At 43.7% G+C, this 144179-nt stretch overlaps 7 protein-coding genes across 17 annotated transcripts; 1 reads left to right on the top strand and 6 right to left on the bottom strand.

Moving 5' to 3' along the window:
* Window positions 1-8872: 8872 nt before the first annotated feature.
* On the bottom strand, window positions 8873-22723 carry e2f3 (E2F transcription factor 3). Of its 2 annotated transcripts, XM_061256473.1 has the most exons (8): window positions 22395-22723; window positions 22192-22299; window positions 19076-19187; window positions 16542-16761; window positions 15926-16084; window positions 14649-14763; window positions 14209-14350; window positions 8873-13022 (listed from the first exon to the last, which is right to left on the bottom strand). In XM_061256473.1, exons 2-8 carry the CDS (start codon window positions 22282-22284, stop codon window positions 12754-12756), a joined length of 1110 nt encoding a protein of 369 aa, XP_061112457.1. In that variant the 5' UTR covers window positions 22285-22299; window positions 22395-22723; the 3' UTR covers window positions 8873-12753. The 2 variants fall into 2 exon arrangements, with proteins under 2 accessions (XP_061112457.1, XP_061112455.1); XM_061256471.1 differs by having other exon boundaries at window positions 22192-22723.
* A 2420-nt stretch (window positions 22724-25143) lies between these two features.
* Window positions 25144-28171, bottom strand: srfbp1 (serum response factor binding protein 1). The gene is made up of 2 exons (XM_061255153.1): window positions 28040-28171; window positions 25144-27162 (listed from the first exon to the last, which is right to left on the bottom strand). The coding sequence occupies exon 2, from the start codon at window positions 27136-27138 to the stop codon at window positions 25462-25464; it is 1677 nt and encodes a 558-aa protein (XP_061111137.1). The 5' UTR covers window positions 27139-27162; window positions 28040-28171; the 3' UTR covers window positions 25144-25461.
* An 11694-nt stretch (window positions 28172-39865) lies between these two features.
* tmem65 (transmembrane protein 65) lies at window positions 39866-64861 on the bottom strand. Of its 3 annotated transcripts, none has more exons than XM_061255701.1 (9): window positions 64421-64861; window positions 63561-63878; window positions 55653-55757; window positions 52531-52575; window positions 50622-50689; window positions 48527-48581; window positions 46739-46781; window positions 45487-45592; window positions 39866-43777 (listed from the first exon to the last, which is right to left on the bottom strand). In XM_061255701.1, the coding sequence occupies exons 2-9, from the start codon at window positions 63841-63843 to the stop codon at window positions 43661-43663; spliced, it is 822 nt and encodes a 273-aa protein (XP_061111685.1). In that variant the 5' UTR covers window positions 63844-63878; window positions 64421-64861; the 3' UTR covers window positions 39866-43660. The 3 variants fall into 3 exon arrangements, with proteins under 3 accessions (XP_061111685.1, XP_061111686.1, XP_061111687.1); XM_061255702.1 differs by having other exon boundaries at window positions 55668-55757; XM_061255703.1 differs by lacking the exon at window positions 55653-55757.
* A 3046-nt stretch (window positions 64862-67907) lies between these two features.
* Window positions 67908-73886, bottom strand: rnf139 (ring finger protein 139). Its single transcript, XM_061255098.1, has 2 exons — window positions 73592-73886; window positions 67908-70937 (listed from the first exon to the last, which is right to left on the bottom strand). The coding sequence occupies exons 1-2, from the start codon at window positions 73752-73754 to the stop codon at window positions 69085-69087; spliced, it is 2016 nt and encodes a 671-aa protein (XP_061111082.1). The 5' UTR covers window positions 73755-73886; the 3' UTR covers window positions 67908-69084.
* A 5223-nt stretch (window positions 73887-79109) lies between these two features.
* Window positions 79110-85353, bottom strand: tatdn1 (TatD DNase domain containing 1). Of its 2 annotated transcripts, none has more exons than XM_061253570.1 (12): window positions 85333-85353; window positions 84579-84644; window positions 84428-84477; window positions 83818-83881; window positions 82595-82738; window positions 82088-82130; window positions 81891-81976; window positions 81757-81797; window positions 81553-81629; window positions 81171-81241; window positions 79998-80124; window positions 79110-79574 (listed from the first exon to the last, which is right to left on the bottom strand). In XM_061253570.1, exons 2-12 carry the CDS (start codon window positions 84616-84618, stop codon window positions 79472-79474), a joined length of 846 nt encoding a protein of 281 aa, XP_061109554.1. In that variant the 5' UTR covers window positions 84619-84644; window positions 85333-85353; the 3' UTR covers window positions 79110-79471. The 2 variants fall into 2 exon arrangements, with proteins under 2 accessions (XP_061109554.1, XP_061109553.1); XM_061253569.1 differs by lacking the exon at window positions 85333-85353 and adding an exon at window positions 85036-85220.
* A 7-nt stretch (window positions 85354-85360) lies between these two features.
* On the top strand, window positions 85361-90326 carry ndufb9 (NADH:ubiquinone oxidoreductase subunit B9). The gene is made up of 4 exons (XM_061253571.1): window positions 85361-85507; window positions 85930-86122; window positions 86267-86380; window positions 90056-90326. The coding sequence occupies exons 1-4, from the start codon at window positions 85419-85421 to the stop codon at window positions 90185-90187; spliced, it is 528 nt and encodes a 175-aa protein (XP_061109555.1). The 5' UTR covers window positions 85361-85418; the 3' UTR covers window positions 90188-90326.
* Window positions 90327-90736: 410 nt separating this feature from the next.
* Window positions 90737-142168, bottom strand: LOC133136245 (protein MTSS 1-like). 7 transcript variants are annotated; one of them, XM_061253567.1, is made up of 16 exons: window positions 142114-142168; window positions 137904-137965; window positions 135563-135636; window positions 108838-108922; window positions 108021-108112; window positions 107336-107410; window positions 106390-106401; window positions 102641-102798; window positions 101776-101883; window positions 101559-101656; window positions 99218-99428; window positions 97083-97208; window positions 96576-96803; window positions 96070-96243; window positions 94986-95148; window positions 90737-94138 (listed from the first exon to the last, which is right to left on the bottom strand). In XM_061253567.1, exons 3-16 carry the CDS (start codon window positions 135627-135629, stop codon window positions 93531-93533), a joined length of 2205 nt encoding a protein of 734 aa, XP_061109551.1. In that variant the 5' UTR covers window positions 135630-135636; window positions 137904-137965; window positions 142114-142168; the 3' UTR covers window positions 90737-93530. The 7 variants fall into 7 exon arrangements, with proteins under 7 accessions (XP_061109551.1, XP_061109546.1, XP_061109548.1 ...); XM_061253562.1 differs by having other exon boundaries at window positions 141527-142121; XM_061253564.1 differs by having other exon boundaries at window positions 99218-99344; window positions 141527-142121.
* Window positions 142169-144179: the final 2011 nt, after the last annotated feature.

Here is a 144179-nt window from a genome sequence, read left to right as displayed (position 1 = left end):
TCACCCATTCATACACACACTCACACACCGACGGCGATTGGCTGCCATGCAAGGCCCCGAACAGCACGTCAGGAGCATTTGGGGATTAGGTGTCTTGCTCAGGGACACTTCGACACAGCCCGGGCGGGGGATCGAACCGGCAACCCTCCAACTGCCAGACAACTGCTTTTACTGCCTGAGCCATGTCGCCCCCAATACTCTGTTATACAATAATTCAAGCTCATTGGTTGAAAATTGGTTCTAATTGCCACAGCCAGCGCATTCACAGAAAAGGAGGAGGGATAAACAGTGTTGTGGTTTGAGGCTGTTTGTTGCTGCAATTCCTCTCTTGACTGTTAGAAGTCCAAAATGACCTATTGTACCTTTAAGGGTCATACATAAAATCTAGAAAAGAAATCCTGATCATACCTCCGTTTGCAGCAGAATTCAGTCAGAGATGGAGGGTGCGAGAGAGAAGAGAGCGAGAGAAAGAGAATAACGGATAAAAGGACAGGGCTCGGCACAGGCTGACTGAGGGAAGAGTGAGGGGGAAATGGAGTGAGGACTAAAGGAAGGAAAGAGGGGAGAGAGACCCCCCAGTGTGCCGTTCCTCACCGTGCGCGTGAGTGTTTGCATACGTGTCTGTTTGCGTGTGTGTGTATTTGTGCATGTGTGAGTGGGCAGGGGAGAGGGTGAGAGATCAGGTCCGAGCAGCAGACATTGGCCTCCCGCTGTGGCGGGTGGGGAGAGTGATGCAGAGTGAAGCCCAGCACGCACGCTGACGGGTGAGACAGGGCTCCTGCGCTAACAGCCCCAGGAGCCCCCCGCCGCAGGGGGGCAGGGGCCGGCCGGGAAGACTCCCATTTATCCCTAACGACCGTCTGAACGAGGAAGTCAGGTGCTGCAGGACGCAGGCACGTGACCGAGCCAGGGCGTATTCGACCGCTCGAAAGGCTGGAGGCTTGGAGATGGCCGACGTCGTGCTTTTCACCGTTTGCCATCCCGGTCCCCATATCGCCTTGTGCTGCCATTGCTGTTTGATGCATACTAGGGCCCGGCACCAGATAAAGTAATGGCGGTGCTAATTTACTGATATGTTCAGAGTGAACGCAGACATGGCAGGTAACTCAGACTGAAGAGAAGTCACACGGTCCTCTCGACACAGTAGAAAGGTCTGATTTAAGCTTGGTAAAGTTTCGCACAGAAGACAAAGATGCACTCCAGAGGAAGTCTTGTTCTTGGTGCTCACGATAAAACAGAACACAACAGCCTGCAGAAGATTGATCAGAAAGGCTAAGGGTCAGACAGCTAATAAATGGTAGACTCCTCCAGAAGCCTTAGCAGTGTCAAAGATCCCAAAATGGCGGCTCAATCACCTACACCTTGGAGGAACGGGAATAAACTGCCATACTGCTCACGGCCAAATCTGCATGAAACCAGTGAAGGCTTCAAATAAAATGGAGAGGACAGGGACTCAACTTGATAGACACAAAGGTTTTACTTTTTAATTCTGTATGTTTGGTGAAATAACAGCTAGTAGCAAAAAATACCAGCTGATGCAGTTATGCAAGGCTAAGGAATGTATTTGGACCGCAATTCTGTTTCATCATACATTGGCAAAAACAAAAGCGCACACAAAAAACCTGATCTTGAAGATGTGCTACAGCATAAACCTGAAGAGCCCAATCTTAAGGACACTGAAGGAAACCACTAGCCAAATGAATGTGGATCAATATATCGAACTATGGGATTTTACAAATGAAAATACAATGTTTGCATGATTTGCTTGCGTGTAATTTCCTCCCAGGCTAAAGAAACACTTGAGTGGTCTACAGCAAATTTAATTACTTTTAATTGAATTTCAGGTCAGAATGTCTCATTTGAGACCGAGTCAAGGGCTTTCTCTAGCGATTCAGGATCGAGGGAAGGAATGGGCTTGATTCATGCTTCAGTTCTGGCAATAATCAAAGCCTCCAATCTACTATTGTTGACTACTTCAACAATAGGCACCATTACCGACACAAAAGTCTTATGTACACGCTCGGCTCATGCTCCTCATTTTGCCGTTGCTCTCGGTCACCTGCTTGGCAGCTGCCCTTATCTGTGGCGATAAGCATAGCTGACATTTTACATCACACATCAATCAAGGCGATAGTGGAATTTAAGGACCCAATCCTCCTCCTTTCCCCTCAACAGAAAGGCAGGAAATAAATTGATCCAGGCTGGCCTCGCCGCACGCTCCAGCTGCACCACTCCAGTTATTAAACAGAGGTCAAAGGCCGTTATGACTGACAGCAGCGGAGGGGGAAAATATAATGCAGAGGGTGAATACGACCACCACATTGTAGCCAGCTTCCAACCACACAGGTACCTGCACGAAAGACAACAGAAGGTGTACAAAGCTATAGAAACAACTCAACTCTATATGTAGTTTACAAGAGAACTAGTATGATGAAAAGCTGTGAATAAGGGATAATGGTCTTGGAGTATGAAAGCAAAAAAATGTTCTATTGATGAAACAATGACATTTGATTTAAGAATTGAGATGCAATTTTTAACAGGATTCTACATTTGAAAGCTGTGTTGGTAAATTTTCAGACATCTCACCAACAGATCATTCCTCCACTTGATGCAAGGACAACAATCGAAGTCCTAAATGAAGTCAAATAAACTAGAAAAACCCTAAAAGCACCCAATAAACAAGAACATATGTATTTGAGGGGAGAAGGAACGGATGCTTCAGGAAAATGTAGGGCAGTTACAGCCCAGATTTACAGCTTAACTTCACAGTGACATAACACAGACTCGTCCCCTCCCCTTGGAGCCTGGAAATTGGTGAAGGAGGGGACCACCCAGAAAAAGGCCACTGCAGGCAGACCCGGATATCAGACAGCACAGACGAGCAGGAACATGAACCCCAGCACAGACACTCCACGGTCTTGTTAAAGCGTCTTCATTCAGTCCAACTGGAGCAGGGGGGAAAAAAACCTGACCGAGCTAAAGTCATTAAGCAACAGTCGACATCTGCACTCGCCTTAATGGTGTGCTTTTAGGACCCATTGAGGCTCACCTGGCCAAGTGACTGTAGTCTAAAATCATGGGAGATGAGCAGAGATAAAGCAGGATGGGACATGTAAAGTAAATGGGTGAGGAAAATGTATGGGCAGATGAGATATTGGCACAAAAGGTGGCCAGGGAAGAGGAGAACAGGTGAGAATCAAAGTGCTTTCATAGGACACATTCCCTCCCTGTTGTTGGCAAAACCCACGATGCTTTTCTCTGTGCCACTTATAGAGGGAGATCCACATTAATCCAGACATTCAAGATGACATTAACACAGTTGAGTTTTAAGACCAAGAAAAGGGGTTGCTTCTGGGGATAGCAGGTACTGGCATCTATGGGGATTTGAACCCAGAACATTCAGGAGAACCATCGGCAGTTCAAATATGGGCCCACCGTCTTCCAGGCCTCTCATTTTGAACCGAGCTACACGTTGGCCCCTAGTGGCAGCCTCCGGCATCACAGACAGACTACTAATATCTTTTTTTTTTTTTACCCAACTCACTCAAAAAAGACATTAAAACTCACATTTCAGTTATTCTATAAGGACCTTGGAGCTCATCTGTATGAATAATGAACGATGCTTCACTCTCGGGACACCAACTCTAACACCAGAATTTTTTAAACTTAAAATTCTGCTGACACTGAACATTTTCAGAATAATGAGGCGCAGCAAGACAACATGCTGTTTTCTATAGCATCTCCACCAGAGAGGGAAAGGTTCCTTGTCATTCTGAGCAAGAAGCTAGTCATGCTGCTGTCAAATGAAATCAGTCATTTTGAAGAGCAAGATTAGAATGATGGATTCAAATCACACAAGCCATAATTGTAAGGCAGTGGTGTCAAATACAAAAAGCATCACCAGGCAGACTTTAAAATATGTTTGTCTCAGTGGTCGGTCTTTCAGAGGTCTTAATGATCTCGTTAAGATGTTTCAATTACGATTTGACGATGCACTCTGCCACACCCACCTCTGCACTTATTTGCTTTCTGCGAATCGGACTTATGTTCTGTGCTTTTGGTAGGATTTTTCCTTAAAACCGCAGAAATGAATAAACAGGTGATACTGTGAAGGTAACTATATATCCGCAATGGTCACAGAGGCCCTTTAATATTCATTGATGTCTTTCTACACATCTCCTGAAACACAGGAGAACGATTCTACAGGAGCCACTGACGAAACGCACTCACTCCACATCCGAAAGGTATTGTTCTAAATGCAGGGGACAGAACGACTGTGAACAGAAACCGCTCGGAAGTTTCTGGCACGTAAAACTGCGCTCCGATTTGACGTTCCCCAGACCGACTTCCCCCGCCTTAGCTCGCTGTCGTCGTGGTGTCCTTTCCGTCGAGCGACGAAGGAAGGCTCGCCGCTACGCGCCCTGGCAGGGTCCGCCGCCTACCCACCGTCCCTCCTCTCCACACTCCTCCCTCCCTCCATCACTTCATCCCACTTTACTATACCCTTGCGCTTTTCACCCCCCCCCCCCCCTCGCTCCATCGCAGTGTCTAACGCTCGCCGGCTCTCTACGAGGAGAGAGGCGAGGCGGTGGGATCGTCGGAGCGCTCTGCCCGTCGCTGTAAACCGCGAGACGCAGCGCGTACTGCACCCGGGGCTGAGGCAGGGCGAGAGAGAGGAGCTGCCTCGCTTCTCATTGGCTGCTCCGTGCCCCGTGTAACGGCGCGTAGTCGGCATCCAGCCACTCAGACGCATCCAAAACCGTCAAGTTTTATGAATGAGCCTCGGTATACACAAGGTGTGTGCACATATGCGCACGTGCATTTAGAGCGCTACGCTCAGACCACGCGCTCCTCGCTCAACGACATTTCCCATTCTTACCTAAGCCCGGCGTCTAATGGAACAAAATGGCGATTTGTGTGCATAATCTACACAGTGGCTTGGTAAAAACAATTTAGAAATGATTATATGCGCCGTGTTAGATATTAGGCAATGCAGCAAACCGTAAAACTGAAAACAAATCCCAGGCAATTTCTTTGCTTCTAATATTTCCAGCACACAGTATGGAAGCAGTCCGCCTCAACTTCATGTTTACCAACAGTAAACACTGCTTCTTGCAAATCAGATGCACAGCATGCCTGTTATGAAAAATGAATGCAAAATCCATAATAACCAATGACTTCCTATGAACTTTACACCAGGCTAGCAAAGTGGGGAATTAGGTTAAGCTGCATTCACAGCTTTATTTTGGTTCAATAGTGCCATCTATAGGTAGACGGGAGGAATACACAAATGACAAAACATGAGACTCAACCATGCTCGATTTCTTCAGACAAAGAAATGGTAGATGAAGAAACTCCCTAGAAAACAGATTAAGTGATTAATGGTGCTTCACGAATAAAACATTAATTTGAGGATTACAATTTTAAATGTTAATGCACATTCCCTGTGACTCACCATTCATAAATCCGTGACAGAATAACCAAAAATAATGCCTTCCATCAGACTTCAGCAAGTGAGACTTTTGCCCATTGGTGAGGCCTTTTTCCCTTGAGCAAAAACAAATATCCTCCATCTAAACTCCAGCTGTACATACAAAAACAGATTCTTACCTCAGGGTATTTTACACCACAAATCTAGTTTCCCATGGCCCAAATATTATCTACATTCATTTGCACAAGCGAAACAAAGGATCTCTCACATCAGCAGTGATTAAATTACTCACTGTTTACCAAGTGCTTTCACAAGCTCAGGTCTAACATCCTGCAATGTGGGTGAGCCAGATTATCAGGGAAAGATTCCTTGTGGCACTAGACGCATTTCCAGCTCCTCTAGTGGTGCCACACTGCCACCTGTTGGCAGTGAGGTGAACTCTCGCCTGCAAGAGATTAGAGCAGTCCGTGAACACCTTCAGCCTTGTATTTCTCAACATTTCATTTCCAGTCAACTTATGAACATTATATTGCCAGTCTCCCCAACTTTGACAGACTTGACAGGCTTGTCAAAACAGACACAAGGCCTTACTTGCCGCAAGCAGCAAGGAGTGAAGCTCTGAACAGCATACTCAAATGTGGACCTCTGGAAATCGGGGCCAGTGGCACGGTTGGGCTCCTTTAATTGATATTTGATTAATTAACGTCACCAATTTGCCAGAGGATGCACACATGTGGCGTCCCAGGTCTAATCAACCCCTGATGAGAATGAGAACTGCCAGTAATACTGACCTCAAGGGACAGATTTAAGCATTGCTGTCATAATGCATAGTTCTACCATGCGCTGTCAATGGCTAGTTTACACAGGCTCAATATTTGCCCTTTGCTATGGCAAGCACAGGTCAATGAGTAACTCACAGAAGATGAAAGCTCCGTCCCATTTCTGGACTCACAAAGCTGCTTTTCAACCCCATTACAACCACAGGGATAACCAAGCCATTATGCCTGTTGGACATGAAGATGAAATTTCTGCTTTCCCAGGGTGCAGGTTATCAAGTCAATGTGGGCACACAGCTGCAGTTTGTCATTTGCCCTCACACACAAAACTAAATGAACAGACCGCTGCATTGTTTCTTCTGCACCCATAACCATACATTATCTACCTATCCAGGGTGACGGCGTGTTCACATTCAAACATGAACTCAGATACATTGGCATATTCGCTCAAGTGGTTTGAGACCAGTTTCACTAAACGGCGCAACAGCAACTGCAAACCAAGAACTCAAACCCGCTATAAACAACTGCAGTCCCCCAACTATGCCAAATTGACAGCCATGGTGCAGTGGTTCCGTTTCGCTACAGTGACCACATTCTCATGCTACAATTTCCCCTTAAAACATGTTTTCTTCCCCTGCTGAGAGAAAGCATGGTTGAAAAACATCCATTGGACTGAAAAGCATTTTACACCAGCCTGATCTTTATTGATTGGAGAGCCCTTTCGCTCAATCGGGTGGTGCGGCGAAGCCACAATGCGGCAGCACACAGTCAAAGAGGGCTGGATGAGCACGGAGCGCAGAAAGAACCACTTTAGCGCCGCTCTCAAATCAGAGGAGTATACATAGCAGCTCTTACCCCAAGAATGAACGGACAGCTCTCTATTCAGCAGTGAAAAATTCACTGAACACTTTTCTTTTAAAAAAGACAAAGGAAAAAAAAAGACGCTCCACAGCTTATTGCGTCAAGTTACCAGACAAGCCTGGACAGTGGTTACAGAGGGGTTTTCATCATACGCGGTAGCATAGAGGCCATCAGTCATATGGTACAGACACCCACACATTAATCTGAGCCTGGCTGGACAGTAACCCTTTTACATCACACACGCTCAACGGCATAAGCGGACATATCCAGCTGGGATTAGAGGCCAGTTTGAGTCCAGAAGCCTCATGGGCAGTGTACATCAAACTAATCAGCCAATGAGATGGTTTTAGAACATTTTCAGGAGAAACTGTTCTGTGTGAAATGAGTTTGGAGCACCCGAAGGCCGCTTTGGTGTCCGAGGTTGGACACATGCAACACTTAAAAGGTTAAAGACGAGCTTTAATTAACCCTGTTTTGATGAGTTCATACCATGTTCCAAGTGTTTGATTAGTCTAGTTTCATCTGCCAGTGTGGTTTTGATCAACACCTTTTATTCTACTTGCCACTTGCTGTGATGCCACAAATGTAAAAGCATTGCAATTACCTACTATCAGCAAGCTACACCCACTCAGTCAGGAATAGTCCTTCAGAATCAGAACAAAACCCAAAACCTTTCAGCAGGAAATGTCAAAGGCAAGATTACGCCCATTCTCCTTAATGTGCACAATTTTCTTTACTCAATAACAATCAACTTAAGTACATAGTGATAAGTAGCCAGGGGCAGCATAGAGGCATAGAGGCAGCAGTATGGCAATGATTTCAGCACCTGGGGGTCATGCGTTCGAGCCCCGAGACATGGTGGTTAAACCCCAAGAAGACATTCAGGGCAAAAAGGGTGTGCTAATTCATTCTTGAGAAAGGTATTAAAGCTAGACTCAAAGCAGTCTGGCAACAGACCGTGCGCTCAATTGGCAGCATGCTCGTCAAGAACACTGAACTTGACGGCAGTACACTACTCAAATATTAGTGATTATATGATGGCGAACAAGCACATTTACCCACAGAGAACAGGACCACACCTACACCATTATATACCTAAACTTCTACTTCAGCACTGAAAGGCTAAAGCACACACTCGGATTCATTGTTCAGTCAAGAACAGCAGTAGCGATTTCCATCTTCCAGCCTTTTTCTTCTTTTTCTTAAGGGGAGAAAGGCTGAAGTACAAGGCACTCCCAGCATTTCTCAGTGTTTATTAACACAAACCTTCCAGCAGACAATACGGCTTACTAGCCAGGACAGCATAGCTCAGCAACTATCAAACAGACCCTGAACCTATACTGCTGACTATGGAAACTAAAGATGGTGGAAGAATGCTTCCATCCAACCCCCCAGTTAAATCTGCCTGATGAGTGCACAGACAGTCTCTTATACAATCTGAGACAATATAAAACAGTGATAATGTGTATGAATGCAAGTGGTAAGAAAGGGTTTATTAAGGTTGCCAACAGCTGACAGGGACGGGGTAGATCCAAGTAAACATAATTTCAGCTTTTAATAATTTGATAAAGTAAACGCTATTTTATAGGTAAAGAAATGTGAAAAGCAACAGTCCTAATTGGCCTATTTTTTAAGTGTGAGTAGTGTGACACCTTGTGGTCAAATTGGTCCTTACAACTACTTGATTTGTACAACATATCAATTTCACTAGAGTTCACGAGAAGCATTCAACCACATTGGGCAAATCTTTAAAATCTTGTTCAAATTGCCAGTAACAGTACAATCGCAATTACAAGACAGCTACTTAATGTAACAAAATGAAAGCTTGCTTTTTATTAAAACAATCATACATTTTTCCAAACAAATTAACATCACACAACATTCATTGAACACATTGAATACTCCCATGCACACAATCACAAACCCCACATTAAATAACCCCTGAATCACTTGTATTCAACTGTGCTAAAACATCTACACTTTAAATTAATCTGTGCTAACACTTGGCAGTACTTCAGATGGGCTTACTGAAATACTCACTTGAAACACACAACAATTATTGCCAAATTAGATGCAAAACAGGCACGCAATTTCATGGTGCGCCAAACTTAACACCTTGGAATGCGTCCTACCCCACTTCTGAATGCCAAACCTCCCTGATAAGCACCAAAATATTGGCTGGCAACAATGGAAACTTGTACTCCAATGGCAACAGGCTTGTGGAGAAATGGAACAACCAATCAACAGCAGTACACTACTGAAATCTTAGCGATTACATTGAGAACGAGCACTTTCAAACCACGCTCAACCGCTTGTTAACCAGCCACCTTCCACACACAGAGGATCTCAATGAATGGTCTGCAAATCCATGTTATAAACAACCTTCCTGGAGATGAGGAATAAACTTCCTTAATTATCAAGGAGAATGGTTTTACAAAACTGCAAAGCATGACAAATTGTAAAAGGCTAAATGAATAACGTACAACAAGCACCAACTCCAAAGTAACCAATCTGTATGGCTCAAATGTATTCATGTACCTTTATGCCTGCACCAAACATATCCAGGTGCCTGTGCGTCAACATAATGCCTGTACAAACCAACATTTCATATTAGAGGGTACATAAACAGGGATTTACAAATCCAACAAAGAATTGGCAATTTTATATCCAAATAATGAGACTTGACTGTCAATTCAGGACAATCAAAAAAATTTAAATAGAGGCCAGTCCAACTTAATTCCATTAGAAAACCCTTCAATTATTCAAATAAGCTGCCATTGCATTGACTCAATTGTTGACAACACTGAAACTTCAAATCACACAATCATTGCATTGAATTCAGCAAGGATCAACGTCTTAGTTGATGCTTACAATTGTGGGCATAACAAAAACAAGTGGCTCGTTTAAAATGTTAAAAAGCCAACTGATAGTTGAATTGAGATCAGCCATTGGATATTGTCCTATGCACACAAACTAGGATGCAGAAACATGGGATTTAATTGAGAAGTGCTCAACGAGGCATTTTGGTGAAAACCTGAAAAGTCTATGAATACAAATGACAAATACATTAAGCCAGCAAGTATACATTCACAGGTGCTAACAGTTCAACACACGCTCACGCAGAATATTTTAATAGGCAGTAAAGTAAAATGGCTCCCAAAAATGGTCATATACTACATTTAGAGGTAGTCTAAACTAATGCATAAGTCACATTATGCATACATGGAAGCTTATCATAAGCTTTACAGCTTTTTAATGGCTTTAATAGAATTGAAAACACCTACAGCCAAGAATTCCTAAAAGCAAAGCCTTCATAACACACAGGCGAATCTGATGAGAACAGATCATGTTTTGCAGGGTCAAGCTAGAATTTATGCCATGTAATTTCCCATATTTCATAGAGTTGAAAACACAGATCCATAGGGATTCACTACATGACCAATGTCCTGAGTTTTCATAAGCAAGTAACGCAGTAAGGCAGCTTACTTCATTTAAACTGACATCGGCCCATTTTAAAAATTCCATTGCGGTGCCATTTTAGGTTGCCACAAACTTCACTGCCATGCTGGTCACAAGTAAAGTGCACATAGGAGTTACATTTATTGGAATGTGTTCGGAGAGGAGCATTAGATGTGATTGGTTACCTCAGGCACTCGATCAAATAAAGGAAGAGTTGGAGTCAGTATTCAACATGACAGGATAACCGCCTTGTATGCCAAAACTGCAGCTGCGGTCGACTAGCAAGATTAGTCTGGTGGTTAGCATGGTCACTGATGGTCCCAAATTTCACTTAAACTCAATTAAAAAACATTTCCCAGCTCTGTGTCCAGGGGGTTTTGGGAAAGGCAATCTTAATTTCTCTCGTTCTGTAATTTTGTTCACTTTTAATTTCAGTGAGGTATTGAATAACAAAAGGGAAAAATGGGTCATTGACCAAACTTAACATAACGGGAGTTCAAGCTTGCACTTCGTACTTCAAATGATCAAACCGCTTACTTATTTGGGCAATGGAAACAATCACATCTTATGCTGCCCTCAGAACACATTCCAATAAGTCCTACATGCAAGTAAAGTCAGTTGCTACCTGCTACAGGCAGCAATGTCAACATTTTGCAGTATGTTTTCCACAGTAAGAGTGAATCCAAATAAACTGAACTAGCCTTACCCCAAGGGTACTGCACTTGGCTTGATTGGTCAGATTTCAAAGGGCAACAGCAATATTATACTGCCGAGGACAACAAAAGAATGTTGTCATTGCACATTTTTTCAATTGTACATTCTAACATGGTTGCTAAATTCATAAAAGTAAGGAAAGAAAGCAATAACAGGCTTTAACGAATGGAACCGCTTCTGTGTTTAAGAATCCGATCTCAAATCTAGGATGGGCAAGATCTGTGGAGTGAGGCAAAGGAGCATGAGTACAATGTATGATGTAGCCGCATATATTTCAACAAGTCAAGTCTGCATAAACTTTGTGCAAGTTCAAAAAAGCCTTGTGAAAGGAACATCAGGCTGGGATGGGTGCCCCCCTGAGCCATAGCCTCTTCAGCTTCAATACTGAAGGTTTGTGAGGACACCCTTCCCAAATGTCACTCCCTCAGACACACGCCCTCACGCAGACAGGCATTATAAACTCCTTACCAACTGAAAACCCAGAACTTTGTTCCAATCGTCTGAGTCTAACCACAGCCACAAGTGAGTAACAACTGGGGGTATCCATTCATTTGAAGGAGGAACCTAGCAATATTAGTGGAGAACAGTTTATAAGCCCCAGAAAGGCTGGCAGTTTTTTTAAATAAATCCACTCACGCCAACAGTTCACTGCATTTTTAGCAAGTAATCAGTCTCCATGAACCATGAAAGGCTACGATCGTAGTAAACGACTTTCAAATGACATTCATGGACTTCACGTCTACATTGCAGCCATGATAACCAACTGAATTCAGGGATAACATGATGAACTGAATCAATCTGCTCTTCACTAGACACAACACAGGACCTGGAGTTTAGAGGTCAGTGTCCAAATGTATAGATCAGAAGGTAAGCGTACGTTCATTCCTTGAAATTTGAGTTTTTGATGAAAACCATTTCAAACTTGCAGACAGGAGCCTCCTTTCCATCATCCCATAAGCAGATGAAGCCAGAAGAACAAGCCAATATGATGCAGTTACTGCAGTTGTCCCACTGCACTAGGATAAAGACCACAGACACTTTGTGCATAGCCCATGTATTGAACCATGAGGAACACCTCTGCCAAGACTGGCCATATGACATCAAATCCAATGTTTGACAGACACGTACCTTCTGAAGATGAAATGATGGCCACATTCAACATCAGTTACATGTTTACAATTAGAACTGGCTAAATTGGTACAAGACGTATATATCAAAAGCGTATTTATGGTTTCACAATCTCCACTTAACACACCACAGGTAGTTTCCAGCACGCTGTCCCCAAGCGAAAAGATCACCGGCAAGCAACGAGGGTTTTTGTGCCCAGCCACCTAAGCTTTTGCATCTGGTCGGGAAACAAAATTCAGTAGCGCGCAGGATTAAGGCAAGCCCCTCCATCCCAGATACAAGGGGAAAGATGAGCCATGTGCCCTCTTTGAACAGAGGGCGACCAGACCACCAGAATCCCCCTTCTCGGACTATTCGCTCTCCAGGCTGGATCCTTTCCCTCGGTCAGTTGCACAAGAGGTCGTCCAGCGGGAGTTTGTCCAAATCGTAGGTGTCAAAGAGGTCACTAATGCCCTCGTCGTCGCCCAGGCTCAGCATGTAGTCCTCGCTGAGGAGGTGGGAGGACAGGCTAACGAAGGGACCCTCCAGGGCCGAGGGCATCTGGTCCTCGGTCTGCTGCAGGAGGCTGGTGAGGGGCGAGGTGAGGGGCGAGATGGTGGTGACTGCCACTGGACTGTCAGGAATCCCTGGCACACCGCTTCCACCAGCATATTCTGAGTGAGAGAAACCAGACGGGGGGGGAAAAGGTTTAGATAGTGAATATGGAGCTGGAAGGATGACAGACGGTTTGGGGGAGGGAAGGTAAATGGACACAATGCAATCATGTGCTTCATCATATCCTGTATGTAGCTTGAAGACATTTCCCACAAAGCAGTGCTGCTTTCCAGTTACTACAGGCTCCTTCATGAGGTTTCTGGTAACAAGCAAAGGGCACAGCAAATGCAGACTTAATTTTCTAATTTTAGAAAAATTATCCTGAAAATACAAGTTTCGTTACCGAAGAAATGTTTCAGAAGAACTGGTTTGCTCCGGTACATTTAAATAGCGATGGAAGCACCATGCTAAACCATTCTCTGCCACTGCACACAAATGCATACAATTACCCAATTTTTTTTATCAATAACCTTGATTTCAGTTACAGTGCACAGCACTACTAAAATGCGAGTTCTCACCCCAATATTCTCAGCTTAATCTGTCTTTTGTCATAGCATCCTCCACCCACTAGTCTACATCTACTATACAGCCAGGTACGGGCAGGCTACACTGTATATCTTCAGGCCAGTAATTGATTTGTTTCACTAACTAAAGCTTTGGAAAGTGGTTACTGGACTGCTTAAAGGGGCACAACTGAATGCATATCTATAAGTTTGAGGAGTAACTAGGTAGATGGGTGAAGTCTGCTGCAAAGTAATTATGATGGCTAGCCAAGTTAGTTGGCTTGTGATCAAAGTTGCAGGCAAGTAGTAAATCGCTAATCTGCCCATAGCAGTGGTGAAAGCACACCGGTATAAGGCCTACTCCGTACCACTAAAAAAGGTACGCAGTGCAGGAAAAGACACTAACTCACTGAGTAACTGCATATATTTTACCATGTCTGCTCACAATAACAAATGCAAGTCATTTTATAGCATTTGTAATGTCGGCTGCAAGATTTCAGGTAAAACGTCACTATCTGCAGTTGTTAGAGAGCTTACCAATATCAACTATTTTCCATTTAGTCAGTCTCAGTGGAGTTACAGAATATCCTAACAATATATGGTATTTGTAGTAAATATTCATAGCTTTAGAAATTATATTATACATAATGTTTAACGAAAGTGTTCCCCATGGTAGTCACATCTGCACTCCCCGCTGGCATGTAATATTGCTAAAAGAAGTTTGGCAGTGCACGGAGTATACCTTGCAAGACTTTGACAAAAGTTGAGTGGTTTCCATTCACATCCAAGACGTTATTCTTCTGCGGGCTGTTGGCTGTCGTCTCATCTGGACAGAGGAACACTTCTATTGGCCCCTTAGTGCTTGTTAAATGGACCTGTAAATTCTGTTAAAACAAAAGCATTCAGAAATTTTGCCACAGCTTTAGACTCAACACTGATCATTCATGCAATGTCCTATCCTTACATCAACCCTGAAGAGTAGACGTCTTATCCTTGCATATTATGCCATTCAAATACCTTTATCGCTCTAGTGAAAGAATGGGTATCAGATGAGATCGACAGCATTCACAAGCGTGAGTCCTGGGTTTAAAAGCATCCACATGCAGACTCACTAGCAGAGACCCCCCAACCCAATTATAACCCAGCCCTGCTGCCGGGTAAGCCAGTTGTACAAGCGCACACCTCCTCAGGATCAGGAACTTCCAGCTTTGTGTCTGAAGGAGCTTTGATCACGATCACAGTCTGGTCCTGAAGCCCACGGCTCTTCTGGATGTCTTCATATGTTACATACGAGAACGTAAGGGCGGTTAAAGAAATACTCAAATTTTCAAATATTAAAATTATACCATAGCGAAACATTCCCATATTTGTAAAGTGTCATATGAGCTCAGTGTAAAGGCATTTGAATTACAACTAATTAAAACGGAACTTTTGATATCAAGAACAAGTTCAATAAGTTTAAACCGCTTTCCATAGGTTTGAGCACAAGACCCAGACAGGCCCATGTTCTCTCAGGATAGTCTTTGGCAGGGATCAGCAACTCATGATCATTGAGGGATGATAACTGCTGGTTTTCCACCCTCCCTTTGCCTGGGAGTCGGAATGGAAAACAGTCTGGCTAATTTCCCAGGAGAATATACCACCAGCCTGTTTCACCAGTATAATGTAAGTTTGATCGCAAGTTTGGTTGTCCACACTAAATGTTACGTTGTAACTAGTTAGTTTAAAACTAAAGTTGTCTTTGTTCAGTTGGACAATTCATACACTTGCACTACATTATGGACTAAAGCACCCTATAGAAAACCCATAGAAAGACCTAGGAATCACAATGCATTTGAACTGTCATGCGTCTTGAAAAACGGTCATATGCTCAAATACAACGCTGGCATCACATCCATCTGTTAAGGGAGATGTAACGTGCAGGTCGCTTCCGCCCATAAAGAGTTAAGCGTTTTCTCTGATATATATATTTCTCTCCAACAACAGAAATAATTAATGGATATTATAACCCATTATAATTGACAGTCATTTATTCCTGTACTCAGAGTTGGTTATTTTCTGCAACACCGCTTACCAAAAACAAAAGCATGTCAATCTCATAATACAAATTAAAGGGGTAATCCATCGTGGAGAATGCGCTGCTAGCTTACACGGCGCTGAACTTCTCCTCTAACAAGTACCTCAATGGCTGTTTGAGCAATATAGTATACAGTAGGTGAAAATTTTAAGTCAGAAGGTCAGAACTAAATCAGTTCGTGCAGGTTTACATTCAGTTATGGCGTAACTATGTTCAATCTAGTCTATGTTTGAATTTACATTTTACTGGTGCAACAGACTGCAGGGCTGGATCAGATTTGTGGGCCAGAGTTGATCTGCGGTGTATAGTGTTTCAAGCTCCAGTTCAGGTCCTAGTCAAACTAAGCTCCACCCTACTGGGCCACCCAGTCACGGAAGGATATTTCTGATTGTGAGCCTCTTCGGTCATCTGCCGTACGTTCCTGCTGCAGGTCTGGATCAGCTCGTCCAGCTTCCTCTCTTCCTGGGTGAGCTCTAGCACTTCCCGTCCAAGGCCCTGGCACTGGTTCAGCGTGGTGCCCTCTTCGGTCAGTTTACAGCCCCTGCAAGCAGAGAAGATCACCCACTGCTTCACTGCTGACCTGCCAGCAAGCTGGAACACACTCCCCCAGGAGCCTCTGGAAAGGTACCAATCTAATGTTGACCAATTCTGCATGACAAAGAAATTCATATTTTGAAATAGATACACATGTATATCCTTCACAAAGGGAGACTCAGGATTTCCCAAAGAACAAACAAAAATGCCCCTTGGCTTTACCTGTATCTATAGTTCAACCAGCAGTCATTAAAAAAAAAAAAAAGAAGAAACATGCAACAATTAAACAGAAGTTGAGCATCATTTTGATCTTTTCTATATGAATGAAAAGCCAAAGGAAGCCATTCAAGCAGCTTGTTAAGTTCTGTGCAGTGGGAAAATGCATCTTCAGGTCACATTCGTTATGAAGCCAATACAGCAAATAGCTTTCCATCCACTCATCCACACTAAAAGCCAACACCTACATCCACTGTATGTTGTTTTTGGATTTTTTCTTGATGAGGCGAACCCCCTCCAGCACATTGGTGATGTCATAAAGGCGTCTCTTCTGGACCTTCAGGACCTCGGCGGCCTGGTTCAGGTCAACTACGCCGTCCGACGACTTGCCCAACAGCTGGACAAACTTCTTTGTAAGGAGACCCAGGGATGTATCATAACGGGTCTTCTCCGACGGGGACTTGGGAGCTGGGGGACAAGACCACGAATGAACACATGAGCTCCTCAATCCCATTTTCACCACCAAAAACAAATGGAGCTACTTGGAGGCGTCAGTTGCATGAATACACTGCATGAATGAGCACCAAGGTCTCCGGACCTTGCCAATACAGACTGGGCAGCGGCTCTAAAGGGCAATGCACAGTCAATAATTGCATTGTGCAGGGTACAGGAGGGTTGAGTCAGTTCCACTCCCCGCTGGTGTACTGGATGCCCGTGGGCCGCAAATTAGAGCCATATATGAAAGGTCTGCCCCAACTACACCCCTTGGCTGTGGGTTGAGGTGTGAAAAGGAGCAGGTTGGCCAAACCCTGCTTTTGGAAAAGAACCAGGGCCATCTACACTCCCTCCTCATCCCCATTTTCTCCCCTCTCTGACTCAGACACTTTTGAAACTCCTCACATGCCACTGCCTAAGCACCTGTCCTTTGGACCCCATCCCTACTACAATCCATTTGTAATGTCATTCTCCCTTTTCTTACCTCTCAACACTTCCCTTTCTTCTGACAATATGTCCCTTAAGAGGTCCAGAGTCACTCCTCAAGACTCCTCTGCTCACAACTCCCCTCATCCTTTCCCATCTAAACCTCTGTCAACTTATCTCCTCCAGAATAATCTTCATGATCCAAACCAGTCGAGCTTCAAGAGTGGCCACTCCACTGAGAACGTCGTACTCATAGTCACCAAGGCACTCTAGTCTGCTAGAGCACTCCTCTGTCCTCATCCTCCTCAACCTGTTAGCCACCTTGCATAGTCAACCATGAGATTCGGCTCTCATCGCTGACTGAGATGGGTGTCACAGGACCTGTACTTAAATTTTCAAGGACTTCGTAGTACCCTCCTCTCATACAGCCAAGAATCATGGGGTGACCCTTGATGACAATTGTACAGCGCTTTGGATAAAGGCGCTATATAAATGCCTGCCATGACCATCTCAACCTGGATGCACACATCCTCCACAGCCAGAACATGCAGGTTCTTCCTCCATAACACATGCCGTATCAGTCATTTACTGAAGGAGTAAACCACCCAGCTCCTAGCTAAGGCGGTCGTCATCTCCCATCTGCATTACTGCGACTCCCTCCTGGCTGGTCTCCCAGCTTGTTTTATCTAGCGCCATCAACTGGTCCAGAACACTGCAGCCTGCCAGACTACCAGTCACCCGAGGACAGCTCATGTCACCGCACTCCTCATTGCCCTCCACTAGCCACCTATGGCAGCACACACCTGCTTCAAGGCGCTAGTGTTGCTATTCCAGGTTGCTAAGGGGACTGCACCACTATACATTCAAACTTTAATTGTTCCCTACAGCCCAGCAAGACCACCCTAGTCTGCCAGCTCGGCTTGCCTTGTGGTCCCCTTAATACGAGCACCAGGTGGTTGAGCTGCATGTTCACACCAGCTCTCTGTTCTGGTTCCTCAGTGGGGGAATGATTTGCCAGTCAGAACAGAATCCCTGCCCATATTTCAACAAAGACTGAAAAGACCTTTTCAGACTAACTTTGTCCTCCCTCCCATTGGATTTTATGGTTACAATCTATCCCAACAAAGCTAGGTAAGCTATGAAGAAAATAATCAAACTGCATCAATTAAAGGGAAAAAAAACAGTCATTTGATCAAATACAACGCTGGTGTCGCATCTGTCTGTTAAGGGGTTAACAAGCAGACTTATTTTCTCATCGATGGAAATCTGTTGAACGTGGCTTGCAAAATTTCCCATCCCTCTCAAAGATGCGAGGATATACTTTGCCTCCCTTGTTTTAACAAAGTTCTGCTTTTTGGTTCTGATATCGCCGGGTTATCGTTTTTTGTGAAGTTTGTGTTCTGTCGAAGCACAGCATGCTGGTTGGGCGTGTGTGCATGGCTGTAGAGCTGCTTGTGCTAATGATACCTCATTGCACACACAGGCCGGCTAGTTCAGAGTAACTTCAGACGTTACAAAATAAAATGTTGACATTAAAATATGATTTTCCAGTTTTGTAGGTTTTTATGCATATTTAAATGACAGGAAAGAGTGGTTGCCAAGGAAGGCACAAAATGGTTGCCAACAGCCCAAATAGGTTTGCTGAGGGCAACCGTTAATGCCGAGCCCTAAGACGGTAAAGCTAAGCAGAAATACTGCGATTACTTATTTTTCAAACTTGATTCCCTTTGTGTCCCTTAGTCCGACAGCTAAGATTTGACACAAATGACATGAGGACAAATCAATACTCCCATCAGCGAGTTATATAGGCAATTTTAGAAAAGCGCAGACAAGGACACTACATACAAGCACCTCCTCTTACTTTTTGGGCTCTTTCTACCGGGACCCGCGGCCCCGCCTCGGCGTTTGGGGGTCTTGGCCGATTCGCAGATGTATTGATGGTCAGGCAGTTCCAATTCCAGCCGCCGTTTAGCCTGAAAAAGATGAAGGGGGTCATCAACAGGTGAATGAAGGTCAATTACACAAACACAAATTAGTGAAACATACACAAGATACTGATAACACTCCCAAGGCAGAGCAGTTGGAGAAGGTACAGGCCCCTATACCACAGTGCAGGCTGTGGGATAAAACCTGGACTCATTTGACGCAACTATGAATTAGGAGTGTTTTCATTCACACTCACTGGATTAAGCAGGAATTCAGGATATTGAGTTATTTACTGCAATTCCCCAAAACCTCTAAATCAGAACCTCTAAACCAACCCTTTTTCAATGACCAAAATATTCTCACGATACAGCCTACATACATGCTGGGGTTGCATGGTAAATGCAGGCTTAAGCATTTGCGTTGAACACAAACTAGAGCAATGCAGCAAGTACTATTCAGGAGGAAAAGGTGCCACTAACTAAAAGCTGGACATTATCTGATGCTGTTGGCGTTGCAAGATCAATCTCAGCACTCACCACCCATTCAAATCAACTGAATGTAGTGAAGCAGCAGCATTTCCAACTGAAACACCCCTCATATTTCAGAAGAATTTTACATAGACATAATTTTAGAGGAGGCAACACCACTGTGGTTTGGACACAAAGGCTGAACCAAGCAGGCTGCAGATTTGAATCCTGGCTGCAGACCAGTGCATGTACCCTTCAGCAAGGTCATTCACAACAGCCTCAGTAAATATCTGCATGATGTAGAAATCTAGGACAAACCAGGAAAGGCCCAAGCAGGGCATCAAGTAAGCAAAAAATATTTAAGCAATAAACATAGGGAGGATGGAAGAGGAATTTCCCAAAATAAACCATTAATTATAGAAGCATTCCAAAGGGTGACTTTTTGAACAGGCTGTTACAAGCACAGTACTGATAGTGCTAGCTTAAGTCAGAGACTACAGGCAGTGTGATTGGTGTTAAGGTTTTCCATGCATATTATCAATACAAGAAGATATTCAAAAGCATCTTATTCATACGTGTACTACCTGACTACATAGCCTAAGTCGGCAATAGCAAAAAAGAATACCGTTAAGACATCTAATGAACGAAGCCAAATAACCAATTGAATCAGTGGCATGAATCATTTTATCTTTACAGATGCCAAGTGTGAAGTTTGAAGAAACTCCCATTGTTTCAAAACTTTAGATTCCCAAATTTCAAACATATTTTCAGGTATACTTTAACTGAATGGGAATCATTGCTTCACACAGACTGTCACTGACAACTCAACCCAAAGGGGAATGTTCCATAATAAATGAACCCAAATCTGCCCATACACATTAGCCATAAGCGCTGCAAAATAAATTGGTGGCATTATAAGGATTATATGCACACCATAGCTACCCACAAACTGTTAACTATATCCAGGACACAAGACACCATTGTGGGCAGAAAGCCATGCTGGTAATGCCCTTTTCAGCAGCACTTGGATTTAAAACAGGGAAGCCATTTTAGAATCCTGTCCAGCATGTGTGCTCTGGACCACATCATAGCAGTTCTACTGTCTTAACAGAGGAATGCAAACGGCCAATTGCGTCAAATCTGGGCTGTTTTTTTCAGTGCCAGTTGCCAGGGAACAACCACTTGTGAATAGGAATAGCACAGCACTATATTTACAGGTATTAAATGTTAATTCATATGGTGATTTACAAACATTTGTAAAAGCTACTGTTCCCATTATTATCCCTTTCAGAGAGAAGGCTGAAGTCACCGTATACATAAATTAACTTATATTAAAAAAGACAAACTATTGAAGAGGTTTGTATTGCAAATGTGTTAGTCGGTTCTTCAATAGTAAACAAAGTGGTTAAACGTTTAGAAGACGCTGCTGGGCTACCACTCAGCAAGTTAACTTACTGGTTAAATGGACATTGTAACGTAAACACGTAATTTAACGTCCATAACTAACCGTTCTGAATGCGCTGAAATTTAAGCTGCACCATATTTTAGTTTGTTCGACCTTCTATATGAACGTTGGTGACATTCTGAGCAACTTAGTAGTTAGCTAAGCTAGGAAACATGGTTAGCATCTCATGACATACATACAGGAAATGGGCCAAATGTTAGCTGCCTACCTAAGCAGATACGTTGATGGGTAATGTCAGCTAGCTAACGATAGTAAATACAAGCAATGCATCGCTGGATTTTGTAAACCAATGTGTTGGCCACTACATCCGATTGCACATAACTCAAGCCATCATTTGTGTATGTGACCGGGGGGTTATTTGGCGACTAGCAAGGCTCGAGCCCAGTTCGCTAGTCAGACATAGGTTTTAACGAGTTATTCAATGTTGTGGTCTCCTCGCCAATCGTCAGTGCCCCAGTTATGAAAACAGTTTTGGACCAAATCAACAACTAGCTATCAATGCAATTTGATCAAGAATTCAAGAATGTGTAAAATACCGAACAGCGATTATAGCTTTGAACCAGTACATATAAAATACAAAAATGGACGTTAATAAGACGATTAACTAGCTAGCCAGCCACTTCTAATCGTGTGGGGGAGGTCTCGGAGGCACAGAGGGTAATAAGTTAGCCTACAGTCCCCATCCCCCATCCCAAGCTTCATGAACAGGGCCTTGCGTTTCAGTGACTATTTGCTTGAAAGGGATTTATGAATTCCGTTTTCACAGCCAAGTAAAACCAAGTTTTGCAGCCTCAAGAGGCAACATTTGGCAACCAGTTAGCTAGCCAGCTATCGAACTTTTCACATTGTTAATGCGATTGCCTGCCTAGGCCATTTTTAGCTCAGCTAACGTGCAACTGTTACATGCGAAAAGTTGTTAGGCATACCACAACAGCCCAGAAGTTGCATAAAAATAATGTGCAACAACTGACGTTGGCTAGCCATCCGGTCTGGCGTCAATCACTTTCAACCCAATACTGCATATCCAAGTTATATTCGGTAATTCAACTTGTCATCCAAATAATTACAACGTAGAACAATTACTCTTTATGACGATTAAAAATGCATAGTGATAGTTACCGGTGGACGTCCTAATGCAGGTCGCTGTCCCGCTCCGTTCGTTGGTCCATGGGGAGTGGAGTATATCAAGCTAGCCACTGGCGGATCGGACATACAGCCATTAGTAGCCTGTGTTAGAGAAGGCGGTGGAGTGATAATTTGTATAAATGCAGTCGAGGGAAAAGTAGAAGTTAAGCGGCCAGATAACGGCGTTAAAACGGTACTTTTATCTACAGTGGAGCTCCCAACCCCTGCTGCTATCACTCTCGCCTGGGCAGAGGAGATCCCCTTTCTCATCGTTGTAGGCTCGGGTGCTTTGTCCCTCCTTAACTTTGGAACCAATTTTCTCCTTTTTAAATCAACTGAAATCTAAAATACCTGCAAAATGTGACTAAGTAACGTCTTATGTACCGAATCACTAAGCGTTGGCTTTATATTAGTCGCAAAGAAAGGCAGATGCAATGGATTTAAAACAAACGCAGGTCTCCGTCCTGCAAGCTAAAAAATGGCTTCAGGAAGCTGACAATGAATGAAGGGATATGGTTTACGCGCGAAAGGCCCTCCCGCGAAACTCATATTTCGCGCGAAGTTTTCAAATTGTATTAGCATATTCTATTCTATTGGATGCCCATATATCAGTCTCCGCCCCCATGCGCCATGACGTATATGTACGAATATGCCAATCACAGTGCACGTCTTAAAGCACAACGAATCTATTGGAGCGAATTGCGAGTGCAACGAAGAAGTATTTGCATACGGGAAACGTCATTGGACAACAGAGGGGATTCCCTTGTATTGAGACTACCTCGAACGTACTAAAGGAAAGATCTTGAGAGTTGCGCAAAGGGATTTGTTATCTAAAAAATATTGTTGCTTCCTTTTAGATAATTGTAGCCTATTACACAGGTTCTATTTCACCTGCTGATTTCGTAATTGTACTGTGGACTGTAACCTTGAGTCCAATTTCGGCTGGATAAGAATAAAAACAGAAACACATAATTATCAAATAAATATGTATTAATCCAGAGATAATTACAATACTCACTAAAATACTTTAATACTCTTGAAAAACACTCAAGTTGTTCAATGCTCTTTGACTATAGAAAAATGATTCCCTAAATACCAAATGTTTTAAACATGACATTTTTGTCTATTTAATATATATATTACACACATCTGCAGTATATTTGTATTTTTGTAACCATTTATAGCCAGGTTTAAGCACATCTGTTAATGTGCCAGCTGTTTTTAAGTTCTACAATGAAACATTGAGCAATAAATCACAATCTGGCTCTGGAGTCCACGCTTTGCTGTGTGGGGACACTCTGCTGCCTTGGGACCTGGATGACTTGCCGTTATTGAACCACAAATTTAGCTCTAATTATTAAGGAGAATGTTGGGGGCAATTACTTTTTTACAGGGGTGATTTTGGTGTTTGATATGTTTTTATTCAAATGTTTTATGTTTATTCAGGTGTTTTATGTTTACCCTTTGTCTCATATCACATTTTGTTCAAAGATCTGAAACAATTCGGTGTGCCAAATATGCATTAACAGAAGAAATCAGGAACAGGGCAAATATTAATTGTTGTTCTATAAATTACTGACCGGAAAATATTTTATTGCCATTATCTTAGTCTTTATGAAAACAGTAACTGATCCTAGTACACTGTCATACAATACAAATACAATACAAATATTTGTAACCATTTACTTTTTGTTTGGTAAATATTGATATATTGCAAGAAATGCCCCAAATATCAAGAAGCTCCCAATTTAAATGCTAAAAATAAATTGTTTACCCATGCCCAACATTTTGTGACGTCAATTTAGGTGGGAGTCATGCAGAATTTCCAAATCCTTCATATTCATGACATGAGGGGTCATCATACATTTCATAAGTGCAGTGCACACATTAATCTGGGTTTCTTATTCCTTACAATCAAAGTGTAATGCTGGATGTATTACCCCTTGTGTAACATTGCTTATTTTTTTAAACAAGGAATCTTGTTGTAGAGCGTATCTAATGGTTTTCCAAATGAATAGTTTATATTGTAAACTGAAGGCAAAAATATGAAACATTACAAACACAACTAGACTTTGTTTTGCTCAGCTGTATTCTCTAAATTGTATTTATACAAGTACATTTAGTTGCCACTGTCATTTAGCATTCTTGTTGTTTAGCATTAGTACTTTGTTGAAGGACACACTGAATTGCATTACCAATCACAACCAGCAGATGGACTAGACCATCACAAACCTTCCTGAGCGAAACAAGGGTCTTACTCCAATCGCTTACTTTTATTTTTATTTTATTTTATTTTATATTTGCTCAAAAATAAAAGCTGCAAAGTTATTTTCAGTTACCTTCCAGACAAATACCCCTTTCCAATGGTTATTTTCAGGCTGATTTAAAATATGGAATCTGCATTCACTCAATAGCAAATCAACTAAAAGCACTGCAGAAGGAGTAAAAAGGTAAAAGAAATGGAATCTCTCAAATGAATGATATCACACATATACGTTCAATGGGCAAACTCACGGTGTATTCCATCTCATGACAGTAAATGGCATTTCAGGTTTATGCAAACATCTACAGGGGTGGCCTGTAGCGTAGTGGTTAAGGTACATGACTGGGACACACAAGGTCGGTGGTTCTAATCCTGGTGTAGCCACAATAAGATCCGCGCAGCCGTTGGGCCCTTGAGCAAGGCCCTTAACCCTGCATTGCTCCAGGGGAGGATTGTCTCCTGCTTAGTCTAATCAACTGTACGTCGCTCTGGATAAGAGTGTCTGCCAAATGCCAATAATGTAATGTAATGTAATCTAAGTTTGAAGAAAGTAAGCACTGATTTTATACCTGGATTTTCTACCCTCGCAACAAACAGGTTAGTGGGACAGTTGCAACACCATTAATGACCCAGTGTACATTTATACAACCATAACAGCTTTTAGAAACCACAAATCACAGAAGTGATAGAAAAACTCACTGTATTAAGCATAAAAACATGCATCAGTTTTAACAAAATGAAAAGATGTGCTATTATACAGCAAGAAAACTTCAAAGACATGAAATGAATACAGCCTAGATCACTCAGGAATACGTTGTTGCAATTTATGTCAAATAAACAAGTACACCATATTCACAGTTGAACTCTTAAAAAGACAGTCCATAATAATTTTTTTCCAAAACTGCCAAACTAACAGCAAATATGACAGGTCTGTCTCTTATTCTTTGAATATACAACAGAAACCTAGAAGCAATCCTGATAATCAGTCCTCGACAAAGTGATCAGTCATCAAACTTAATCTTCTTTCCCTGGAAGGCTGTAATTTGGGCTTGCTGCTCTTTCCGTCTCTTGCTGGCCTCCCATGAGGGGTGGAGAGCTTGCTGTGCATGCTGGGAAGGGTTGGAAAACCTCCCAGCTGCACCTCGGTGGTCCCTAGGCTTCTCAAAGTGTGGCCTGGCCTTCACTGAAGCAGGGCCCCTGTCCTGCACTCGATCTCTCTGGTTCTGAAATTTAGACGGCATCGGTTTTCTGTCCTGGCTGCCTCCCCAGTTCTGAAACAGGGCTGGTTTCTGGGTCCTAACCTGCTGTCGCCTGTCATTCTGAAATCCGTGTGGCTTTGAGAAGGCACGGGGTCCCCTCCCACGGTTCCCAGGGGCCCCTCTTGACCCTGACAAAGTGGCGCAGAAGACCGACTCCAGCTTCGCTGCTTTCGACCCCTGCTGGCCCCGGCCCTCAGCCTCCCCCTTCAGCGCGCTGGCAGGGTTGACATTTCTGCCACCATCACCCTTTTTCTCGCCCACACCAAGGCCGGATTTCCTCTTCTTGCATTTGCTCACTTTTCCCAGGAAGAAGTCATCCTCGTCGCTGGCTTCGGACTGAGACGACTGCTTGTGGAAACGCTCCTCTGTGCTGTCATCAAAGTACTCCTTCTCCTCGTCGTCATCGTCAGATGAATCAAAGTCACTTTCCTCTTCCTCCTCCCCCGCCTTCATATCCACATGGGGGTTTGACTGACTTTGCTGAGGAGATTCGTTTTCTGCAGGTGTAAGTGTCTTTTTTTCCTTAGTAGTTGCTGTTTTTGAGTTTTCTAACTTGTGTGCAGCATCAGGGGGCTCTTGCAGTTTTATCATGGTTTGTGGTTGTTCTTTAGGTAGCACCTCAGCCTCCTCTGTGGGACCCTTCATTTCACTTTTTGATGGAGTCACTTTCATGGCATCACCCGTTTTTACAGTAGGTCCTTCTTTGGTGGGACTGGAACAGTCCTTGGCTGCACCAAGCCCTTCCTCTCTCTCTTCACCTTCATCTTCATCTACATCTTCATCTTCATCTTCATCTACATCACCACCACTACCATCATCATCATCATCATCCTCCTCCTCCTCCTCCTCCTCCTCCACCACCACCTTCTCCTCCACCTCCACCACCACCACCTTCTCCTCCACCTGGTCCACCTCCTCCTCCTGGCCGTCCTGGTCCACCTCCTTCACCGCCTTATCCCCCAAATCATCCGATTTAACGGCATCCACATTCGGGTCTTCTGCAGGCTTACCAGGTTTGGAGGCCTTACCTCCAGCAGGCTTTTTCCGTTCGTCTTTGAAGGCTTCGACGGCTGCTTTGATCTCCCGGATCCTCTTGCTGATCTGTGGGTGCGTGGCGATCCGCGCAGTGGCTCGCTCCGACAGCGTGGAGTATGGGTTCTTGCAGACCTTCTCGAAGCGGAGGTCCTTCATCAAGGCGGTCTTTGTGACGTTGTCGGGTCTCAAATCCTTCATCTCGTGGATCTCCTCCAGAAGCCTGGCCGCTCGCCTCTGGTTCTTCTCCACCTCCGCCGCCTTTCCCTTTTTCTTCTTCAGCTGTGCGATCTGTCTGGTGAGCTTCCGGATGATCAACGCCCTCGCCTTCTTTATCTCCTTCCTCATCTTCACCACCTCATTGTTCAAGTTCAAAACCTCAGCCATCTTCACCGCAGGATTTCACAACTCCTGAAAATCACATGTTTTTTTTGTCTGTTAATGAAGTGAATCTCCTGCTGGCAGACAATGATGAGGAGACCTGCCACCTGTTTATATTTTGTAAGAATATCTATGTGACAATGCCTTCCCTCATTGTCTGGACCCTGAGGCAATTGTGGCAACCTTATTCAATGGTGCAAAATCTAGTCCTACAAAATTAAACCTCCCTCACTTATGAGCTGAGTAATTGCAACAAAATATGGCAGCCTGTTCAGTACAGACGGAGACCTGCAGCCTCTAAAATACAACTAAAGAAAAAAAACAATGATAAAGTAATCTGATGCCTAACACATATATAACACAATCGGGTTTCCTCATGCATAACTAAGTTACAAGCTTTATAACATAAGTTCAGCTGGTGATAGAACCACTATCATAAACGAAATTCAGTAATAAAAAAATAAAAACGAAGTTATAATCGTAAACGTGACAAAACGGGCATAATAATGTGAATTCTGGAGGCTCAAAGTCCGAAAACTTTCGTCGCGACCAAGTGAAGTACCTAACGTTGGCTATCAATACAGTTCTAACAATACAATGAAGTCAGACTCAGCTTGCGGTGGCAGTTGGAAACACATTGACATGTAATGGGAAAACGAAGTGGCTAGAAGGCTAGATACTCTAGATACTAGTTAGCAATGATTAGGAAGTTGAGAGTTGTAGCTAAAGTTGGAGGTTGAGGAGTTAGCTAACGTTAGCCTTAGCTACACATGTGCGACTACTCCAGTGAGGGAAGATACGCATGAATTAACCGACATGAAACTGTTTCAATTTAACTACAACTCAGTGATGTCGCAAAATGAAGAGAATGTATAATGTAACCATGTCAAATATATAATGTACATACCTTCAAAGAATAAACAAACAGAGAAGCATTGGTTTTTGTAGATCGCAAAGCGCAGCCATTTTAAGTTCTGTGAGCGCGCACGCACACATGACGTACACAGAACGCGCATAGTCTGTTGTTGCCTGATGACACAGATAGATGATTTAGCAGCGGAGCCACCAGGCAAGTTGCAAAGTATGGCAGTTTACAATGTAGATTGATCAGGCAAACGTGGCAAAAAATTTAATGCGTGAGTCGGTGCTAATTAAACTAAAGATGAAAGGTTGACCACAAGGTCTTCGCTTATATGAGGTAGTATCGCTATGGTTTGGTCCCTGCACTAACTTTCCAGGCAATAGCCACCAGGGGAAGCTCAAGTCATAGAAATTGTTGCGATTGATGGCATTGATAAATAAAATTTAAAAAATCGCATTCTGAATAAGATAAACAAATCTCCAATAACTAAGAGCATTCTCTGTTGGCAAAAATATAGATTTTTAATTAAAGGAGTAGGCTATATAATAAACCATATAATAAAACAACATTTAATGATGTTATTCCTTACCAGACTATCATTATGATGTGAATAGCTTGGATATATCCCAATGCAAAATTGTATGAAAACAAAATTACTTATTCATAAATTTCCTAGGCAGAGAACAATTAAGTTGTTATTGTTATTGCAGAGCTTAATAATGTCAGTGTAGTAATCTTTCCATAAAGAATAAGCATACAAAGTAGCAATTCCAGGTGGCTGAAATATGCACATACAGTAATGTTTCATCTGCATAAAACAAATTATAGATGAGGTAGCTATGCATAATGATTCTAATGAATATGCAGAGTGGATTAGACTAAACAAATAAATAATGGCTACAATGATATTCCATGAAGAATTTAATATTATACACATAAATATGTACCTTCAAAACCACTATGAACTGTAAACTCACTGTGATTTACACACACAAAATATGAACACAACTAAATTGCTATAGCTTGAAATGTCTATCTTCTACTTGCATCAGTTAATTATCACTTAACTGTCCTTTGAAAGAGAAAGGATTTATCAGCTGCTGGCCATTTATTTATGTGCACTCACAGGACTGTGTGAACAGGGAGTTCTCAAGTGCAATGGTCTAGTCCATTTGAAGTAAAAAAAAATTATGATTATCATTATGATTTAAGATAGCCACTGAACCAACACACTTATAAATCTGTGACTGTTATGAAATACTTCTGTTAAAGCTGTAGTGCCAACACACACACTGTAAGTTCTGTCCCCATGTCTGTTACATTTGAATTTAGAGCTCAGATAAATGCATCCCATCTAGCATTTTCTACAGACAACAAATATCAATAGTGAAAATTGGATGACCAACTGAAAGACCAAATATAGCCTCAAATATGACATCTAGAGCTTGAATGTTGACCATGTTACCCACAAAGCTGTGGAGTATGGTTTTATAATAATTTTAAATAATTATACCCGTAAACCAGGATATAGAGACCACTTCTCGAGTTCTCAGGAAAATTTAGTTCCTCGTCTGTTAAAAGCCCTGTCAACTAAAACTATTTACTCTACAGTACATCGTCATTTAGCCTATAACCCTGATTGCATATCTTTGATCTCCAAACAATGTTTTGAGTTTGTTCAAAATTGATGTGAAATTATGTTTGGAATGATGCAACATTTTACCTGGAGAGGTAATCTCTTAAAGTGCACTCTATTATGAAAGCAAAATGAATTTGACCCTTACTCCTCTATAGTACCAGCAAAGAGGAAGTCACATCAGACTTTAAAAACAAACTTCAAAGCCAACATTTATTCATCTCACACAATCAAATCAAAGCAAATTACAGAGTGCATTACTGAAAAGCATTACCGATCCCAAAAAAAGAGATGAGAGAATCTCTCAGAGAGATCCTTGTGTAGTATCTTTGATGCAAAGCAAATTTAGAGCCTGTCAATGCTCCATATGGAATAAAACACTGCATCACTGTCAAACCTGTCTCAAACCAAATCAGGGTTATCACAATACTATTTTAAGGGGTTGCTTTAGCTTTGAATGCTTAGCTCTGCAATTCTACATCAGAAGAAAGTAGTTTTATTAGATTGGATTTTATTTCCAAGAAAAGTCAAAGATGACTATTTTCTGGGGGAACACTGTGGATCCTTGTGTATTCTGGTTTTCATTCTCACTTGAATTGCAATACCATCTGAAGGGTGACCTTTTGGGGTTTGTTTTCCAAGAGTCAGTAGTTTTCAAAGTATTACTAAAAAAAAGTTAGCTCAAACACAGTGGAATTGGAAAATATTTTTCTCACAGAAACAAATTTCTGTTTTTGAATGGATACAGATTATTGTGGCAATGCCTGGCTCTCCTTGTGCTTTCATCAGATAGCAACAGCTTGAGAAGATTGTAAAAAATAAGTCTAACATTTTGATAATAATGACATTTTGTATAATAATATATTGATTGAGTTCCATTAATTGAAGTTTTTTTCAAATGTACAACCTCCATCGAACACATTCCACAATTTCACATGCTATTTATCATTACAAAGCAGGCTTGTTCCTTATTTATAAGCATACTGAATAATAATACAATATTTTGAAAAATGTCAACCTTTTTTGTCAAATAATACATTGTTCGAAACATAATGGCATTAGCTAAAATGCTTCTCATTCGTTACTGCAATACTATACCACTAGCCAGTTCTAGGCAGAGCTGTATTTTTTGCTCACAAATGGGGACATGCCTTTACTGTGCAACTGGATTACTGATACTAGTCAGTCAAATTCGTACATCCTGTCTGAGAGAGCCTATACAGAATGTATAGAGAGAGCTTATGCAAAACCTGCATTGTGTTAATAAGTTTAGAGAATAAATTATGATAGAAATTTAAAACATATAATAAATATATAATTGTTTGCAATATAGCACAATAAGTACAATGTGAACATTGGAATTATATTATTCATGGCATACATTGCTATTCATGACATACTGTAGCTTAAGAGGGTAATCCCTCGAAAAGGAAAAGCACCTAATTTTGAAAAATAACATCAGGAAATACTAGGATTGCAATTGCGGCTAGAATGAGAAGCAGCATACATAGTGGTCCCCCAGGAACACATTCCGGAACCAGTGGACTATTCTTCAGTGTAATAATATTTCATGTGGTTGAAAGTTGCCCATGGTCTGCAAACAAAAAATGTATACAAACATACTGTATTTGCAGGTATAACACAAAGTCAGGAAATAAGGAAATGTGATTAGAAATGTATTTTTTGAATGGAATGCATTAAGCAACTGTGTCTACTGTGTCTATAAGTGTGGATGCTTATCAAGTTAAGAAGCAGGAGCAGACAGCCACCTCAGCAACTATAGATGAAACTGCCAATGGTTCTGCACAGTGTATTTTCTGTTTCCAGTTATGCTTGAATGATTGCTTTAAAGTGTTTCTTACTTTCACTGCTTTATAGCTTTTCTTATTCTTGCCTTTGTGTTTAATGAGGGGGGATTTGGGGTATTTGGTAATGTTTCTTTCTTTTCAGCATTAAATATAAGCCGTATGCTTATAGTGAGAGAAATCCTGCATCTAGTACACTATAACTATCAGTCTGTGTGAGCATTGCAAATTTCTAAAGTAAAATAACCCTGTGAATGGCTTTTCAGTCAAACATCTGCTGCCTTGGAAAAGCATTGGCTAAACATAATCTGGGATTTACTGACTCCACAAATAGCAGTTCTTCTGACTGACCTAAAACAGCAAATAACTTATTCAGGTCCACACAAGGTATTTAGAGACAAATTAATTATGTATCTGTTTTTTGCAGCATAACATATCATTGCAAGCTTTGAGACTGGGTGAGATTAGAAAAATTAGTGAGAACAAGTTTAGATCAATGCCACGTCTGAATATGTTGAAAGTTTTTTCCCCTCACCTCTATCAGCTTTTACCAGCAGCACAAATTGTCATGGCAACTGTGGTGCACAAATCCATCTTGAGCTTGTAGATCACATAGTAAAATCACATGCCCCAGGACAGCTTAGCATTTGCTTATCTCTCTGCACCCAGAATGATATAATAAAAGTGTTAATAATTTGCAGTTACAGCAACATTCTGAGAACTTGGCAGCAGCTTCGATTGTCCTCCACACTTCAGCAATGTGCTTGGGGCCAAGTAAGCAAATGTCCTAACATCAATAGAAACAGCAAGTGGCCAATATTTATTTCCCTATTTTCAGCAAGACTGTATCAGTATAGCTGGAACATGTATTTATATATATATATATATATATATATATATATATATATATACACACACCACGCAAATATATGTACAATAAACAGCTTACCTAGCCAAACAAAACTAGCATAGGTATCATCCTAGCGTAATAACACAAGTAAAGACAACAATAATGTTTATTGGGAGGTAAGTAGGTACTTCACACTCTTCATCCCAACGTTTTTTATTTTTTATTTACACTTACTTTGTGTTCTACATCCAACAGGAGGCCTGTCACCCTGCTGACGGCCACATTCAGGGCCACCGGAGTACAGGTAACGCCTCTGTGCAGACGTTTTTATGAAAAAAGGTGTCTGCTTACCTTTCACTTATGCTTGACCGCCCACCGTTGGTTCCCTCCTGCAGCCCCTCCTGGGATATTGGGCTCCTGGCTAGGCTCACCAAAAATGTTGATATTATAATCATCATTGAATATCAATGTGATATGCTCATGCAGCCATGTGTAAAAATACTGGGAACATTTTATTTTATAGATACATTTACAAGGAGAACTGATTTATTTCACTCCTGTTAGGTCAGCTGATTGCATGGGCAACTTACTTCAACTGTTTTGTTGGCTTTGGATAGGTGGCTGATTTTAAGGTGGACAAAACTGAAAGTTGACAGTTGATGAGCTTGAATAGCCTTGTAGGAGACCAAAGTTATCACATTTTCAACATGTGTTCAATTTCTTTGACAGAATGTATACTGTAGACCCATTATTCTGGCCTTCAATTGGTCACTTACATTTCTTTAATATAGTTTGATGTGCAAATCAGATCTAAAAAGGTTTAAAAAATACAGTACAAATGCTTATTAAATACTTATTAACAATCTACTTATTACCAATAAAAATGTGATTTGGCATTATAAAAAAGAAAATAGCAAAATAGCAAAATATAAGTGTGTAATTCACATTCATTGTCAGTTATGTTCAAATTAAACTTCTTACAGTATATCCGGTAAAAAATATGTAGGCCTAAATAATTAACAGAGAATTGAATTATGGAAGTTCTAGCCACAAAATGTTATCTGCAGTGTACCCAGAGAAGCTCAGATGGTCATCTGGGTCACACCAAGCCCATTGTTTCAGCTTAGAATGATGTGGATCGAAGTTTAATTTTACAAAAGGTTTTGCTAGGAGCAAATGTTGAGACGTCTTCAGCCATTCCAATCAGTCATGCATTCAGCATAGCTGCTCTCTATTAAACAATGAAGAATAATAATGAATATAATACAACAATCCCAGAGGCATGGGCCCACTCACCAAGATGTGATAGAACATAAGTGGTCTGATATTATCTCTGTGCAGATTTAATCAGCATTTACTCCCTTTCATGAGAACATAATGTAGTGAATATCAGGAGCTAGTCTGATTATAAAAAGCACCACCCTGTACAAAAATAGCGTGCAGCTCAGTGCATTGTGGTTAGGATATGGGACTTTTATTGAACTGGAACTGGAAGTTTGCATGCATGAATCTAAGATGGGGTACTGTTGCTGTGATCTGATACACTTTACACTTTTCTTGTTCTCTAACTCAGACCTAACCCTGTTCCTGGAGATCTGCTGTCCTGTAGGGTTTTCATTCCAGCCCTAACAAAACATACCTATTTAAGATCTTACACCTTAATGGGTGTACCTTTGTAGGCACTGTCCCAGCGACCCCTAGGTAATTTGTTTTACATATGTTTCCTTATTATTCATTCATTATCCTAATCCGCTTAACCTGAACAGGGTTGCAGGGGGGCTGGAGCCTATGCCAGCATACATTGGGCGAAAGGCAGGAATACACCCTGGACAGGTCGCCAGTCCATCGCAGGGCACACACACCATTGACTCACACCTACAAGAAATTTAGACTCTCCAATCAGCCTAACCTGCATGTCTTTGGACTGTGGGAGGAAACCCACGCAAACACGGGGAGAACATGCAAACTCCACACAGAGAGGCCCCGGCCGACCGGGATTCGAACCCAGGACCTCCTTTCTGTGAGGCGGTAGTGCTACCCTCTGCACCATCCGTGCCACCAATTATTATTTATTAATTAATTATATTATAGATATGACCCAAAACCAATTTAGCTATTTTTTAGAATTAAAAGAGAAGTATAAATTGGACAATAAAGAAATATTCCCATACCTTCAAATTACAAATGTAATCAAACACAGAATTACAGAATTAGAAACCACTTTAACAAATACGTTGGGACATAGGAATCCAACAATGAAATCGTATAAGGTAATCACAACAGAAATAAATAAACAAAACACAATGTTAGATAAAATAATAATTGGAATTATGACCTAGGAAGAAAGGATATAAAAGCAGTATGGGCAAAATGTATTCAAAATACACAATATGCAGTTATAAATGAAAACTTGGGGCTTATACAATTTAAACTCATGAATAGAACATATTACACCAGAAACCAAATTCATAAATTTTATCAAACTGTATCAGATAAATCAATAAATATTCCTTATTCCATTCATTTTGTGTGAAGGAATAAGCAATTGCAAAATGGAGAAAATTTGATCAAAAGCACTAGACAAACATTTAGATATATCGGCATCATTATGCTTACTTAACAGGATAATGCTGAACTAAATAAAACGCAAGCAAGGATAATTGTTTTTTCCTCAGCAGTTATGAAGAAGATTATTTTCATGAAGTGGAAAGATAGCATGGTAGCAAAAGTTATAGAATGGCAGCACTGAATGAAATATTATTTAAATTTGGATAGGATTATAGCAACACTAAGGAAGAAAGAGAGGTTATACAAGTTAAGAAGAAGAAGAAGAAGAAGAAGAAGAAGAAGAAGAAGAAGAAGAAGAAGAAGAAATGTAATAAGTTCCCCCCACACACACTGTTTGTCTTATCTGATGGTCAGTTTTTTTTCCTTTTTCTCTTTTTCTCAGTGCTGCCCTATATGTGGAACTAGGTTGTCTTTTGTTGTATATGATATAAGAAAAATAATTTTAAAAAGAGATTTTATGACCAAAAAGGTTGACGTTTTACAACAAAAAATATATTTTGCGATGGCTACATCTAAATAGAGGACTGCCGTTGGAGGACTTCCAAGGAATCTCATCATTCTAGCCTCTCGAGTATTCTTGAGGAAGAACAGGAAAACACCTTTGGCTCCAATATTTTCATTGACATGACCCCATTTTATCAGTGAGCATCTAAATATATTTTTCAATAAACAAAATGTATTTTGCAATGGCTACATCCAGAGGACTGCCTTTGCAATTCCAAGGAATCTCTTGTCTCTAGCCTCTCGAGTATTGTTGAGAAAATAAAAATACCTCTGGCTCCAATATTTTGAGAGATGTGACCCCATTTTATATACGTGAGCATCTAAATAGAGTATATTCTCAAAATATTGTATTATTATTCAGTATGCGTATGAATAAGGAACAAGCCTGCTTTTGAATAACAAATAGCATGTGTAATTGTGGAATGTGTTTGACGATGGAGGTTGTGTATTTGAGAAAAACTTCAATCAACGGACCTCAATCAATATATTAGTGTTCAAGATGTTATTATTGTGGTTATTGTACTTTTTTGTTTTACAATCTTCTCAACCTGTTGCTGTCTGACAAAAGCACAAGGAGAGCAAGAGGTAGGGGGAGGGTGACAGGTTGGGTGATGTGCAAACACTTGTTTTGTTCAGGATAAAAGGTTTTGTATACTTTACTAAGCAAAATACAGTATTTTACATGTCATAAGACTCATAATATTATTTAGTTTCCCTTTGGAGTATCTAAATGCCCTTTTTGTAAAACTGCCGAGACAATGCAGAATGCCACAATAATCTGTATCCACTCAAAAACAGCAAATCTTTTCAGTGTGAAACAAATCTTCCACTTCCACTGAGTTTGAGCTTCTGTAACTTTGTTTTAGTAATCCTTATAGACTGACTCTTGGAACACAAACCCCAAAGGGGTACCCTTCAGAAGACACCAGGGGGATGCCTGTAGCCAAAAGGGTTCAAGAATAATAGGCATTTGATTTTTGGGATATAATCTTTAAGCTAGTGTCAAGAAACGGGGTGATACTCAAGGGGTTAAGACAAAATATATAAAATGTATAAATAAATGGATCCAATAAGCAAAAAATAATTTATTTGTCAATTGCATAATTTTAATTTGTTCAATATGAAAACAACTTTGGGAGAATACATCATTGTGTAGACACCACCATTTCACAGGGGCCCTAAAATGAACCCCAAGTGGTCCCTCATTATACCACCTAAAGCAAAATGTTTTAATTCAGCACAAACTCTGCCTGCCATAAACTTATCATCCTCCCCTTCCCAACTAAAACTTTTTTATCAGCTTAAGGATTTATCTTGTAAAGCTTGTGATGACACTTCTGTGCTTGAGATTTGATTGCATTTTTGCACTGCCTCCTCTCCTCTAAAAGAAGGAAGGGTAGAAAAGTGAAACTCTTTATGTGTGAACTTTTGACTTCTGTTTGCCAAATCATATTCAAACTACCCCTAGTGTGCAGGAAAATGCTAATGACACTAGCTTCATTAAAACTGTGTGTACACAGATACTAGCACCAACTCATCATATAGAAAATTCAACACTGGTGGTGAAACACCACTACTGCTCTTGGGAGCAGAACTGATAAGTATAAACGTATGTGAGTATAGACTTATTACCACCTCTGAATCCAAAATAACCTCTTTAGAGTATCTCTAGAGTAGGCTATCCTTTGATAATGTGCTACTGCAGGGCTGCAAACAAATAAGTAGGGTCAAGGAGAAGGGCCTCATAAACCATGTCTGTTCTCTAAACCAAGATTAAAGAGCAGGCCTGGCAGAAAAGCAAGCAGAAGTAAATCCCCCAATCATCTCTCATTGTTATTTACTGTGATGGTGTATATCATTCTATGTAACACCTAGAGGCCTGCCTCTCCTTAAAACACTCAATTTGTATGTGAGGCGTGTTTCTTCCTCTTTCCTTTAAAACCCAATTAATCTCTGAAGGTATTCTCTTACTTTTAGTGCAAGCCGTGCATGGCTTTAATGATCATGTCAGAAAGGCAGTCAGAACAGGTTATGATCTGTGAACAACTGGACAATGGTGCTAAGAACAGAAACTGACTCAGGCTGGTATGGAAGGACTATGGGTTATAAAGGTTATCTCATGTTTTGGGGTAGTTTCTGCCACGTTTCCCAATGTGGGCTATTTAAAATGTATGACCATCCATTGTGTGTATATCTGTCTCACTGTCCATAACATTTTCACTCAGTCTTTTAACATATGAAAATGAATCCCTTCGCAGGTTTGATACTGAGATGAGCCAGCCATGCAAAAGTTTCATAGTGGCCCTCTAGGACTAGGCCTAACATTCTTTCCCCAACCCCTCCACAACCTTCACCCCAAGTTTAAGAAGTTCAGCAAATTCAAAAACCAGCACAAATGAGCTCTAGTACATGGCTCATTTGGTTTGATCAGAGAAAAGCTATGTATGAAATGCAATTTACTATTCTGATTGTTCAAATATGATTACACAACTTTAATCATATTTAGGTGTTGCTTGATCAAAGAGTTAGGTGGCATTACAGGAACAGAAATGAACAGAAACAATAATGATGAAGTCAAATTACCAAATGTAAAAAAGTAATTATCTGCACCACAGAAGCACAGAGTACCAGGCTTAGTCCAGCTGAAAAGTTGTTGCTAGGCGTCAATAGGCGTGAAATAATCATTACAAATATCATCAAAATGACACAAGTCCAAGAATGTAATCAGTTGTTATACATCAAAAAGAGGTGGCTAATTAACAGGGAAACATGATTTGCATTTGGCTCTCAATTCATTTGGCACAGCAGTTGCTTCTCTTCAGATCTTTATTTTCTGCTGCCAAGATTCCCAAGCAACCTTTTTTCTGAGATGTGAACTTTCATGATGTGCATTTCCAAAACACCTGAAGCAACTTATTCCTCATTTCTATTAATTATCTTTTTGCAAACACCAGCCTCAACACACTATAAACATACTATAGCTCAGTATGTTCCAGAAACATCAAGCTACCCACTTCACACATATGCTCCCCAAGACACACTATTTAAAGAGTTGATGATAATAATCAGTACATATCGTGCTGATAACGATCATAATGATGTATAACAATGCATGTGAAGAATCAATGCACATGAAAAGGCTTCTAGTTCAGTACTGTGGTCCAGAATTCGCTGTGGTACACAATAAAGCTAACAGTGATTGTGAGGGAAATGACGGGGATGATATTCATTTCACAAATAAGACTGAAGGATTTAAATGAGTGCCTCATACATTAGGCTGAAATTGAGCGCTGTGTGCTTCCATGGGGAGTTTCAGTGGAAGTAATCATACTGTATGCCATAAAAAGTAATTTTTCTTGACTCTCCATTATTATCAATCTCAAATTCAGTAGCAGGGAATTAACTATAAAAAGTTAGAACACCATAGGAAATATCAGACCATTAATCCTTATAAAATCTCAAATATCGTTAATGCATAATATTTTCTTTTTTTCAGGTTTTAGTCTCAAATGCCTGCTGTCTTGCTGGATCCATATCAAATCCCCCAGGTTTATTATTCTTTTTTTAATCAGCAGAACAACAATGTGACAAAACAACTCGACCACACAATTTGACACACTTCATCTTTCCGCCTAACATTAATAAACTAGCATCAACGCGTAGCCCTGAATGTAATGTGAGACACTGCATTCCACCCGCAGCAATGATTAAACTGGCCTGAAGCAGCATACGCTAATGGCCATTACTTCTGTTCGTTTCATTGATTTAATCTCAAGAACAACCACTCGGCAGGCCTGTGCATCCTGATAAGACATTAGCCTGCGTAATACCTCAAGCTAACTCACCTTCCAGTCTTCATTATTTCACTCCGGCCAAAATGAAAATGGTAAGGCTATTGCAGAGAGGCTGTTTATATAAACCCTGGCATAGGGATTAATGGCAGTACTGTTGCAGATAAGCCCTCAGTCGAATAAGCAACACAGCATAATATTTTAAGTGCAGGGATGTTTGTGTAAAAATGTATCTATATTATTGCCACTTTTAGATACAAATGTTTTACATGTATTAAAATAACATTTTTACACTGCTTCCTGGTTACATATCGATATTCCTTAATTGATCCCCAGGGGGAAAATATAGTAACAGCCGATACATTTGCAAGGTTCTGACAAGGAACATCTGTGCTGCTGATGTGGAATGGGAAAATAATACACTTGAGCAAAGGGTTTCTTTCCAGATGTAAAAACCATGCTGTTATATTATACTGAACATAATGTGTATTGAACAAATACGCTTAATTAATAATCAACTGAAGATAAAAAGTACTACTAAAGAATGTCCTGTTGTTATTTCCTACAGGTTACACAGCAACACAGGAACTAAATTAATTATATATTTTGACATCTCACTTTGGGGATAGTGCATTCCCTGAATGCTCACAGGCAGGTGCAAAAAGAACAGGAGGGTGGTTTTGAATTGACAGCACAACACACAAACAAAAGTCCATATTTAACATTTTGAATCATTGTTTTAATGAGGATCAGGCAATCTATTTACACTAAGAGCAAAATAAATGGAGGCTTTTCAACAGAACCACATTGTACCTTTTTTTGGCTTAACATAATTCTCCTTTGCAACACGTATCTGTCGGGAAATCAAATGTAATAAATATTTTCCAAATGCATTTCACAGAAATGTAATAATTACTGCGCCAGGGAGAGCAGTGCTATACATTCCCACCAAGATTCTTTTTTAAAGCATGCCGATTCAATTAAAAAGCATAGCACATTTTGATTCAAAGATAAGACCAAATATATGCTACCTCATTGCTTCAGGCCAGGGTGACATTTTCTCTCCCATTTGTTATACATTGGCTTCAGTGCATCATTCAAAGCCCCTCCAGATGTTCAGTTACTGACGAAATCAGTGCTACATGTAGATGACTGCTTATTCTAGTAGCACTAGTAGCATGGGCAAATGAAGTCTTAGTTTATTATGTGTTCTCCATGCACGGGACTTTTATTCACGAGGGAGATTCAAGGTGTGGAGAAATGCTCTGGAAAATGTAGAACATTGGAGGCAATTAAAATACGGGAGAGTTCGCAGAATGGTTCAGGCAGCACTGCTCATTAGTAGACAGCAGTCAACACGTCCTGCTTTTTAGGGAAGGAAAGAGTGTGCAGAGGACCCCTTCCCCCCAAACGAGAGCCAGGCCGTGCATTCTGAGGTATGAGTACAGAGCAGAAGGTGCTCTTCTGAACATCACCCACGGGCTCACACATGCATGCCAGCCCCGCTTAGACTTTACACATGCATCGTAAGCCTTTCCAGTTAAAATACAAGCAGAGAGAAGGTGATTCAAAGAAGGAGGACCACACTAAGAATTAGATACGCTCATACCACACCGCGATTAGATACACCCATACTACAGCACAGGTGCCTTCATTAGCCTACTTCAACGTGTAGCAGAGGTGGATGCAAGTCATATCTCTGACTCTCGCTTAAGAAAGAAGGTGCAACATAGGGAACGCACAATACTCAATTAAGACCAAAGCTGTACTGCTAGAACCAACACGCTGTTCATCCATCAGCTTCCAATCTAGTGTTATGGGAACAGGGCGTGGCAATATGTCGTACAGTCTTATCTTAAAATCCTAATGCTGAACAGTTTGATACTCACGCAACTAGTAACTAGGAGGTATTCAAGTCCAAATGTCACACACAATACATTCAGATCAATAGTCAAACAAATAAATCCCACACAAAATAGTTTGAACACAAATAAATCATAATATCAAAGTTAATGTGCGTAAATAAAACATTATAATTATTTGGCAACAGTACACGACCACTGCCAAAACATAACACTAAAAAATGAATCCTATAAGTCCATTATAAATCATGTTATCATTATTGCCTTTACACTGGATTAGTATATTGGATCATGCGGATTTAATCTATGTGTAGAATGAGAACCTTCAAATCGTATCATTCAGGAACAAGTTAGTATTTCTATACACAATGATAAACAAGGCAAAATAATTGCAGATCTGCAGACAAGGCGACATGCTCAAGACTTGTGGGTTTGTGTACTGACTGTGAACCACTTTCTCACCAACAATATTCACAGGTTTCATCTGCATACTCTTACAAAGGGTGCAGGGTCTCAACTTGTAGCGCAGTGTGCATGTTGAGGGTCCTCTTATTGAATGTTCATATGCTAGAGCCCATGAGTGGGGGTTTGACACCTTTACTTGGTCTGAACTGGTCTGCCATTGTTCAGTACCAGTTCTGCTCTTGGATGACTAAGCCATTTCATTGTTAAAGGGCTAAGTCAGGGGTGTACAGCAAGGGCCGATCTGCTTCAGGATCCTGTGCTAACTAGAGCTAACTCTAGCTCTTAATGATTTAATTAGCTAATTAATGTCTTGATCAGACATATGCACCAGCTACAGCCGCAGACTGCAAGTGTATCCAAAAGATTTTACTGTGCTCAAGTATAGGAGTGAACCAACATCTTTTATAGAGGTGTCAGAAAAATAAATTAAGGTAATTGGTTGGAACAAAAACCAGTTTGCCCGGCCCTCCAGGACCGGAGTTGAGCACCCCTGGTGCGCACCCCTAGTCCAGAAGATGTCCTTAAAAGTCTGGACTAACAAGACCAATCAAAAGAAAAGGTATTGCCGGTTACACTTTTTTCAAGCAGACACGATATAATGACTTGATCCAATGTTGGATAATGTGGCAGATGGACAAAATGAATGACAGGTTTAGTCCTTTTTCGACCTGCCTCAAACCAGAACAGTTATGCAATCGCAGAGTAATTTAAGCATTTTCCAAATGAGAACTCCTATGATAAGACTGAATTCTGTGCGAAATATACAGCTTTTTCCTTCCATATGCACACTGAGAACACAAAGTGTCATCTGCACTAACATAATAAATATTTTTTCCTGCATAATATTAAAATGTTTATAAGCAGACCAAAAAAAATTAATTATTAAGGGCATGTTCTTAAAACAGGGTTTCCTAAACTATGTTGGGACCCAAAATTGGTGGTAGGAGTGTGTGAGGTGAGTTCCAGAATGTGTGTCCGCTAGGCTATCTATGCTAGTACTGGATGTGTATTTTTATGGGTCCCTGAAAGACACTACATTTCTCATCTAGATCCCAATAAACAAATATTTCTAGGTCCCAATAAAATGTCTAAGAACCAGTCTTAAAACATCATCCCTTTTGGTATGCTTGTGACAGAACACAAAGGCAAATCTAAAAATGATATTTCCTACATTTCCCAGCTTTTGGGCTTCAATCAAGTTCCATAAAAACTCATTAAGAATATTCTTACTTCTCCATTCTCTCTTGAACAACATTTAAAAAGATGGTAAGCTTTCAGTCCCTCAGGATATACATGTACATGTATAAACTAACCTGTGTGTTTGCGCACTTTGCAGGACTATTAACAAAACCAAGGCTTAACACTGGGGAAATATTTTGTAATGACAAAAAATAATAAAATGGAGACAACTCCAAAAACAGTGCCAAGTCAATCCCAAATGAGTCATGAATACACAATTTCCCTTAGGTTTCATACAACTATACAGTGAGGTATTACAGAATACCTCAGGTTAACTATCTTTGTGGATCCAAATTATACCCTACCACAGATCTATTCCTATAATGTTCTGACTTGCAGCAAAGTTCTCTAAGGAGTATGCAACACCACACAAAACTACATAAAACACCAGAAGACCCACTTGAGCCTAAAAACACCATCGATGAGAGATTGCACACTAACTGGACTATAGAGCACACCCAGGACCTTAGAAGGAAGTGCACTGAGATTCAGTGTGATGCTACTGTGAGGGTAACACAAAAAAATCAGTGCTTATGGTGACAGTGTGCAGAAATCTTCAGATAATGCAGAATATGTTTCAGATGCTCTAAAATGAGGTTGCGGAAATGTGATGTGACTGCAATGGCCCCCTCCATCTGCTGAAAGCAAGGGGAAAACCAACTGTCAAAATATAAGACGGCACAAACATACTGTAGGCTTAGCCCCAAGAAGCAGATACAGCAGCTGGTGGGTTCTGGTAAATTTGAAGGTAGGCTTCTGAAATGCAGTTCAGACGATGGCGTTGTCAGCGGGTTATGCCTTTAGTGTTGATATCATACCGTGTGCAGGTCTCCCGTGGAGCAGAGAGGCTAGCTATGCTATAGTAAACGCACAACAGTTTGTGGCGGATCGGTCCGAGCGTGGCTTTTCACGCATGAAGAGATCCGCCGGCCTGCGGGTGACAGTGTCAGTTGCTGCTGGGGTGGGCCTCCTTCTTCTTGTCCTCGTCATCGTCGTCGTCCCCGATGAAGAGCAAGGGGAACATGCCCAGGAGGCAGCCGATGGTGACTCCGATGCCCTTTCCCTGTGGAAAACACAGCGGGGTTTATTCCGGGCGGTGCTTCGGCGGACAACGTTTTCGGCGTGTAACGTCTCGGCCGCCTGAGACTCTAAACGGGGTGACATTGGCTCAGGAGGCAAGAGCAGTTTTCTGGCAGTCGGAGGATCGCTGATTCGGGTGTGTCGGGTGTGTCGAAGTGTCCCAGAGCAAGACGCCTAACAATTGTTCCTGACAAGCTGGTTGGTGCCTGGCATGGCAGCCTATCGCCGTTGGTGTGTGGATGTGTGTGTGTGTGTGTGTGTGTGTGTGTGTGTGTGTGTGTGTGAATAGGTGAATGAGAAGCATCAATTGTACAGCGCTTTGGATAAAAGCACTATATAAATGCAGACATTTACATTACGAAAATTCTGATTCCCGCCAGCAGGCCATGAACTGCTTAGCCAATGCAAAGCTTGTAGAAATAAATCACCATCAGTTTAACCATGCTGTTATTCCTTCTGATATTAGCTCCAGGTGGATTACTCATCTGAAGAGCACTTTGTGTCACCGTTTCATAATTACATACCTGGCAGGCCCTAGAGCATGGCCTATCGAAGGGGCACTTTTTAGCGGCTTGCATTAATCAATGTCCTGGGAAAGTGGAGAAAACGCTCATCTATGTCAGGGAGCACGAGACTGTGGAGCCAGGCACAGACCAGAGGCTCCATTATTATAAAGCAGCTCTAATTCATCTTCACTGGCATCTCTACACGAGGGAGAAGCAGGGGTCTCGGTCTCATTTCCCTATCATGATTTATCTGCAGTTCTGTCTGGAAAGGGGGAGTTAATCCAGAGGAGGTTCAGGAGAAATTTCCAGAAAGATTTCTTTTCTTCTTTTTTTTCCCCAGATAACCTTGCCTCATCCAAAATGCAAAGCTAATTATGGTGGCAATTGCACTGTAAATACAACTAAATTCACTCCCGCTTGATTGAAAGCCAATTCAGGACAACCATTGACTACTCTGTAATACTTTTACTAATTACTAATGTTTGAGCGAGCACTGTTTGAATGTCTGGTACAGGAGACTGCCAAGGTTTTGATTATGCACCCCTTTCCTTCTACAAATGCTTTGCTGGTTAATCCATAAATCTATACATAATATACGGGGGCATGAAAGGCCTCTCAGTAGTGCTGCGCTGGTATCCTGCTGTGACTACTGGTCAGAATAAATGAATCAAGGTTTGTCTCAAGAGGTAATCCATATTTCTGAACGATGCAGTTAGCAGACTTAGCAAGAACAAAGCCCAAGTCTTAGATGATGGCAGGTGATGAAATAAGATGCACTGCCTTTGCCATGACTTTCAACTGAAACAATCACAATAAATTAAGAAAACCGAGGATAGGTTATTTTCCAATTAACACAAAGTGATCATCAGTACATTAATCTCTAATGAGAACTTCATTGTATATTTTTGAGAGCATGTTTAAGGAATTTGACTCATAATGGTTATGTTTACTCACTTCTAGTTCACATACTGTGCACCAATTATCACACAGCAACGACCAAACTTCTCCTTTGGAAAATGTACTTCATGCTAGTATTTTTGAATAAACGACTGATAATATCATTAGTATAAATATAAGATGTACAAATTAGAATACATTCTCAGCTGACATCCGCCCTGCTTTGCCCGTCATGCTTACTGAGCACCAATCAGCAGGCTGGAGAAGCCGCCGTGGGCAGTGCCCTTACCATATGGGAGCTGACCCTGGTCTGCCACATGTCCACCTGTTTGGGGCTGAGGTCAGGGATCTGCATGCCCAGCCTATAGGCCAGAGCCTCCACATACCCTGCAAGACTGAGAGAGAACATCAGTGAGAACATCTCCACACTTCTTCTGTAAGATTACATGACAATAAAGACGTACATCCACGCCATTTAGGGTCCCCCACATATGGTCACATTGTTCAAAATTAAAAGTAGAGCGAGGGTTATGACAAAATATGATCCAACAGAATGGATAGCAGAACCTCAAATATATAAATAGCCTATTCCATATTAAATGGAAGTATGGGCTTTAGCCAGATCTTATACAAGCAATTCATTTTGGTGGTTATTGCTAGCAGGGTTATTGCTACCAACACCACTGAAAATCCTGTAGGGACAGTGCCACTATACAAAATAAAATTAAGGGGAGAAAAATGTTTTGAAATGAAATCTCATTCAGTCAACCTCAGCATCTGATTTGTTTCAGGATTAGTCAAATTCCAAAGCAACCTCTACATTACAATTGAGAAATTATGTAAAGCATGCAAACTGCAAGTCTTATCACCATCAAGAGCTTATCTTCCTTCCCCAGCAATTAAAATCAGTCTTATTAAAGCAGAACTGGCTTAAAAATGTAAAACAACCATATTCAAATACTGCTCTTATTGGATTTGTTTGCTAACATTCTCAGTGTCCAGCCTCAACAACTGAGTAACATCCTCTTGGAATGGGTTCAATGTGTGTCATAGATTGAGCTCTTTTTCAATTGCATTTTAATCGACACATAATTCAAATTCTCCCTGCTTTCAAAGACACACAGAGTTTTCATGCTGGTGGTCAGGAAACCATGACTTTCCAATAGCTAACCTGCAGAACACAACTGGAATAACATTCGTTGGTCTATATTTCACACAATGCAAGGGACTTTGAAGCTGGTAGTCATTAGGATTCACTGTAAACATTCAATCTTTATTTTGATGAATTGTACGGTTATTTACACCATCCTATAAGAGACTCATTGGCCACAAGGCATTTGGGCAGGTAATGATCCCCTTAAATGAACTGATCTGTAATGATCATTAGTCCTAATAAGAACTATTCTGTCTGATAAAATGCACCCTCACTTCAAAGTAGCTACAAAGCGGAAATGGGCAAATTAAATTACTCGCTTTATAACATTACTGGCTTGACTACACTGGGAGAAGAAACAGAGTTTCCCTGGTAGCAGAGCTCTTACCCCAGGCCAGCCAGATCAGAAACCAGGTTCCCCAAGGCAGCCGCTGTCAACACAAAGAGAGAGAAGATGTTTACACGGCCGGTCCTTTTACAGGTCTGGAAGGTTCCAGAGCAACCGTTTTGGAGGGCTGCTTTTGGAGCAAGGAGCTTAAACAAGTCACTTCAGTACAAACCCTCCTATATACCTGGACAAAATGTACAATGGCTATGTGTAAACTGCTCCATATACTTTTAAGAAAACCAACAATAGGACAACAACTTCGACCACAAAAATTAAACTAGGGTAAAATAAAATGGACAGGTTCACAATAAGAAGACACAAATTTACAAATAGTTTTGGGCAATTCCATGGTAACTGACATTATAACTGCTGGATATGTGGGTGGTAAAGCCCAAACTAGCTACATAATAGAGACTAAGCGTTATTTCCCCCTGAGGGTTATACAAGCATGTCAGTCTCTTATGCAGCTGTATTGGACTTTACCACTGAAATATCCAGCAGTTGTAATCTTGGTTACCCATACAGTTGCTGTAAAGAGTCTTTTTTGCACTGGTGAATATCCTGCATGTTTGGGGTTTCTTTTCTCCAAAACAGGAACCGATGAGTCAGCCAGCCACTAGTTTCCTATGCATGCACTGTGCATATAATTGGCTTAGGGAACACATCTAACGAACTCCAGGAGCCCATGAGAAGCACTGCCACTGATGAGACCGGCACAGTGGGTAAACCGCAGAGGCAATCGCTGCAGATTCCATACGGGCAGGGGGCTGGTTCACTCAGTCGAGCGATTACTGACCCCGCAGCGGGCGAGATGCTAAATGTGCCATTTCCAGAAAAGTTGAGAATCAGTCAACGGGGTGCTGATCGGAGCGCCATGGCAACAACGCCTCGCTTCAGCTGGCAGGTGGCAATCAGCCTGACATAGAGAATGTTAAAGAGCACTCAGAATGTACACGTGGGTAAAGATGAATACTGCGTTTGGAGCAGAGTAATCGTTGCTTCAGCTGAAAGGTTTACTCAGCATTTGCACAAGATTGAGGATGAGATTGACAAGACTGAGGATCTGAGAAAAGGAGAGTGAACAGACACACACAGGGTAAATTGTTAAGAACAACTTGCTCTTTAGTTTCAAGTACTCTCTCTCACTCCATCTGTTCAGAATATTTCTGGGAATACAGAGCTGAGACCTTTCTTTCCAGTAAATGATGCATATGCAAATGACTGTGCAAACATTTTGAAGGTGGCCTCCTCGCTTCGAATTCAAGCCAGAACGGGTGGATTTACAAGCTTATCCATGAGGGGGGAACTGCAAGCTGTCTCAAGGCAACACCGTTCAGTTTAATGAATGGCATCCACTGACATTGATTTAAAGAGGCAGTACTTGAAAGCAAACATAAAAAAAAAAATTTTTGTCAAATGAGAAAAAACAAAAAGAAGATTTTAATGCCAATACCAATTCTGTGGAGTAACAGAACACATTGGATTAGATTAGATAACAAAAATTAACTTTATTGTTGAAATGCGTCCCGGAGGAAACCCACACGGACATGGGGAGAACATGCAAACTCATAGTAAGTTTGTTAAAAAAATCATAGATCTGTAGAAAATATTAAGGTTATGTATGCAATTTGAGGCAAAGGTGCAGATCACAGGTTTATTTTCAAATTCAATGCTTTCTTATAAAGCTATTCGGTTTCATGCAGGGACAGGCCCTTTTAATCAATTCTGTAACACTGCACATAGCTTTCTTAGGACCATAATCTTACACAAATACATTATGAGACATACCTGCCATGGTTGATATTCCGAAGACCACTCCAATGGATAATTCTATCTGCGTCCCCTACAAACGTAAAAAATGTCAAAGAATAATGTGAGTTCTCCTTGTTTGTCAATTCCCTCTATACTGCAACAAAATACAATTTGAATGTGTCAATGTAATTAAACATACTTGGTTAATGGCGCAACTAAATAGTGAATAGAATAGTACAGCAGAATATTATGCCATTGATGAAAGTATTTGATGGAAGCGGTGTTACTGGGTCAGAAGGGGGCGCTCTGCTCTCCAGAACGAATAAAATCACAGTGATGGCAGTACTGTACCAACGGTGCAGTACTTTGAAAAGTCCTGACTCACGGTGCTCAGATCCTTGAGTCCTCGCCAAATTCCTAAACCCTGCATCTGCCCACCTAATCATTCGCCTTCATCGGATTGGCTACATCATCCAATTCTTTCCCTGCCCACTTGACTCCCCAGGTTGTCACTGAAAATAGGCTGACCTGCAGTTTCTAGTTAAATTAGGTCAATTGGTAAATATCCTCATGATATATGTTGTTGCATATGGCCCAACAGTAAAAGCTGTAGATCTTATATACAGTTAGCAATTAGAGATACAGGGTCATTTCGTGAAAAATCTACCAGCGGTGTGGGACCTGACCACTCAAATTTTGCTTGAACTTATGCATTCAATAAAGAACATCCAAAACATTCACCTCATTGATTTGTCATTCTAGAGATATTGGCTCTTAAATAAGGGGTATCCTGAAAGTTTGTTTTAAGTTACTTATATGTACATTTTCCTGTAAATCGAGGTTTCAGATGATAAGTGTCAACTAAATGTTTTGTACAGAAGTAGACCTATTATACATTTTGAAGAAGATAAAGTTTAAATTAGCTTAAGCTTAATTAAGCTTCTCTTTGAAATGATCAAAACGTGCTAAGACATAGATGTAACAACTGGAGCCAACTTAGCATAGTATAATTTTTGAATAAATTATCAATTTTCCTTGTGGCTGTGCTTAACTAAAATATGTACTTGTCTTAGAAGTTTGGAAGTCATACACCAAGTGGTGCCGTTGCAGTAAGTTACCAAGTGGCACGATTCTTTCTCTGAGTAGTATGAATTTTATAATCAGAAAGTAGACAGAAACACGTTTTCCGGTTTTTCCATGTTTTAATACCAAAGATATGGTATGCTAATCAACACAAACCCCAATTTCCACTCAAATGACTTTTTGGATACCACTCAGCCCTTATTTACAGTATCCAATGAGGCTAATATTTTGGATGTTCTTTATTGAATATATAAAGAACCTTTCCACCAAATGTGAGCAAAATTGTCAACTCTCACAATGTCAGCTCATGATACTTGAATTAGACTCATGAACTCCAGACAAATGTCAGCTGTATTTTAGTCAGTAACCTACTATCATTAATACAGCAGTGCCCAAGGTTAATCATTAAATCATTCAACCTGGTTGGATTTTCAAGTGAGCTTTAAATTAAAATGTCACTTTGTTAAACCAAAATGAATCACTGTGAAATTGGAATTCATCTTCTTGATTAGTGTTGAGGTTCTGGCAAATGCCTTTCCAGATATTTTGTGACTGTACTTTGATATCATTGGCTATAATTGTATCTGTGATGTATAAACGGGAGTCTTTTTCTCTTGGAATGGGTTCAATGTGTGTCATAGATTGAGCTCTTTTTCAATTGCATTTTAATCGACACATAATTCAAATTCTCCCTGCTTTCAAAGACACACAGAGTTTTCATGCTGGTGGTCAGGAAACCATGACTTTCCAATAGCTAACCTGCAGAACACAACTGGAATAACATTCGTTGGTCTATATTTCACACAATGCAAGGGACTTTGAAGCTGGTAGTCATTAGGATTCACTGTAAACATTCAATCTTTATTTTGATGAATTGTACGGTTATTTACACCATTATTTATAAATAATTAATAGGAGCTATCTGCCAAATATGCAGTAAACAGACAGAAGAAGGATATTAAATATTGGTTTAAAGCACTGTGCTCGGTTACATTGTCTTAAACTGAGTGTTACATTAAAGCATGTCGGGGAGAAATCCATCACTCACTGCGGCAATCATGATGGCGTTGTCAAGGAAGCCAAACCCGACGAAGGGGATCGCATTGTGCAGAAGCACTGCAGTCAGAAACAGAAAATAATACACATTCATAGTGATTCCACATGTCCTTTTTCACAACGGATTCAATGTTTGAAACAATTTTTACATGATTTAACCATTACCACTTACCACTTGTTTTCTCATTGTATACTCATCATATAATCACAATTACACTAATGGAGACTCTTTGTCATTTAAACTTACATAAATTCTCTAAATTCTCAAAAGTAGGTGTGGCAATAGATCTTAGGCTACTTCTACCAAAGTACGGCAGCCATGTTGGCTATACCATATCAAATATTATGCAGGGGGACTAGAATGAAGCTTGAGTGGTAGTAACGCAATGTGAAGGAATGTGACCATTGGTTGTAGTTTCAATATAGCAACTTTATACTTTATCACATCACCACCACTCAAGTATCAAACTAGCCTGTCTGCAGGAGACTTTGCATGGATATAGGCTACATAGTCAGCATACTTTGGTAGAAAAATGTATCTGTGCAGACATTAAGACCTGTCGATGTTTGTGATTAACCACAGGGTTATATTTGGAAAGAGTCATTGTTGAATGTCAATTTATTAATGTATATTTCTGCCGTTTTGAGGCCATATGAAGATGGATTAATGAGGTCCGTTGCATCAGGGAGAGCTGCAGCAAATATCGAGAATATTGGTCAATATTCAGCAAATGCATTAATGCCCCTTTAATTTGGAGCTTGAAGGCACTTAAAGCAAAAACATTTAAGATGTAAATCAGCAAGTTGATGACAGAAAATCACAGCTAATTGAAAACTGAGGGCCAACTTTTCAGATCTCAATCACAAGTCCAGAATTTCAGCACCTGACTGCAGAGTGCTCTGTCCTTAAACAAACAGTTTTATCAACACACTATAAAATGTTAGATGGTTATGCAAATAAACACATAAAAATTAAATAAAATGAGGACAAGGCAGAATGTGATTAGACAGAATAAAAGCCTTAGAGATTGAATACCAGCTCATGAAAAGATGTCACTGCTAATGACTAAGCATCAGTCTTCCCAACCGCCTGAGAGATTTAACAAAGCAGAACAGCGGGACACAAAGAAACTGGATTGAATGATGCCGTACAGCCAGGATAGTCACGCTCTGGGAAATACAACTGCAGACGCGAATTCAGAAAAATCTACATTTTATGTTGATAGATGCAACCTCACAAGACAACTTGGTAACATACCAGCTGGGGCTCCTACTCTTTATCACTTTGGAACTGGTTTTTCCATTACTTACAACCGGCAATTTCTTTTCTTTTTTCAGAAGAGACACGGCATTGCAAAAATGACAGATGTCCACTGACCGAAACTTCAGGTTGAAGACCCTGTGAACTGCGTATTATCTTCACGGTAACACAAATAGGCTAATTCACATGTACTCAATGCCATAAGTACTGTGCCTGGGGACAGGGTTTTGCTTACAATGTCAACGATACTAAAATGAGCACTCCAAAGATTCTGCCGTTATCGGCGGTGTACAAAGCGTGGCTTACCCCCAGGGAACTTGTTTAATGGAGCCTGTAGCTTTAATTCCAGCTCCAGGGGAGGGGAAGCCTCACTTCCACACTCTGCTCAGTCACTACTTTGGGACTTGGTGCAGAGAGAATTATGTGGTAGGAGGCTGAAACAGAGCTGTGGACAGTCTGGAATGATTTCAGTGGACACAGTCTGACAGCAAAAAAAACCACAGGGTACTATGTCTGTTTGGGCGTTAATGTTTGGCTTAATTCCTCCAGTAGGAGGATTCAGATAGTGCTATGGGCAGACCACATGTGACCCTACCCAGCTGGGCCATGTAACAGCGGAAGACTGCGGAGAAATGCTTACCGTATCTTAGCTGAGCAGTAGTGGGAGGAGCCATGTCCAGTTGTTCTGGAAAAAAGCATGAAAAAGCTGTAAATATGCATGATTTTCTAAGTCTTTGTGAACCACATTTTTAACATGAAGACAGGAAAAACTGCTTTTTTTGCACAGCTGAACACAGAACACTGCAAAACATAAAACATTTCTCAGCGGGGAAGTGAGACAAAAGTTGACGTTAACACCATGCACAGCAAATCAGGACCACGCCTCCCCTTCTGAAGTCTTCTGGCACATATACTGCACATGACTGAAATGTCACCTGGAGGCATGGACGAAGTGTGAATATAAAATATTGTTACACTTTGAGGCACCTTAAATCACATTTATAAAATACTACAAGTGAGATGCTCTAGCTACAATGCAAAACCGCAGGATCAGACCTAAATATATCTTAGCATATTTGCCCAAGACAGAAGATTCTGCATCCTATTACAAGACTACAAGATGAGGTTGTGTTTTTATTTGTGTTGGCAGCAGTGTTGGTGCTGCTGAAAAGAATGGATTCTGGGAACTGGTCCAATGTGCAGAGGATAATATATGGAAGGACCATTATAGCAATCTAATAGTGTGAACACAGCCATATACCACTGCTCTACAGTACTGTGCTAGGCACCCTAGACTTTATTATATATATATGTTATTTTTTTTGTGTTAGTATAAAATAACACATTTGAGATTTTTAACTATTCTGCCAAATTACTAAAATGCAATGTAAAATGTATAGTATGTTTATTTAGCACCTTTCATCGAATTATTTTTGAAAGAATATTTTCTGTACAGAATGTTATACAGGTGCCTCAGACTTTTGCACATATTGTCCTAAACAAGAAAAAATGCCACAATAAACAAAGATGGCGTACATCAGTGCTCAGCTTTTGAAAAGAATGGCAGCCTTAAGACTTTAAACTGAATAATCATTTGTTCAAACTTCTCAGATGAGTTTCTATAATGTACAGGATTTCCGCAGCCTGGACGATGTGGCATTACATGACATTGTATTGCAATCATCAGGAGCGACTTGAATGAATTAATCTTTCCACAGAAGATGATTTCAGAGACTCAACTTGACAGCCATTGAAGTCAATGGTAAACGTGAAACAGTACACTTCAAGCCTTAGTCATCGCGCTGTTGTGAGAGTAATGTCAAGACATAATTCACCAGGAGATCGAACATCAGCTCCCCTGTCATCACACCATAAATTGGCAAGTCAGCAAAGGTTCCTTGAACAGGAAAGACTTATTGGGGCAACAAAAAAGCAATATGTCACCCAGCATACAAGTCATAGCCTGACTGCTGAAGGTCACAGATATATTTTTCTAATTCAACTGCATTTTCTTTTGTGCCTAACTAAAATTGAGGTTCCATCATAGAGATGTTATTCCTTCACTACAACATTAATGGCAAACATCCACTTTTTGCTTCTAAGAACAAGAATCTTGGGCAGAAAGATTAAGGCAGAAAGTTAACACAGCATTTGGTGGCATCTGACTCACTCTCGCATTTAACAGGATTTTGCTGTAGTGCTCACATAGATCACTGTCATACTCACAAGGTTATAGCGCAGGTTTACTCACACAAACAATTAAGAATAAGAAAAGGAGCAATAATAATTATAATAATAAATAATAAGTATAATGCAACAAGGTCGAACTAGAAATTAACTCTGTATTTCCAGATCACAGCTTGAAATCGATACAAAATGGAATTCATCTGCCACCACTAGTAGCTGCTCAGACATGATGTTCAATCTCTTGAAAATTGTTTTCCCAGATGAACACCATTATCTGACAAGTAGACAGATGTCATGGGTTTGTGTTTCTATGCGGGAGAGCAGACGCATCAGTCTCCTTCAGCTGGGTTTCTCCCCCCAGAGTATGGACATGGGTGCCTCGAAAGAACAAGCTGTGCAGTGACGCAGAGGTAATGTAGACACAGCAGTACAAAGCACAAACTCAATGAGCCACAGGCAGGAACAATAAAAACCATGCAGTTACGTAGCCCAAGCTGTATACACCCCATCACTGCAAGACATTTTCCTGGAGATGTAGCCTATGACACCCATGATAGTTAAGCTCACAATGCAATTAGATCCTGACTTTGGCTCTCATGTGACAGAGTGCAGAGCAGGCACTTTGATGATGGTAAAACACAGTGTCATGCTCTTTTCATACAATAACAGTCCATGACAAGGCTGATGTTGTGATACATCTGCATGGACCATGGCATACTTTCCTTTTCATCAAAGTGACAGCTCATTTTCTGGAGTTTAAAAAAGATATAATTTCAACGATAAACCAATAACAAATAATCATAATATCAGAAACTACAGAAAGTGCAAGATCGCAAAAGAGAAAAACTAGAATGTAGAAGTGTTCGCATCGCAGCACACAGCTACGTAGATACCTAAACCAGGAAGATACCCAAATCTACAGGATAGGGCCCTGTTGGAAATCATTAATTCCTGGATTAAATTCTGATGAGATTCAATAAAGAAGTCGAATAACCACTGACTGGGCCTGATTAACCGACGAGTACACAGTGGAGAGGGCTCATTGCTACAATGCCTTTCTTTTCAGTTCCTGAGTAATGTTACGACATTTGCTCCAAATTATCCATGGTTCACTCAAGCTGGATGCATTAAAGACCTCTGAGGTGCTTCATTCCCTAGCTCTCATGAAAGTCAATGAGGCGTTGTCCGCAGCCCTGACCCCCCACCTCTGAGACGGATCCAACAAACACAGTCAAGCATAACAAGCAATGCAGGCAATAGTTGGAAACCTCTTTCACATCGGGCAACAAAAAAAAAAAAAAAAACAGCAGGTCAGGACCTGGCAAGTTAATATCCCCAAACTCTCCTTTGTCTACAGCAATACAAATTCAAATGGTTTGAAAGCAAAAGCAAAAGCAAAAAAAAAAAAAAAAAATTATAATAAAAAGTTGAAGACGCCAACATTAAATACCAGAAGGACAGCATGCAACACCCAGTGCAACAGGAAGCGACAGCATTGTTCGTATGTGGTGCCAGGACAGAGGACGAATCAACAGCAGCCCAGACACGGCACACGTGATCATGGCATGTGCGAACCACACTGCTTAATACTCTGTCCGTCGGCGGCGGGGCCGGCACGTGGCTCTTCCTCTGGGGGCTGCTCGCCGGGAGCACCTCGGGTGTACCGTGATTTCTTAGAGGCTAGAAGGTCAGAAAGAGAAGGGGCTTGTGGGAAATGGAATAAAATAATTTGGGAGAGAGTGAAAGATTCAGGACACAGGGAGAGACAGAGTGAGAGAGAGGGAGAGGGACAGGGAATACATACAGTGAGGGCCTTAAGTATTTGGACAGTGGTACAATTTCTGTTCTTTTGGGACTATGCTCCAGCACATTGGACTTGAAATGAAACAATTAATGAGGTTAAAATGCATCTTTAATTGGGTATTTAAATAGAAATTACATTATTTTTATACATATTAGACCAAGATTGACTTGTATCAGAGTGAAGGCAAGAGAAAAAAAGGCTAAAAGCAATTGCCCAGCAGCCAAAGCACCCCCTTCATCTGAAACATGGTGGTGGGGGTGTTATAGTTTGGGCATGTATGGCTGCCACAGGTGCTGGCTCACTTTCTTTCATTGTTTGTATGTAACTGCTGATAGCAGCAGCAGAATTAATTCTGAAGTGTACTGAAGCGTCTTATTAGCTCTTATTGAATAGTGCTTCATCCCACACCAAGGCAATTATCTCAGACCTACACCAGCGCTCTCTTTTTTCAGAATGATGTTCCAAACAGTTTGTTTTGGAAAGCCTATTGTTTGGCCTATGTCCCATACATGGCCTATGTCCCTTTTCCCTCAGCCTCATAATGGCTTCCTTGACTTCCACTGGCGCAACTCTGGTCCTCGTGTTGACAAACGGCAATAACAATCTAAATCAAATCAAAAGCCTAGAATCAAGACTAGGTTCAGAAAGCTTTCTTATAGCTGCAGATATACCCGACTAATCAAAAACAACTGAGGAACCAACCGTCCAATTACTTTGAACAATGTATAAAAAGGGATGCAATTCCTACACAGATCACCCGATATGGACGGAAATACCCTCGCATTAAAGTGACTGTCTGCACTTTGACCTCAAATTCATTGCATCGTTTGAAATCCAATGTGCTGGAGTACAGAGCCAAAACAACAAAAATTGTACTGATGTCCAAATATTTATGTACCTCACTGTATATAACCAGACAAACACCGAGGATATAAGAGGAACTGAAAGCCGTGCAAGGGACATGTTCTTGTGTCTCCTTGCATCTCCTCTAACAAAAGGTACACACATTGTACACATAGTTAAGAAATAACCAGTACACCAACAATTTGTTAAAGAAAAGGTATACTCCCACACAAAAATGGAATACTCTGCACATTATAATGGACCTTAAAGTCAAGGACCTTTCTGAAGTCTTGACATCAAGGACACTTGAAAAAGGTTCTTGTCAAAACCTTTCTTTACTTTTCACAGAATTCCAGTGGCCGCATTCTTTGCACCATGAACAAGAGAAAAAATATTGGGGAGATGTCAATGTGTTTTTGGCATTCAGTATTTATTCAATAGTAAACAGAAACATAGTTACTTAACTTAATATCGTGTTCACCAACATTACTACCACACTTATTTACCAGTAGCCTTTGTGAATACAGAAGTCAAGTTAACCAAAAATGAATATTCAGAAAATACAAACATAGAGGAAATGGAATAAGAATATACACTCTGGCTCTCTTTGATTATAAATTGTTGGTCTCCATTTCCCAGAACAGCCAAGCAAATTCAGTCCAAATTCAGCAAAAAACAGCCAACCAGTCACTGTTTTACCTGCCGCAAAACCTTTAGCAGCTCTGTTGACTAGCCACAAGCTCATGTTACTGCACAATTCCATAAATAAAACGATTTTAGCAGTAGACTGAGTGAATTACAAGCAGAAGTGCGTAAGTGCGCACAATAAGATGACAAGAGCATTTGTTAATGACAGAAGAGGATAGATACACTAGTCATGTTTTGAGTGAGGCCTTGAACGTTAGGCTATAACTGAGCATTTTCATTAATGCAGAAGGAAAGTAATGGGGACACTTTCAGAGCATTTGATAGACAGCAGCGATCTTGTGAAATCTTAGCCACAGTTAAATAGTTCATAAAGTTCAGCATTCTGAAGCATGAACAGATCAAATCAAATTCTCTCCAGTCCAAGAACCCTACATTCCTATGACCAATCAGAAACATTACCTTCAGAAGGGCATAGCACTGATCCCCAATCAAATTCTTGAATGAGAGGAGGGGAGGGGATCCACTTTACTTCGTTAAAAATAATTATAATAATAATAATAATAAATTGCCTGATAATTTTTCAAAAGGTGAGTGACAAAAACAGCATAACAAGAAACAGGCATTTAATTATTTTGAAATGCAAGTATCCCCCGCTAAGATTTTCTTTCAAGCATTTCTCTCTGAGACTCATTAGGTGTAACTGAAGTAGAATAAGCTTAAGGTAGTGTTTTTGTGAAGTATGTGCAAGCTGTTCAAAGGTCACTTATAACTGAACAAGTTTTCCTCTTTCCATATAGTGCGAGAAAAGAAGCACACTGGAAATCTCTCAGACTCCAAGTGACTGGCACTCTCCGCTTTTCAAGACAAATATTTTAATTAGGCATTATGCTACTAGGCATTTCTTTCCCCACAGTAAACAGAACCCCAGAGTAAACAAAAATTTTAAGTAAACTGAGCAGAACTACTGCTCAGCCAGTCAGAACTATACAATAAATAATATATCAGTTTTTCTTTTTGTTTTCTTTTTTTTTTTTAATTTGCTGCTACATTGGCACACCAATTAAAATGCAGAGATATCAACCTTAGAAAAACATATGAAATACCAAAACAGAGAAAATTGCTGACAGTAACTTCCCCAACAGGCAAGTACAGAAATCCACAGAAAGTTTAACCGGCCTGAACCTTTAGACCCAACCAGCTAAGTATAGATCTGAATGCACCGAGGAAAAAAAAGAATGGACCCAAGAGATAGCTCCTACATAGACGGGGCAGCTAGCAAGAACCAACAGCACACCCCGGAGGAGTGGAGGCCCGCTGAGATGACAAGGTCCAACCCTTCAGCACGGTACGCACCCTGCCTTGCTTAAGTAAAGGTACAATATGAATAATTATAGTAAATAAGTAGCTGTATTTAAATGGCTTGTATGTAAAACAATGTTGGCTGCGTAAGTCGCTCTGGATAGGAACACCTGCGCAAATGCCTAAACATAAATATAAAATTAGCTGATGAGGGGTAGCCCAGTAGCTCATCTAATAGGGTGTAACTGGAGAGCCCCAGGGATTTGCCATGAAGGTCATCCAGGCTGTATATGCTTCAACAGATTCCTGCGTCACTTGAAAATGTACTAGTGCGTTAAGGGTCAGTCGGTCAGGAGTGGGGGGTTGGGGGCAGTGCATTCAGGGAAGGATAAGGTGTCCAGGAGAGCTTTTTTGAACGTAATCCATTATCTTTACTTGGAAGCACTGAGTGATGGGTTTGATGTTGACCCAATCTTGGTCTGCAAGCCAAATCTGTGTGTCCCCGAGGTGGAGTGGGACAAAAATCTATCATGTTTGCAAGACTCTAAGGACAGCCGTTCAATAACATTCTGGTTATTCCGTAATTTAGAGAATTATCATGTGTTAAAGCCATCTGCATTCCTGATTATCTACAGCATCATAATTACCAAACAGGGGAAACAATTACAATTGTTTTTAATATAACTAATACAAAATTAAAATACATTATTTATTATAGTCAGGTCATGGAGTCAAGTTCATAGTCCAAAGATAAACAGATGCTTGCTTGTCGTTCATGTCTTAATGACACAGTATAGCTAAAAAGGACATTCAATCTAAACATTAGGGTACATGATTGTAGTTGACTTCTGGTTAAGGCATACATGCAGAAACATTTGACAGATTGACTGTGACAGTTTAGCTGATACAAGCACACAATCTGCATGTAGGCTAGACTGAGCTTGATTGATAACTACTTGTGATTAGTCTTTGGTATAGGCTAAAAGAGAGACTTGAGAACCTCCCAGTAAAACACAAAACAAAACCGTGGGAGATGACAAGTCACAGATACAGGCACGGTGGGCGGTGTCCCCGTTTCAACACCTTTCTTTCACAGGTCCAAGGGGAAAAATTACTTGCATACTTTCACATATCGTCATAATCTCACACACAGACACACAGGTTGCACTGCTAGCTCAGTGGCACAGTTTGTCTCGTGAAAGGAGTGAGGACAGGAGCCTGTTCCAAGCGACGACTCTCGAATGAAAGTCGCGTGAGTCACACTAGGGACTCCTCCCTTTACAGCCACTTTCTTCTCATGTAACCCACAGGCTCCACCTGTCTACACACTACATGATGCACACGCAAGTTACAAAACCGCAACCTACGCCAATCCCACAGCACACGTGCTGGCCCTGCCTACCAGCACAAACTGCAGCCCACACCCTCGAACAGTCACATGACACTGATAGAGGCACTCATTCATACCTAAAACTCATCTACCCATATCAATGCAGCAGACTCCCTGTTATAGCTGCTCTCGGACCTAGGGCCTGGAAATCTCTCCCATTCATTTGGTCGATGATCATTACATGCAGCAATTATTTTCTTAGCTAAATGGCCAACATGACTTGCGCAGCCTCCCCTTTTCATATCATCCGTTATTACGATATTCCGTACACCATTACCCACAGAGGCATTACAGGGTAACTTATCTCTACACAAAAAGGAACTGGCATGCAAACTACCTAATGCATTTATCTTTAAACAATCTTGGTTAGCCCATATGATTTGTACATGTACAAATGTAAATTCACCATGTTCCGAACACCAAGTTAGCTCACTAAATTCCGAACAGTGCAAAAAATTACTTCCAGATCAGCTTTGGTTTTTGAGTGTGTTTCATTCCTTCCGTTTTCATAAAAACTTGGTACAAGTCACATACACTATCCATTTCAGCATATTGTGACATGGTAATGGTGATCCACTGTGACATTGTGGAGGGGAAGCTGTTGCTCACAAGAGAGGGACTACAGACCGGGCAGGCTTATATGCCGAAACCTGCATAACAGAGTGGATAGGTGTTCAGACCATCGTAATCTAACACGGTTTTCCAAACACAGGGACGTTGTGCAGTTATTTGTTGTTTTCTCTAAAGAAATTGGTCCAATTCACATCAAAATGTTTTAGTGTCTGGGATAGTCAATAAGCAACCATAATCATAAACCACATTCCTCTGGAGAAAAACTACCATTGAACGGACGTTAACTTTTGGTGGAAGCGGCCGTGTTCTGCTCGGAATATCTCACGTGTTTTAAGAACCGGATATATGGTATTGTAGCATCCCGAGACTGACAGACACATTGGCTGGAGAGTTCCCAGCATGCCCCAGGGTTGCGAGAGAGATTTGTAATGGCTAACTAAGCAAAATTGTAAATATCTGTTCAAGCGATTATGTTAGAGCCAGGTAATTGTGCAAAAAAACACGTTTGTGTTGTGTGTGAGATCGTGGGAAGGCTGTGGGGCTATCCGCCAAGCCACCAAAATGTGTTACTGTTCAGAGCCCTACTTTGGTGTTCCTGTTCAATAAAGCTTGTTGAACTGAATTCCATTGTCCCAGTCTTCCCTGAGCTGAGATCGCCAATCCAGCAACCCAGAGGAAGCGAAGAACAGCTGCCGCGGAGGGGAGCCATTGAAACCCTACCTCACCCAACTACAGCTCGCTGAAGAGACTACTGTCCACCTGGCCTTAGAGGGGAAGGCCCTCCAGATCATCCTCGACCTCATCGGAGATACGCAGCTACCCGGCCCTCACCCTGGCATGAAAACGACACTTCTGGTTCTATGCGCAGCGACCCCGGGTTTGATGCTACAGCCCAAGAAGAGCTGTCCCTCCACTCGTTAGTGTCACGCCTGAGTGGCTAAAGCAGCAAGTTCGACTTGCCATGCCATGCCTCGCCACCACAACACCTTGACAGAAGCAGACAGAAAGAAGACAGAGAGACAGAGAGCTACCTCCTCTGCCAAGCGCAAGTGGACCCAGGGTCCACCATCTCCATCGTCCAGCCTGGCGTGCTCCCCAACACCTCAGGCACACTTCCACCTGGCCTCCATGGCAGCCCTGAGAACAGTGACTGGTGAATGAGCAGAGGACGCAAGCTGCTGTGTGTTAGAGTGGGTGGCGAGCAAACCCACCCTGACTTCAGGCTGGCCAATATCCAAGACCCCTGCATCATAGGGCTAGACCTGCTCACCCGTTCGGGGGCACGGCTCTATATTTCCGGTTCCGCCTTCCACCTGGGGAAGATGAGCCAAGGCCCTTCTCAAGGCCGTAAAGAGCCAGGTCTTTTTCAAGGGCACTCAGTACCCCCGCTGCCACTATCGACCATGCCTGCAACTAAGGGCGACCGGAGTACAGCACCACTGGCCGCCCCCTCGGCGGAGGCCGTACAAGCAGTGGGGGACCTGCAGCAGCATGGCTGTGGGAGCCTTGACGCCAAACAGCGGCAGCAGCTCCGCGCCCACCTGAACAAGTTTGACATCTTCGCAGCACGCAAACCGAGCTGGTCCAGCACAACATCAACACCGGCACCACAGCCCCCATCCAGCTACACCCCCATTGGCTAGCGCTAGCAAAGCAGCAGGCAGTGGAGCAAAAGATCCAAGAGACCGCAGCACCAGGCATCATTGAGCCCCGGCCGGACCCATGGCCACCTGGCGGTTCTGTGTTCTGCGCTGGCTATGGATGGTGGAGCTGAACCCAGAAGAAAGGCCCAAGACAGTCCAGCCTTTCAGGCTCAGCAATGTGCCAGCTACCTTCGAGTACCTCATGGATGGGCATTAGCTGACGTGCCGCAAAGCCACTGTGTCGTATACCTAGTGCCGAGTCCCACCTCCATGAGGTCCTCACTGCCATCCACCGAGCAGGGCTACGCCTGAGCCCCAAAATGTGGAACCTGTGGAGGCAAGAAACAACCTTCCTGGGGCATTTCCTGCTGTGGACTGACCACGCCTCCCTCACCTGCCTCCTCAAGGGCTGTGATTTTCAGATCCAGCACCGAGCGGGCTGACTCCACAGCAATGCTGACACCCTCTCCCGACGTCCCTGTGAGGCCTTAGAGTCACTACTGCCGGCGGCAAGAAGAGCGCAGCCAGGCACTCCCCAGAGAGGCGAGTTTGGAGACCCTCCAAGCTGACGATGATCCCGAGCTGAACCTGGGTCTCAGCGAAGGTGACCCAGTGCTGCCACATATCCCACGGGTGGCTGAAGGCGGACGGCGTGGACCGAGTTGTCGACACTCAACACAGAAACCAAGGGGTACTACTCCCAGTGGGCCACATTCATCCTGAGGGAAGGACTGCTATACTGGAAGTTGACGCCTCGGCCCAGCAGCCATTCAAAAAGTGTAACTGTTCAGAGTCTGACTTGAACAGTTACACTCAATGTCCCTACTCAATAAAGCTTGTTGAACTGAATTCCATTGTCCGTAGATATCATGATGGAACCCCAGCAGTGCGTAGCCTACGTGATGACGCTGATCAATTGCAAAAGACGACGTCTGCTGTCCAAATACAGTAAACTATTTAGCGCACTATATGAACAATCACTAGACAGCGATGAGTAATTAGTGAATAGCGTGCCACTGCAGACACAGCCTATGTTGGCGATATCTAATCAGGAACAAATAATGTTAACGCAACTCAAAAACGAATCAATTTTCACCATAGCTATAACCATAGGTTAAAGAAGCCAAAGATTTAGAACTTCATATTATCTCTATCCAGCAAGCTGTAATGTTGCCCAGACTACTTCACTGTTTATTGTTTGGTGCAGTGAGGTCACTCAATGATGATAATAATAATAATAATAATAATAATAATAATAATAATAATAATAAGTAGCATCTTACCTTGGACAATGGCTATAGATTCAAAACGGTGGAGTTCTTTCAGTAAGCATGAACGTTCCGTTGGGTGAAGGCTATAAATGAACTCCCTTGCCCCCTGCGGCGAGTGAAGCGGCTCCATTGGTTCCCTGGTTGAATGTGTGCCCAAGTCACTGCTCTGCATCAACAGCGCCGGTGACAGAGGCTTGCGAACCATGGGTGGTTTAACGCAGACCTTTCCCAACGCTAGCCTCGTACTCAGCGTGAGGGTGGGTCGTAGAGCTCTTTGCAAACATGGCAGCAGCATTGTGGCAAAATAAAAGTTTCCCTGGACCGGTAAACCTGGAATAAAAAAAATAAAAAACATTACAAAGCATTCATTCAAAAAAGACAAGCATAATTGTCTAGCTATTGTTTCGTTTTGTTGTCAGCACAAAAGCTGACAGCCCCGGTGATACTGCTCCAAAACCAAATGAGTAATACGCTGGCAATTAAGTTAGCCAGCTGTCACGATGAAACTTACTAACGTTAACGTTACATAACTTGTCACTTAACGTTTTCAGTCGTTATTAGCCTAACTGGCTAATCACAGTGTAGCCAGTTGCACCTCTGCACCTATCGCCTCTGCCAACGGTCGTAGAGCTTCGTTAGCTACAGCTGCTTGCGATGAAGAATGTCAGATAGCAAGTGACTCAGTTAATGTCCATGTGAAATAGCTAGCTAGTTAATACTCCTGCAGCTAGTTCAAGATAACAAATCAACTTCAAACGCCAATGAACTTACTTACGTACGACTATAAGCATACAACGACAGGCAGGGATATCCCATAGTTTCAAGACGGCTGGTTCCGCAAAGTTAAAAACAGCTAAATATGATTGACTCACCTCACTCAGGAGCAGGTTCTTGTAACAAATGTCATATTTCCATACAAGTCGTAATATTAAAGCTATATCAGTTACGGATATGTTCGTTTACGATTAGGGTCTTCCATAAAAATGCTAAGTCTCCTTCGACCCCACAAAACAGTACCGATGTGAAAAAATTGAGTCAATTGGAAACATTTCTCATTATGAACACTTCTTTCCACTGGTGTGTGCGAGGTCTCCTTTTTCCCGGTTAGTCTCGTAGCAGTGGCCTGCAGTTACTGTCTTTCCGAATTCCCTGGATCGTAGTTTCCCCCCACTGTGCTCAACTGCTGGTTTCGAGATACACTTTTTTCCGACTCCGTCCCGACATCAATGGGCAATGTGGCTTCGACGTAAACCAACCTCTAGTACACTCGTTTCTAGTAGCATAGCAATAGCTAGGTAACATACACGCCCCAGTTCAACATTCCACGTAAGCAATGCATCATGGGAAAAGTATGTCTCATCCATAAAATAACCAAAATTGTTAACGCATAACGTCTTATAAGGACTCTATTTCCCATAAAGCAATTCACTGTGCGTACCTATGGGGTGTTATGGGAAATGTAGTCCTGTAGTCAGGTGCTTTGCGAAAAAAATAGAAACATTCTTTAACACACATGGTTGGTGTAAATTAATACTGATGACGCAAAGAAAAAAAGCACATACTTCAGAACATCTTAATTGATTCTGCCTTAAAAAACTAGCAATTAATAAACAATGAAATGCATTGATAGTTTTACCAGAGGTATGCTAGAGGGGAGCGTTGTCTTAGATGTGTACAGTGACTCAACTCTACCACCTTCTGGTATAGGTTTTTATGCCAAGATGAACTCTACAGCCACATGTCCTACCTATTCAACGTTGTAATAATAGGGAGCATCCGTCCCGAAAAGTTATTTTTAAAAATGTATCTTGTGCGATAGGTATCTTGAAGATAATTACCTTGTGCGCACAAGGTAACAAAATATATAACTTTTCGGGAATTCGGGGGCTCCGTAAAATAGAACACTGCTTACTTGTTGAAACTACAAGCTGTCATAATCCTGCAACCTCCCTGCGAATGTATAGGTAGAACCACTAGTCTGTCTCCACCGTGTGGCCTGCTGGGATTTAAACATGTATTTCAATGGTTATCCTGCAGGGGTCCCCATTGGTAGTCCAATGGCATAGTCAAGTGACAAATTATACAGTTGTTGTGGTACAACTTCAAACCACAACACGTTTTGGGATATGTATTCTTCGCTTGGATAATAACCAATAGTATACAGAGTTTCAGTGATCGCTTGTCTGAAGTGCAATTTGGGCAGCTATATGTTCCTTTTATCTCTTTACGCGTTCAATCATGCATGTTCAGCTAAACTTGTATTTGTCTCAAACTGTAAATTACAGTTGCATCGTTTGTGGTTTATGCTTCCCACAGTCTATGAATATAACACATATTATAAAGCGTTATTATACAGTTCAGTGCTCTCCTGCACTGCACTGGAAAGCTGACAGTAACAAACACAACAGAGCCTGCCGTCTTTTCGTAGTGTTCTGGTAAGAAAATATTCGCCGAACTGGTGACTTTATGAAATCTTGAAGTTTTCACTTTAGCTAACCAACTATATTGTGAGCAAGCAAGTTATTTGGCTATGTAACTAGCTGGCTATATAACTTAAGATATGATAGTCTACCACGAACGCTGCAACTGTAACTTACAGTTTGAGAAAAATAAAGGTTTAGCTAAACACGGATGATTGAACATGTAAAGAGATAAAAGGAACGTGTAGCTGCCCAAATTGCAATCCAGACAAGCGATCACTGAAACTCTGTATACTGATCGCTTGTCTGGAGTGTAATTTTGGCAGCTACACGAACAATCAGAACAAGCCCCCAGGCTGTGGCAGTTAGAACCAATTTTCAACCAATTAACTCTTGAATTGTTGTATAGCTGTACATTGTTTTGATACAGAGTGAAGGCCTGACAAATGTATACTTTGAAACCCGAACTTAAGGACGAAAAACACAGGCAGGGGTGAGTCAACATGTCAGTGAGCCTTTTTCAATGATAGAAGGGATTTACAATGGTCTTATAACAATGTTTTTACAAAAACATCTTACCTATTGTACCTTTAAGGAGGGAGGCAGGAAAAGGAAATGACATGTGTATGCTACTAATATCTAGCTACACTAATACACCTAATTAATTATACACGTGTCATACCCAAGTAGCCGAACCTGCAGGTCTATGGACAGTTGTTTTTAAAAAAAAAACTATTCAAAGAATGGCCAGATTTCGTTTGGGATTTTATTTGGGATTTGCTACCCCGCTCACTATAATGCTCTCATATTTAATTTGCCCCTAACATGCCCCTGTACAACATGTAAAAATACTGTAGCATGTCAACAGTAGTAATTAATCTAAATTAACTTAACAATGGTCAATTAAGATGGACAACAACAGCAAAAGCATCAGCCTCACCCTTAGTAGACCGAGATAAAGGGAATGTGCGTCATTTAGACATTTGTGGAAAACTGCCTTCCTGATTAATCTGGGAGGGTTGTTCCATCACCAGCTGAAATGGTGGAACAATGCGAATTGCATGCAGACAGCCACTGAAAGTCAGTGAAGAGGCATAGCATGCTATGTTTGAGGCAGGTGGAAGACCAAATGAGAATCACATTCTGGACCACTGGCCTGATGGCAAAGGTGAGAAAGCTGACAAGTAAGGCATCACAAATCTCAGTAAGAGGCTACAAGAACTCGTACAAGTAGCTATGTAGCCTATTGCATGATGAAGGGGTAGACTATCCTGATGTTGTGAAGGGATAATCTGCAGGAGTGCATGTTTGCTGTGGTGTCCCAAGAAGTTCTGCTGGTCATCCAGGGCCCCACACCAAGGCTCTTTGCTGAGCAGGATAGACACACTGTGGAGCCACAAAAAGCAATCCATAGGGAACCCTTTGCCAGGATGGACAGTAGCATTGTCTTTCCCAGGTTTAGCTTCAGGTGTGGCCAGTAGAGATGCATTTCCAAATTTGGGTATCAGAGGGAACAAATGGGGAAAAAGACCCAATACCATTTACTTGTATGAATAAGTTAATGACAGTTCAATGGTCAAGGATGCTTTTAACAAAAACAATTTATAATTACAAATTATATTTTTGACTACCGTTACAAGTTTTGGTGCCCCAAAACTAAGTTTCAGTTCGGGAAACAATTTTGATTTAAACAATCTGCTTGTTATTCAGTATTCTAACACTGTCAACAAATTTGAAATTTAATATCACAATTACAAAATTAGGTTTCCAGAATTTCTTATGGATTTACATCACCCATATTTTGGTTTAATCTTGCAGCAAAAAATGTTCATCAGCATGTGTGAAACAGATATTCGTTTCATTATGTTCTTTTTATATGCTGCAGCTTGATTTGACCCCTCAATTCAATGCATTAAATTACATAACATATACACAGAACCACTGTGAAAGAGGATTTTATTTACATAAATCATTTTTAACTTAAAGGCAAAATACTAAATATTCTTTTACTGTATCTTTTATTGAAAAGCAAATGATTGATCTAGAAATCAAAATCCTTCATTTCCAAAAGAAAAAAGCACAACTATTCCACAGAATAATCAGACTTTTTTTAACTTTCTGATTCTAACACCCCAGTTATAACTGAATTGTTTGATTCTGAAGAAGGCTGAGGGATAATTGAATCCATTACATCAAACCAAAAAAGAAATAAATCCTTTTAGCGGCATATTGCTATTACCCAGGAAGTAGGTGTTCCCATTAAAAAAGGTGTGTGATTTCAGGGTAAGGACCAAATGCATTTTGCACGTAATCAAGTGTTATTTGAAATGGCAAAAGTGGCAGATGCCTTCAGAAACACTGTAACGTTCAGAATTAAATACCAGGATCAGCAATTAACACAGGTACTGTCTGAATAAAACATGGTGCCGAGATATCAACGTACATTTCACTCATGAACCATCCCCAGCGGTAGAATGTTCCAAAACATTCATTTGGATACCTTTTCTTTTATAAAGGAAAGTCTTTTTTATTACATGTACAATAACGTACACAATTTTAGCAAGGTCACACAAGAGACCAGTAGTAATGAGAGGAGGTATATTTGTGGTTACAGTAGCACATCACATTAGTTGAAATCCTTCTTCCTTACACAAGAACTCTGACCGTCCGTTTTAAGATTTCTTTTTTTTGTGATTCATCAGAACTTCCTTCAAATATTTAAACAGCTTAACAGAAATAAAGAAAACTGCATCAGCATAACCCTTTGGGTGAAAACGGTAAGAATAATAACATAAGACCACCTTTTAACGGTTTCTTAAAATATTAAAGGCTATTTTTTTACAAAACTTTAATTTCAAACTTTCAGTGAACCATCAATGATCATGAGCATCCCTAGGAATGAAAGAACGTGCATCCCTTGCACTGAAAATATCAGGCATCTCCCATGGGCACACTGTAACACACACCTCATCATAATATTTACCCCTCCATAAGCCCTTGAAAAACAATATACACAAACTAAAACAGACAATCAAAATGCAAAAAAAAAAAAGAAAAAAAAAAAAAAAACATCCCTGATGTTGACAAACATGACGCCAAATTTAAATACACTTTCATCATTCCCCACTGGAGTCTGTGTCGTCATTAATGTAGTCTTCCTCCACAGGTGTTCCTCCATTTTGTGTCCCCCACTCGTCCTCGTCGTACTCAATACTGTCATTATCTTCCAGGAGTTCGTTCTCCAGCTCCGGCTCGTTGGCGGCTGCGGCAGCTTCCGCCCCTGCGGCCTCTGCGAATTCGCCCACGTTCTCGTTGGGCGCCACGTAACCGTTGTTGTTGGAAAAGGGAGCGCTGTCCCGGGCCTCCTCCTCGATGTACACCTTCTGGTGGCACATGGGACATGTGTCCTGGATGTACAGCCACTTCCGCAGGCAGAGCGCGTGGAAGTAGTGGTGGCAGGGCGTGAGGCGCGCCGACGTGGCAAACTCCTGGTAGCAGATGGCGCACACGTCCTCGATGTCGCGCAGCTGGTCGCCCTTGACCTCGGGGAGGGAGTTTATCTTCTTCACTGCAGTCCGGCGGTTGATGAAGGTCTTCCAGCCGTTCTTAGCCTGCAGGTAGATGTTGAAGTAGGCGTGCAGACACATCATGCAGGCCCGGATCTTGCTCCCCGACTCGAACATCATGGTGTACGCCCCGTTTCCGAACATGATGACCCCGAAGATGAACTCGATGACGTTGCCGGTGGAGCGTACGTAGTACACGTAGTCGTCCAGTTTCTCCCAGAGAACGTTGTAGTAGCCGTCCACCATGAAGAGGGTGTAAACCGTCAGGGAGACGATGACCTTGAGGCAGAGCTCCACGCAGAAGGCAGTGACGGCAAACAGCCAGGTGTTGAGGGCGTAGTGGTGCCAGAGGGCGTAGCTCAGCACGATGGGCAGCACGAAGAGGCATATGGACACCAGGAGGACAGGGAGGTGGCGGCGGACAGACGAGACGTGGGAGGCACTCAGGGACATGAGGACCGGGTCCGTCATCCCGTGGATGAAATGCAAGATGGCGGTCAAAAGAAGGCACATGTTGCGGCTCAGCCGCACCAGCCTCTCCTCGGGGTCCAGGCCACTCAGCCCAGTCTGAAGAGCCAGGATGAAGAACAGGACCGGCGCCACAAAGCCCAGCCGCTTGTCTTCCTCCTCGGTGGAGCCGATGAAAGCCAGGATGCTCAGCCCTAGGTAGTGCGCTATGGAGGAGATGACAGCACTCATACCCAGAACTGTTAGCGTGGAGTCGCAACCACTGATGATGAGGTTGCTAATCAGGTCCCAGAACACGTCCCAGGTCAGGTAGGTCTGCTCACCGCTTTCGTTCCTGACCACCTTGACCACATAGACCAGAATGATGGCCTGGGCGGTCATCCGGGTCAGCCAGAAGACCCGGAGAACATCTGGGAATCGGATCCTCTTCCATGTGTCCTCCACTAGCAGCTGCACCCCATAGATCCTGTACATGTGCCGGACCAGCAGGAAGACGTAGCGGCAGGAGTAGTAGAACCACTTGAGCTTCAGGATCAGGTACACAGCCGTATTGACGGCCAGCACCAAGCCAGACACGATGGCCACCAGCTGCCGCACATCCATGGGCAGCTCGATAATAAGCCCCCAGATGGGGATCATGATGTCCAGGACGACAAGCGCCGCAAACACTGACTGGACGTTCAGCAGCGCCACGTAGCCGATGCCAAACACGAGCTGGACAGCAGCCATCCCCAACCACAGGGTGGGTCCATTCCTTGGTAGCAGCCTAAAGCCCAGTGCTGCTTTGTAGTATGCACTGTAGAAGTCTATGTGCAAAGTGGCATAGTAGTTGATCAGGGTGGCCACCACACCCAGGAGCACTGCGAGGAACAGCATGTAGAACCTGAATAAGGCCCTCTGAGACAAGACCAGGACCACACTGGACACCAGAATACCTAGAAAGGAACAGGACAACAACATTTCAGACTATATTCCCATTACATTACGTTTAGCTGATGCTTTTTATCCAAAGCGACTTACAGTTGATTAGACTGGGGAAATGTGGGGGTTAAGGGACTTGCTCAAGGCCACAGCTGCACAGATCTTACTGTGGATACACCGGAGCTTGAAAGACCAACCTTCCAGGTCAAGCACCTTAGCCACTAGGCTATAGGCTGTCACAAATTTTTTTGAAGACTTCACAAAATATTGCCAAAAATAGACACAAGTACACAATTTTAAGTAAAGTATTACATCAAGAGAGAACACATCATGAACACAGAAAAGCCAGAATAATATAAACCTGTGTAACAAGTACAAAGGGCAACAGCGCATAATATTGATTAGGTACATGTAACTCTTCAATTCTCTGATAGGGCACTGCTATAGTACCCTTAGGCAAGGTACTTACTACTTCACCCAAACCACTTCAGTAAGTTGCATAAATGTACAGCATTTAAGAAGTTGTGCAAATTAGTCTGCATAAGAGCATTTACTTAATGCCGGAAAGGAATGTAATACAATGTGATAATAGGGCTAAGTTCATATTTTGTCAAAAGAAACATGTGTCAAACATTTTAAGAATTAAAGTTAATAAAGCTTACTTAGGAGTGTAATGAATCTCCGCTTAGTCGTTGGTAAAACATATTTTTCAAGCAGCTTACACTTTCTCTTAGAGAGGTCTTTAAACATTCTCAAGAGTAACTTTAAAGTTTGTTTTTGCAACAATCACACGTGCCTCAAACGAAAAGATTACGATTATTTCATCAATGATTAACATTCCAAAGAGGAAGAACCAACCAGCTTTTTGGAAATCTGTATTCTGTTGATATGAAAAACATTGTTCGGTAATGTTCAGCGAAGCAAAATGGTACAGAAACGGCTCGTCAGGAAGCCTCTGCTTTCAAGAAAGCAGCTTCTGGCATTGCTTCATACACTACATTATTTATTAACTTAATATTTCATATTGAAATATTTCTGATGAACATCAGTCAGGCTTTATAAGATATACTTTATATTCAGGTGGAGGTCCTGCGCCTAAACCTCTAAATGCAGTTGCAGAGCATCCTGGGAGAAAAGAATGTTGGGGACGACGGGATTACTCAAACTGCAGATCGTAATAAAGTTGCATTCAATTAAAAAATAATTACTCCAAATAAGTTCACTTGAAATTGTTGAGTATTAACTCAATACTCAAATTTATTTTATTTCTGCATAATCACAAGAAAAACAAACTTAATATTTTCCAGTAATGCAGATAATGAAGAGAACACAAAATCATCCCTTGACGTCGATCTGCCTGTTAAGGATCTCCCAACACCATTGTTTCCAGGCCCATCTGGCATTGCCTCTCCAACAGCAAGCCTTGAGACCCTGCACCTACGCCTACTCCTATGAAAGTTAAGAGATCTCTGGAGCTCTCTTAAATACCTGTCAGGTTAAGAATATTTTTAATATCAAGAGAAAATAACTTTCATTCTTAAATGTGAGTGTAGCAGTAAAAGTCACCAATTTTTATACTGAAATTATACTTCAGATTATTATTATTTTAACTTCGGTTTGCTTGATACATAATGGCCCGAGAACACAAGAATTGTTTAGTGAGGCACAGTCCTAGTAATCTTGAAAGCAAAACTTAAGACCTGGCATTCCAGAGCTATGAGTTAATTAACTTGTTGATAGCTCCTGAAGAAGAGTGATTGGGAACTAACTAACCTGTTTGACATTTTGCCCAGGAACGTTAAGGTTTAAATCAGTTTAAAGCTAGTGTACACCATTTACCAGTATGTTAACGCACTAACCTTAACTTACCTACGCATTGCCTTGCTAGTTGTCTTAGCAGGTTTACTAAAGACGACAATCAATCAATGGCTGCTAGCTAGCTTGTAAGCAGACATTTTCTACATATAAATATTGCTAGTAAAAGTACTTTACGTTAGCTAGCTAATTAACTGTAGTGCCAATTCGGATATTCATCGGTACAGTGACATTAACGTTAAAGCTACAGAACGGTAACATGGCATAGCTTATTAGCCATGTTATCCAATGTCTAGCTGAGCGTCCCCTTAACGTTTCTGGGCCAAGCTAGCGAATAAAAAATAAAATAAAAACATTTTTAGGACGCTGCAACGAAAAGTGCTAGGCTAGTCAGCTATGTCATAACTTACATGGCAGTTACAAGGCTGTGAATAGTTGCTAATGTTGCTAGCTTTACAGTGCGCCCACGGGAAACGAATCACACGCAATAGGTAGTAAGTTAGCCACACGACTAGCTTAGCTAAATAGCATTGCCTAAAAGACATCCAAAACGTTGAAAGTGCAGTAAACCACCAAAAGTTATCGGACTTATTTGAGCTGCACCCAGAAACAGAAAACGCCACTTGTTGATTACATTAGCTAGCTGGCTAGCTAGTTAGCGGTAAATTGGATTTGGATTTTGGAAGCGCGAAGAGCCATGAGTGCTTGACAGGTGACCTCAGGTACTGGATAGCTAACTTAGCTTGCTAGTATAGCTAGCGATTTTTGGAAAATTGGCTGCAATGACAGTCAGTGGAATGGATCACTCAAACGAAACCCTTTTAAGCATAGTATTACTTTTGAATGACCTTACCCAAAAATCGGAGTAAAACCTTTCCGGTGGCCCCGGCCCACCCGGACCCGGGATCATAGTAAGAGTTAAAAATGGCGTCGATAATAAAGATGCAGGGAACTCGCAATGCCACATCCAGTACGGCCAAGGCCTGTTGGCTGATTCGGGCATGAGCGGACGCCATGGCACAGGGCGTTGTTTCTGGAGGACACGGTCTCTCCGTTTGATATCCTCAACCTCCGGTCCTGGATGTCCGGATTCTTCGGATTTCCACACGTTATTTAACGGGATCCCCACACTCCGCCATCTTCGCCTTCCAGCTACTGCAATGCGAGGAACGCGGAAGTAACCCTTAATTTGAACTTTACGTCACAACGAAAACGTCAAATTGAGGGACGATTTCACCGTGTCCCACTTCACCATGACGTAGAAAACGTTTTTATATGCGCAAACCACATAGGCTTGGTCAACACAGGAAACAAGATAAGATAAGAACAGATATATCAAACTTTTAAAAACATGCAACAAAACATTATTCAGCCCCATTGATTTCCACTATATATATATATATATATGTGTGTGTGTGTGTGTGTGTGTGTGTGTGTGTGTGAATGTACATATATGTAAATTGACATTTAACTTTAAATGCAAATATTTCTAAGATATCTACTGGGCAATATTTAGCACCCCCCCCTCAAGAAAAGGTCTTGAGTCGCAGTTGCTGTGTCAACTGCAGTAAATTCAGGTCATTATGAGGCTGAATACATAAATCAGAGACATACCCAACATTGGGTTAAAATAAAGTGGAAAAAATGTGTTTATTGTGGTTAGAGTGCTACGTGTATCGTTTATTGTACGTCATGTATTGTATTACGATGCTCCGATGTTCATTTGACGTCCATCGTCTGTGATTGTAACAGCTGTTTCATTGCAAGATTTTGGCACTGCCAGTGTTCCGTCAGAGGCTAGGATTCAGTAAATCGGCCTTCTGTGAATATGTCGCACCGAGAGATCCAAGACGGCAGATTTTGACTCACGACGAAAGATTCTTCTACGATTTGGAAATTTTGTCTTCGACTGCAGAATTGTGACAAAAATGATCAGTGTATAGCCTACCCAATTTTAAAGCAGTGGTTAGGGCTTTAATACAGTTTATTTCAGTGTTTGGTGCACCTAAAATCATCCAAAATGGCCAAGGAACTACCTTTACCTGTTCTCTCGGGTCCTCCAACAACTCCATATAAAGCACAATAGATCTTCAGCCTATCATACACAAAGACAAGGTGCACTAGAACGTTTCCACCAAACATTGAAGTCACTGTGTGCTTATTGTACAGAGTTGGGCAGGGATTGCGAGTAGGGGTTGCCATTGTTGCTCCTGACAGCTAGAGAAGTAATTCAAGAAAGCACTGGTTTTAGCCCACTTGTCATTTACAGTGACACATGGGATCAACATCTTCAGTGTGTGCGTCCGCTGTTTGACAGGCTCTCATCAGCAAATTAACTAAAGCAACAGTTACTTACTTGGGAAAGGTAGTAAGACGTCCAGGAGTTTCCTCCTCCTGCTACCAAATTATCTCATGCGTTTCCTCGGCATGGTAGGTTACTACTGCAGCTTTTGTAAGAACTTCTGGCTGACCTTCTGAAGGCTGATGTAAAGTTTCTGTGGTCCTCTAAATGTCATGCTGTATTACAAAATCTAAAGGCTCTCCTGTGTTCTGTTCCAGTACCTGCTGCACTGTGTACGGATAAACCATTTGTGCTTCAGGTGGATGCTTGTTGGGGAAGTTTGGGCTCGTTCCATCTTGTTGCAGGCTGATAGGAGAGGGGTGGAGCGACCTGTTAGTTATTTTTATAAAAAGTTCAACTCTAATCAGCTCAAGTACTACTAGTACTAGTAGTTAAAAAAGAAGCACTTACTCTCATCTGGTCTTGCTCACTGCAACATTTTGATGTGTAGCTAGGTTCTGGTGTAGTTCAACATGTAGCCTACACTGATCATAATCCTCTTACTGTGTTCATTGCAAAATCCAAATCAAAGGCTAATTTGATCGGCACGATTTTTGCAACTGTATGGTTTGGAGATGTGTCACATTAAAGGCACAGAAAATGTGATAGCAGACATACTTTCTCACACCCCCTCATCTCAATATTGTTGTGTTGTGCTTTCCCCTTTACTTTGCCCTCGCTCTCTCTTGGTCTCTCTTTCAGATCTTAAATTGCTCCAAGGTACAGAGGTGGCTGAGGTGGAAGTTGAGGAAGGCGTTTGGAGGAGACCGGTAATATGGTTAGGGCATAGATTTGGTGAGGAGTCCTATAATACACCCAGTGAACACTTTATTAGGTATTTATTAGACTTCCTTGACCTTCCTGTCAGCTTTGACCAGTCTGGCTATTCATCTCTCATTAACAATGCGTTTCTGTCTGCAGAACTGCTGTTCATTGGATTCTTTTTGTTTGTTTGCACCATTCTTTGCAAACTAGTGTGCGTGAAAATCCCAGGAGATCAGCCATTTCTGATATAGTCAAACCACACGTCTGCCACCAACAATCATTCCACGGTCAAAGATCACATTTCCCCCCCATTCTGATGGTTGATGTGAACATTAACTGAAGCTCCTGACCTGTATCTACATGATTGTATGCATTGCACTGCTGCCACACAATTGGCTGATTAGATAATCACATGACTAAGTAGGTGTGATAAAGTAAAAATGTTCCTCATAAAGTGGTGGTGAGTGTATATGATATAGGGTAATCCATATGGTAATTTGTGTTTGGGGGCTGAGATGTTATGTATAGTTTGGTTAGTTACAGGTACAATAAGTCATTTTGGACTTGAATGGTCAAGAGAGGAATTGCAGCAACAAACATGCTCAAACCACAACACTGTTTATCCCACTCCTTCTCTGTGAACACACTGACATTGAAACACCATTGGCTGTGGCAATTTGAACCCATTTTCAACCAATGAGCTTGAATTATTGTACAACTATACAATGTTTTGGTACAGTGCCGGCCCGTCAACTGCATATTTTGAAACCCGAATTTAAGGACTATAAACAGAGGCAGAGGGTGAGTCAACATGTCAGTGAGCCTTTTTCAATGACAGGAAGGGATTTACAATGGTCTTAACACAAAAATCTTACCTATTGTACCTTTAGATAGCTCACTTTTTTATGAAGGGGGGTGTGACAGCCTCAGTCTGTGTAGCCCATCGATCTATACTCAATAACCAATAATGACAAATTGAAATCATGTTTATTAGAAATCTCCAGCGTTGTCTTGGCTGTATGCTTTGTTGTGCTGAAAGATGAACTGTCGCCCCAGTCTGAGGTTGTGTGTACTCTGGAGCAGGCTTTCTTCAAGGTTCTTTCTGCATTTGCCTTCCCTCATTCTGACCAGTCTCCCTGTCCCTGCTGCTGAGAAGCACCCTGGTGTCACCCTGATGAGTAATGGGTGTTCATCAGACATAGTGCTTGAATTTCTGCCCAGAGAGTTACATTTTTGTCTCGCCAGTCCATAGAATCTTTTTCTTGATGCTCTCAGAGTCCTTTAAATGCCGTCATATGCCTTTTACTCAAGTGGCTTCCGCCTAACCACTCTACCATAAAGGCCAGATTGATGGCATGCTGCTGAGATGGTCGTCCTTCCAGCAGGTTCTCCCATCTCTGCAGAGGACATTCGAAGCTCTGTTAGTGACCATTGGCTTCTTGGTCACCTCCCTGACCAAGGCTCTTCTTGCCTGGTTACTCAGTTTGGCCAGAAGGCCAACTCTTGGCAAAGAAGTGGATCTTTTGAAATGGTCTTATACCTTGCCCTTGGCACAATTTTATCATGGCAGTCTACATAGAGTTCCTGACATGCAGTGCGAATTGTGGGACCATATACACAGGTATGGCTTTCTAAACTATGTCCAACCAATTCAATTTTCCACAGGTGACTCCAGTCAACTTCTAGACACATCTTAAGGATAATGAAAGCAAACAGGATGCACCTGACTATAATTTGGAGTACCACAGCAAAGGATCTAAATACTTGAGATTAAATGAGATTTAATTTGAAACATTTTAACTTTATCATTATGGGTTATTGAGTGTAGATTGATTGATTTCTATAAATATAAATTTTATCTATTTAAAATCCATCCATCCATCCATCATCACCCGCTTATCCGGAGTCGGGTCGTGGGGGGAGTAGGCAAAGCCGGGTATTCCAGGCGTCCCTCTCCCCAGCAACGCATTCTAGCTCCTCCTGGGGGATCCCGAGGCGTTCCCTGGCCAGGAGAGATATATAATCTCTCCAGCGGGCTCTGGGTCTCCCTCGGGGTCTCCGCCCAGTTGGACGAGCCCGGAAAACCTCCAAAGGGAGGCGCCCGGGAGGCATCCTGATCAGATGCCCGAACCACCTCAATTGGCTCCTTTCGACGCGAAGGAGCAGCGGCTCTACTCCGAGCTCCCTCCGGCTGTCCGAGCTCCTCACCCTATCTCTAAGGCTGAGCCCGGCCACCCTACGGAGGAAGCTCATTTCGGCCGCTTGTATACGCGATCTCGTTCTTTCGGTCACTACCCAAAGCTCGTGACCATAGGTGAGGGTTGGGACGTAGATCGACCAGTAAATTGCATTACTGCTGACGCTGCACCGATCCGCCTGTCGATCTCACGCTCCCTTCTACCTTCACTCGTGAACAAGACCCCGAGATACTTGAACTCCTTCACTTGGGGCAAAGACTCGTTCCCAACCCGGAGGGAGCAATCCACCGTTTTCCGGCAGAGAACCATGGCCTCGGACTTGGAGGTGCTGACTCTCATCCCGGCCGCTTCACACTCGGCTGCAAACCGCTCCAGTGCGTGCTGAAGGTCACGGTCCGATGAAGCCAGCAGAACCACATCATCCGCAAAAAGCAGAGATGCGATTCTGAGGTCACCAAACCGGACACTCTCCTCACCTCGGCTGTGCCTTGAGATCCTGTCCATGAATACCACAAACAGGACCGGTGACAAGGGGCAACCTTGGCGGAGTCCAACACCCACCGGAAACATGCTTGACTTTGTGCCGAGAATGCGGACACAGCTCTCACTTTGGTTATACAGGGACCTGATGGCTCGTAACAACGGCCCTGGTACCCCATACTCCCGCAGTACACCCCACAGGGTTCCCCGGGGGACACGGTCGAAAGCCTTCTCTAAGTCCACAAAGCACATGTGGACTGGATGGGCAAACTCCCATTCACTCCCACATTCATTTAAAATGAATGTCCAAAAAGTGAAGGGGTCTGAATACTTTCTGAAGCCACCGTAGATGTGGAATTGTGATGCAACAAACAGTAGCAACAGCGCAATGATTTTACAACTGTTATGATACAAACTGTAGTAAAATATAGTTATTTGTCTTCTGAACCACTAGCTGAGATATTAACTGAAAAGCTTTTACATTTTGCATAAAATTAATTATTTTGTTTTTATGTCTTAGCTACTCATGTTTGTTTAGACGGTGTTAATTTCAAACATACTTGTGTAAAAGATACGGGACACAATACTTTTCATGAATGTTTGCACTTTTAATGGTTTGTCTGCGCTTCAGATTTGACGACTGTCCAACTGACATGCTGCAGATGATATACAATGTCTGTATAACATTTCTGAATTGGAGCTGTTGGCTTGGGAAGCATATGAACTGATAACCCATAGTTTACAATGATGTACAAGGGGTTAAGTGAATTATATTTTTATAGATCCTTAAAAACTTTCAATCAGTGTTGGATCATTCCACAATGTGAGGTTGTAAACATTTGTGGAGAAGACAAGTTTAGTACATTATAAATAGTCAAAGGATAAGAAGCACTTTCAAAGTCTGTAAAAAGGCAAATTACATCATTTGTGTGATTGGGAGCAAGCAAATTCATCTTCCTGAAAAGAAGACTTTCAGCGTATTGTTGAAAATGGTGTTTGCCATCTCCAAAGGGTCCTCGTCTCTTGCTGCAGCCATGATCTCTAACACTTGACTGAAATTAAAAGGAGGAAAAGGACTTATTCAACTTATATTAGTATATTTTCATTAATATTTGACATTGTTATGACACATCTATTATGAGATATATGATGTGGATAACTTTAAAATAGTGCATGTAGTGCAATTATTACAGTCCTGATTGTATTTAATTCCGTAATTACAGAACAGATAAATACAGCTCAAAATACCTTGTGAAAAATAAGTTGAAACTGAAAATATATTAGTTTTGATCCCTGAACCAAACATTTTCAAAACTCACACATTTTAATTTAATATTAGAAAATAATACTGCAGATAATGACATTTCAAATACAACTATCTATGGCCCTGGTCTGATACAGCAAGCAATCTGTTGGTCTAGCAATGTGAGAATGCCTGCTCTTTGATGTGGTATACCCTGCATTGATATACATACATGATGTGGCATGGCTCATTCCGGTCTTTCAGGCAATGGCCCGTCTCCCATTTCTTCTTTGTGGGAAATGTTGTCTTGATGTACTTTGAACCTGCATGTGTCGCTTTCACCCCACACCAAGGAGCATCTAAAAAAAGAAGAATGGGACATATTCTGTCACATCAAATAAAATGTACACACACCAATATAATATGTACTCACTGAGCACTTTATTAGGTAGACCTGTACACCAGCTTGATAATCCAAATATTTTATCAGCCAATCATCTTGCAGCAACTAAATACATAGAAGCATACAGACGTGGTCAAGAGGTTCAGCTGTTTTTCAGACCAAGTGACAGAATGGGGAAGAAATGTGATCCAAGTGACTTTGACTGTCGAATGATTGTTGGTGCCAGACAGGGTGGTTTGAGTATCTCAGAAGCTACTGATCATCTGGGATTTTCAAACACAAGTCTCTAGAGTTTACAGAGAATGGTGTGAAAAACAAAAAAAGCAGTTCTGCGGGCAGAAACACGTTGTTAATGTCAGAGGAGAAGGGCCAGAGTGGTTGAAGTTGACAGGAAAGTGACAGTAATGGAAATAACCACACATTACAACAGTGGTATGCAGAAGAGCATCTCTGAACATACAACGTGTAAAACCCCTAAGTGGATAGGCTACAGCAGCAGAAGACTTAAGTCAAAAAAATTGGTCTAATAAATACCTAATGTGCTCACTGAGTGTACATTAACAAGATATTCAACTCTTGTAAATGGTTGGCATTTATATGGCGCCTTTCTCCAAAGCACTTGATTGATACTTTTCACTCAACCATTCATACACACACTCATACACCAACGGCGATTGGCTGCCATGCAGGGCACCAACCAGCTAGTCAGGAGCATTTGCAGGTTAGGTGTCTTGCTCAGGGACACTTCGACACACCCAGGGCAGGATCGAACCGGCAACCCTCCGACTGCCAGACGACCGCTCTTACTGCCTGAGCCAGTGTCGCCCCCGTGTTCTTGTGTTCCCTCATTTTGTGTTGCAGTGCAATGAATATTCTGCCTTCAACAATATCTCTTCATGAACACTAACCTTCTACCAGGAAATTATAATAAATGTGTGTATCTGTACATAAGGGTCTCATGGTTGAGAATATTTGTGTCATACTGTAACGCGGGAAACATACCCGTTTCAATCATCAGCCGTTCAGTGGGGATTGATTTCATGGCCTCAAGATTGGCTTCAGTTTTCAAAGAGCTGACACAGATGAAATTATTTGTTTATTAAAATTGAATTGTTGTTGTTGTTGTAACCAGTGGCAGTTTCCCATTTTTTTTTTTTTTTTTTTTTTTTTTTTTTTAATGCATTTGCCTTGTAGCCATCAATGCTTGGGTCAGTTTATGGAAAGGCAAACCAGGTATGTTATACACAGCAACAACTGCCTTGCAAATTAAAGAGCCAGCAACAGTTATACAGTTAGTTACAACAATACACCACACTTGTAACATTAGGCTCCATTAAAATTATTAATAGATAAGACTGCAGGCAAATAGATTGTTGAGCCCTACCAGCCATTGATGCCAATATAAAGGTCTAAGTCAATAAGGGCTGCAGCATCTTCCTTGCTCCCATCAAAGGAATGCACCTAACACAGAACAAAATTGATCAATGTTTTGAGATCTAGTATACTCTACAAAGCAGTGATAAGATGCTTTGTAGAGTATATGCGAATGTCAACAGGCCCAAAATGAAATGAACAAAAGCGTACTCACCACTCCTCCAGCACACCTGCCTCTGTTCCTTTTCATAATGTCTGTGAAAGTCAGAAAGAGACATGGATCGGTGAGACTCTTATTCAGGACAACCAGGCTTGATGGATGTTTTACCTCCAACATAAGGTCCATACCTAGAAACTCCTTATGTGAGTTTCTGCAGTGGAGAAACATTGGGAGCCCTGTTTCCTCAGCTAAATCAAACTGCTTCTCAAAATACCTGTAAAAAGAGGAGGGTTAGTATACAATGAAGAAAATAAAAATATGAATCTAACGTCCTGCTTGTTCATATTTCAACAATGTACAAAAAATAAATAAATTATATACTTACGCAAGTTGAGTTTCTTTTGGACAAAATTCCAATCTATCAAAATCTAAAAGTAGTTGGGGAAAACATGAGACAAAATCATCTACCACTCAAAAAACATTTTAAAATGCATTCATTGGTTACAGTTGTTATCTCCATGAAAGTTTTGCAAGAAAAAGTTGCTGCCCCAATATAAGAAATACATATAAAATGATAGATGATACCACTAGGAAAATGATAATTATTCATACTACACTGTAGTATATGGAAAAGTGAACAAGTTATCTGGATCTGCTATAACATTAGATGTACTTGGCTGTGCAAAAATTGTATCATAAATTAGTATTTAACTGCTCAGATTAATTATAATATAAAACTGGCCATTTTTAATTGTACATGTACATACATAGCTGTTTAATACAAGTGTTCCACAAAGTCAGTTGACAGTGCTTGTATTGCTGATGGAAAGTTTTATTTTGGGGTCTGACTTTTTAGAAAATTTTGTTCAGAAGTTTAAAAAAAGTATCTTACCAAGACCGCACTCCCCTATAGCCACCACTGTTCCCTTGTTTGTCAAGGCCAACTCTCTCAAAGAGGCAAAGTATTGGTCTGGTCCGTTCTGGTCAAACTCACTGCAGCGTGTTGGATGACAGCCCACAGTAGTGCAAAATTCATCTGCGCATTGAGGGATGCGACATCAATCAAGGCTCAGTTAAGCAACTCTTACTTCTGTGTTTTAAAGTACTAAAAACCTTTACTGGGTAATGAATCAACTCAGATAGTTGAATCAGTTTCAGAGATGTACGGTGAGGTCCATAAGTATTTGGATGGTGGTACAATTTATGTTCTTTTCGATCTGTACTCCAGCACATTGGATTTGAAATGAAACAATGAATATGAGGTTAAAATTCAGACTGTTGCCTTTAATTTGATGGTATGAACATTCATATCAGGAGACATAGGCCAAACAATAGCCCTTCAAATAAACTATTTGGAACATCATAAAGAAGAGAGCATTGATGTGCTCAGTATTAATGCAAAGGGGCTGGTAGGCCAATGAAGACCTCTCCAGTTGATGACTGAAGAATTCCCACCATAATGACGAAGAAAACTCCAAACACCTGTCTAACAGATCAGAAACAAGCAGACAGGTATAGATGTGTCAGTGACTATGTCTGCCAAAGACTTCACAAATAATAAAATAGAGGCTACACTGCAAGATGCAAACCACTAGTAATCTGCAAAAACAGGACTGCCAAGTAATAGCTTGTTACGAATGACCTAAATGAGCCAGCTCAGAGTTCTGAAAAAAGGTCTTGTGAACAGATGAGACTTGTATCAGAATGATGGCAAGAGGCCAAAAGGAAAGCCACGACACCCGCCCTTAATCTGTGAAACATAATGATGGGGTGTTCTACTTATGGACATGTATGACTGCTACAAGTGCTGGCTCACTTGCCTTCATTGATAATGTAACTGCTGATGAATTTTGTACAGAAGCATCTTATCTGCTCAAGTTCAATCACATGCCTCCAAACTCATCGGACGGTGCTTCATCTGACAGCAAAGCAATGTTCACAAGCATACACCAGTGCTCTCTTTCTGTTGTTCTGTTGATATTGATGTAAATCCAATGTGTTGGAGTGCGGACCCAAGAGAACAGAAATTGTACCACTGTCCACATACTTATGGACCTCGCTGTATATCATTTATGACACAAGAGCTACACTAAAAAGTGGCAAACAGGTGTTTACCTCGTGTTTCAGCCAACTGTATAGCTTCTTTGCTGTCAGCAAGGTTCCCTCCTGTGATTATGAACTTTAAGTATGAAAACAAACAACATCCTTTTATTCCAGAAATTCTGTACAAATAAAATGAAATTATACACTCACTAAGTACTTTAGTAGGAATACATATACACCTACTTAGTAATGTAATCAGCCAACCATGTGGCAGCAGTGCAACGCATAAAATCATGCAGATATAGGGCAGGAGCTTCAGTTAATGTTCACATCAACCATCAGAATGGTGAAGAAATGTGATCTCTGTGATTTTGACCATTGCATGATTGCTGGTGCCAGACTGGTGCTGGTTTATGTATCTCAGAAACTGGTGATCTCCTAGGTCTTTCGCACACAGCAGTCTCTAGATTTTGCAGAGAATGGTGCAAAAAACAAAAAACATCCAGTGAGCAGCAGTTCTGCTGGCAAAAACGCCTTGTTAATGAGAGAGGTCAGGGGAGAAGGGCCAGACTAGTCAAAGCTGACAGGAAGGTAATAGTAAACCAAATCTCTGAGTATACAACGCATCAAACAGACAGACTACAGCAGCAAGACCACACTCTTAATACATTAAAGAACTGACCTTTTGGACGCCGACATTAAAGGCTCTTTCAATAACTTGTTGGAAGTCATCTGCAAAACAGAAAAGAAAACTTTATACGTGGTACACGCAATTTGCACAGTGCACACTATACGTTCTGTAAACAACTTAACAGAACGTTACATTAACTGACCTGGGTGCTTCTGGTTTCCCCTATATATTCCTCGAAACATAGAATCCGTCAGATTTATGCCGATATCTGTGAAAATATAAACGGTTTTAAATATTACATACACAAGGACAGACATACCACAAAGCTATCAATTCTTTGGAAATATGGCACTACAGATAAGGTTAGCAAAATAAATCTCAGCAAACAATGCACTGGAAAAGTAGCTAACTGTTAAGTTACATTAAATCAGGTAACTTAACGTAACATTGGCTAACGTTATTTATTCTGGAGGGGATACAGTCACTCCTGCTAGCCAGGTGTACTGTCTGCAGCCAGTTAGCAAGTTCACCATATAGTTTTCGCACAGTATCTAGCATATAACGAAAAACTAAATCGGTTAGTTTCAGTAATCACGGGATTACATCTCTGTCACTTACATTAGCAATTGTGCATACCATAATTACCATTTAATCCTTACCTATAAATTTGAAGCGAGCCATGGTTGTTCTGTTAAAAAATCCACATGCGATACTAACTATTCCCATAATACATTGGTATACCGTAAACTCTAGAATAATTGTTCAGTATTCTTCATTTGAAGTGGTAAATCGCTTGGTGTGGTTGACCACATCAATTAAAATGACAAAAAATATACATATATATCGTGGTTGAATATATGGGGAAGGATCTGTACCTTGCACATTATGTCTACAGTTAACAACACAGCAACCTTAGGCAAAAACTTACAGTATTATTACTTGGTATATGCACTTACTGCGCTTCTACATCTAGGGTACGACCGGTATACAGCTATATCCCATAAGTCTGTGCTTCGGTTGAGTGAAGGTGACCAGAGGGAAAATGGCGTCTGCCTACCTCACACATCAACAGAAGGTCCTTCGACTTTACAAAAAGTCCCTAAGACACTTAGAGTCATGGTGCATATTTAGGTAAGACTAATATTTTGACTTCGCAGGAGAATGTTGTGAAATTATAATTATGTTAGCTTGCTGGGATAAGCCACTGTCATGTTCGCCAGGCTAAATAACAATTTAGCTAGCCAGTCAACGGCAGCATAATAATACAGGCCCAGATAAAACGTTAGCTAGTTAATTGTCAAATAAACATCTGCAGTCTCGCTAGGCTAATATCGATATATTTTGATTTGACATTTGTTTTTAGCTGTTAAGGTTAACTTCATTGGCGTTTGCGCCGTACTGTGTGGAAGTTATTCTCTTTTTACAAATATTGTGATTGCAAGAAATACAGTGCAGTTTGTCACAATGGCGATGTTGTTAATGCAGCATTGTAGAGAATATAATACTGCATTCTATAATTACTATTTGTGTAACGTCACATCTGTATATTCCAGGGATAAATACCGTTTCTACGCATGTTTGATGAGGGCACGCTTTGAGGAGAACAAGAATGAGAAGGACATGGTTAAAGCTACAATGCTTCTGAAAGCTGGTGAGGAGGAATTTTGGGCCCACCAGCACCCCCAGCCCTACCTCTTCCCAGACTCACCAGGGGGGACATCCTACGAGAGATACGAATGCTACAAGGTAGTACTGTGTGTGTGTGTGTGTGTGTGTGTGTGTGTGTGTGTGTGACATTTAGCATGCATCACGTTACCTCGATACAGCTGTACTCCACAGTAGCTTTTTTGTTCATGCGTGTGCGCGCGATGTGGCCTTTGCTCTGGACAGGTCCCTGAATGGTGTCTGGACCATTGGCATCCCTCTGAGAAAGCCATGTATCCAGACTACTTTGCCAAGAGGGAGCAGTGGAAGAAACTGCGAGAGCAATCCTGGGACAGAGAGGTATGTCTGCACACATTTGCCTAGTGGCGTTCCACCCGGTCACCTGGAGTATAACCATTTGCTTTGTGGAAACGCAGTATCACCTTGATAACTACTGATTGAACCAGTGTTGAGTACTGAATGAGGATTTGCCAGTCGGGCTGCACGATGCACACAGTGAACAGTTTATAGGTAGACCTGTACACCAGCTTGTTAATGCAAATCTTTAATCAGCCAATCATGTGACGGCAACTAAATGCATGCAGACGTAGTCAATAGATTCAGCTGTTTTTCAGACCAAATGTCAGTTGGGTCACATTTCTTCCCCAAAGTAACTTTGACTGTGGAATGATTGTTAGTGCCAGACAAGGGTGGTTCTCAGAAACTGCTGATCTCCTGGGATTTTCATATGCAGCAGTCTCTACAGTTTGCAGAGAATGGTGTGGAACAAAAAACATCCAGTGAGCAGCAGTTCTGCGGGCAAAAAAGCCTCGGTAATGAGGGAGGTCAGAGGAGAAGGGCCAGACTGGTCGAAGTTGACAGGAAGGAGACAGTAATGCAAATAATGGGGGTGACATGGCTCCGGCAGTAAGAGCAGTCGTCTGGCAGTCGGAGTGTTGCCGGTTTGATCCCCCGCCCGGGCTGTGTCGAAGTGTCCCTGAGCAAGACACCTAACCCCCATTTTCTCCTGATGAGCTGGTCGGTGCCTTGCATGGCAGCCAATCGCCGTTGGTGTGTGAGTGTGTGTATGCATGGGTGAATGAGACGCATCAATTGTACAGCGCTTTGGATAAAGGCGCTATATAAATGCCAACCATTTACCAAATAAGCACACAATAGAACAGTGGTATGCAGAAGAGCATCACTGCACAAACAATGCTTCAAACCTCTTAGTGGATAGGCTACAGCAGCAGAAAACTAATAAGTCTAAAATACCTAATAAAGTGTTCACTGAGTGTATATCATTTATATTGTCATTGAGATATGAACATGTGATATGGACACATGACAAATTGATATTCTGATTGGCTGTTCATGTGCAATTTGTTCAATAAAAGTAATGCATTTAAAAAAATGTATTCAGTGGACATAGGCTATTCATTGTCTGGGGTCTATATTGGCAGTGTACCTAAAGCAGACACATTAGAACTGTGCCACTTGCAATATTTGTTTCGCAAGTCATACCGTCATCGCAATATTCAACAATGTTCATATTTTCCTAATATTCCACCCCCCTCATCACTCACACCTGATGACTTTGTCTCCTTCTTTGAAAAGAAGGTCGATGCTATTCGCAATTCCTTCTCCCAACCCTCCACCCCTGCTGACCCTCCTACCCTCCCCAACTCCCTAACCTCCTTTTCTCCCCTCTCTGATGCCGACACACTGAAACTCCTTACTTCCCACTGCCCAACCACCTGTCCTCTTGACCCCATCCCCTCTCCCCTCCTACAATCTATATCTGATGACATTCTCCCTTTTCTCTCCTCTCTAATCAACACCTCCCTCTCTTCCGGCACCATGCCCTCTTCCCTGAAGAGGGCCAGAGTCACTCCCCTCCTCAAAAAACCTACTCTTGACCCCTCTGCCCTGAACAACTACCGGCCTGTCTCTCTTCTTCCCTTTCTCGCTAAAACCCTGGAACGGGCGGTCTGCTCCCAACTGTCCACTTATCTTCTCCAGAACAATCTCCATGACCCCAACCAGTCTGGCTTCAAGAGTGGCCACTCCACTGAAACCGCCCTGCTCGCGGTCACTGAGGCACTCCACTCTGCTAAAGCAAAATCCCTCTCCTCTGTCCTCATCTTCCTCGACCTGTCAGCCGCCTTCGATACAGTCAACCATGAGATTCTGCTCTCATCGCTGTCTGGGATGGGTGTCACAGGTTCTGCACTCGCTTGGTTTTCCTCTTACCTCTCTGGTCGCTCCTACCAGGTGACTTGGAGGGGCGCAGTCTCCGACCCTCAACCCCTACGAACTGGAGTCCCGCAGGGCTCGGTTCTTGGGCCTCTCCTCTTCTCGCTATACACCATGTCTCTTGGTTCTGTTATCTCTTCCCACGGCTTTTCTTATCACTCCTACGCTGATGACACCCAACTCTTCATTTCCTTCCCCCCCGACACCCAAATCACCACACGGATCTCTGCCTGCTTGGCTGATATCTCTGCGTGGATGACTTCCCATCACCTGAAGCTCAACCTTGCCAAAACTGAGCTTCTCTACATCCCTGCTAAGTCCTCTCCGTCAATCGACCTCTCATTGACTGTTGAGGACTTTGTAGTTTCCTCCTCCCGTACGGCAAAGAATCTTGGGGTGACTCTTGATAACTGCCTCACCCTGGCTCCACAAGTATCCTCCACTGCCAGAACCTGCAGGTTCTTTCTGTATAATATACGCCGTATCCGTCATCTCCTGACTGAGAAAGCCACCCAGCTCCTAGTCTAGGCGCTCGTCATTTCCCGCCTGGATTACTGCAACTCCCTCCTAGCCGGTCTCCCAGCGTGTGCCATCAAGCCCCTCCAGCTGGTCCAGAATGCTGCAGCCCGCCTGATCACCAATCAGCCCAGGTCGGCTCATGTCACCCTGCTTCTCATTGGCCTCCACTGGCTTCCCATTGCCGCACGCATCCGTTTCAAGGCCCTAGTGTTGGCATTTCAGGCTGCTAAGGGGACTGCCCCACCTTACATACAATCCCTGATCACTCCCTACTCTCCAGCTAGACCACTCCAGTCTGCCAGCTCTGGTCGCCTTACGGTTCCCTCTCTACGTGCACCTGGCGGTCGAGCTGCACGTTCACGCCTGTTTTCCGTTCTGGTTCCTCAGTGGTGGAATGACTTGCCTACCACTGTCAGAACAGCAGAATCCCTCCCCCTATTTCGACGCAGACTCAAAACCCACCTTTTCAAACTCTACCTTAGTCCTCCCTCCTGATTTCCCCTGCCCCTCCTTTCTGATATCCCTATCCTTGTCTAAACCCCCCCCCCCCCCAAAAAAAAATAAAAAAAATAAAAATAAAATGCACTTCTGATGACAACTATGTTTAGAACAGCATTTCCTGTGTATTTTGCTAGTTTCTGGATGTGATGCTCTGACTTATGGTAGAACCTATGCACTTGTATGTCGCTTTGGATTACAAGCGTCTGCCAAATGACTAAAATGTAAAAATGTAATATTGTGCAGCCCTATTTGCCAGTCAAATTGTGTTGAGTGATTAGTTCTCCACCAAATGGTAGTTTTCATATTCGTGTGGATTATTGAACCAGGATTGACTGAATAAACAGTGAGTGCAGTTAATGTAAATGTAGTAACACATTGTGGACACTTGAGGAACTGGTACCCATAATTGTTTCAATATCCCAGTGGGCTATTAATATATGAATGGCATTTTGACCTCATCAGGATTTAGCTAGCTAGTAATGCTAAATAGGAAGACTTTGGAACACATTTTTGACTGGCTTGGAAGAGCTCCTTAAATTTTGTGGGGATTAATGAGTAGTTGGTGAGAATACTGTAGGCTGCATAATCCCACCTCACTCCAGACAAACACCTACCGTCAGGCACATAATTTGGTTGGTTCTCTGAATGAGAAACTGAAGAAATGTGATACTTATATTTTTCTGCTTTGTCCCCCCCCCCCCAAAAAACATGAGCTGCTGAAGTTGCCCTTATTTAATCTATGTATATTGTAATTCTCAGGTCCAGCAGCTGCAGGAGGAAACTCCAGCCGATGGGGCCACTACTGAAGCCCTCCCTCCAGCCCGGAAGGAGGGGGACCTCCCTCCTCTGTGGTGGCAGTATGTCAGCCGCCCCAGAGAGCGTCCTGTCTGAGAGTGTTCAGCAATGGGTGCTGGGAAATATTAACAGGCTATGGCATGCCCAAACCAGAATACCCATGCCAGTATATGGGGACTAATTTCCTCAAAATTATCTGCAATCTAATTATAATAAAGTTTAACTTTAAAACAAAGATGTGTGCTTGAATAATCTATGTATTACAGATGATGATTTTAAATTTCAGACTGGGATCGCCAAATTCAAAATCGAGCCCACAATTGAGGCCAAAGTAGACCACAATTTCTTGTTTACATCTGTGTTTTCCACTTTTTTTCCTTCAGTGGTGCGGTAGTTAAATTACTGTATGAGTTTAAAGGAACTCGTGACTTTGGGGAGAAGGAACCATTAAAATTTCTGACCATGCAAACCTTCCCGGCTCAATCACTGAAGTTTACTGTGAAGGTCATCATGGTGTGGAGTAGCCACCCTCCAGATTCCTGGAGGACCGTGATTTCAGTGACGAGGTTCTACATGAACCAGATGGTTAACCTACACTGTACAATAAGATCTGACAAGCCACTCAATGCACAAATTAGTCAAGCAAGCTTTTGCAACATTTCTTTTAATATTGACTGAAGCAATAATTCCACAGGGATAACTGACATTACAGAAACAGATCAATATATAGCTTTATGAGGACCGCACATGGAAAGAGTTCAACTCTCAGTCCAAACAAGCAACTAAATCCTTGATAAAATAACTAATATATATGTTAAGTGTGACTGTCTGCTTTTACAATATGCAAAAACACATAAAACTATTAATATTGCCTTACACACTTACATTTTGGCAAATGAAAAAAAGGAAACTTCTATAGATGTGGTTTGAAGTTATATCGCAACATTAACGGCTGTACTTGGGGGAAATGGTTTTATTACAGCTAAGGTTCCTTTACACGGACAATATCAAAACGTCTGTAATTATTGAGACAGTAACTACTTACAGGTATTTAGCATCATATGCACATTGCATCAACTACTTTGAATGTACACTATTTTAGAAGCCAGTATTGAATGAGAAATTGACAGGCTTCAGTAACTGCATTGTAGTGTATACTGAATTTCTCAAACCAGAGGTTTGAGGAATACCTAACTGGGTTAAACTTTGCTCTGGAAAATTAAAGCAACACTGATGCATAAAGAAGCAACGTGCAGTAAGTTGCAGGCTGTTGATTGCCTGTATAGTGAGACCAGGGCAGTAGCGCTCCCTCTTGCACGGTTCCACTTCCAAGCTCATGGACAAACATGCATGAAATGACCGAACCTGGGCTCCAGACTAAATTCATGAAAACGATCAATTCTCTGTGGTAGTGGCATTTCAGATGTGATTTTATGTGACTGGCTCCCTGCTTCAGTCCCCAAACACTTGAAATTTTACAGAACCATGCTTCCAGCACTCTTCCAGCACTGCACATTCACACCCTACCTACAGCCTTTATAACGGTCACACCAGTGCTTGAGTTCAATGTGTGAATGAGGACCGTATGTGAACAACATTTACTCAAGTGAGGCGTGAGGATCTAACCACTACGACAATGCAGACTTGGCAAGGAACAAACAACACTGTACAGTTTGCGTTAAAGCAACATTTGACAACGTGAGAGAAGAGCGCACAGCCCACAGTGTATTGCTGAATTGTAGGCTTTGCTCTGGGGTGGCTCTGGCTGTTGAGCTATGACAGCGTGTTGTGATGTAATGCATCAGGAGTTCCCTCCTGGCTTGTCTCAAGTCACTCATTGGACTCCTGAATAGACGTGGCAGTCGAGCTTCACAGTAGAGTGTTCACATAAATTTAACAGTCAAGTGTGTGTGCGTGTGTGTGTGTGTGTGTGTGTCTATTTGTGTGTGGCGTAATATCCGGACACAGACAGCTGTAGTTTCTATAACCCCTGGGTCAGTATGCACACGTTATGGGGAGTATTTAACAGTGGTATAAGCTCTGAAGTGTCGTGCAATGGCGACCAGTCTCCAACAAGCACTAGCTCGCCTCCATAAATAAGACAGACCCCTTGTTCAGGTCTCATTCAGTCCATTAGGATACAAAAGCGTTTGCAGCTAATACTTAAAAAATGTGATAGCAACAAGGCAGGAGCTTTGGGTGTGCTTTTCTGTACATTGTTATGGAACACCTCAAAACTCAAATTATATTAACTTAATTTACCAATATCACAGCACATGCATGAAATAGCCAATATGTCTGTGAACAGTACAAAATAGACAGCCATGAAGAGAATAAATTAAGCCTCTGGATTCCTCAGTCCCGTTCACTATGTACAGTTTTTATAGATGGCTCCGTCTCAGTGCTTTGTGATTGAAACCAAATTTTGGTTACGGTTGACTTTTAAAGAACTACTGCGATTGCTTACGAATATACTCGTCTACACATAAATTGCTTTGTCATAAGTTAGATATCCTGTTCACTAGAAGGATATGACAGATACACAGCGTTTTTTTTTCCCAAGCACGAGGGGTTTAAAATCAACTTAGAAATACTGCTGCAGCAGGACCTGCAGTCCATTGTTTATGGAACTATGAAGTAAAATCCATAAAAGAAGCAGAAACTCTTAAAATAATAACATACTGTACCATAATCCATATATGGCATTTTTCTCTTTTTAACATACTCTGCATGTATTTATGTACCTTCCTATTACTTAACAGGATATTAGCTTTTAGACCCAGATTAATTTCTATATTTAAACATCATTCTAAATTGTCCTGGAAGTGTACATTATCAAATAAAATGTGTAACCAAATAATATTGCTCACATGAACTTAGAGACATCAGCTCTGGGAAATGAGTACTCTCTAATGCAGAGTACTTGATGCTACCGAGCTTGCCCGCTGAATACACTTGGAAAGTAAAAAATAAAATGATAATGAATCGATCAGTTCATAACGTAGCGAGAGTACGCTGCAGTCACCAAATTTTGCAACAAACCCCTGTTAAAATAAATGTTCTCAGGACAGTCCATGACTTCAGTCGTCTTCAACAGCTTCAAAGCATTTGGCACCTCTGCGTACGGACCAGGGAGGAAGGAGGAGTGAGAAAAACAACATCAACCAAACATAAAAACGCTTTTAAAATGTATGTACACGAACGCAAACGCAAAAAGTTTGATCGTTTCAAATCGACGGTGGCTTGCCTCTACCCTCCCGCTTCTCCCAACTCCAGCGCTGCGTATTTCTCAAACAAAAAGCTGCGATGAACGGGGGAAAGAGAAAGAAAAAAAGAGGAAGCCATTCTTTTTTTCTTCTGCGGCACGTATGCTGGAATAGAGGCAGCCCTGGCGGATGCGCGTGAGCGGTGTCGGGCTGGAGGCCCGGCGGGGAGCCCCTCACGCGATGCGTGGGGCGGACCGGTCGTTGGTCAGGGTCTTCTTGAGCCTGACCCCCCGGCGGATGGTCAGGAGCATGTCCTGCCCCTGAGCCTCCAGGGGGTCGGGCCCCTCCAGCAGAGGCCCGTCCTCCTCCTCCTCCTCCTCCTCGGCCCCCTCGGGCTGGGGCGGGGCCAGGGGCGGGTTGGTGGAGGCCTGGCCGCTCCAGGTGGCCACCGGCTCCCCGGGCGTCAGGCTCTCCGGGCTGGCCGGCTCCTCACCCTCCTCCACGCCGCCTCCCAGCCCGCAGGGGAAGCCCCCCGGGAGCTCGGGAACGGTGGGGGTCTTCACCGGGATGACGGGCGTCCGGATGGGGATGGGCCCTCCCGCCCCTCGGCGCATGTTGGGTTTGGTGGAGGGCGTGCGGCGGATGGTGGCCACGCCCGGGGTGACCATGACTGGCCCCGCTGTGGACGGGATTCCCGCCGTGGAGGCGGGCCGCTTGGCCTGGAACATCTTGCGGTACGACTGGCTGATGTCGCTGTTGCGCGGGATGGTGGAGGACTTGTCAAAGTCCTGCTGGTCCACCTCGGGGTCCGTGCCCACTGAGAAGTAGTCGTAGTCGGACACTGCAGCGGAGACACACAACAAGAAACCCTGTTACTGTGGTGAAAATAGAAAACCCGCCAATAACATCAGCTCAGTTCAGGGAGGGGGAGTTCCTGCAACATCAGGTGAGCTGGCCTTTGGAGCTACTTAATTTAACTCCCTGTGAACCTCCAGGACAAGCCCATTTAGTAACTGTCCAACTGTACATCTCATTCAAACTACAGTGCAGTCTTTATGTATTTGGACATTGGTACAATTTAAGTTCTTTTGGCTCTCTTCTCCAACACATTGAATGATGTTCCAAACAATTAATTTTGGTATGCATATTGTTTGGCCAATGACCCTGCTTTTTTATTTTTATTTCTCTGCCTCATAATGGCTTCCTTGACTGTCACTGGCATAATTCTGATCCTCATGTTGACAAACACCAATCACTGACTCCAAAGACGAAGCGTAGAATTAAATTCTGAAAGCTTTCATATACCGGCAGTAAAAAAGCTAATTAATCTCACTAATCAGTATAAGCAGAGAAGCCAAATGTCCAATTACTTTTGAATATTTGAATAAGAAGGGATACAATTCCTACATATCTCAAATTAAAGGTGACAGTCTGCACTTTATCCTCATATTCATTGCTTAATTCAAATTTAGTTTAATTCAAATCCAATGTGCTGGAGTACAGAGCCAAAGGAACAGACATTGTACCACTGTATTTCATTTAAATCCGTGTGGGCCTCCAGGTCCAGCCCATTTAGTAACTGTACATCCTCTATTCATGTGAACAGACTATGGGCACAGAACGTGCCCTCTCCACACGCAGGCACATTAACAGCAGGGCGGATGAAGGAGGGTGTGCTGATGCAGTACTCTGAGAGGGGATGGTGTCCTCAGAGCAGCAGGGCGTGGTGGTCTGGGTGCTGTAGCCGCTGGAGCACTGCAGGGAGTCACGGCTGGAGCGCTGCGTGTCCAGCTGCAGCCCGCGGGCCAGCGCCAGGGCCAGCTCCTCGTGTGCCTCCGCCACCTCCTCCGCCTGCCGGGACAGACACAGAGCAGTGAGCCCAGCCCTGCGGTCAGTCCCCAGCTCCACCTGTCAGTCCCCAGCTCCAACTGTCAGTCCCCAGCCCTGCAGTCAGTCCCCAGCTCCACCTGTCAGTCCCCAGCTCCAACTGTCAGTCCCCAGCTCCACAGTTACATTTCAATTCACCGCTTTTTGTGAAGCGAAGCCACTGATTAACCCTTTCAGTCCCAAGAGTGCCATATGACACTCTCAACCTTACACCTTTTCAACCAATCAAAATTACTGCGAGACTATTGTTTTCAGCCCCCATTAAAACTCTTCTCAACCAAAGCCAGAACCCCTTGGGATTTGGGCGGAGCCACTTCATATTGGGCGTGGGACTGAAAGGGTTAAGACATTATTTTGTGTGAGCAACACCTGTAATATTTAGAGAGGGATTACGACCGCAGACCAGGGTGCTGGGGTGGAGAGATTGATTGCAAAATCGTAGACAGGGTGGTCAGGGGGTACTGTAGATTGTTATCACAGACTTGTGGTTTTGGCCATACATTAACCAGAGGCCTCTACACAAAGAAACTGTTTTTCAGGATATTTAGGAACCCTTTCTAATTTTCCATGACTGGAAGACTGCATCAAAAGGCTTTCTAGGAAGTATGGGAACGCCGCTTAAAGCAATGAAATTATGCTAAATTAACGCAATGGCTAATGCACCATTACCAACCCAATGAGACAAAAAGCAGGGATTGTCCTCCCATTTCCATGCTAGGTTTTTGTATACTGTCCACCAGTCTCTGTGAATGAGTATTTTACATTTACATGTAGCATTTACTGCTAAATGCAAACATACAGGTTTAGGCAGCTAGCAGTGCTAATTACAGTCACAACTGGTAGCAACAGCCAACACAATCATAAAACAAAGTTAACCTTGTTCACCTTGGGCATGGCAGTTATAGGCATGCCTTTGGCCCTCTGGGGGTCCTCCCCGGTGGGTGTGCTCCCTTCGGTCTGCATGACGGTACTGTTGGAGTCCACCATCTCACGCTTCTCCTTGTTCCTCCTCAAGGTATTCACCATGGGCTGGTCATAGGGCCCTGGCTTGGCCCAATCCTGGGTCAGAAATGACTGTGTTATTGGTCTTCCTGTTCTGTTCTAAACAGTCTTTTACATTGTGGCTGTTGTAACTCATACAATGATACTACAGTAAACTGACTGACTGGACCTCCATTTTGGAGTATCGGGAGAATGCAACTGACCAAACAATATGAACATATTTAAACATATGGTATATTACCAGGTCAAATTAGATTTTTTTCCACGGTGAAAAAACCACGATGAAGATTGTGCTTGGTGTCATGTGACAGTGGAATACAAGGACGATACAGAGATGACATCAGAACAGAGGAAAACGAGGAGAAGCGTGTGAGGAGGAATGAACAAACCTTCCAGGTGGGGACTCTGGAGGAGGGGATCATGCCCGGCCCCAGGGTGCAATAGAGCGGGTAATCGGCAAGCGGGGCACAGCTGGGCCGGGACCACGCCCGGGAGGGAGAGGAGGATGAACAGGATGAGGAAGGATGGGGAGGGAAGTGGGAAAAAGGCTCCGGAGAGCCCATTCCCACCAGATAGGGCGGATCGGCCGGTCCGTAGTGATCGTAACCGTTTGTCAACTAAAACGGACAGACACCATACAAACACACATGCAAAAAAAAAGGGACAAATATATGCATTAAAAACAACAAACAGAGAATGATTGGATCGCAACTTAAAAAAAACCCCACAGTCACTGGAGTCGGGGACAAAAACAAACCGATAGAAAACAACAGAAAATGAAATAATGAAGTCATGGAGACCGGCGGCGTGTCTGGGAGGCAGAATGCATGTACGCATGCACCCGGGCTGAGGCACGGCAGTGATATGATGGGATTTGGGTCACAGTGAGGGTTCACCTTGTCCACAGAGGCCCCAGCCATGGTGCAGCCGGAGCCCACTGAGGTGGGGGAGGTGGGGGAGCTGCACTCGCTCACGGTCTGGCAGGTCTCAGAGGCGTCCGAGGAGGCCGAGCTGGAGGAGGCCTGCGGCGCACGGCAACGACGAGCGCGACGTCACACACACACACACACACACACACACACACAGAAACGTCACACACACACACCCCAACACACACGCACACACACACACACACACACACACACACACACACACACACACACACACACACACACAGCAATGCCACACACACACACACACACACACACAAAGCAACGTCACACACACGACGCGTCACACACACGACGGCATCACACACAAACAACATGATGTGGTGACACATAATGCAGTCAAGCAGTCACACACACATAACACAGTCACACACATGCAAACAGGACACGGTTACACACACAAACATGACATGGTAACACACACGGTATGCAAACACCACATGGCCACACACACAAATATAACATAATTACACAACAGCAGGCACGCAAACACACACACACACACACACACACACACATCCAGATGTAATGCAGCCACACAGACCGCAGCAGTAGACAGGAAGTAGACAGCAGGAGGTGCAGGAGATGTAGAGTGTGTAAGTGTGTAAAAGCAGAGGTTCAGGGTCAGGGTTCAGAGGTTAAGAAGCGCACACAGAGCACACAGGTAATTACATCACAGCACACAGCGCCAAGAGAGAAAGACAAAAGAGCAGAGAAGGGGCAAGTTAGGATTTAGCATAAAGCCTACAAAAGAAAAAAACAACAACCACCAAGAATCCCAAAGCTCCCAGCATGGTTTGCGCTATGGCAGGGGTCTCAAGCTCTAGTCCTGGAGGGCCGCAGTGTCTGCTGTTTTTTGCTATTGCCTCAGAAACCAATTTAGCACTTCAAAACATGGCACAGACTTTAGCCAATGGATGACTTAAACTAAGCACTTGAGTGCAGAAACACATCAAGAAAGCAGCAGACAGCAGCGGTCCAGGGTTTGAGTTAGAAATCCCTGCTCTGTGAAGTGCGTATAGAGCAGCTCAGAATCAGCGTGATGAGAGAGATGAGCGTATCTAGCGTCCAGCTCAGAAAAAGGGATCAGCATTAAGCCCTTCACTGAAAAGCATTAGAGGAAGAACTCAGCCCCACCAAGCACAGAGCCCAGCCGCTGCAGAGTCAGTGACATCAGCGCAGAACAGCCGAGCGGAACGCTTCCCTTCCGGAAACCTCTGAGACCTTGCTAGAACACGGGGCACAGGTGGAATTCTACTCGGGGTTGTAACAGGGACAGCTAAATCACAATTAATGCCGCTAGCTGTCACACGAAGGGAAGAATTCAAACCAAATCCCATACATGCATCTCTTTTTAAGGCAGCCTTTAAGGCCAAGGGAAGGCTGGAGAAAGAGGCCACTATGCTTCTGGAGATTGAGGCCCAAAGGAAAACATAGTGGCCCTTCCAAGTGCCTGAGGCCTTCATGGCCCAGGTTGTCCAATTAGAATGCCTTATTGTTATATAGGTGACTGTAGGATGAGCTCTGGGGGTTTGGGGGTTGGGTACACTCATGCATTATAGAGAATTACAGCTCTCAAATGCAATCAGGTCAATCCTGAGCTTAATTTATGTCAAAGGCCCCGCAGAGTTAACTCAATCACCCTCCTAGGAGCGAGGCTACAACAGATGTGTAAATAAGTCAAGGCAGCTAGACTCCTGATGGGTGAGGAGGAACTCTCTCCACCCTCCTGACTCCAATTATCCTGCCCAGGGGTATACCAGCCATGTGTGACCTACAAAACAAGCCTCAGAGCTCATTCGCTGTTGCTACCAAGCTGTACGGTTAGAGGCCAATCTTTTTCTTTAAAAATGTTTTTGAAAAAAACCCCCCAAAAAAACAAAAAAAAACAAACAACACGGCTGGAGAGACGCAAAAGCTACACAGCAGTCAAATGCGTATCATTCGGTGTGTATGACTGAGAGCAAGAATGAAAAAAAGCGGAGCCCTAAACAACACTGCAATGCTTATCTTACGCACAGTAAAGCGCTTGCCCGAGGGCCCGGTGCTGCCCGGGCTCTGTGTCCGCGGCCTCCCCTTACCTGAGGGACAGCCTCGGGGGGCATGGGCGAGGGGGACTTGGACTGGAAGGCGTCCTGCGAGATGAAGCCCGAGTCGTGGGACGAGACGCTGGAGAGGCGGGCGGGGGCCTGCTGGGGCAGGGTGGAGCTGCGGTAGCGATAGTGTGAGGAGGGAGAGTGAGTGTGCGACCCGCTGGACCGGGAGTCGCTACTGTTTACGCTGTTCAGACTGCTGTTAGAGACAAGGGATGGGGGACGGGGCGTGGGGCGGGGCGGGGTGGGCCAGGAGGCAGGCAGGGGGTGGGGGGGGGAGGGAGGGGGGTGAGAGGAGGAGGAACAATTACAACTCGGCACTCCAGTGCAGCAGGCAGGGTGGACAGTCCAGTCAAAAACCAAAACGAGAACATCATGCAGAACATAAAGATGATCAAATGGCACCATAAACAAAACCATAATAGCATTGATTGAGACCCTGTTCCTCAAATCACCGTCCTCAAGGGCCGAGAACTGCTGGTTTTCCACCCTCCCTTTGTTTCACACCTTTAGTGAGGTGTGACGACAGTTGAGCCAATCAGCAGCACTAATGGTTCAGTTAATAACCAGGGAGGAAAGAAAACCAGGGCCAGATTTGAATTTGACTGATTGGAGACAGCTATGATCATTTTTAAACTGATCAACCACTAAGAATTATAAGATGATACTACGGTATGGGGACCAACACTCTGACTCATAACAGTAGATCTGCTTCTGTCTAAAGTTGATTTAGCAGGCCATTGTAAACAGAGCTGGCTGTTTCATGGGAAACTAATCTAGCGTCATGACGGACCTTAGTGAACAGTGACAATCAGAACAGTCTGACAACTAGTGAGGCTGACAACTAGCTCTGGCAGAGTACTAAAAATGAACAGATGTTCTGGAGTGCAAACTCATGTTTGTGTTGAAGTGGAACGACAGCTGAATTATTTTTATTTTTATAATTTCCAAACCCCATAAGAGCTAAGAGAGGTAGTAGGGGGTCTTCATGGTCCTGAACCTGTGTCTAATTTATGTGTATATGCTGACACTCAATCCCTGTCCCCACACAAAGCTGTACAGTCTTGTATTTGTGTGCTGAGCTGATTACAAAGTACAGGTTTATGGTATCTATTATTACTGCTTCAGACACCATACATTTATCACAAAGCCTACACCTCGTGGCACTAACAGTTGGACGCCAAAAAATGAATCACAAAAAGAAGACAAATCGCCCATAAGTTGTACATTCCTCATGCTCAGTAGTCAAAACAGCTCCAAGCAAAGAATGTAGTGCTCACAGCAGAATGTGCTCTTATTGTGAGGTGCTTTGACAATAAAAGACACCGTTACAGATGTCTCAGTCTCTTGGCACATATATGAAAAATGAAGACAGAAAAGAACTGAACACCGAGACCAAAACATGTGTAAACAGGCTTTAAGGAACGTGACGCGTGTAGCGGTTGAACAGCCGTCTCGCGTTGTTATTGTATTGCGAGTAGTATGGCATGCTTTCCTATTGTCCATGATAAGCCCTACATCAGGTTAAGGCCGGAGCCATGGCTCTTACAGACTTAACGTGTCGACAGGATAACAGAGGGTTCCTATAGCAAACCAAGGACATAAACACATTCTCCCAACGATGACATCTCAACTACTCAGCTGACTTGCAGGTAATTGGGATGCACTATGAAGCTGAATGCACCCTCTCGTGACTAAATTTGTCTCTTTCTGCATTTGAACACACTTTCTCAAGGCTAAATTTATCTCTTTCTCCATTTAGCATGTGACTTGTCTAACGAGAAGGCTGGCTCACCACTTCACCAAAGAATAACAAGCACAGTCTCATAGACTATTAAACTGCTAAAATCTAATCCGTTCATAAGGACTAAACTGTGTTAGAAAGAACTTAAAAATATTTTAAACCCCAGGGTCCAGTTGCTAAATTGAGGCATTATATTAACAAGGTTTAAGTGCTTTACAGAATAAGCCTATTTCTGCTTGATGAATGTCAAAACCAAAAAAAAAAAGCTCTAGATTATGAACACAGTGGAGTTTTCCATTGGAAACGTTATACAGTAACTTATGATATAAACAAAAATATATTTTTGAAACTGCTGAATATGCACTGCACCAAAAAATACTGCAAATAAACAGAAAAGAACTTACTAAATATTAATTTCCATAAATAATATTTTACTCCAACAAAAGAGCCCAATGAAAGCTGCTACAGACATCAAAATCTGCATTGTCACCTTCCTACCACCAGGGGGCAGAAGGCGCTAAGCAGAGGCATAGCATGCTGTGATTGGCTGATGCAGTGATTCTGCACTCAGTCCAACACACTTACCTGCACATACTGGACTTCCTGGACATGGTGGTGCTGGGAGAGGAGGGTGGGGTCTGGTAAGACCAGGTACACTCTGAGCTTTTCAGATCAAGAATAACCTGGGACAAAGTAAACAGGAAAAAGTTTATTCGATAAGAGTTTTCAGGTGGAGAGCACTAAAACAAAGCCACTCTCTTGAATAAGAGGCAAAAAGGCACAACGGTAACGGCCTGCTGACCTGCTCGCTGGCGGGCGGCAGCTTATGGGGGTCCATGGTGAGGGCCTTCAGATCATCAGCGATGGTCTGCAGGTGAGTGACTTCCCCCAGCATGGACACCTCCTCATCCTACACAGGGCGAAAATAACGCATCACCATCAGCAGGCATGTCAGCCATGAGCAAGACGTACAAGAAATGTACACAGAATTGTGGGAAGCGATCCATGGTTTTATTTACATGTCATCAAACTTTATCTACTTTTCCCATAATTACCAAGTGGATATTGCAATTTCGGGAAATTGGAGGCGCCAGAAATACTTTTCTGTACATTCAGCAGATGCAATAAAATAACTTTCCAAAAATGTGCTATTGCCTTTGTGCAGAGAGGTGAAGGGGGCTAAAACACCAGTGTTTAATAGTGTTGGGAGCTGAACGGGGGACAAAAGCACCAGGGTTTAAATAGCATTGAGACATGAAAGGGGACTAAAATACCTGGGTTTAATTGTGATGAGAGATGAACAGGGCCTAAAACACCGGGGTTTAATTGTGATGAGAGATGAACTGGGCCTAAAACACTAGGGTTTAATAGTGCTGACCGGTGAAAAGGGGAATGAAACACCAAGATTTAATAGTGCTGACAGGTGAATGGGACTAAAACAGTGTTGTGAGAGGTGAGAGGACTAAAACACCAGGGTTTAATAGCACTGAGACGTGAAAAGGTGACTAAAACACGGGGGCCTTACAGTAATGAGAGGTGAAATGGCACTAAAACAGTGTTGTGAGGGGCGAAAAGGGACTAGAACACCAGGGTTTAATAGCACTGAGATATCAAAGGTGACTAAAACACACAGGTTTTATCATAATGAGCGGTGAAAGGGGACTGACCACGACCGGCCGGAGCATGGACACAAAGCTGCAGAAGCGGGACCTCTCCTCGATGAGGGCCTTGCGCACCGCCTGCTTCTCCGTCTCCTCCAGCAGCAGGTACATGTCGCTCACGTCCTGCATGGCGCTGTCCAGCTGCGGCTGAATGTCCCCCCTCCCTGAAACACACAGCAGCCTCATCGCACCTGGCCCCACCCCGGCCGCTGCCCTTCACTGGCCTTCCAATGGACACAGCCCCTCCCAGCCTAGGCCCACTCTTACTGGCAGCCACTCTTTCACAGCAGCATTCAGAACGCCTCTCAAGGAACGACTGGGCACAACACCCAAAGACAGTCCACACTTGGGAGCGTACACCCCTGAGGTCCTGTTAGCTTCAATTTTAGTTACCATTTAAGTTGGTCTGGAATTGGTTAAGCACAGGAAAGTACAGGAATCATTAATCCGCTGTCCTGCTGGCTGCTGCTACAGAAAATATTTGCTGCCTCTGGCAAATCTCCACCCTCTGCCCTTGGCCACTCCTCCAAAAAGGCTCAACCCCACTAATTTAATCGCCATACACGAATAACCTCCCAGACTCCAGTACTGCAGCCTGTTATGCCCAGTTGCATCATTCTCAGGAAATCTCAGCCATAGTGTTCAAACCTATTTGTGTTCACAACTGGGCATATCCCAGTAGTATCACAGTATAACTGCACAGTCCGAGGCTGTGAGAGAGTCATATTAAGCACTTATTCGCTAGAGTACAGTAAAAAAAAAAGGTTCGGTCTTAACCTAAACCAAGTGGACGCGTCTCGCCTCGGTTATTTGCGTTTTGGCCATGTTACTCTCGAACAAGCGCACGCATTTTCGTTTTCTAAAACGCCGCTTTCCATTTGGGATTTACTGCCATTAAAACTGATTCGTTCGTTCAGTGAAGGGAACTTCGCGTTTCCTAAGGAAATTTTAGGAGCTGATTGGAGCTGAACGAACGGCCGGTGGTCAACCAACTGAAACAGAAGAGCGATCTCCTACTCTAAAGTAAACGACAATAATTGCTGAAACGCCTTCAATGTGCGATGCGGTAATCCGAGAAAAGCATTCAGGATAAAAAACATACAATTACACTACCCGGTTCTCAAAAGTGCCAGGTTGTTAGCTGGTGTGGGCAGGCATTATTTTTTTTCTCAATTTTTCCCAGGGAAGTCCTGAAGCGGTATTTACCCTCCGCCCACACAATACAGTCTGGTTTCCCACAGCATCTAAAGAGGAGCAGACGGATTGTATTTTGCATGTACTCTAGATTGCGCTCATTATACCAGACGCTGGGAGTTTCCTCGTGCTAAATAACAGCCTTTATCGCAGTTAAAACTAGCAGCGGCCACTTGCCCTCGTTTTTTTGTTTATGACGCCGTTGACATGCAGACTGCAATGCCCTGCTCCCTCTACCTAAACCACACATTTAAAACGCTCCTCACCATGCAGTCCCGTCAAAATTACTTGAGGGGCAATTTCTGGTTAGAATACTGTAGGCCACCCAAGATACAGCATTTCCTGTTTGCATTTATAATATGCAATAAAACAGCAGGCAGCCTTCCCCTCTTTTCCCAAATTGAACATTTAGACTACTTTTTGGAATTGGAGAAAGAAGCCTCTGATTTAAAACATCTGCCTTCTGCTCTCTCCTACCCTTGAAATGAGGACAGTCCCGGTGGTAAAAAAAGAAAAGAAAAAAGCAATACGAATCATTCCTTATATTACGATAAATCCTGGTAAACACATTTGACAACGATTAGCAAGTGGCCTGCTGAAACCCTTGCAGTCAGACGTGACAAAACCACAGTTCCCTGAACGACCCCACCCTCTCCTCCCCCACAGAGAGCACACAGATGCAGATGTGTCAGGGTGTTACAGTGTCGGGAGGTGCATGCCAGTCTCAGAGACAGACGCAGTTCACCCCTGCAGAGTTAGCTTCAGCGCTCCCCCACAGCATGCCACAGTGACAGACCAGTGGTCGGGTGTTTGCTGTGTACACACACACACACACACACACACACACTCCTGCCCCACCACCCAGACACACACACACACACACACACACACACACACACACACACACAGACACACACAGACACACACAGACACACACAGACACGCAGACACACACAGGGCTCTGTCACGGAAAACACAACAGTGACCAATACGCCGGACAGTTCCCTCAGAAGACGTGCATGACAACACTGCAGGCAGAGACAGTGAGTGTTTCCAGACACTGATTCCCTAACAGACAGGGCAGGGCAAGACAGGACAGGGCAGGGCAGGGCGGGGCAGAGAGAGAGATGGGAGCCCAGGTTCAACAGGGGTTAACGAGCATCCAGTGAACCTGGAACCTCGCCTGAGAAATCCCATCACATCTGGATAATGTTAAGAGCAGTCAAAGAAGAGGCCGGACAGTGTTTGTCTGTGTGTTGGTCTGTTTGCTGGTTTGTGGGTGTGTATGTCTGTCTGTGTGTGTATGACTGTGTGTACATGTCTGTTTGTGTGTCTGTTTGTGTGTCTGTGTCCATTTGTGTGTGTCTGCATAGGTTTTGTGTCTGTGTGTCTGTATGTGTGTGTGTGTCCGTTTGTGTGTCTGTGTAGGTTTTTGTGTCTGTATGTGTGTCTTGTGTGTGCGTCTCTCGCTGTGTATCCATGCAAAAGAGCGAGAGAGACATTCTGCGTGACTGCCAGGTTCTTGTTCTCGTACAGGTCTTTATTGGGAATGCGCTGGGCTAAGCTGCAGCCCGCGTTCATGCGCTCTGTGCATGTAGGTCAGAAGCGCAGCACGTTTCACGCGATCAGACAATCTGCCCGTGGCAACAGCTGAATACGAGGCCTCGCTAAAATCGATGGGAGCGCATTTCCATTTCCGCAGCCGTCACGCAGACGAGCAGCGGAGCCGAGATGGCGTCCGCCCCTGGCGCAGACGTGCTTAGCATGCCGCTAATTACCGCGTTACAGACCCGCACTCTGCGTTTCTGCGCGCCGTCTATCAGCGGTAATTACGGGATTATCCTCTCGCCTCCGAACCCTTATCGGGTTTCTCACCCTCCCCGAGGCCAGACAGCCACGTTCACAGGGGCCTTTAAAGAAGAGACGCGCGGCGTCGAGCCCCCGTTCCCTTCTGAAGGCTCCTCACGACGTCCCGAGGCGGTGGAGAGACAGCCCGGGTGAGAAGGCGGCACCGGCAGGCACGGACACGTCGGCTCTCGTTCGCCCGCGTCATCGTGCCGCTCGGGACCATCGGCGGCGCTAATAACGTTCGGTCCGCCAACGCAGAGCTGACCCGCGCATGCTCAGAAGCGTTCGGCTTCCTTCCTTCCACAGAGAACAGAGAAGATTGGGGGGGGGGCGAGATGATCTAAATTGCAGCCGCTGCGGTTAATGAATGTCATGATTATTTCTGCGCCGTCCTCCCAGTCCAATCTCGCTTCATTACGGAAAATAATGTCGCTCCTGGAAGCACGAGGGAACGCGGCTTAATTTGGAGGGAGGCTGGAAAAAAACCGCGGGGCGGAGGGGAAGATAACTTTATCCGTCGGGAGCCCGGGGGGAGAAGAAGGGGGGGGCGGTTGGGGGGGATCAACATTTCGGCTCCCTTTGATGCGTTCGGTGCGTTCGCCCCCGTGAGAAAAGAGGCCAACAGGACAGAGGAAGAGGCAGAGGGAAGCGCTGGACCACATGGGTTAGAGAGGGCCAATGAGGAGCAGCGGAACAGAGAGGTGGACACTTACCCACAGCATCTGCTGCCAGCAGCGACGTGATTGGAGGAAATAAGGCAGACGTGGGCGCAGAGAGAATATCTCAGTCAGTTCACACCCAGATTGAGACTCTAACCAACGCATTTCTATTCCATCTGCCTGCATACTTAGGACTCTAGTGACATGGAGCAATAATAATATGCATTCTGTTCTTGCACGTTCTTGCAAGTTAAGTCCTTCAGTACCATTCTAGTGGCCAGCATTCAAATGACACTAAGAAAATAAGATGCAAAATATGCACTACATAGTGCATAAATAGCAGGGATGTAAATGCGGCTTTCCCCTAGCAAAATGGGGAGGGAAATGAAAGCACAGTTTAATAGGCTGTACACTACACTAGTGAAACAAATACCGTTCTGCTATTGGTGCCGCTGTTTCCAAGAGCAACAGAGCACAAGGAGAGCTCGACTGTAACAATATAATACCATGTTGCTAAGTCTCTGTTAATTCAGTTAATGGCTTGGGTTGAAAATTATCTTCCATGAAAATAGTGAACCAGTTGTTGAATGAAAATTGAATGCTCAAGCGCTAATGCTAAATTATATGAGAATTATGTCTGAAATGCTGACGCTAAACCATGAAATCAGCTTAATTCATGATTCACATGCAACTCCCCTGGGGGTTTTGAGCGATGTGATCCCAAGGACTGCTGTGAGTATTTGTGCTCAATCCTGCAGTATTAAAAATAATGAAAATAAAATAGAAAATGTGTTCGCTTTGAAACCTTTTTCTAACCTGATGCATAATTCAGAGGATTCAGGCCTTTAGGACGGTACATTGGACAGGTGGGGCGAGGTCTGCAGGTGAGCTTTAGTCTAACCAAACCCCAGCTCAGGCACTCCAAAGCCTCAGCAAATGTGCACTGGGATAGCCGCTAACCGCCCGAACACACACGAAGCGACTTGCAGAGCCAAATTACCTTTCTTTGCCTTCTTCTGCAGCTTTAGCGTGTCGGAGGACTTCTTCTTGATCTCCTGCCGTGCTTTCTTGTACTCTGTGAAGGGAACATGGCGTTTGTCTTACATCTCATCCACCAAGAATTAAAGCACAGCTCGCAGTGAGGGCGAGCCAAAATGGCAGGTGCTCAATGCTCCCCCATCCCCTTTATCAACAAGATTTATGGTTAGTTGATGAGTGGAACAAGCCTACGTAGACAAAAGAGCCAGCAGCAGTCTGTAATGTGCTATTCAAGGTTGAAACGCCGAGGTGATTAAAGCTCGTAAGGTTTCATGCAGCCCGTGTTTATTTATTTGTTGCTTCACGCAACTTTGTGAACTGACCTCCGTCTTCACACAAGGGAGCGTGATTGCTTTGTGCAAAAGGCCTGGCTGGCTGCATACATCCTGGGCCTGTATTGTAACTCTACAAAGGCTGCCAGGCTATAAATAGGCCGGGTAACTATAAAACAGCAAAGCTGCACATCAGTGTGTTCATGTGCACAAACACCCCTGCAGGTGTTGAGGGAGAGCAGAGTGGGGCTAGAGGGGCGGGGCTAGAGTCGGCAGCAGGGGTGGAGCTGGAGCTGCGCAGGCTGAAGGGGCGGGGCTGGAGGTGAAGGGGCGGGGCCAGTGGCATGGGCATAAGGGGAGGGGCTCGAGGCACACCTTTGGCGTGGTCCTTGTCCAGTGTGTTGGCCCCCCTCTTCCAGTCCTCCATCTGGTCCTGCAGGGGGTTGATCAGGCAGTCGATGAAAGCCCTTCAGAGAGAGGGAGGGAAGGATGTCAAAAGGAAATGTAGTTAAACAATGAAGCCTGATTTGTGGAATCCACACTTAAATTATATACCCCAGGGTCTGTTTTCTCAGAGGCTCATATTGCCGAGGGCCTACAGATGCCCTGTCTTTTGCAGGTGAAGATTTACTGATGTTAATCTGCGGTTAAACTGAGCATGATAAAAAAGTCATATTGTGTATTTTCACTATCTGCAGGTCACATGCATTCCAGTCTTTAATGCAGTTTAGTGAAAGGCAGCTGTCCATATGTTCACTTCACATCCTATTTTCAGATAAATATTTGTGTGTGTGTCTGGGCACACGTGTGTGTGTGTGTGTGTGTGTGTTTATTCACACTCAGGAGGCCAGACCCTCTCAGTTTTTGAGGGGCCTAAGAGTTCGGGGCAGTGGTCCTAATCTGTCCGTGTCCACAGAGACCCAAAGAATTCCACCAATCAGCAGCGAGGACTGTATGGAATCCTGACAACGGCCTCTGGGGACTCCGCCCGCCCTGCCAACCCAGAGCCCCCGCAGCAGGGCGTGGTCACATTCTCCCAGACCTCTCCTCTCATTTAACTCCATTAAAACAAGTCCCCCAGCCCAAATCTGCTTATTACACTTGGTACACCGTCTGCATAAGACCCTGTGTTTACTGTGAACTCCCTGTGAGTCCTGTGTGTTGTATAAGATGAGCACTGCGCTGCTCTTACATTGAGAACTGCCTCAGCTTGGACTCGATGCTCCTGTGACGCATGCACATCCTGGTGAGGGCCGAGCCGATGTCTCTGGTGCCGCCTGAAACAAAATGCAAGACACGTACGTTAAACGCGTTACACAGACACACAGACACACAGACACACAGACACACAGACACACACACAGACACACAGACACACAGACACACAGACACACACACACAGACACACAGACACACAGACCAGCTCGAGGAGCCGAACGCAGTGCAGCAGTGAATTAGGCCCTCGTGGCTCTGCTAATTCAGGGTAGGAGAGCTGAATAAATAAATGAATAAATTATTCACACAGCAGACGGAAGCTCACAGTCAGCTGCAGGGCTGCAGTCCGCAGTAATGAAGGCAGCCTTACAGCAATTCTCATCTGTTTGGAGAGGGAGGGAAAGAGAGAGGGGGGTAGGTTGGGAGGGAGAGAGGAAGGGAGGGTAGGGGGAGAGGCAGTAAGGAGAGAGGGGGTAGGGGGAGAAGGAGAGAGGGGGGTAGGGTGAGAGGGAGGGGAGGTTGGGAGGGCGGGACATAGGGAGAGAGGGCGTAAGGAGGGAGGGGGGTTAGGGAGGAAGGGGGGTAGGGGGAGAGGCAGTAAGGAGGGAGGGGGGTTAGGGAGGAAGGGGGGTAGGGGGAGAGGCAGTAAGGAGGGAGGGGGGTTAGGGAGGAAGGGGGGTAGGGGGAGAGGCAGTAAGGAGGGAGGGACATGGGGGAGAGGCAGTAAGGAGGGAGGGAGGGGGTAAGGGGAGAGGGAGGGAGAGAGGGAGTAAGGAGGGAGGGGGGTTAAGGAGGGAGTGATGGACCCTCTGGGAGACAGAGAAAGGGGAGTGTGAGCCTACACTCCTGTAAAACTGACTACCTGTCAGAATGACAGCAGTTTTAAAGCATGCGTCCCTTTCGGCTAAATCAGGCTCAGGTGGAGAGGGGGCCAACAGTACCCAAAGGGGACGGCCTCGCTGTGACCGTGGAAACACCACGAGAGACAAACACAGCGCATGACCTCATCGCCACCCGAAGGGAGGGGGGGGGGGCAAAACAAGCCCGAAAAATCCTTTCACAAATACCCTCAAAAATACTGGTTCCCACTGCAGCACAGAGGAGTCCTTGCTTAATCTACCAGCGCAGGTCCTTACGCTGTCCTTTGAATACACAGCACACTGCTGCCAAATAACAGTCCGGGGTGCCAAGTTATAGAAGTGGCCGTAACCGACTAAGCGGGAATGCTCCGTTAAAAGTCACACAGCGACTACAGTTAATGGCTGCCCTGCCCTGCTAGGATTTGATTTGGTCCCAGAACATCCCTCTTCATGTATCGGCCTGCTAAAAATAACTGAGGCCATTTACGACTGCAGCTGAAGTGACAGAAAGCAGAGGGTCTTCATCAAACGGCCTCCTGCTTTACGAGCGCTCGAGTCCACCTTTATTTCCTCACGCCTCATACTGAATGAGTCAGCACAAGAGGAGTCCGCTGTGTGTGTGTGTGTGTGTGTGCATCTGCGTCTGCCTCTGTGTGTGTGTGTGCGTGCGTGTGTACCCCCTTCACACAAGTCTGCAATTTACAGAAGTCTCCTTGGGGGGGGGGGGGGGTGGAGATGTTTCCAAAGCACGCCACTAAGACCAAGTATGAATAAACACATAAAACTGGTCCAAATACCAGCACACGAAAGCCAAATGAGGCAGTTGCACTCATCCCAATTTATTAGTAGCAGCTAGGGAGGGCGTGTGGGAGGCAAGGCCCGATCCTCGCCCTGTAGCCCAACTCCCAAAATAACACAGCGAGCCCGGAGCGGCATTCACTCAGTCTGTTTACAGAGACACAGACTGGGCCATTCTGCAGCGGTGCCTCCACACCTCACTCTCCCGCTCCGAAACTGGTTCTGTCGCTGCACCTTCTGACTCAACGCCAGGGCTCATTCCATTAGCCCTGGAAATGAGCGATTGTTACTGAGGAGCGGGGCTGCAATATAATCCTCCTTTTTAGATTACTCTGAAACAAAGATAACACCGTGGCAGTGATATTTCCACACTGTGACACGCTCTGGCCTGGGCGGCCGAATGAGAATGAAGGGGCTATAGGTTTTTCATTGCGGCAGGATTACTCTGCAGTGAAACATTAACAGTTTAATCTGCACTAATGCCATTCAAAGAGAACCACAGTCACAGAGAGGAAGATTGATCGTTTATGCTCTCTCTCCCTCCCTCCCTCTCCCTCTCGGCCTTTCTCTCTCCCCTTCTCCCCTCTCTCTCAATTGAACTGAATTCAATTTGCTTTATTGGCATGCCAATACACTACATTTTGTGTTGCCAAAGCATACAGTATTAAAAAAAAGCATTTAGACCCTGAACAATACAGTTATATCAAAGACTAGAAACAAATTAACAGTAGCCACACATGATCCAGAACTTTCCTCTTGCTCTCTGGACTCTTATGTCTTATGGGGGTAACACACCCAGGCCTGCCTCCCAGGACAAACAGCAAACAGTAATAACAGGCTAATCAAATCATACCCCATAAACCAGGTCAAGATGGCAGGCCAACATCAGCAGTCTCTCTGCCTAAAAGGCACAGCCCTCTTAAACACTTCTGCCCACCGGGACATTCACAATGACAGAGCAGAGGAAGGCAGACCACCATGTTGGATATGTAGAGGGTCGAAGGGAAGCTTTGAGTTAGCCGGCACCGTCGCTGCAACAGCGCACCGACGCTTTGCCAGAGAGCACCAAGGAGACGAGCATCCTGGTGATTTGTGGCATTTACAGGTTTCCGTGGATACGGCTGTGGTTCATTATCGCACTCCGTTTCACCAGTCTCCTCTCAAAAGCCATGGGCACATACCCAACCTCTGCGCTCCCCACTCCACCTACCCCCCATATGGAATCCACCAGCTCCTCTTTGTGAGACACCCAGTTCCCTGGAGCAGAAAGCATCTCTATAGAACACACCCAAAGAGCAGAAAGCCCTCTATAGAACACAGCAGAGGAGCAGAAAGCCCTCTATAGAACACAGCAGAGGAGCAGAAAGCCCTCTATAGAACACAGCAGAGCAGAAAGCCCTCTATAGAACACAGCAGAGGAGCAGAAAGCCCTCTATAGAGCACAGCAGAGGAGCAGAAAGCCCTCTATAGAGCACAGCTGAAGAACAGAAACAGACAGGCCTCTCTATAGAGCACAGCTGAAGAACAGAAAGCCCTCTCTAGAGCAGAACTGAGGAGCAGAAAAGCCCTCTAGAGCAGAACTGAGGAGCAGAAAAGCCCTCTCTATAGAGCACAGCTGACCCATGACCCATTTTGACGCAGCGTGGGCCTACCGCAAAGCTGTGAAACACGGAAAAACCGAGGCGGTAACGGGCCATCGCGGTCTCCTCCCTCCCCTTCAGCTGCTGTCCCTTATAGAAAGCCCCGTTTGTGGAGCACCAGACTCGAATCTAGTGACCCCAAACCTATAAATACCGGTGGCGCTGGGCCCTGGCGGCATGGATCCCTGCCGTAAGGCTGGCGGGTGGAGTAGCAGCCATTATTAATAGCTGTGGCAGGGGTGCCAGAGATGACCACTGCATTGCAGTTGCGCCGTTCCCCTGCCCTTCCCCTCCTCCTCAGACGGGGTATGAGAGCCGCTTTCATTCCCTCTCCACAATCATCCAGCCCCCCTTTATGAGATACATCCTAATCCTACCCCCCGCTGGTTACCGACTTCGCCATTCGGGCTGCTTGGAGTTATATCATTTCTCTAATATACATTTTACTGCTTATGTCCTCTGGTCGTGCTGGGTGCTGTGGGACAGGCTTCCCTGTAATGAAACATCGTTTCGCAGTTAACGGCTTACAAGGGGGTCGGATGCCAGCTTGCACAGGGGAAATAAGCAGGCTTTATAGTCAGTATAGCGTTGCAGCTATAGCGAGCAGCGTTTTATACGGGAGTGCACAAAAAAATTACTTAGCGAATGAGTTCAAGATCAAACTTAACCCTTAAAGTGAAGCCTCCATTCCAATTTGGAGTCTCAGCTGTTTTACAGTTTTTCGGGATGGCATATTTACATGAAGGTTCCCCTTTAAAAATACAATACAGAACTTCATGTAGTGCTCGATTACAATGCTTGGTTTTCCTCAATGACTGAAAAACACTGCAATATCCCTTAAGTGTGACACTCAACAATAAGACAATTAGAGGAAGGCACTGGGTCTGATTTCTACAAGTTTCCAAAAGCATCTCACTGGTGATACACTGATATATTGAGACGTAGGTCTACATCCAAAGTGTAGAATATGTTTTGTCCTTTTTAGGCTTTGTGATTACAGATTCCAGGCGGGCCAAAACCAGGTCTAGACTGGGCCATAGAGCTGTAACACTAGACTGAACCCAAACATGACAGTTGAGCACTGGAGCTCCTATGAGTGGGTGAAGCAGCTGTATGGGAGGGCTCCATGGCCTATGTGGCTGGATATGCCCTCCTCCCTTCCACTGCTCTGGAAATTCATTGACCCAGTTGGGCCTTCAATTAAAACAGTATGACCCCGTGATTGGCTGGAGGGGCCGCAAACATCTTGCCCTCAGAATGTTCCGGATACCGAGGAACCTGATATTTTTGCAATGGCACGGCGGGTGACCGCCCTACGGCTTCCTGCTTTCGCCACGTTTGTGTTTGGGGGCTGCGTTACGCACTCGTGGGCGCTGGTGTCCAGAGTGATGGGAAGGGGGAATTTAAACAGCTATAGCCTCAGCATTCCTTACCATATGCAGGCCTCAGGGTCTGGCAGAGCAGGCCACCCACAAGAGCCAGCCTCATACTTGTAATGCACAGCAGCCAGACTACCAAAGGGACATAACCCCCTGTTACTCAGGAATATTCTAGAAGAATCCTGGTTATTACTTCAGTCATACAGACCTGGGAGCAAAAAGCAGCTTCTAAACAGATCCTGAACGAATGCGGCTCCTTCACTCCACCCAGGCATTCGGACAAAATAAGGAAAGAAAAACACGGTATGTCTCATAAACAGAAGTCCTGCCCAGAGTGGTTTAGAGGCAGTGTACTGCGGGCAGAGAGAGGAGCCTTCCCGCTCTTAAAACTCGTCAACATCTGTGGAATGTGGCAGAGCATCAAGAATGGCGGGAGTTTCTAGGAAGGCTTTTCATCCAAGCCTCCGTCGGTCACCGTGCCCAGGGTGGGGGTGGGGCCTTTACCGCTGGCCTCAGGTTCACACCAGCACAGGGTAGCACGCCCCGCGCTCATGGGTCCTTTCGGCTGCGGCGAGGAACAAACGCGGTATCACGCAGCGAGCGAGAGCCACCGCCCGTTCATATTTAGCTTCTGAAGCAGTGACCGGGGTCACGGCTGGGACTCTGCCTGGTGTGAATGTGGAAAATGCTTTCACTTGGCCTCAGGCACTGTAAATAGGACCTGGCACAGTTACCCGGGGTCTTCAAGTCACCCTGGGAGCCCGAGGGGCCCTGAACACAAAGTTGTGTGCGTCTTAATTTTAGTAACCAATAACAGACTACCACGGCTTAGCAGAATCAATCTTCTAGCTCTGAAACCGTCATGTCAAGTCATGGACGGTCAAGTTATGGATACTGCAACAGAGGAATTAGGTTATGATATGCCACTAGCTCAACAAAAAATGATAAAGAAAATGAAGAGAAAACAATCCCAAAAACAAGGTCTGATAAGACATTACTGCTGTTAGCATTGCCAGGACCTGGTCCACATGCATAGTAAAACATTTGTATTTTATTTTTTATCCTGAGATACATTTCCTGAGGAAGGCTGCTGGGGCCCCTTTTTCCCGCCATTAGCCCGAGAGGAGTCACGGCAACGACAGCCAGACCGCGCCGCATCTCGGTTACACCGCATGACATCATCAGGGTAGCCATGGCGCCACGGGGAGTTTTCGAACTGCCATCTGGGAGGACGAGCAGGGAGAAGCGGGGGTGTGGGGGGGGGGGGGGGGGGTTCGAGGACAGGTCGCTGTGATATACTGTACGCAGTGCAGCTGCTCTCTCCGCTCCCGTGAAATATGCTGGAGCTGATACTGCCAAAAGCTCCGGCTCTTAATCTTCAGATGGCACACTGCGCACCTTCCTTCACGCGTAGTGTCACAGCACGGCTACAGGTGAGGGTACAGACAGCTGCGTCACCACGCCGCCTGCTTTCGCCAGCTGTTTTTCCAGTCTAATCTAATGATTTCTGTGCCGTAGTGGAGAGCGAGGACTCTGCAGGCTTCCAAACAGCACATATCACCCTGCCTGTACCACAGAGGTGCGGCTGTTTATCAGAAGCCCACGTCCAGACTGCAGTAACTGTCTTGCAGCAAACTGCAAGCGACCGCGCAGCCCGTCAGAACGCCTACTGGGGAACCAGGGAAAAAGACATACTCGGCTCCAGCTGGAATTTGCTTGTTGCTCAGCAACTCGGATTGAAAAAAAATTATAAATCCCCCAGAGCTTCCATTAACCCCTGGTCGCCATGGCGCTGACCGCTGGGCCGCGCCCGCAGGCTAACGGAGGTCAAGCCTCCACCGCTCGGGGGGGGGGGGGAACTCAACACGGCCACATGCGTTTGTGTTGGGCTTCCCGGGGCAGCTGCAGGAGGTGAACTGCTTAACCTCGGTCACAAGGAGGAGAGAGAAAGCGATCCCTACGATAAAGGAGTGCCCATCTGGGCTTCCACGTGTGCCTGCCTTTTAAATCACGGCCCCATACGCGCTACAGAAAACAACACGAGGGAGCAGCAGGAGCGGGACGCCCTCGTAAAGACTGCAATCATCCGCAACTACAACAATAATACCTCTCCTGAAACAGACGCTACAGATGCCGGGGACGGAAATGACACATGTCCCATGATGGAACTATACAGAAGAAACACTGCAGAGCGATGCGTTGAAACGCAGGTCCGGCTTAAGAGAGACGTGGCGCTGACCATTCACGCACAGAAATTCATCTAGAATCTACAGTTCGACACAACAACATCAGTGATACAGAGAGCTGATCGCGTGTGTTCTGTGCTGTGTAGTAGATTCTAATGAATCACAAGTCTGGTTCGTGTGAATGTTTACACTGTATCAAAGGAGTTACAGCCAGCGTGCTAACCCACTAAGCTACAGCTAAACAGATGAACAGCATGAACAAAACTCACCATCTTGCCAAGAGACCTTTTCATCACAAATCAAAAATCTGGATGGATAATTTTCCAGTTGTTCCCTCTGTAGAATGTTGTATGAAATAACATCACTCTGTCAGTAAACGCCTCGTACACAAACTTTCTGATGGGACGCACATTCACACCTGTGCTCCAGATACGGGGATAAACTGTCAGTCTAGAGGAATTTCACTGCATTCACAAGAGGACCATGTCCACTGTGCAATCCTAACGTAGAACAACACATCTGCAATCATTTAGGATTACTGTATTCTGGTACATTTAAAAGTATTTATTAGAGATCAACATTTCCGGTAACACAAAAAATGAATTGCGCTCAGAAAATTCATGTTTCAAAGTATAATGAGTCCCAGAAACTGCAAAAAAAGCGCAGTAGTCGTTTTGAACCCTGGAGACAGGCGGTGCTAGAAACCGCATACTAGCACACTACACTCCTACTAAATTTCTGGATGATATTCATTGAAACGTAGTACAAGTAGTATGCGCTTTTGAACATAGTAGTCGGAGGCAGCAGGGCTCGTCTGAAGAGTGCGGTGTGATGTGAGTTTGTCTCTGAGGCGGCCATGTTCTCTCAGGTACACTACAGCTGCCGACACGTGGGCGACCTTTCTCTCCCGCGCTCCGCAGTACTACGCCAGGCGAGAACGCTGCCAAAAGGGCGATAACAACAGGGGCGCATCACAACCTTAGGGTCAACCGTCACCAGCTGTATGGCTGATGTGGCAGGAAAAAACACAGGCTTGTCAAAATAAACTCAATTCTTGCAAGGAATAGAAGTATCCACTTTTTAATCTGCCACTTATTTGTCAGACATAAGTCTGAACGCAAAATCGAAATTAAAAAGAAAATCAGGCCAAGCTAAGATAAGGAATGAAAGCGTGGGTTGATGTGATTTAGATATCCTTTGGCATTATAACAATGGCGGTGTTCGCGAGTGCTAGAGACAGGCCTCCACAGTCTGGAATGGGATATCGACCGTGCCCTGCAGGGCAGAGCAGAACGGGCAGGACCAGGGGCTGGCAGCGCACTCTTTGGAGGGCACACCCGCTTGCCTGTGTTCTCCAGAAAGAACCAAGGGCACTGCAGCGATGAGTTTGGCCTACAAACACAACTCAGAATCTCAAGGGAATACACTGTAAAAAAAAAAAAAACCTGCCATAACGAGCGTTTTAGTTTTGTCATGAGATTTAAAATGACATTTAGTCAAAATTGTACATTGTATTTTTTTTTCTCTCTTTAAGTTCTTACCCCATCCTGAAATGTGCCAAACGCATAACTGGCAAATTATTATCAAAAAGGTCATACAAATAAGATTTTAAGTGTAAATACAAAACTGAAACACTTTCAGTTTCTTTTTTTTTGGCAGTGTAAAAGATAAAATTGAATAAGAAATCTAATAAGAAATAAGATCTCACACCGGGGAGGGAAAATGGAAGCTGAGGGAATGGGACATTCACCCACACAGGACAGCATGGGGCCCTTCAGAACCGGGTCCCTCCTGAACCACAGGGTCCCGCCTAGCGTTAAGCCCGCCCCCGCACCTGTCTCGCCTGCATCGCTACCGGAGATGGGCTGCTCTGACAGCTGGTCGCCCCCGGTGACGCGGACAGGCTCAGAGTCAGGACCAATCGGGGAATGCAGACGGCCGAGAGCAGAGCCAGAGGGGTCGAGAGCTCTAAGCCCCTGGGTATTTGAGGGTGTGCACCTGGCTTTGTTAGGCCACTACCCATGTGCATGTTACTGTACACAGTGAGCATGTGCTGTTAATGAGATGGCCTGCGCTACTGGGCAGACTGGCTTTTAGGGTTGTGTGACTGAATAAAACAAAACACGAGAGGAGGACCTGCACATCTGAAACTCAGCAGCATTTCCCAGAGGATTCTGGGATTAACTCTAAAACAGTTTTAAACTAAATACACTAGCACGGGCTACTACTAATCACGACATGAAATCATAGGTACAGTTACAGTGCGGTCTGTAAGGATTTGGACAGTGGTAGATGTACTGAACTTTTGGCTCCATCAACCAGCACATTGGATTTCAAATGCAACAATACGTGTGTCACCTTTGATTGAGGAAGTTTACATCAATATCAGGTGATCTGTTTTTATACACAGCCCCCCCCCCCCTTTTAGGGGATCAAAAGTAAATGATCAGCTGTTTCTCATTAGTCAGGTGTATTCAATACTCCTTCTTTTACCTGCAATAAGGTAGTATCTAGTCTTAATTATAGACTTTGGATTGCCTTTGGAAACGGTTATTGCCGATTATCAAAATTATATGTGCCCATGAATGCCAAGGAAGCCATTATGAGGCTAAGAAAAATAGCGACATAGCCGAAACAATAGGCTTACCAAAACAAATTGTTTGGAACATGACCAAGAAGAAAGAGAGCACTGTTATACACCAATGAGCCAAAGCATTATGACCACTGACAGGTGAAGCAAATAATGTTGATAATGTCAAGGCCTGGGCAAACAAAAATCAGACACTAACCAAACACGTTCTCGAGGCCTGAGTAAAAATCGAGGCCTGGGCAAAAATCGAGGCCTGGGCAAAAATCAGACGCTAAGCAAACGGGTTCTCGTAGTCAACTTGTTGGATGCAGAACAAATTAGCAGATGTAAAGACCTGAGTGAGTTTGACAAGGTATGCGACTGGGTCGGAGTATCTCCGTAACGGAAAGGATTGTAGGGTGCTCCTGGTCAGCAGTACCCACTAACAGTGGTCCGAGGAGCGACAAACCGCGAACCAGCAACAGGGTGTTTGGGCACCCAAAGCTCATTCAAACGCGAGAGCAACGAAGGCTATCCCATCTGGTGGAAACCGACAGAAGGGCTACTGAGGCACAGGTTGCAGAAATGGTTTATAATAGTTACAGGAGGAATGTGTGAGTACCCATGCTAACCCCTGTCCACCGTCAAAAGCGCCTACAATGGACCTTGGAGCAATGGAAGGAGGTTGCCTGGTCCGATGAGTCCCATTGTATTTCGCATCATGTGGACGGCAGGGTACTTGATCGCCGTTTACCAGGGGAAAAGATGGCACCAGGATGCACTATGGGAAGACAACAAGCGAGTTTCATGCTCAGAGCATGTTCTGTTGGGAACTCCTAGGTCCGAGCATTCATGTGGACATCAAATTGACACGGCACCTAGCTAAACATGACGTAGATTTCAAGGTGTTGCCCTGGCCTCCAAATTCCCCAGATCTCAATCCGATCGAGCATCTGTGGGATGTGCTAGAACAACGAGTCCAATCCTAGGAAGCTCCACCTCCCAACTTGCATGACTTAAAAGACCTGCAGCTAACGTCTTGGTGCCAGATACCACAGGGCACCATCAGAGGTCTTGTAGAGTCCATGCCTCGGCGGGTCAGAGCAGTTTTGGTGGCATGCAGAGGACCAACAGCATATTAGGCAGGTGGCCATGTTTTGGCACATGTTTGGGATCATTGCCTTGCTATAGGATGAAGCACCATCCAATGTGTTTGGAGGCATTTGATTGACCTTGAGCTGATAAGATGCTTCTGCACACTTCAGAATTCATGCTGCAATCATCAGTTACATTATCAAAGAAAGCAAGTGGGCCGGCACCTGCGGCAGCAATACAATTCCCAAACTATAACACGCCAAACTGGCAAGTTCCACAAATGAGGGCAGTGCTCTGCTTCTTGGCCCGTTTAGCCTCCATGCTTTGACCTTGTATCATTCTGAAGTCAATCCTGGTCTGATCTGTCGACAAGACCTTTTTCCACAACTCTTCTTTAGGTAGTACTTAAACTATAACTATAACTTAAACTAAAACCATCCTATTTGTGCAGCTAACTTGTCGTTTGCACCTTGCAGTGTAGCCTCTGTAAATCTGTTTGTGAAGTCTTCTGCAGAGAATAGTCACTGACACACGCATGCCTGCCTCCTGAAGAGTGTTTCTGATCAGTCAGGCAGGTGTTTTTCCTTCATTATTTCAAAAATTCTTCAGTCATCCGCTGTAGAGGTCTTCCTTAGGCTGGTAGCCTCTTTCAATTACTGAGCTCACCAGTGCAGTTTCTCTTCTTAACAATGTTGCAAATGGTTTGTTTCAGTAAGCCTATTGCATGGCCTATGTCTGGGACTGTTTGTTTCTTATTTCACAGCCTTTCAGTAACCAGGCTCTTTCAGAGCAGGTATGCTCAAGCTTGGCCAGATTCTACTGTGCCTTTTATACAGTTTCACTACATCTTCTGTTGTTTGAAGGACTGAGCTCCAATAAATTATTATTTTGGAAGTCAATTTTGTGGCATTTAATAAATGTCCCCTATATTCCTATGATCCTCTTGGACATAGCATAGGCTTATATTATATAATGTCACAAGAAGATTACACAATCGGCCACCTACTGTTACTGTCATCTACATCCACAATTCACTGCAAACCAGTTTCAAATTTCAGTCGCCATTTTAAAGAGCCTTTTCAATCTGCACATACTGAATGTGTCAGGTTTCCCCATGGGACACTGCATGTCTAAGACAGGAACAATTGTGTGAAGAACTAAAACCTGACCCTAAGGCTAGGCCTTCATTTACAATACTGGTGGGGGTCGACGGCCTGCTCACCTACCTAATGCGGTATCAGTATGTCGACTGCCACACATTAATATTGAATAAACCGAGCTCAACAATAAGGATGATGTATTGAATAGTCTACAGTCAACACATTGTGGCATTTCATTAGTTCTGCTAGATCAGATGTCCTCATTCAGTATCTAAATTGGTAGTGTTAACAAGGGGGGACTTATGTATGGCACCAGCCCCCATAACAACTACCAGGTTATGTGCGATCAAATTTCCAGAGCAAATATTAATAGCTGTGTGGGGACCTTGAAGAAATGTGGCTACATGGGAAACATATTTAGATACCTTCACAAAAGTTTTGATGGTGAGGAAGAAAGTGGGAGAATAGTTAATATGCTAGCAATCCAGCTGATATTGTTTGAGTATCAGAACATTAAACTAACTGAACATTGGTGCAAATGACCAAGCACCATTTCCAAAACTATCATAAAATATGAACAAATAAGACAACATGAAAAAACGTAGTAAAATGTCTCAAATAACATTGACTATTCAGTAATTACAAAATACAGTTTAATTGACTTACTATTCAGAAATGAGTAAATACACTGCAATGAATTCCTTCAGGCTCCAAAAAATTTATTAAATCTTGCAAAAAATCTCAAGAGAAATCGAACATGAGGAACTGAGGTTACAGGCACACACCCTTATTGCCCTTTTTTGCAAAAGTTGCCCAAAAATGTCAAGAACTTCTATTGTCCAAGTGTGGAGGGGCCCTTGAACAGGGTACGCTCTCCTGTGCGGCATCATGATCGACGTGTCAAGAATATCCGGCAATCCAATCAGCACTCATCTACGGCGCTTACCTCACGCTCCACACGTCCCACAGGCCGTAATCACACCGTGCAGAGGCCTCACGCGTGAGCGGGATCCCCGGCTATGACACCTCGTTCCCTCCAGATAACACGTGCACCGAGATAAGATGAGTTCTCAGCAGGGTTTTACCACCACGTAGCTGTGTCCTGTCTCCACACGTTTCTGGAAACGTACATGGTAGGGAATGATCTTCATCTGATTCATAACGGCCCTTACTGCAGAGTCACAGCTGAGGAACACAGTGGTGTCTGTTGCCCGCTGCTGGCTGCAGCTCCAGGTGAGGGTGCATTCTGATATGCACCCAGGGGTTCATAGGGGACATCGACTATTCCCTTATCTTTGAACACCCTCGCTGGGGTTGCGCCAGAGGGAAAAGGGGAAAGCGATTTAAAAATGTTTTCATTTGAATGCTGAACTTTGAAGTGGCTCTCCTACTCCTCCAACCGCCGACGTTCTGACTCCGTAAGGAAAGAGCAGTATCAACACGAGAGTAAATCTCTTATCTCTTATCAGTGGTATGGTACTAATTTACACCCTGTAATGCTCAGCTTAACTGCTCGCGGAGAACTTCAATACACAATTTAAAAATACGCAGGACCACTCCGTAATAATAAACCTGCCTATCTAGACACAACAGGTTTCGACCTTGACATGGGCCTGCCTTCTGGCAAACACTGAGCTAAAAGGAAACTGTAAACACTGCACAGTGACCAAAACTGAACCTCACGGCAGCTGTGTTTGCACTCAGAACAAAAGAACGCAGAAAAAATTATCCCACCTTGGCAGTGCCTTCTAGATGTGCAGGCAGTCATTAGTTTTATTTGTCAGCACACCCATAAGGGTTCTAGGAAGGCCACGTCCGGTACACACCTTGTATAATAAAATCCTTCATGGCACTGGCATTAAAGTCTACCATTAAAATCTGGCATTAACGGGTAACCGGTATGTATAAAATCTGTAAAAATGTTGTTAATTTCAAAATTATAAATCAGTAAATTCTTCACCTTTTAATGGTAACAATTGCAAGCCCTAATCTGAGCCCACCAACATAGCTCTAAAGACCCACATTCTGTGTGTTCGCTGGTGCCTAAACTTAAAGGAGTGGCATGGGAGGCCTTTATCCACTACTCAGAGCCCCAGATCTCTTTATTAGATTAGCCTGCATGTGCTCACTTCTACTCCTGGGCCAAAGAGGCCGTTATGTTAATCCTGCCATGTGTGGCACACATTTCACAGCCAGGACGATTCTCCGGACAACCTTTCCAAAAACTAGACAACCTCAAGGCAGAAATAAATGCAATGTTCGTGATGATCTTTATTTGAGGGAGAATTTAAGACCTGGACAGATCAGGGTAAAAACTATGAAGCAAACAAAAAATCTTTTATACATTTTATAATCTATAGTATACCATTGTACCCTTGAGGTAAATTGTTGTACCCTTAAACTTAATTGCTTAAAAATAAATAAATAAAAACTTGTCAGGCTTTACTAACTGACAAATGTTTTCATAAAATATCAGTCACCCCAATAAGACATACCTAACAGAACGTTCTTCATTCTAACTGAATGTAAATTCAGAATGGATTGCTTGGTATTCTTGATTTTATGAATGTCCGCTTGCTTTGTGGGGCATATTACAGGAAGTGGTTTACTGGTTGTTTATTCGCATTAATGAAACGGTTTGGCTGTGCAGTCTCATTTAATTAGCCTTAAATTACACCAATCCCCTTGGGGGCTCGCGGCGTGGTTTAAAAAGAGAACACAACGCAAAGGCAAAGCCCGGATTGAAACGCATGTTAAAAAGGCCACTTAAAAACGGTGTCATCCAGAATTACCCTTCTCTTTTCATCAATTCAACTGGGCTCAGAAAGAATAGAGTACGCTGGGAAAAAAAGGAAAAAAAAAAGTAGGTCAGATCCACTTATGCGCACTCCAGCGTGTCGAGATTCCGGCGAGTTGAGATAGATTTCCAATCACACTGCGCTGGGCTCTGCCGTTCCGGAGCAGGCCACGGAAATAAAGGGCCAGTGACCGGAAAACCGGAGAACAGGCCAATCCCAGCGCCGGTCTGGCTGGCCATCCAGTCCCCGAAGGAGACCGGGCTCCGATGAACTCGAGCGAGCAGTTGGTCGCACCGAAGGCTTATGGGCACTTTCCCCAGACAGAGAAAGCGACGGAGAGAAAACCTGGCCCGTGTGTTCCAACGCGGCCAAAAGGACAAACACGGACACGCCACTATTATGGAATAATTGCAAGAATTGCTCCCGAGGAGAAACATGTCTGTTTGGGTGGGTTCCTGCAATTGCACCTATTGGTGTTTACAGTAATTTAGCCAGTGTTTAGTACACACCGGCACTGCAGACACAACGTTTCAGTTCCTGTTTGTGCTCTCAGTCCACCGAATGTTTGGATCAGTAGGTCCCGTGGAATGAGTATCCTGCCACATCACCACATCTGCCAGCCAGCGGGAGCAGAAAATACAGCAGTGTAGGGCAGGGCAGTTATGGCTGACCTGTGTGATGTTGGACACTGCAAAGGCAAAATGCTACATGAGCGCAGAATAAAACCCCCATTAGGAGATACATTTTTTCATCTTTATCAGGGCCGCAGTGTTCTGGTGAAGTGATCCAGAGTTTACAGTAGAGCAAACTGTAAGAATTTGAGGGAACTGCTCTCTCGGGTCTCAAAGAACTTTGGTCAAAAATTTTGTTTTCAGAAATATTTACTATGTGGTGGTGCAGCCTACTGGAGGCCAATCAGGAACGAGAGGGTAGCAGGGGGGTTGACAGACAGATGGACTCACCCCCAGAAGGCCCAGGCTGACATGTTTCCACTTGCCACTCTCCTTTGCTGACACAAAAGCAACTTTTCCAAGAACCAAAAATCCCCCCTTTTGACAAGTCCGTTTTCATAACTGCCACGTTATCTGGAGAAGACTGAAATGTAGCCCCGTAAGGAACAAGGACATTTGTTGTTGGCTCCCTCAGTACTTAATGGTTTCAGAGCCATCATCAAACACTTGACTGTAGTTAGCGTAATTAGGGGCTGAGACAAACAAGGCTTCGGATGGTTCACGTCAGCAGCAGCAGCAGCAGATGTCTCGGTTATCTCTCTGGGTCTTCTGCGCGTTCAGAGAGATTGACGTCTCTTCTGCATGTCACACCGGCTCCTGTGGGCCACCCTGACACTGGCTCAGGTGGTGTTCCTCTGTCATTTCACTGCTCTGTGATTTACAAAGTATGTTCATGAAAGCATGTAGCTGTACTGCACTGGATCTACTGCCAGATTGAGGCTGTTGAAAGGCTGTTGTCAGAGCTCCCAGGCTTGCCTACAGACCTGCTCATCACTTATACGGACAGCTGGTGTCTGCACTTCTCCACATCGTGCCTGAACCACAGGGTTTATTTTCCTCGCTTCTCTGTCTTATGGTAGACCTTTCTAGAAACATTTGAAAACATTGCAGAGACTGGAGTGAGCTGCAGTCTCTGCCATTAGGCATCACGTCTATAAATATGTCTAGGCTTTTGTGTACGGGGAGTGGGTTAGCGGTTAGTACACTCTGAAGATCGGGGCTGTGGGTGGCCGTCAGTTCGCTGGTCATCTCTGAGCCTCTCGCTGGGTCTTATTAGCATCACACGATGCCGGTCTTTCTCACTCCCGGCGATTGGACCATAATGCCTCTCTTCCCACCGCAGATGGCTGACCCAGCTTGGGAGAGCTCTAGCCGAGCGTTTCTCTGCTCTCTTATTAGGCCTTTCGCACATTACAACGAGGACATTTTCTAATGACCTAATTCAATAACTTGGGTTTTGAACAATTTGACAGGTTGTACAGCTACACTGATGGTTCTGTTCTGGGTAAATCGCCCGGGGTATTTTAGCGTGGGAGGCTACTGACTACACGATTTGTCCCCTGTTGAATTCTCACCCTTAATTTAAGTCCCCACCAGGCACCACAGCTTGTTTTTGTGGAAAATAATTGTTTTGTATGTGAGGCACAGGATTTACTAAGTCACAACTTGACCGCATTCCATTAGCCTCCAAATTAATTTAGCATGAGGTCAGAAGCAAAGCAAACGAAATGTGAGACTAAACCGAATTTGCTCCGACAAGTCGAGGCAACGTGCTGCCATCTGCGGAGAGAAGCAGCTGCCCTCCCTGCAAGAGTCTGACGCATTCAATTAAACGAAATGGACATCTCCACACCCAACACTGCAGGTGAAATGCAATTAATATAGGCTACCTACCAAGCAGCAAGGAATTCAAAAATGGCTACCTTGCTCTCGTTGACGCTCCCCACACTTGTAAGAAATGGCTAACACAATGAAGCTTTATTTAAAGCAAATAAATAATAAAAAAACATGCTATTGAAATGGACCATGGACAGAATACAAATCTTCCCTCAAAGTGAAAATGGAATTAGAAATCAAAATGCAGGATAACTCACCTGTCAACACACTCCAAAGGGAAGAATTTTTTTATCTTAAGAGGGAAAGCTTAAAAAAAAAACCTTGTGTTTCAACCACCATTAAAGGAAAGCAAGGCAGGATGATGAGACAGATGTCATGAATGCAGGTGAAAATATACGTGGGGTTTCTCAGGGTGTCTGTGCCTAAACAAGGCCATCACCCCCAGGAGAGCGACATCGAGCGAGGGCGACCGACCATCTGCTCACCACGGCTGCTGCCTCCATTACAGTATCCTATAAACGACACTCAGGATAAAAGCACTCAGGTTCACACACGTTCAGATACAACTAGAGCTTTGCCATTACGTCGCACACACACACACACACACACACACACACACACACACACACACACACACACACACACACACACACACACACACACACACACACACACACACACACACACACACACACACACACACACACACACACACGGGTCTACGCATAAGAGTGATCCTTTTACCTCAAACACAGTCATACTGGAATTTTTAAAAGCATAACCGGGAGAAAAATCACTTATGCCCTGACTGCAAAAATCGCACAGCTATTCAGGGTCCGGTCTTTCCTCTCCAATTCATTCAAAGGCAGTTAATTTTGGGTATTTTTGGGGGATTTACCGTACATTAACGAGCACCAGCGAGCGTTGTTCGCTGATGAAGAGAAGACGAGACTGTGGGGTACATGAGCGTTTCCCCGCTGGGGAGCTGAATAATTCAGCTGTAAACTCACACTGGGGCTGCAGCAGGCTGAGAGCTGCCTGCTGAAACACAATACAGAGACCAACGCCCATGAATCAAAACCCCGTCGCCCTGCGCCGCTCCCTGCCAATTACAGAACTGCAAAACCCGCACGGCCACGTTCGCTACGACTCCGCAGCGACTGCGGAGTCGTAGCGAACGTGGCCGTGCGTGGTTTTGCAGTTCTGTAATTGGCAGGGAGCGGCCGCAGGGCGACGGAGGTTTCTCGATTCATGGCGCGATCCAACAAAACAAGACGCAATTATGCTGAGTCACTGTGTGCCGCCCTTGTGGTTGACATTTCCTGATGTACGCTGTACAGTGGTGCACTGGATAATTGTATACTCGGGAGGACGAAAGGAAAAGGACAAGTTATAAAAACGTCCAAATTAAAGGCAACGGTTTGAGGTCAGAGTTAAGTGCCATGACAACGACACCACTTAGGATAAAGTGGGTTTAAAGGAGGCTCTATGCTGGAGGGTAAAAAGGGCCTGGCTCCTTATCAAAACGACTGAATCTCGACGACTATGAGTGAAGGAAACTAGTTTTGCGCTAGTTCTAGACACAACGGGGCGTTGACGGGAGCCTGCGATAAGCAAAAAAATTCTGACGCCACACTGCCGTCTGTGGTTGCCACGGCCACAGGTTCAGTCCTGCCCCCCCCCCATCCTTACACACTCCATTAACAGCGCGTTTATAGTGGATACAGCGCTGTTTGAGGGGGGAGGAAAGAAGGGAAATGCAGATACAGCTAAACAAGATCCGCCTCGACGGTACACACACGTAGCCGGGGCTTCCCGAGCGGAATACGAGCCTCTCGCCGTTGCGTCTTTCCTCACGGGCCACTCTGACGTCACAGGATTTCCTTAACAGGCCAGCCCATGGGGCCCTCTGCTGTGAGCCGGGGGTCGAGGAGACAGGCCGCCGGTGTGCCAGGACCCCTGAGGCTCTGCAGGGGGAGCCGCTAGCCCACCGGCCCGCGGCGTGCGTCTGCAATAATGCTCCCCTCCCGGTCCCGCCCCTTCTCGCCTCCCACGCTTCGGCCCTGTTTGTTCCCCTGTTAACAGACACCGCTGTTCACTTTAGCAGCCACTTGGGCCAGTAAATAGACAGCACTGGAAGTGGCCACAATGAGCCCACTGTTAAGTACAGTAGCCTGATCCCACCAGCCCACCAGTGCTTTTCAGGCACACTGAGCCCTAATGCATTACGAGCACTTAGGCACACAAAGCACGTACACACAAGCCTCTTCCCCCTTCCACAGTCAACACAGCCATATTTTACATTATACATCACATTCATTCAAAGGGTAAGTGCAGTAAATTTGAAATCTTATGGCGTGAATACCTTTATATCTAAACAGAAGTTGTTTTAAGAGCTGTGAATGCAAGTGAATTTGTAATTGTTTCAAGGTTTTGTAACCTACTTTGAGCCAAAGCTTGACACATTTCTTTCCCGCTCTCCTCCTCAGTAAACTGCAACAAACATGCAATTCCCTGTTCTGTCATCACTCACACTTTTAAAAAGTTATTGATCAACAAAATGCATGCGTACAGTCCCTGAATGCTGAGCTAAGCAGACGTAGCCCACGCCTCGTATGCGAAGCTGGTTTGTGCCTCACGGCGAGGAATACAAATGTATATCCATTTTTAGAAGTGCACTCTCCTCATGTTAATGAGCAGAAAGGAGGGGGAAGATTCACAATGCATTCTGGGAACTCAGAGACCATAATGAAGGGAAACTGAGCGTGCTCAGTCTTAACTACATGGGAAAACTAGGGAACAAACAAAAGATGCATTCGCTATGAAACCAGTGCCTTTTAAATGTGTGCACCCAGCAAACCAGGTGTGGGGCTGCATTATAAATATCAGACCTTCTAGTTTCTCTTCAAATGGTCCATAAACACTTTGTATCATTCTGGGGAGGAGGCATTAGTCTCCTACCATAGCTGAAACCTCTCTTATTATTCCTTGCCGGGAAGATACAGACATTCATTTTGAGGTTCATTTTGCTCTGAGCACTCCCATTCTGAATGCACTCAAGTCTTTTGGATCAAGTGGCTTCATGCCCTAATTTGAGTTAAAAACACTGGTTACAGACACAACCAGTTCTCTCTCGGCTGTAAAGTACAGTCTAGGATAGACTTCAGAGTAGTCTCCCAAGCACAGTAACTGTTTAATAAGATCTAGAGAATTTGACCTAATTTAATAATTGATGCCCTTGTGGCAAGTCATGTCATGTGGAGTTAAGGAGAAGCAGCTTCATCACATTTGAATCAGGCCAAAGCATGCAGGACAGTGACTGAAGGACTCCGCAGACCAATGACCAAGTCTGTAGAAAGGAGTTATTTTACATTATACTTTGGTTCAAAAAACCTATTCTGTGAAAACGAAGTCGTTCAAAGATGATGCATTGTCCTTTGAAAAGAAGCTTTGGAAATAGTCCTCTTTTCTGGCAGAAACTGAGACAGAGAGTTTTTCCATCCCTCTGTGGAACTGGAACCCGGTTAGCATAGGCTGGTGGCATGGCATGGCACACTTGCTTTTCCACAGCAATGCCCACAACCAGTACTGCAGCAAATGACATCACAATAAAGACTGATGTTTACCAGTTCCGAATGCTACCGGAACAGTCCAAGACTGAAATTTCCATTCAAAAAAGAAAACTAGGCTATACTAGGAAAAGCTAGATACCTTCAGAAGGTGCACGGATCACTGCGCTCAACCAGCGGAAGACTGAAGGATACACGTGTGTTATAGTTCCAACCTTCTAACTTCTCTGAAAACAATGTCTTAACGTCATTTTTTTCCCCACACGTGTATTTCACATACACATGATACCTTGTATAAATAAGACAGCTTCAAAGTTGCTATTAGGTGTATTTCTTCACTTTGAAGGAGGTAGGCTACCGACTCCTATAGGCCTCAAGCTAAGCTAACACGTTATGGTAACATGGAAACCAAACCAGTGAATGCACAAAAATAAAAAAATAAATTGTCTAAAAGATATTATTTTTACATTCTTACTGTCTGTAAGTTGGAAATAACATTTTGTTTTGAATTCTCTTTATTTATTTTAAATGTGTCCTTCCAAGAACATGGCCCAGTCTTACAATCCATTTATCAGATGGCAAACTAAAGAGCATGTAGCAAGCACATTATTCTTTCCCCCAAAAAGGTCTCGGAAGAAGGAAAAAAAACTTTTAAACGTAAATGAGTTTTTCAGATCGTACCTTGTGCCACGCTGCATTCCTAAAGCAATGCTGATCAGAAAACCACCTGCTCTGAAAACACCCCTTAAGGACTCCTACATAAGAGCCTAACTGCTGACCTCCCTACCATATATAAACACAGAATATTTCTAAATGACTTTTTCCTTCAGATGTGCTGAATCTCCACAGAAAAGCAAACTACAGTACAGTTACCCCAAAATGAAACCATAAGAAACAATGTCCCAAACAGCTTCAATGTGCCAAATTTGTTGATGGTGCAAGTATGGCAAAGTGCAAAAACATTCATTTCAGGAAGCTTCCAGTCTAAAACCCAGTCTTAACTGTGCAAGTACGAAAAAGCTATGAAAAGCTAAATTGGTTATTGTCAGGAAGATAAAACCTAGGACCCGTGTAAGAGCTCTAGATTCTGTTTTTTCTTCAAGTCTCACGACAGAGCAGAAACGGTGAAACGTGCACTGTTTTAGGTCAACCCAGGGTCACACTTCAAGGAGTCACATTCGACATCTGCACATCCACAGCTAAAGAGCTAGCCTATTCTGTGACCCCGCACCTGACTGAAACCTTCAGCTTCAAGCTAAAAGAAATGAAACCCTTTCAACTGAGCGCAGCATCAATACAGACACTCCCTTTGTGGAGAGTAAAAAAGTTTAAAAGCTGCTAGTGCGGAAGAAAAAGGCCCTTTTATTCTTCATCCAAATCCATTTAATGTCCTTCACAGGGCCTCTCATTAGCATGTCTTTCCCTGGTTGTTTTGGCCCACATACAGTGCGAAGGTTTAGCTCCGCTGCTTGATAAGACTTGCCCTGGAACAGGCTCCAGAGATTGGATGTCCCAGTGATGGCCAGGGAGCCCTGGTCCCCTACAGAGCCAACCCGGGCATCGCTGGCTACGCCCGAGGGTTTCCCCAACCACATGACCACGTAATCCACCGACTGCAACAATTTCACATAATCCCACTTTAATAACAGCTAGGATTAAATGAAAGGGCTTCCGAGAATTTTCATACTCATTCAAGAGTCACCCCGTTTAGACAGTTTATGTAGTTTAACTGAGTTTATGGTGCGTCATCAGACATGAGGATATTTTCATAGCGTCCGAGCCGGAAGGTGAATAACCTTTGGGAACACTGCCGTCAAACCTCAGACAAAATATGAATAGCCTTTGGTAATATAGCAGTCAATATCCCAGACAGAGGGATGTTAAGCTTTGGTAATACTGTCGCCATACCCCAGACAGAACCTTTTGGTAATGTCACACTCATTTCTGAAAAAGAGGGTGGCCAACCTTTCATAACCTTACTCTCATATCCAAAACAGTGTCTTAGCTTTGGTAGCATTGCTGTCGTTACTGAAACGGTCAAATAAAGGAAATGGCTTCACATCGGTCACAGGGGTGCCACAGCAAAAGCTGTTACACAATGGCTATCCAATCAGAGGCCAGCCCCCCTCAGCCTAGGTAGAGTGTTCTCCTAAAGGGCCAGATGCTGAGAACTGAGAGCCTCTGGTAGGAACATCACAGAGGACGAACTCCATGAGAAGAAGCTGGACCGCGTCCCTGTGGGATCACACATTCCCTGTGACAAAGTCACTTCCACAGAAGACTAAGCTCCATGACTCCCTGCAAAAAGCTGTATGGCAAGCCAACTTTATGTGGGGCTCTCCCTAGCGTGTCAAGAAATCCGTGCCAAAGGGTTGTCATAAAAAAGCAATTAACACCTGATTATATAAAAAGTTTCATGTGGGAGCTTCTGAACCTTAAAGACACATGTTCCGACAAGCACACTCTACCATGTGTGTGTGTGTGTGTGTGTGGGAGGGGGATGACACACACACAAAAAGACAAAAACACACAGGGTGTCAGTGTCGCAAAATTAAAGACCCACGGCCTAAAGCAAATGAGGGTGAGAACAGCACCAGCACTAAAGGACATGAATAATGCAGTCTCCCTGCTCTTGTAAAAGAGAGGGTACAAAGGCAGACCTTTACACTGGTGGTCTATGGGGAAATCAGTCAGACATGAGAAGGCCTCTCATTTTCACTGTGTGTGTGGGTGTGGGCGTGTGTGTGTATGCTTTTTTGTATGCGCGTGTGTATGCATACACGTGTGTGTATGTTTATGCGTATGTATATGTATGTGTTTGTGTAAGTAAACAATGGCACTGCTGACTCAGTAACACTGTGGATTAAACCACTGCCGTTGCCATGACCACACCACCACACGCTGGGTTATGCCCCGGAGTTGAGACGTGAAACCTGGCACCCTGTTACACAACCTCTCTGAAAACTAAGCCGCATTTGAAAAGCAGCCCAGTGCTGCGTACACGGGAACAACGCCCAGGTGGAGCAGAAGACACAAAACAAAACACAGGAGGAACCTGTGGCTAGGCGAAGACGCTGTCGTGTTTACATGGAGCCCTGCGACTCGAAAAACCACGGTCACCCTCACCACCGACAGCACCACGGGGCTGTCCTCCCTGTGGGCCCGCGCCCTGAATACGCCCAGCAGACGCAATGAAAGGCGCAGCGCTATTTCAGGCTACTGCCGCAGAAGGAGCTCCACGCGCCGCCATTTTGGCTCCCCTCTGGGCCTGCTCACACCCAAAGCAGCCTTAGAGGCAAACCGCCATCCTATTTTTCCATTTCCATAGCGAAGACACAGACAGACTATAACACAACACGTATTCCGAGATGGCCGACACGTCTCCTCCTCGGGCGTTTCCCCACTTTTTTTGGTCGCTTTTGTTTGTTTTTGTCTGTTTTTGTTCTCAAACGCCCAGCTACTGCCGTTCAGGGATTCTCATTGTTTAGCTGCAGCAGAGAGTGAGGAGAACAACCCCTTTGCCACACACTAAGGTCTGGCAGAAAAACATGCTCTTCCAATGACTAGCGGAAGGAGAAATCGCATGTACACGGTGCGATTAAGGAAGCGAACGACATGTCTTTCATGGGAGAGCTCATATTTTAATCAGCCCTGAACAATGTAAATCCAAGATGCAGTGGTGCAGAGCCGCTGTATTGTTATTGCCACTCGCCATAAAACTCCATATGGGGACGAAAACCCACTGCAAAAATGTGTGTGTTAAATTGAGTTTTCATATTATTATTTCGGTTTCTTTCCGCCAAGAAAAGACCCTGGGGATTTTAGCGCATAAAATTCCAGCCCCCTGAGAAAAGCCCACACAGCCAATTAGGGCCGAGAGCCGCAACATTGTTGGGGTTTCAGAAAGCTGGCGGGAGGGGACCAATTCAGCTGCACAAAATTTCACGCTAATACCAATGCTAACATTAAATGCAGGGGGTGCAGGTAGTTTAGCACTGCTCTGGTTAGCCTGCACTTCAACCTTTAGAAACAAGAAGGGAAAGTGACTGAGAAGTTCACCCAGCAGTGTCTTGTTAGCAGCTCTGAGAATCCTTTGGCGTGAACTCGAGCAGCAGCCATACCTACCTTTCCCCAACCCCACTTCGCTGTGACAGATGTGTGTCTTTCTGAGCTGCTATTGGCTATTAATAGCTGCACAAACAGCAGGATGTGTGGGGAAGATGCAGGCCTGTGCTGCAGTGAGTTCAAACAGGGACCCCAGCTCAGTCTTCCTTCTGCAGCCTGCAGTACTGCACATGCTCCCACACATACAGAGATGTCCCAACTGGCTTATCATTGTGCCACACACAAACCTGCACACACCCATTCTGAGTTTGAGTTAAATACATACAGCAACACACGTGTAAACGCACACGTCTACACACACACACACACACACACACACACACACACACACACACAAACACACACACACACACACACACACACACACACACACACACACACACACACACACACACACACACACACACACACACAGGAGAATCTGGTGCATAGGGAGCTGAATTAATAAGCCAGCGCTAGCGTCATCGGATCATGCCACGGGCATCCGAGACAGAAGTGTGATGAATGAGAGAACACGATCCTCACAGGCTGACAGCTCGCAGAGATCCGACGCTTCTGAAAACGGGGGGGGGGGGGGGGGGGGGGGGGTCGTTAACGTCTCTTTGAACTGCCAGTCGGGGTCCTGGGGATGTAAATGGCGGATGTGCCAGAGTGGAGAAGAAGCCATCAGGGGTACTGGGGGCGTCGGCGCATTGATCAGCTCACGACTCTGAAGAGCCCTGGGGTTGCCAGCGTGTGCAGATACGCACCAGAGAACTTACCACGCGTTGCCCAGCTGTAGTCAATTACACTGGCACTCTGTATACAGCCAAAAGCTGAAATCGTATTCTTACGACAGAAAAATGGTCACAAGCTTCAAAACCCACCAAATACATTTCACATTCAGAGCATCACAGATGCACAGTACCAAGGGGATTAGTAGCACCAGTCCTGCTCTGTTCTTTGACCTTCCACAGCATTAGGCACGGAGGAGCAGACAGGCTGTGTGAACGCAGGAGATAAGATGGAGGAGGAAGAGCAGGGGCCTCCTGGAGCCCTGCAGAGGAGAGTCTGAACGGGGTGAGGCTACAGGCCACGCCCTCCCATTTGTGCTCCCCCACACGCTTCACCGCGAGTCAAGTCCACCGTCTCTGAGCGAGGTCCTGGAAACTCCACCCCGAGCGGCCATTTTGTGTCGCAGTGACTGGCAGTGTCAAGCACAGACCAGGCTTTGGGGACATAACGCGGTCGTTGAGGGAAGAAAAATTGACGGCCCTGATGGGATTTTATCCATCTGTGCTCCAAAGACAATAAAATACAAATCGACGCAACCCCCACCATTTCCAATCTAGAGACTCAGCTATTACGTCGTTCCATAAAGCGCCTGACCACCAGTAAACCCATCTTATGCTTCCAGAGGCCAGATGGTGACTGAACCCTGCAGCATTATGAGTTACAGCCCCAGATGCCACGGAGCATAAAACCAAATAACAGATGCTGTATAGGAGCACTGCCGACGGTTTGCTTTTGGTTTGCTCCACCAAGCCAAAACCGGGCTTCTTTTCTGGAGCTCATTTCCTGGTCATGCTGTGAGACGGTGCTCACTAGCACCACTAACGTTGGCTCCAGTATAGGTCATTTAGACCCGTTTTCAACGTAAAGTCAGTGGCACAATTGCAGTCAAAGTACAAAGTCAATACATTTTTTCCCATAAGACAATGTGGTCGCAAATCAGTGTTTTTTTTTTTTTCTTCATCTAATGGCCATGTGCCTATTTTCTTAAGTTATTGTGCTATTCTGACAATGCAGCAATACTTTGGGCACAAATCAGAGACAGGTCACTCGCTCTCAGAAGCATAGCGGAGGAGCCGCATCGGCTTCCCTACTGCAGTCTCTGGCTCCAAACTGTACAACAGGACTCTTGGGTCCATACGTTTCCACAGTCTATGCCAGCACTACTCAACTCCACGTCCTGTGTACTGCAGTGTCTGCAGGTATTTGCTCCAACCGTGCGCTACACCACCTGATATCACTAATTTGCTTATTATCTGAACCAAGCAGGTTAAATAATTAGTGAAATCAGGGCGTAGCGCACGGTAGGAACAAATACCTGCAGACAGTAGCGCTGCTCTATGCCTTCCCCACTCGACTCCGCCCATGCCTCCGCTGCCAGGAGGCTGTTTCCGGGCAGACCCCCCCCCAGCGCTCCCTCCCGCCCCGCCCCTTCCTTCCCCCGCGTCCGGGACACCTGCTCACCTCGGGCGCCGGTCGCCAGATCCGCGACTTTCTGAAAGGCATCCAGGAAGGCGGCAGCTGCAACCATGGTCGCTCTGGAAGAGAAGAGGAAACACAGCTGCTCACGGTCGTGCGTTCACCGGATTACGAGGCGGCGGCACGTGCATCAGCGGCCGCTGGACCGCATTCAAGACCTTATCGGTCCCTCGTCAACTATTGGGGGAAATGAGGGGAGGCAGGGTGCCAGAGCTTTTTATAAACCATTATTCAGAACGGGACTTTGGTGCAGGATTACTACAGTGTCTGACCACAGCCATTTGTCATAGCATTTGTGGATACTACTTAATACGGCAACTGATATTAATCGTTTAAAGGATAATTACATGCATTTATTATATGCCACATAGAACCAAACGGAAAATACAAATGAAAGGGGATGAAAGGGGATGAAATGTCAATACATTTAATGGTGGAATTATGAATAAGGGCTTAGGGTACTGAATTTCTAAACTTTTTTTGGTACTTTTAAACATTATTAATGTGGGGGCATTTAGATTTTCTTTAAAATGTTTCAGCAGGGATTTCTATAATGAAAGTTATTGAGGCAAGCCAGCAGCATGGGACAGCACTGGAAAGTGCAACAGACTATGCTCTTATATCTACAGCTTATAGAATTATATTTTACAAAAATATTATTTTTGAATATTTTCAGATAATGTCAAAATGCATATCCAAACATGTCTGTTAAATGAGGCAGGGGCCCCAAAGTAGTCTATGCGTCATAGTTGTTGAAAAAGGAAACGCATATTGTACTCAGGTCTGCTCAACAGGATCTGTTCACAGGGCTTCTTTGCCGTTACAGGAGCTGATTTCCTTGTGACTGCTGTGTGTGTGTGTGTGTGTGTGTGTGTGTGTGTGTGTGTGTGTGTGTGTGTGTGTGTGTGTGTGTGTGTGTGTGTGTGTGTGTGTGTGTGTGTGTGTGTGTGTGTGTGTGTGTGTGTGTGTGTGTGTGTGTGTGTTAAAGTCTGGACTCTGCCCCGCTGACCTGACTCATGGCTGCCAAGAGCAGCAAGGAAGGATATGGGCGGAAGGCAACAGGGGTCATCCTCTATTCACGCTCACACAGTACTGCTCAGAGAGCACTACAGACTCACACACAGGGAACGGTAGGGACAGGGATCAGGGCTCCACAGTTATGAAGAGCAGGCTGTAGGTTCAAATCCTAATATTTCAATACATTTCAGATGTGTGTGAAATGTTAGGGGGGAAAAATGACCATGTCAGTAAAAAAAGAAAAAAAGAAATTACAAATGCTAATTCTTCATAGCAGATGGGAAATGTTATATTTTGTTGCTTTTAACAAATCTCTACAGTGGTTTATGTGAAATAAATCATTAGTGTTGACTCTGGCTATTGCTACATGAACTTACAGGAAAAACTTGGTCACATCTGGTCAAAGAGCACAGAAAGGCAATCCACTCTGAAAACAACGTGATCGTCTCCCAATCTTAACGAACTGCAGAGAAAAAAACCTTCAATCCAGATATTATTTCTGTGAATCAAACACAGCTCCAGCCATTGTGTAGGATAGATTTTTTGAACGAGTGAGTGAATTATTAACCCATAAAAGTCAAAACCACATCCACTCTCGCACGATTAGTCACACACAGGATAAAACGAGTCTCAGTTAATCTCTCCTGATAAAGCTTAATTGACTTTTTCCCCCCCAATGAGCATAACACATATCACATAACCTTCAGCACCGGATTGTCACACCATGTGAAACGCCTAACTTCATTTTCAGCCCTGTGACAGGGGGAGTTGGGCAGAATCTAGCATGCAGACCAGTCAGTGGAGCCTGGACCTCCACACTCCCCAGGGTGACAGCAGGGCCACCAAGCCAGCAGCTAGCTGACGGCTCCAACAGGTGTTTCACATTCCATCCAGCAGGTGCCCCACATTCCATCAGTGTTCAGCTAGACTGGGGTTCAACCCAAAACCAGACATCTGTGGAAGCTAGCGCTGCGCTCCCTCCACTGTGACCTCTAGTCTAAGGGCAGGAATAGGAGAGTTCCTGGTAACCGGCCAATAAAAATGAGCTCGAAATTGCCATGTTGCCTTCCAAAAAAAGAAATGCATGTAACCGATAGGATTTATTCAGAAAACAGCTTGCAGCTTCTGACAGGGATACAAGTGCATGCAAGGAAATGATTGACAGGGAAATAAACTGTTCTGGTGTGACCTCCATTAAGGAGCAGCCATAATGCTTACAGCAGTCAGTGTGTTTTTCCTTTATGTGTGTCTGGCCCTTTATGAGTGTGAGTAGAGAGTGTGAGTACAGTAACATCGGAGCGCAGTTTACCTGAGCTGGGACTGCAGCTTTCCAGCCTTGCTGATAAAATCCTCCCAGACGGGGTAGCTGCTCTGTGGGGACAAAGGAAACGGCTGTTTCAGGAAACGCACTCATCACCACTTCAAACATATCAACAGCATCAACCAGGCAGATAACGCCAGTGACAGATAATGGGGTCAAGGGCCTGAATACATACAACAGTTTAAAAACTAAGGGAGTGAAACTGGAAGACAGGGGCTGTAAAGATGCTATGGTCTGTAAGGTCTGAGAACGTGTGAATGGGGCAGGGGTTGGCATCATAATCCAATGAATGACAAGAGTTGGCAGACTCAAGACCCCAAGAGTTTAACAGGAGAGACATCTCTATAACATTAGGCAAAGACAAAAAGACATTGACACTAACAGATAATGGCAGTGCACTAGCGCAGTAGGTAAATTTGTGTCAAAAAACACATATTGGTTCAATCAGTATATGGACAAGCAAAAAAGACTGGTAAAACCTCAACAGCACAGAGCTCAAGTTTAAGAACCCAACCCAGTTTTCAGAGAGACCGATAAAATCAGACCCCCCCCCCCCCCCCCCCCACCCCACCCCAGTTTAAAATTTGAATTCTTGAATTCTTGGACTTGTTCTTCAGCTAACAAGTCAAACAAATGTTACCAATTGTTACCTTGGCAACATATGAAACCATGTTGCTCTACAGAAATACAGATTATGAAGATTATTTTTTTCTAGACAGGACCCTCATTACATTCTGCCTTTGAACAAGAGGGTTGACATTTCAAGATAAAACAAATGGAAGCCCTTAGGAGGAAGCTAAGAGACAGGAAGCCTAATTTGATGGATAACATCATTCATGCTTAACTGTAAAGAATTCTTCCTTTACTTGGAAACACGGTTTACCTGTGATAATTAAACTCAAAATGTATTTTGAAATAAGGCAACAGCACAGACCGTTTTAACACAACAAGCCACCACAAGTCTCCCTCTGCTTCCCCAAAATGTTCTCAACATAAGAGGATTACTACTGACCTCATATTAATAATAATAATACATATGACACATTTGTATTGCTTTTTATTGACATTCATTCAGATTAATCACTTAAAGTGCACTACATTCTTCTATTTAAAAGCACCCATGTATCCCCAGTCATTCTCATATTAGACTACTCGCCGGTATTACAGCGGGGTGCAAAAATGTGGGAACCCCTGGTTTAAATGTCTGTAACAATTCACAATTCATCGGTATGTGATTGAAAGCAAACCCGAAGTTAAACATGAGACCTTTCTGCAAATTTTAAAACAAGATTGCCTTTTTATTTTTTTGTTGTTTTTAACTTTTTATTCTGAAGTAACGCCATGCCTTCTAAAATATCTAACTGCAGTGGCTATTCTGTCTGGTGTTGACAACCATGGGTTCCTCTAAACAGTTATCCAAGGATTTCAGAATGAAGATGGTTAATTTCCACCAAGAGAAGCAGGCTACAAAAACTCTCAATGTTTCAAACTACCCACTTCCACTGTCAGAAACATTATTAGAAAATGGAAGATAAATGGAACAGTTGGAAGTCAAGGCAAGGTCTGGAGGACCAAGAAGGATTTCAGATAGAACAGACAGCAATACAATGTTCTTTAAATAACAAAGAGCTACATGGCAGAGTTGCCAGAATGTATGACCCCCAACACAAAATTAAGCGTTTCAAGCCTTTTGGAACAATGTGCTTTGGACTGACGAACCCAAAATGTAACTTTTTGGCCACCACCAAAGAAGGTATGTTTGAAAAAAGGGTGAAGACTTTGTAGAGAAGAACACCTTCTGTCAAGCATGGAGGCGGGATCCATTATGCTTTGGGGTTGTGTGGCAGCTGGGGGCACAGGAAATATTGTGCGAGTGGAAGGAAGAATGGATTCCACCAAATATCAAGAAATTCTAGATTCTAATGTTCAAAGGTCAGGCCAGACATTGAAGTTGAAGAGAAGTTGAGTATTCCAGCAAGACAATGATCCATAGCATACCTAAAAATCAACCAAGAAATACCTCCAGGAAGGACGGATGGGCCAAGGTTTTGGAATGGCCATCACAGTCCCCAGACTTGGATATTATTGAAAATCTGTGGACAGATCTCAAAAATGCCATACAGGCCAAAGAATATTTCTGAGCTAGAGGTGTTCTGTCAGGAAGAATGGAGGGAAATTCCAAAAGCGAGAATTGAAAGACTCTTAGCTGGCTACAGGAAGCGTATGCAAGCGGTTATAGTAACAAAGCACTAACTGACAGGGTTCCCAAACTTTTGCACAGGGCCTTTTTTTTTTAATTTTAATTAAAGATAATCTTGCCTTTAAAATGAGGACAAATGTGTCATGTTTAACACTGTACCATTTAGAGATCAGATTTGCTTCTGTTCACCAAGATATTAATTGTAAAAAGCTTTTTGACCAGGGGCGTCCACATTTTTGCACACTACTGTACATTAACCTAATAATTAAGACCCGTGTAAACTTTATAATCATCTACACTTTATAATCATGCAGACTTGAGTATTGAAATTCCATATATTCCTACGACAGCGTATCTCTCTTATCGGCCTTTCCTGCGCATGTGACGTTGTCTAGACCCTGCTCGACTTCCCTAGGGAAAATATCGTATTCTATCAGTGAAGATCGTCACATGAAACTAGCAAGTGCCACATCTCCCTTGGAGGTCACCCTGCTATTTTCAACATTCGGGCATTTGCAACAGGTGACACGATCGATGCAGCGTGAAATGGGGTCCGGGTCCAGTTCCACATAAGCTAGCGTTCGCATCCCCTACTCAATCTATCCTCAAGTCCAATGCATATATAATTTTACAAGAGAAAATAAAAAATGAAAGCCTAAATAATCACAATAATTTTGAAAATGTTATATATTAACGTGTGATTCATTCAAACATTTTTTTATTTTCAGCAACATTCCACGTAGCAATATAACGAGTTGATATCGTACACAAAACCAACTAAGCTTTGTAAGCCATCCGCCAGCTTTGTTAGAACCTTGCGAATTTCTTCACTTTATTCAGCAGGCTAGAAATTGGTGAAGTCAGTTGTATGATTTTGTGGTAGCGAGCTGGTCAGCACGCAATGAAAAACAATCTCACCGTGCACACCAGAGATGCCCGTTGCTAGCTAATATAGCTATATAATTCAATAAGCTTTATTGAGCAATCATCATGAGCAGACTCTGAACTGTACCTGGGGAAATCTAACGTTATACAAACATGAGCCAAATTAAGCAATTCGCTGACGTTGGGTAACGTTAACTAAAATTAACAGAATTTCACATCGCACAGGTTAACATTTGGTTCGTAAGATAGAATTTCTAGCAGAAACGTATTTTTCCCCACTGCAGTTACTGCCACTTATTCGATGCATATATAGCCAGCGAACCAACTAACTAACGTGAGCCAGTCACCCATCTGTCACAACACAGCTAGATGTCGATATTGTTTTTCATTCACCAAATAGGCTCACGTCAACTAGTTAATTGACAATCTTATGTGATATCTATATTTTGCGGCACAATAGTAACACATAAAAGGGCCTTGCATGATATGGATAAAACAAGATGCGTTTTAATAACATTGGCATTACCTTCATATCCCCGATTATGGTCTGAAAAAGTCCTCCAAGCGCACTGCATTCTTTTTCAATAACCGCCTCCATTTTCCGACACAACCTTGCTAGCCCGCTAGCTAGCTAGATTGACGGACTAGGCAGCTAGCTAGTTAGCTATCTAACCAGCTACCTTGCGAGTGAAACCTGAATAAAAACCTGTTCCGTTTTTTATTCGTCCAAGGAAAGATGAGCAATCAGATGTTTCTTAAAATGATTTCCACGAGAAATACGCCAAGCTATCTGGCAAACAGGCTACCTAGTCACACAGCTGTAGCGATAGCAAGCTACACTACAATCTGTGTGGCTGAGTGCTGCTATCCCAAACAAGGCAGAAGGAGAAGCCAGCAGTGGGCGATGTCGATGAGATTTAAAACCCACGTTATTTTCCACGTTGGAATAAGTTCCATGTTTCTCCTGCACATGCCATAGAGAAAAATTAGTAGTCAGCTACCCAGCCACAATAGGAAAGGTGAACAATTGCCGATATTCCAAACAATGGGAGTTGCGCAGGAAACAAGACCACTGAGACAGAAATTCCTGCTGAGTTTCCCTCAGCTGCTTACACATTTCAATGCACCTCACCGCAGCTGACGAGAGGCGTACGAGCCTGGCGCGTCCCTACGCAAGAAGTGCGCGCCCTCGTTTCCTTCGCTGATAGAGGCCGCCTAATGTGTTGCTGGTAAGTAGTTAATTTAGCTACCTGGATAGCTCTTTCATTGTGAATGCCTCTTCAATCGCCTGCAACAAAGAAATGCATGTCACATACATTTTAAGATTTATTTCTAATGCATGTCAAAATATGTTAAAATGGGCAGTTTCATATATTCAGTAATATATTTCGAAGATGATAAGAATACTAATATCGATTGTTTACATTTAATTTAACCTACAAATAACGAATAAACTTCAGGGACACGTATGCCACCACACCAGTAAAATAATGTTCTTGTTAAATCCTACTGTAGGATCATGACAAGGATGAATATAGATCCAAGGGGGACGGGTTGGACACGCCACAAGAATTGCTAACACAATCGTATAATGTAAAATATACTAGTGCTGCAAAACTGTGAAGACACACATATTATAGCTAATACTTTAAAAGCCATCTTATTGTTGCTCTTCTATCTAGATCGAGAACTCATTCGCATTCAAAGAAAGCAGGCCATCTAGTGGCTACCAAGTTATACTGCCATAATAGTACTAGATACATACAGCGGCATGCTGGTATAGGCTTACTAATGCATGCATAATTGTTTCTAAGCACTACTGTTCTCGGTTTCCAGTGAAGGTCATCAAAGGAATATTATGCTTGGAGAAATTGGAGAAAAGCACCAATTTGTTTCCTCCTGTAGTTGTAGAATGGGATTTAAATCAGCCAGGGTCCACTGTGTTACCACTATATTAGCACCACCTAGCTACTGATCAGGCATGCACAGTTGTTATCAGTGAGGAATGCTCATCTGCAAGAACACTACGTGGCCGGCCGTATTGAAAATAGTCATTGCCCAAGCTGTTGCACTTTTTACACAGTACAACAGCTATGTCGGTCAGGTGGCGTTATTGTGATGCGATAGCACAGTACACACAACGAAAACAATCAATAAATAGATATTTGTCTATAGGATTTGTCTATGTACCAATTTATGTCTGAAACAAATATATAACCTGGAGAGACACGCCTGTGGAAGACTGTAAGCAGCACAGACGCTTCTTTCTAATGCAGGGGGACCCGTAGGGACATGTATTCTCAGTGTAATTGTTTGTTGTTGTGCTTATTTGTGTGCCACCACCCCTCTCTCTAAACACTGAAGGCTTGCCTGAAGCTATCTGGGTCGCACCTCCCCGCTTGACTGCGCTTGTTGTTCCTCCCTTATCCTTGGATAAAGCTCCAGCAGTGCATTTATTAGCAGAACAGGATCCTACCCATTCACGTCCAGTCATTACTGCTCCTAGCTGTATGGGAGTGTCTGTGTGTGGGCGACATGGCATTCATCTAATTACTGAAACAAGAGCCTTTGTCAGTGCTGAAGCATGTAGAATGTTAAAAAAGGAACAGTACAATTCATAACACCATTGAGAAATGCAAGAATAAATAGATCAGTTCTCTCACCACCCCCCAGTGGGGTTAAAGTGTTGGTACACTTCTTTGCTTGCCAAGTAATGCTAGACACAATAGAGGAACTGATTAATTTTGAATCTGTAGCAGATATTTCTGCCATTAGCAATTCATAATTTGGAATTTATTTCGAACAAACTATAAATATTGTCATTAAATTATACTGCCCTGAGCAAGTAGTATAATTTGCCATAACCTGGCATTGTGATTTTGAAAAATGACAGCTTTTGTGCATAACATAAATGTCACTGTCATCTATCCTCAGCACCTCGTACTTGTGTGCCTGACACTACATATTCTGTAGTGATTATCTGCTTTAATCAGCATGCAAGTGATAGGTTTGACGTGTTGTATGTTTAGAGATGCTCTTCTGTATACCACTGTTATTTGTGTTACTGTCACCTTCCTGTTAGCTTTGACTAGTCTGGCCAGTCTCCTCTAACGTCTCTCATTAACAAGGCGTTTATGCCTGCAGAATTGCTGTTCAGTTTTTTAGTTTTTTTGCACCAT

The sequence above is a fragment of the Conger conger genome, chromosome 9, assembly GCF_963514075.1.
Source record: "Conger conger chromosome 9, fConCon1.1, whole genome shotgun sequence".
Taxonomy (NCBI): domain Eukaryota; kingdom Metazoa; phylum Chordata; class Actinopteri; order Anguilliformes; family Congridae; genus Conger; species Conger conger.
The sequence above is the reverse complement of the archived record's forward strand: the minus strand, read 5'-3'. Positions and strand labels throughout refer to the sequence as shown.

Excerpts from the sequence above, each read along its gene's own strand:
- ndufb9 (XM_061253571.1), top strand. The coding sequence starts at position 85,419 with ATGGCGTCTGCCTACCTCACACATCAACAGAAGGTCCTTCGACTTTAC. Across the intron at positions 86,123-86,266 it reads AGAGATACGAATGCTACAAG|GTCCCTGAATGGTGTCTGGA; the intron begins GTAGTACTGTGT and ends TGCTCTGGACAG. Across the intron at positions 86,381-90,055 it reads AGCAATCCTGGGACAGAGAG|GTCCAGCAGCTGCAGGAGGA; the intron begins GTATGTCTGCAC and ends TGTAATTCTCAG.
- rnf139 (XM_061255098.1), bottom strand. The coding sequence starts at position 73,754 with ATGGCGTCCGCTCATGCCCGAATCAGCCAACAGGCCTTGGCCGTACTG. Across the intron at positions 70,938-73,591 it reads GGTTTTACTCCGATTTTTGG|GTATTCTGGTGTCCAGTGTG; the intron begins GTAAGGTCATTC and ends GTTCCTTTCTAG.
- LOC133136245 (XM_061253562.1), bottom strand. The coding sequence starts at position 141,598 with ATGGAGGCGGTTATTGAAAAAGAATGCAGTGCGCTTGGAGGACTTTTT. Across the intron at positions 101,884-102,640 it reads CCATGCTCCGGCCGGTCGTG|GATGAGGAGGTGTCCATGCT; the intron begins GTCAGTCCCCTT and ends CGCCCTGTGTAG. Across the intron at positions 101,657-101,775 it reads TGCCGCCCGCCAGCGAGCAG|GTTATTCTTGATCTGAAAAG; the intron begins GTCAGCAGGCCG and ends ACTTTGTCCCAG.
- tmem65 (XM_061255701.1), bottom strand. The coding sequence starts at position 63,843 with ATGCTGCTGCCATGTTTGCAAAGAGCTCTACGACCCACCCTCACGCTG. Across the intron at positions 50,690-52,530 it reads TACTGCTCAGCTAAGATACG|TGCTTCTGCACAATGCGATC; the intron begins GTAAGCATTTCT and ends TTCTGACTGCAG. Across the intron at positions 48,582-50,621 it reads ACGCCATCATGATTGCCGCA|GGGACGCAGATAGAATTATC; the intron begins GTGAGTGATGGA and ends TTACGTTTGTAG.
- tatdn1 (XM_061253569.1), bottom strand. The coding sequence starts at position 85,102 with ATGGGAATAGTTAGTATCGCATGTGGATTTTTTAACAGAACAACCATG. Across the intron at positions 81,798-81,890 it reads CTCACATAAGGAGTTTCTAG|ACATTATGAAAAGGAACAGA; the intron begins GTATGGACCTTA and ends TGACTTTCACAG. Across the intron at positions 79,575-79,997 it reads AATGAGCCATGCCACATCAT|TCAAGTGTTAGAGATCATGG; the intron begins GTATGTATATCA and ends TTTTAATTTCAG.
- e2f3 (XM_061256471.1), bottom strand. The coding sequence starts at position 22,467 with ATGAGAAAGGGGATCTCCTCTGCCCAGGCGAGAGTGATAGCAGCAGGG. Across the intron at positions 14,351-14,648 it reads AAGTTCCTGATCCTGAGGAG|AATTTACAGGTCCATTTAAC; the intron begins GTGTGCGCTTGT and ends TTGTTTTAACAG. Across the intron at positions 13,023-14,208 it reads TTTTGTCAAAGTCTTGCAAG|AATATGCTGGTGGAAGCGGT; the intron begins GTATACTCCGTG and ends TCTCTCACTCAG.
- srfbp1 (XM_061255153.1), bottom strand. The coding sequence starts at position 27,138 with ATGGCTGAGGTTTTGAACTTGAACAATGAGGTGGTGAAGATGAGGAAG.